The sequence below is a fragment of the Pelophylax lessonae genome (genome assembly GCF_965119305.1).
Source record: "Pelophylax lessonae genome assembly, chromosome: 7".
NCBI classification, from domain to species: domain Eukaryota; kingdom Metazoa; phylum Chordata; class Amphibia; order Anura; family Ranidae; genus Pelophylax; species Pelophylax lessonae.
Genome location: NC_138774.1, coordinates 47,740,484 through 47,884,662, shown reverse-complemented (window position 1 = coordinate 47,884,662; position 144,179 = coordinate 47,740,484).

The window sequence follows — 144,179 nt, the reverse complement described above, 5'->3', positions numbered from 1 at the left end:
GAGTTAGAGTTTGATGAGTCAGACTCGGAGTAATCATCTGATTGAGCATGTGATTGAAAGCCCGTGCGTCCTGTTTTTTGATTATATGGACGTTGTTTATTCGTCCACTTGTAGGCATAGCCTCCAAGGAAGGCTAATTTGTCTCTACTGAATTTAGACTGTTTTTTTACTAAGATTTCTTTGTTGATGTTACTTAGTCTGTCTTTAATGTTTTGCCATTTCTCAGCAAAATCGGGATGCTCAAAGACTTGTTCATATTGTTTGTTAATATCTCCTATCTCTTCATCAAGTTGTGTCATATCTGCTGTATATTGTTTCACTAGTAAAGCCATGAGTGCTTTACTACAGTCATTTAGTGCTGATTCCCAGTCGAGTTTAAAACTCTCTGTGGGATTGCGGATCGTTGGAAAAGTATGTAACCTTAAACCTAACGGATTCAGATTTTCCTTAATGTATTTATTAAAGAAATATAAGTGCCAATATAAATGCGATTTCCTTTTAAGGAGTCCAAATATTTTGTCTAGGTAAATCTTCAACTCCTCATCACCCTTCTGGGAGGTGGTGAAGGTGGCCTGGATGGTGGTCATAAACCCCCCCCCATGCCTTCCCCTCCAGATCCATCTTAACAGAATGGTGTGGAGTATAGAGGAGACAGCCAGACAATCCCTCGACTTAACGAGGAAGTCACAATAACTCAATATGAGTCCTTAATTCAGTGGTACAAAATAGTGAAGAAAAAAGCAACCACCAAGCAAACAACAAAACTGGACCAAGTATGATCCAACATGCGAAATCCGAAGGGGTCCTGTTAGAGGGAGGTGTCAAAAAAAGAAGAAAAAGAAAAAGAAGTTCATCTCATACACAGGATATCTAGGGTCCATAAAGATTGGGCTAATGAGTAAACATCTAAATAGTTATCCGTAATATATGATATTGAGCTAGAATAGAAAATGGCCCCGGGTGTGTTATCCACCCAATATATAGCAGAATTAGCTCATTGAATTAGTAAGTTATAACCTAAGGTACCACATCCCTGGTTCTAGTGCAAAGAGTATCGAATGTTGGGGCATAGGTTGGGATTTTTAGGGTACCGTTTTAACAACCAATATATCACAAAGAAATGTGATTTAAAATTTCTCTAAAAATATAACTTTATTGTATACAAATATTTCCCGACAATGGGGTACATAAATCATCCAACAATCATAGTAAAAAACAATATATAAAATATGAAATGTGCCATGATGGCAAATATCACAGTGTCAACATATGGTCAATCCTTGATTGGGTGGGTGGACTCCTCAAGGGTTACTACCAGCTTGGACGACCATAGCCAGTATGTAGGCCTCTAGTGAATCCAACTTCCACTACCCGACATGTTTCGCGGTGTATACCGCTTCCTCAGGGGTATAAAGGATAGAGCATTAACAATGACCAACTAGAAGAGTAACAAAAAATATAAGATTATTACGATAAGTCGTACAGTTTACACTTTGTCATCATATGATTGTGTTATTTCGAATATCGGTATGTGTCAGGAATGGAGTCTTGGGCCGTGGCCCCTCCACCTTCTGACACTTACACGTCATGTATTCGATCATAATTATCACAATTACTTACATAGGTGACAAGAAAGTTCATTTACACCTGCATACAGACCGAGGCATATGCGATGTTCCCAAGTGATGAGACTGATGTATCACAAACATCCGAGATATGAGTGCTGAGTGCCAACTAACGTCACATGTCGGGTAGTGGAAGTTGGATTCACTAGAGGCCTACATACTGGCTATGGTCGTCCAAGCTGGTAGTAACCCTTGAGGAGTCCACCCACCCAATCAAGGATTGACCATATGTTGACACTGTGATATTTGCCATCATGGCACATTTCACATTTTATATATTGTTTGTTACTATGATTGTTGGATGATTTATGTACCCCATTGTCGGGAAATATTTGTATACAATAAAGTTATATTTTTAGAGAAATTTTAAATCACATTTCTTTGTGATATATTGGTTGTTAAAACGGTACCCTAAAAATCCCAACCTATGCCCCAACATTCGATACTCTTTGCACTAGAACCAGGGATGTGGTACCTTAGGTTATAACTTACTAATTCAACGAGCTAATTCTGCTATATATTGGGTGGATAACACACCCGGGGCCATTTTCTATTCTAGCTCAATATCATATATTACGGATAACTATTTAGATGTTTACTCATTAGCCCAATCTTTATGGACCCTAGATATCCTGTGTATGAGATGAACTTCTTTTTCTTTTTCTTCTTTTTTTGACACCTCCCTCTAATAGGACCCCTTCGGATTTCGCATGTTGGATCATACTTGGTCCAGTTTTGTTGTTTGCTTGGTGGTTGCTTTTTTCTTCACTATTTTGTACCACTGAATTAAGGACTCATATTGAGTTATTGTGACTTCCTCGTTAACTCGAGGGATTGTCTGGCTGTCTCCTCTATACTCCACACCATTCTGTTGAGATGGATCTGGAGGGGAAGGCATGGGGGGGGTTTATGACCACCATCCAGGCCACCTTCACCACCTCCCAGAAGGGTGATGAGGAGTTGAAGATTTACCTAGACAAAATATTTGGACTCCTTAAAAGGAAATCGCATTTATATTGGCACTTATATTTCTTTAATAAATACATTAAGGAAAATCTGAATCCGTTAGGTTTAAGGTTACATACTTTTCCAACGATCCGCAATCCCACAGAGAGTTTTAAACTCGACTGGGAATCAGCACTAAATGACTGTAGTAAAGCACTCATGGCTTTACTAGTGAAACAATATACAGCAGATATGACACAACTTGATGAAGAGATAGGAGATATTAACAAACAATATGAACAAGTCTTTGAGCATCCCGATTTTGCTGAGAAATGGCAAAACATTAAAGACAGACTAAGTAACATCAACAAAGAAATCTTAGTAAAAAAACAGTCTAAATTCAGTAGAGACAAATTAGCCTTCCTTGGAGGCTATGCCTACAAGTGGACGAATAAACAACGTCCATATAATCAAAAAACAGGACGCACGGGCTTTCAATCACATGCTCAATCAGATGATTACTCTGAGTCTGACTCATCAAACTCTAACTCTGTTTCCCTACAGGCACCTGTACGATCCTTGGCTCCACAGGCCACCCGTACTAAAGCACAGAAACGCACACGTCATGATGGTGGGCACTCTTCCGGTGAAACTAACGATAAAAAACGCACACAGTCGGCACGATCAGGTTTGATTTCTAATACGAATGACTTAACACCAGCTTACAACAAATTCTCACACAAAAGACACAATGATGACATATTGATATATAATGACATATTTTTAGAGAAATTTTAAATCACATTTCTTTGTGATATATTGGTTGTTAAAACGGTACCCTAAAAATCCCAACCTATGCCCCAACATTCGATACTCTTTGCACTAGAACCAGGGATGTGGTACCTTAGGTTATAACTTACTAATTCAACGAGCTAATTCTGCTATATCCTGCCCACAGCTGACTGTGAACAGCCCAAAAAATGAAACTTGCATGCATTACAGAAATGAAACTGTTAAAAATAAAGTACAAGCCATAATGAATGACAATATGGACATTTCTCACCTAGGTGAAGCCCTCAGGTTTCTGTTGTTCAGACAACAACTGGAGTATTACGCAGAAAAACAAATTAATACCCATTTTTGCCCCTGGGTGGTCACACTGGGGTCGGGAATCTATTATACCTGTGGCAATAAGGCCTATAGTTGGCTTCCTCAGTGTGCTGCAGGAACATGTACCATAGCCTCTCTGATCCCAATGGTGTCCCCTCATCCTGATAAACACAGTCCTTTAGAGGTCTAATCCTAAATATCTCCTAAAATACAGAGACTGGTGGTATTCATATTGATGTTTATGATAATTCTGATCTCTAGTTACCTGTTGAATTAAGATTATTATGTGTTTGATTAATAGGGTTACCAAAGCCAAGGAGACAGCCTATTTCAACTTTATACAAAAATAAGAAGTGATTGATGATAATGAGTATGCTGTAATGAGACATCTGTCACCTCAACCCCCCATGTATGAAGAAACAATTTCCACCTCAGAACCTTACCAAGAATCAGACACCCCCCACTGAGGTTTGCCCTCTGGGCCAGTGTCCCAAGCGTAAGGGGCTGCTCTCTTGGGAGGATCTGATGATTGGATAGGTAGTTAGGGTGATCAGTAAAATCTCAAGAGAGGAAAAAGGAGGTGGCAAGATGGCTGGTTAGAACAAAATGGCTTTGCTAATAAGAATGAATCTCTTGTTTTCTATCTCTTTATGTTTTATGCAAACTTGCAAAAGCAATAAATAAATCTGATGACTGCTGGAATATTCTGCAACAAATAAATCTGATGACTGCTGAATTTGAAAATAAGAAACTGTCTGGACGTGAACAAGATGTTCTTCTGGGATTATGACCACCAGATATTTATATCTTTGATGGGAAATCCCCTCCAAAAAGTTGCAAACACTGGATTATTGACTTGTAACTCTGAGCTTGCCGAAGTCTTTACTAATCTTTGATTGGTCAAATGATATCTTGATACCACCTATTTCATATACGTCATATTGCATATTTAATCTTAAACGCGGAATAATAATATTCAGATCACTTTGATTCAAACTTGATGATTCTTGTTGATCTCTATGTAGCTACATATCTGATTTGGTATAACTGACTAATAGGCAGAGATGTATAGTAACAAAGTAGAACTACTTCACTACTGTACTTAAGTACCGAAAGGCGGTATCTGTACTTTCCTAGAGTATAATTTTTTTCTCCTTCTTCCACTTTTACTTCACTACATTTTTTCGATGATTTCAATACTTCTACTCCAATATTTTTTTTTTGTGCTGCATAGTTACTCGTTACTATTATAAAAATTACCACTGCCAGAACAGTAGATGGCAGGTTTCATGAAGCTCAAATCATGTGTATTATCAGCGCTTACGAAAATAAATGCTACTGTATGTATAAATAAAAGCTGCATTTGAAATAATAAAAAACAATGTGATGTTCAAACTTTTGACTTCTTTCTTTAATAACTACATAACACAGTACTTGTACGTTTACTTTCAGTACTTGAGTAGCAATTTTTTTTAAAAAACTACTTGCAATACTTAAGTACAAAAAATGTTGAATACTTTAGTACTTCTACTCAAGTCACTTTTTGATAGAGCACTTCCACTTCTACTCAAGTCACTTTTTGATTGAGCACTTCCACTTCTACTCAAGTCACTTTTTGATCGAGCACTTGTACTTTTACTTAAGTATGGGTTTCAAAGACTTTATACAACTCTGCTAATAGGTGTCAGGTATCTGTACCTGAGAGGAAAAGATTACACAACAGTTTACTATCAATGAGGTGGCAAGATGGCTGCTTAGAACAAAATGGCTTTGCTAATAAGAATGAATCTCTTGTTTTCTATATCTTTATGTTTTATGCAAACTTGCAAAAGCAATAAATAAATCTGATGACTGCTGGAATATTCTGCAACAAAAAAATCTGATGACTGCTGAATTTGAAAATAAGGAACTGTCTGGACGTGAACAAGATGGTCGTCTGGGAATATGACCACAAGATATTTATATATATATAAAATATATTTATATATATCCAAAAAGTTGCAAACACTGGATTATTGACTTTTAACTCTGAGCTTGCTGAAGTCTTTACTAAACTTTGGTTGGTCAAATAATATCTTGATACCACCTATTTTATATACGTCATATTGCATATTTAAACTTAACCACTTCAATGCCGGGCACTTTTCCCCCCTTCCCGCCCAGGCCAATTTATAGCTTTTAGCGCTGTTGCATTTTGAATGACAATTGCGCGGTCATGCAACACTGTACCTAAACCAAATTTAAGTCATTTTTTTCCCACAAATAGAGCTTTCTTTTGGTGGTATTTGATCACCTCTTGGTTTTTTCCTTTTTGCTAAACAAATAAAAAAATACCAAAAAGTTTGAAAAAAAAAAAAATGATTTTTTGTTTATGTTATACAATTTTGTAAATAGATAAGTTTTTGTCCTGCACTGATGAGCACCGATGAGGCCCCACTGAGCACCGATGAGGAGGCACTGATGGGGTGGCACTAATATGCGGCACTGATAGGCAGCACGGATATGCAGCACTGATGGGCACTGATCGGTAGCACTGATAGGCGGCACTGATAGGCGGCACTGCTGGACACTGATAGGCGGCACTGATGGGCACTGATAGGCGGCACTGATGGGTACTAATGAGCCCTGATAGGTGGCACTGATGGGCACTGATATGCGGCACTGATCGGCACTGATAGGCAGCACTGATGGGCACTGATAGGGGGCACTGGTGGGCAATAATGGGCACTGGTGGGTGGCACTGATAGATGGCAATGATGGGCAGTGGTGGGCAGCACTTATGGGGAGGGCACTGGCGGGCAGCACTGATCAGGAGGGCATTGGTGAGCTCCCTGAGCCCTAATTGTCATCCCTGGGGTCATGGGTGGGCATCCCTGGTGGTTCTAGTGGCACCCCCCAAGGGTCTGCACTGGTAATCAATGCTCTGATTACCAGTGCAGACCCCCCCCACCCGTCAGGAGAGCTGCAGATCGGCTCTCCTCTACTCGTGCCTGTAGGCACAAACTGAGGAAAGCTTATCAACGGCCCTTCCTATTTACTATGTGACCAGCTGTGATTGGACTCCCCCAGGGGGGAGCGCCGTCATATGACGTCCGGTCAGGATAATGCAACCACTTTCCCGCCGTCAATCGCCTATAGGGCGGGTGGGAAGTGGTTAAACGTGGAATAATAAAATTCAGATCACTCTGATTCAAACTTGATGATTCTTGTTGATCTCTATGTAGCTACATATCTGATTTGGTATCACTGACTAATAGGTGTCAGATATCTGTACCTGAGAGGAAAAGATTCCACAACAGCCTACATCCTCCCCATTCCCCCATGGGTCGGCCTATATCACCTTTTCAGGTCGGTCTGGGGTGCTGAGTTGGCCATGAGGGGGGCACGACACTGGCGACCAGATGATCAGCTTTTGGGAGGGGGCTGTATCTGGTGGGGGCTCCTGCCAGGGCTCCACTTCCTGCTGTTGTAATTTTCCTGGCTCCTGGAACCCCTCCCACAGGCTGCAGTGTGGGGCTGCCATTTTCTTGTAGCCTGTGTGCTGTCGATTCGGTGGCCATGTTTGTGTAGCCTCAGCCTCGTGGTTTCTCATTGCAAATAGCGGCAGCCACGGCTGTGGAGCCTTTTGGGTGGTGATTTCAGCGGAGGGAGCCCCTCCTCCTCCCCTGGTGTTGACTCCTGGATCTCTTCCTGATCGCCGCATGTGTGTGCAGATAGCCTGGTGCTGCGGTGCCTGATCAGTGGGTGGTAAGTCTGGTGGGGACCTCTCCCCCTTTGCTATAGGATCGGTTGGTGCTCTGTGCCAGGCGACCTGTGGTGCTGCCAGTGCGGTGGGGGTGTTCCTAGTAGTGTTTTTACACCTTTTTTTGTGGATCCCCCTATTACCTCATGGAGTCCCTGGAGCGCATTTCCCCACCTGATCCCCTTTCAGAGGTTGCCAGGCCCTCCGGGTCCCAACAATCCCTTGCTGCACTGATGGTGGCCCTGGAGTCTTTGGTGTCCAAAGTGGATGTGGTCCTGGGGAAACGGGCTAGCAAAAAGCGTCCCCCCGCTTTCACCTGACTCATCTGTCTCATCAGATCCTGAATCTGATTCGGCCGCCGTGGACGTGAGTCACCCTGCTGGGTGTCCACGTACCCTGATTTCTCAGATAGTGAGGATGATTCCTCTGCTACTGTACCTGCGCATGAAAATGCGCTGGTGGATGCACTGACTGTATCTGTGCATGAGACTTTAAAAATGGAGGATGCGACTGATGCTGCATCTGAGGCGTTGGTCCCTTTTGCCATCCACAAGTCCTCCAGAGCAGCAAAGGTGTTCCCCTTTCTCGCTTACTTTGACAAAATTGTGGAAAAACAGTGGGGTCCCCAAAACACCCCCTTGTGGTCCCTAAGCGTTTTGCTATGCGGTACCCTTATGAGGAATCCCTACTTAAAAAGTGGACTGTCCCACCTGTGGTGGGCTCTCCGGTCTCTAGGTTAAACAAATCAATAGGGTTGAGCGAACACGGACTGTATTTTTTGGGATCGTACCAGACTTTTGGGTGTTCGGTACCCGGACACGGACCCGAACATTTTACTGTATGTTCGGGATACAGTTCGTTGTTCAACTAATTAATGTTTTGGCACAGTTTTAATGGCGCGGTTTCAACAGCTGCAGCGTTTAACTAGTGTTCCCTTAGAAGCCATTACAGCCATGCCTACTAATGGCATGGCTGTGATTGGCCAGTGCAGCATGTGACCCAGCCTCTATATAAGCTGGAGTCACATAGCGCTGCACGGCACTCTGCTCCAACTACTGTAGGGAGAGGTTCCTGATGCTGCTGAGGGAGAGATAGGAGATTATTGTAGGGGCAGGCTGGAGATTGCTTTCAGGGAAAGAATAGGAAGAATCTTCTTTAATCAGACAGCGATCTACATTGATTTTATTGTGTGGGGGTGCAGTGCACAATCTTTTTGCCCTGACCTGAGCCCAGTGAGGAGGAGGGAAAAAAAAAAAAACTTTTATCAGTCTGTTAGGTGGGCAGCATGTGGCGTGCAGCAGCTATTTAATGCAAGCTCAGTGCATATGTGTCTGCTTAATCTGGATTTAAAAAAAAACAAAACTTTTTTTCCTTCATATTTTACTGTGACATACAGTGTTTAGACATTACTGTGCGGTGTGTAGCGGCCATGTAATGCAAGCTCAGTGCATATGTGTCTGCTTAATCTGGATTAAAAAAAAAAAAAAACATTTTTTTCCGTCATATTTTACTGTGACATATAGCATTTAGACACTGCTCTTCTAATCTGCTATTCCATAAACACCCATTTAGGGGAAAATTAATAATTTTGCAGCATTTGCTGATTATGTTACTGTGAGATACACCCTTTAAATTTGTTTGGCGCATCTCCTTCCACCACTGAGGATTGTAGGGCGCTTCAGTTTGCCTCCTGTTGCTAACTCCTCCTACTCAGCTTCCTCATCCTCATCCTCTACTGCCTCCGCATCCAGAGCAGTGATTATTTCCAAGGTTTTCAGGGCAGTCATTCACAAGTGGCTCCGAGGGTGGGTTCCTGCACCCTCAAACGCCAGGTACACAATTGTACAGCAAGGGCACAGTTCTGGAGGATGACGAGGTGGAGGATTAGGAGGTGGAGGAGGAGGAACCATGTTCAAAGCAGGGTGGCACCCAGATAACAAATAACACTACTACATTTGATCTTAGCCAAAAGGTCGAGAAGCAATGATGGTGGCATTCCCACCTGACAGCAGGGGCACAGTGGAAGCACAAGGCGAAGGCAGAGGAGGAGGAGGTCGCCAACACAGCAAGGGCACCACCAGCACCTGAGAAGACAGGGTTAGCATGTATGAATTGTGGAAAAGCTTTGTCGGCATGCCACAACAACCAGGACCACCAGCTGTTTTTTGGTTTTTTTAAGCCCATGGCCCGTGGTGTGTGAACCATCACCGTTCCTTACCATATACCATATGCCATATACAGTTCCTTACGGTTCCTTACGTACTATACACGTACTGAATGACGGGTCTGCCCCCTTTAACTTCTGGGTCTCCAAATTGGGCACATGGCCTGAGCTTGAGCTTGCCCTTCACGCCTTGGAGGTGCTGGCCTGCCCTGCAGCCAGTGTATTATCTGAACGTGTATTTAGCACGGCTGGGGGCGTTATCACAGACACATGCAGCTGCCTGTCCAGAGCCAATGTGGACAAGCTCACGTTCATTAAAATGAACCAGGCATGGATCCCACAGGACTTGTCCGTACCTTGTGCAGAATAGACATGTACTGTATACCGGCCTTACCCAGCCATTGTTGTATTTTTGATCTTTCTCACTCTTTTGGGGTGTACCCTAATTTAAAAAGAAATAAAATTAAAAACAAAAACCAGTGTTGGCTACCTCGTCCTCCACCGCCGCTTCCACCTACACCACCACATCCACCGCCACCTCAACCTCCTACTCCATATGGGCCTCGTCCTCCTAGATCAAGATGATTATTTTTTATTTTTATGTTTTTTATGTTATTTTAAGTTATTTCCCTATCCACATTTGTTGCCATGCTCTTAAGAAGATTTTGCTGCCATTTTCAGCCCTCTAGCCCTTTCCATGTTTTTTTTAGAGCCATTTTAGTTCTAAAAAGTTTGGGTCACCATTGACTTCAATGGGGTTCGGGATCAGGGTAAAGTTCGGGTTAAGTTCGGGTCACGAACCCAACCTTTTTTTTAAATTTCGGCTTAACCCGCCGAACCCGGACATCCAGGTGTTCGCTCAACCCTACAAATCAACCATGATTCCGGTTGAGGAGTCCCCGGCCTTTAAGGACCCGACTGACAGGAAAGTGGAGGCTGTGGCCCACCATATGTATACGGTGGCTGGTTTGGCACTTAGGCCGGTATTTGCTAGTGCCCTGGTGTTGGAAACTCTGACTTAGTGAGTCAAGCTTTTACGCCGGGACCTGGAGGGGCAGCAGCTTCACCCTTCTTTTGCTGAGCTGGCAGACCAGTTGGTCCAGGGGCTATAGTTTGTATGTTATGCCTCTTTGGATGCGGCCCCACTGATTGCGAGGCTGTCTGTCTCAACAAAGGTCCTTAGGAGTGTTATTTGGGTTAAATGCTGATCTGAGGACCAGACTTCTAAGAAGGCCTTATCTTATCTCCCCTTTCAAAGGGATCCCCTGTTTGGAGCCTCACTGGATGACCTCATTAGGGGCCTCACAGGGGAGAAGAGTAACTTTTTTCCACAGACTAGTAAAGGCAGCGAGCCTCATTGTAGACGAGGCCCTTCCTTCTCAGCTCATAAGAAGATTTTCGTCCCTCAGGATCTCAGGACAAGGGATCAAAGTCCTTTAGGGCCTCCTCCATCCTGGTCTGGCAAGCCAAGAGAAGGCTTCTCTAGACCTGCGGACAAGGCACCCTCAGCATGAAAGGGTGCCCTCACCCGTGTCAGGGGTGGGGGGACGTCCTCGCTGGTTTCCGGACCCGTGGACCTCCCTAGTACAGGACAAGTGGGTGCACATACAGTCTGGCTGCAAGATGGATGGAGTTTCTTCCTTACCCTCTGGAAAGGTTTTTTCCTTCCCACTTGCTCCTGTCCCCAGACCACTTGCGGAGTCTCTTTGGGGCAGTGCAAAACTTGCTTAGTCAAGGGGTAATTGTCCCGGTTCCGACTTTGGAACGTTTTCAGGGGTTTTACTCAAACCTGTTTACAGTCCTCAGGAAGGAGGGCAAGATGCATCCAATTCTGGACCTCAAGGCGCCAAACTTCTTTGTGCAGGTGCAGAAGTTTTGAATGGAGTCTATTTGCATGGCAGCGGCATGCCTACATCAGGGGGATTTTCTTGCATCTATTGACATCAAGGACGCTTACCTTCACATTCCCATATGTGCTGGTCACCAGCGCTTCCTCCGCTTTGCCGTGGGAGAGGAGAATTATCAGTTTGTGGTGTTACCCTTTGGTCTCGCCTCTGCTCCTCGAGTCTTCACAAAAGTGTTGGCCCCGGTGCTGGCATTGTTGCATCAGCAGGGGATTGCGGTACCTTGATGACCTTCTTCTGCGAGTGGAGTCTCCGACTGCTCTGGTGGGCAACTTGTAGCTTACTCTGTGATCTTTGAGGGAATTTGGCTGGATTCTGAACCTTCATAAGTCTGCCCTGGGTTTGTCCACAAAACTGGACTATCTTGGTCTGACTCTCGACTTGGCCTTAGCCAAAGTTGTTCCTTCCTCTGGAAAAATTCCAGCAATTCAGCTTCTGTTGTCCAGCAGATGGTTATCCCTTCGGAAATTGCATGCAGTTGTTGGGTTTAATAATGTTTTCCTTCGAGGTGGTTCTGTATGCACAGTTTCACACCAGATCTCTGCAAAAAGAGATTTTGGTGAAATGGGACAATATTCCACTGTCTCTAGACAATCTGATCCTATTAAGCCGGGGTACGAGAGGGTTCCTGATCTGGTGGCTTCGTTCTCCGGCACTTAGAGGGGGAAAATCCTTTCTCCCCCTGTACTGGACGGTGGTTACCACAGATGCCCGCATGTCTGGGTGGGGAGGCATCCTCAGAAAAGATTCTGCTCAGGGGGTCTGGACACTGGAAGAGTCAAGACTGCCGATCAATGTACTGGAACTCCGAGCATTCAGACTTTGTTTGGATTATTGGAAAAATCGTCTTTAGGGGTGTCTGGTGCAAAGTCAATTGGATAATGCCACAGCCATGGCCTATGTTAATCACCAAGGGGGCACAAGAAGTGTGCTGGTGACTTGCGAAGTAGCCGGCATCCTAAGATAGGCAGAATGTTTAGTTCCAGCCCTTTCTGCTGTACATATTCCAGGGGTGGAAAATTGGCAGGCGGATTACCTCAGTCGACAGGCGTTGGACCAGGGGGAAATGGTCACTTTATCCAGAGGTGTTTTATTAGTTGTTTATCCGGTGGGGTAATTCCGAGGTGGACCTATTGGTATCTCGTCTCAACAGGGAGGTGCCACAGACGCGCTGATGGCCTTGCAGGGTCAGTATTTTCTAGTTTACACCTTCCCCCCTCTCAAGCTTCTGCCAAGACTCCTGCGTAGGATCGAGGCAGAAGGGATTTCGGTCATTCTAGTGGCTCCAGACTGGCCTCGCCGGTCTTGGTATGCTGATCTGGTATGACTGGTCACCAATGTTCCTTGGAGACTTCCTCTCAGGGAAGATCTGCTGTTCCAAGGGCCAATCTACCATCCTGCTTTACAGTAGCTGGCTTTAATGGCTTGGCTGTTGAAAGCCAGGTGCTGAAGGATAGAGGTTTGTCTGATTCAGTGATTCCTATGCTATTAAAAGCTAGGAAATCTACCTCTAGGAAGATATACCATCATACATGGAAGACGTACATTGCGTGGTGTGAGTCTCTTGGGGTTCATCCTTGCTTCTTTTTGGTGGCTCGGATCTTGACCTTCCTCCAACAGGGGTTGAGCAGCCCCTTGCCTTGAGTACTATCAAGAGGCAGATTTTGGCCTTGGTGTTTTTTTTTTCAACGACAATTAGCCACACAATCCTTGGTGTGTACATTTATCCAGGGAGTTCGACACTTGACTCCTCTAGTGCGGTCTCCATTGCCGCCTCGGGGCCTCAATTTGGTGCTGTCCTCCAGAAACCTCCTTTTGAAAATCTTAGGTAGGTTCTCCTGCTTACATTGTCATAGGAGGTGGCCTTTTTGGTGGCAATCAGTTCTGAACACAGGGTGTTGGAGCTGGTGGTGTTGTCTTGTCTTTCACCCTACTTGGTGGTTCACAGAGATGAGGTGGTTCTTCGCCCCTTTCCGCCATTCCTTTCAAAGGTCGTCACTGGTTTCTATTTGAATGAAGACATTGTGTTGCCTTCCCTGTGTCCCAGGCCAAAACATCCTAATGAAATTGCGAAAATACCTTGAATGTGGTTCAGGCAATTAGGGTGTACCTGGTAGCTATGGAGTCTTTTAGGAAGTCGGACTCACTGTGCTCATGGACGGACCTAGGAAGGGGTTGTCTGCTTCTGCTGTGACCATTTCCAGGGGGATCATGCAGACGGTTATTCAGGCCAATTCAATTAAGGGTCATGTTCCTCCTTTCCCTGTTACGGCACACTCTACTAGGATGCTTAGTACCTCCTGGGCCTTCTGCCATCAGGCGTCAGTGATGCAGGTTTGCAAGGCGGCCACCTGGTCGTCTGTGCACACTGTCACAAATTTTTATGAAGTGGATGTGTTGGTATCTGCGGATGCTTCCTTTGGCCGCAAGGTTTTAGAGGCTGCTGTTTAAGAAGACCTGGTCCTCTTTTAGGGTGTATTGTTTTTATTCAGGTGAGCTCCAGTTGTTCTTGGTTGAGCTCCATGTTACCTGGCTATGGTTTAGCCTTGGGAATATTTTCTCCTGTTACCACCCCTCATGTTTGACACTGCTTTGGGACATCCCAATGGTTAAGAAGATCAGCAGCTGTGTCCATTAATGAACGAAAGAGAAAATGGAATTTTTGTCTTACCGTAAAATCCATTTCTCTGATGTTCATTGATAGCACCCACCCCTCTGTGGATTTGGTTTTCTTCTGACACTGTTTGTAACAAAACTGAGTGCCAATAGCTGAGAGTGGTAGTATATCCCCTGGGACTACCCATAGGCGTAGTAAAGCTTTTTTTCTGCACAGTGTCCTACACCCTTTAGGGGACAGTATAACACAACGGTTAAGAAAATCAGGAGCTGTGTCCGTCAATGAACATCAGAGAAAAGGATTTTACGGTAAGACAAGAATCCCATTTTTTACAAATCTTTATAAATAAGGCTATGTTTCCACTAATGCGACTTGTCATGTGACTTTGGACACATAAAGTCGCATGACAAGTCACAGCCCATTGATTTTAATCACCCGTTCTAATCTATGCGACTTTGAAAAGGTGCCTGCAATACTTTTTTTTTTAACAACAAGGAGTGCTTTATTGAGAAAAAACATGGGTACAGAACATAAGTCAGAAATATACAATCAGCATAATACACGTGTCAATCGAAATACCACAAGACAACAGCAGTATATATCAATCAATCAAATGGTGTCAAGAGGCACAAAGGTGAGAGTCGCGAAATACAAAGCAACCAGTCCCGGACAACATCGAACCCCAGGAAAAATAGGGAAAACAGAGAGAAGGGAAAAAGAAAAATGGGAGGGGGGGGGAATGAAGGAGAAAGGGGGAGGGGGGGATGAGAAGGAACAAAAAAAAAAAAAAGGAGGGGGGGAGGGGAGAGGAGGGACAGAGTGTTCAACATCAATCCGCAGTCCAGGGCGCCCAGACCTTATCATACTTCCAAGGGCAACCCCTATTCATGTACGTCAGCTTGTACAGAGGCAGATCCGCATCCACCAGCTTAAGCCAAAACGGCACATCCGGAGGAGACGGAGCCTACCACTTGAGAAGTATACCCTTCTTCGCATAATACAGAAGAAAGGAGATCAGGAGTTTGGAATGATGAGAACGCTGGTCATCCTCATGAATACCCAAGAGTGCCAGCTTGGGGGAGGGCAGGAGAGATAATCCCAGCTTAGCATTAATAGCCCCGAATACTGCCGTCCAATAACTAGCTATCACCGGGCAGTCCCAGAACATATGAATGTATGACCCTGGGTGGGAGCGACAATGATGGCAGGTAGCATCCCTGTCGGGATAGATACGATGCAACCTCTCAGGGGTGTAGTAGACCCTATGCAGAAATTTCACCTGGATCAACTTATCTCGGGAGGGGATAACCAACTTAGGACCCGCTTCAAGGCACTCCTCCCAACCCTCCCTATCCAACGAGGGGAGATCAGACTGCCATTGCGACCAAAGGCGCTCAATTTTGGGAGAGTCAGAACCCAGGAGAGAGGCATAGAGGGTAGACAACGGTTTTAACAAGTCCCCGGGGGCCAAGATCTTTTCGATGGGATCAGACTGGAGGAGAGGAGGCACCCTGAATTGCGTCCTGAGGGCATGACAAAGCTGGAAGTATCTAAACCTCATCCACAGAGGCAGGCTAAACCCTTCCCTCAACTGTGCAAATGTCAGGATCCCATCCGAGGTCATGTCACCCCATATCGCGCCCAGACCTGTGCATCCAGAAGCATAAGCAGATGAGGGAGAAAGGGGTTCCCCCAAAGGGGTTGGTCGGGAGGACACTGATTAGGCTGCAGAAACCTTTTACGGGCCGCAACCCAGACACGCCAGGTAACACGGGAGGGGCCAGGGACAGAGCCATAAGCCCTCGGGCCTCGGTATACAAAGTTACGCAGGTCTGCCAGGGAACCCAGGTGGGCCGCCTCCAAACACGTAGCAGCATTCATAGTGGAGCCTTGGAACCACCAGTGTACGGTGACCAAGACCGCCGCCCAATAGTACACCTGAAAGTTGGGAAGAGCCAGGCCCCCCAAGCCAGGCGGAAGCCACATAGTGGATCTAGCCAGGCGCAGGACCGAGCCCCCCCAAATGAAGGACCCCACGCACATATCTAATTCACGGAAGAACCTACCGGGCACCCAGCATGGGGAATTACGAAAGACATAGGTAAACTTGGGCAGAAGCATCATTTTCAGAAGATTAATTTTCCCCAAGAGATTCAACGGCAGGCTGGCCGAAGAGGAGCATCGCGCCTTCAAGTCAGAGAGGAGAGGCATTAGGTTTTTATCCACAAAGGACTCAAGGGGCTTGGACACCTGAACCCCAAGATACCGAAACTCAGTCACCCAACGGAGGGGGGTCTGCGGAGCCAGCTGCCTTGCCGAATCATCAAGCGGGAAAAGCACCGATTTAGACCAATTAATATGAATATCAGAATACACCCCAAAGGTATCAAAAATGGTAAGTGCCGCCGCAAGAGAAGAACCCGCATCCCGAAGGTAGAGAAGGGTGTCGTCCGCATAAAGAGAAATTTTCTCCTCCAGCGCACCCACCCGCAGACCCTCCACCGCATCAGCCGCCTGGGTCAAAATGGCAAGAGGTTCCAGAGCCAAAGCAAAAAGACTGGGGGACAGAGGACACCCCTGGCGAGTGCCCCGGTGGAGGGGAAACGGTCCAGAGAGGTCACCATTGGTGCGAACACGTGCTCTAGGCGCCCTATACAGCAACTTCAAGCCGTGGATAAATTTAGGACCAAAGCCGAATCTATGTAGGACCTCCCAGAGGTAGTCCCACTTCACCGAGTCAAACGCCTTCTCGGCATCTAAAGAGGCAATAACTCTGGAACCAGCGTTGTCATGGGTGATAGACATGTTGAGGAATAGACGCCTGATATTAATGTCCGTCCCCCGGCCAGGCATAAAGCCTGTCTGGTCCACATTGATCAGCTCCTCAATAACTGTGGACAAACAAGAGGCCAAAATCTTAGCAAAAATCTTGGCGTCCACATTCAATAACTAGATGGGGCGATAGGACGCACAGTCCAAGGGGGCCTGCACTACTTTGATGCGACTTTCGATGCAACTTTGATCCAGAGAGTGTAAAGTTGGATCAAAGCTGCCCTACATCAAGGCCGCACTCCAAAGTCACACTCTAAATCGCACAATTTTGGGGTCGCAATAGTGCAAATGTAGTCTAACAGAAACAGAAAAACAATTTTTTTTTTCAACAATTTTGGTCTTTTTTCACTTGTTTAGCAAACAATAAAAAAAACCCAATGATGATTAAATACCACCAAAAAAAAACTATCTCTGTCTTAACAAAATGATAAAAATTTAGTTTGGGTACAGTGTTGCATGACTGCACAATTGTCATTCCAAGTGTGACTGCACTAAAAGCTGAAAATCGGCCTGGGCAGGAAGGGGGAGTAAGTGCCCAGTAAGCAAGTGGTGAAATTTTTATTACATTTTTTTCACACAACTATATTTTTCTTTTGGTGGTATTTAATCACTACTGGGGATTTTATTTTTTGCTAAAGAAACAGACTGAAAATTTTGGGGGGGAAAAAAAACATTTTTCATAATTTGTTATAAAATTTTGCAAACAGGTAATTTTTCTCCTTCAATGATGTGTGCTGATGAGGCTGCATTGATGGGCACTGATAGGTGGCACTGATGGGCACTAAAAGGCACTGGTAGGTGACACTGATAAGGAGCACTGGTAGGTGAAACTGATAATGAGGCATTAATGGGCACTGATTAGCAGCACTCATGGGCACCGATAGGTGGCACTGGTGGGCATTGATAGGTGGGCACTGGTAGGTGGCACTGGTGGGCACTGCTTAGCAAGGCTGATATGCACTGGTAGGTGGCACTGGTGGGCATTGGTAGGTGGCACTGGTTGGCACTGCTTAGCAGCAATAGGTCTGGAGTGTGCAGGACTGATGTCAGTGTGAGGTGGATAAAAATATGATTACTGGCTCTGTTTACATCACTCGATCAGCTGTCATTGACTGACAGCTGATCACGTGGTAAAGGGGCTGGGATCGCCCCCTTTGTCTGATCTGTGATCAGCTGAGTCCGGGACCCGACTGGACGAAAAAAAAGGCCCAGGCATTTTAGACTGAGCAGCCCATGACATGTTAACCAGCCCTACCCCACTCTCCATCCGAGAGAGGGAAGGGGGAACCCGGCAGAGCTGGGGGTGGTGAGGGGGGCAAGAAAAGAGCATGGGGGGCAAGAGAGCACATGGAGAAATTCAGAAAACACAGGGTGGAGCCAAGAGAACAGGGGGGGCAGAGAGCACTGGGGGGTAAAGAACACAGGGGGCTAGATAACACAGGTGGAAGCGTAAAACAAAGGGGGAAACAGAGAACACATGGGGGGCAGAGAGCACTGGGGGGGCGAGAGCACAGGGGGAAGGTGAAGAGCACTGGGGGGAAGCGGAAAGAACTAACACGGGGGGCGGAGATCACAGTGGAATGTCAGAGAGCTCTGGGGGATGTCGGAGAATATTAGGGGATGTTGGAGAACACTGGGGGATGGCGGAGAGCACGGGGGGTGTAGAAGAGCACAGGGGGATGGGGGAGAGCACTGGGGAATGGCAGAGAGCTCAGGGGGATGGCAGAGGGCAGTGAGGGGTGTAGGAGAGCACTGGGGGGCCAGAGAGCTCTGGGGGATGTCGTAGATCACTGGAGAAGGTGGAGAGCACTGTGGGAGACAATGAGCACTGGGGGATGTATGAGAGCACTGGGGAAAGTCTGAGAGCACTGGGGGGAGGCAGAGAGCACTGGGGGATGTTGGAGAGCACTGGGGGGGCGGAGAGCACTGGGGGGCTGGAGAGCACTGGGGGATGTCAGGGAGCACTAGGGGATGTCGGAGAGCACTGGGGGACCTAGAAGAGCACTGTTGGGCTGCAGAGCACTGGGAGATGTCGTAGAGCACTGGGGGGGGGGGCTCTGGGGGGGCCAGAGAGCACTGGGGGGGCCAGAGAGCACTGGGGGATGTTGAGCACTGGGGAGGGGGGACAGAAAGCACTGGGGGATGTCGTAGAGCACTGGGGGGCTGGAAAGTACTGGGGGATAGTGGATAGCACAGGGGGGATGAGAGAGCACTGGGGGGGCAGAGAGCACTGTGGGGGGGGAGGGCAGGTAGAGCACTGGGGGGGCAGGGAGAGCAGTAGAGGCTGCTGAGTTTAGAAGGATCAAGCTCTACATTTCCTTCTGCAGCCTCAGAATGCCTGCTTCTCCTCCTCTCCCTCCTGCAGGCTTTCAGAGGTTGCAGAAGGAAATGTAGAGCTTGATTCTTCTAAATGCAGCCGCCCCGTCGTTCCTCCTATCCAGGCTCACAGGGGGGCCGGCGGCCTTACTTACGTTCTCTCTAATCCGGCTCTGTGGTGTCTGCAGCAGCTGCCTCCTCCAGCTCCTTCCCCTTTCATGGTCACGCCCCCCGGCACAGACAGCTGAACCTAGCTGGCTGCCGTGTGGCCACAGAGAGGCTTTAGCTCCTCCCCCTTCATGTTTCCGCCCCCCCCCTGCCAATGGTTGAAATGAACTGGCGGCAGAGCGGCTGCAGAGAGGCTGAATGAGGGCTCAAAGAGCAGCCCAGTTTCCTTGGGCCCCAAAAGGACATGCAGTCCAGCTCATTGGGCAAGTGGACTCGCTGATCACAGAGCAAGCCGAGCGCGCATCACATAGATGCCCTCCCAGCAATTTAGGCTCACGCTGTAGCCGTCTTTCGGCTAAAGCGGGCAGCAAGAGGTTAAATAGGCTCTGTCACTTTTCCCAATCAAAGGAAAGTCACTAAGTCCCTTAAAGTGCACTACCCCATAGCAGTCCATCAGATTTCATCTTGTGTAGCTCTGACAGAAGCCTGACTACTGATTGGCTGCACTTATTAAACGGTAATTTCCTGTTACAGATACACTATATTACCAAAAGTATTAGGACGCCTGCTTTTACACGCACATAAACTTTGGTGGCATCCCAGTCTCAGTCCGTAGAGTTCAATATTGAGTTAGGCCCACCCTTTGCAGCTACAACAGCTTCAACTTTTCTGGGAAGGCTGTCTATAAGGTATGGGAAAGTTTGACAATTCTTCTAGAAGCGCATTTGTGAGATCAGGCACTGATGTAGGACGGGAAGGTCTGGATCGCAGTCTCCGCTCTAATTCATCTCAAAGGTGTTCTATCAAGTTGAGATCAGGACTCTGTGCAGGCCAGTCAAGTTCCTCCACCATCCATTAATCCATCCATCCATTATCCATTTCTTTATGGACCTTGCTTTATTCACTGGTCCAAATCATATGGTGGAGGGGGGATTATGGTGTGGGGTTGTCTTTCAGGGGTTGAGCTTGGCCCCTTAGTTCCAGTGAGGAGAACTCCTAAGGCATCAGCATACCAGGACATTTTGGATAATTTCCCCATGCTCCCAACTTTGTGGGAACAGTTTGGGGATGGCCCCTTCCTGTTCCAACTTGACTGCACGTCGGTGCACAAAGCAAGGTTTGGGGTGGAGGAACTTGACTGGCCTGCACCTCAACCAAATAGAACACATTTGGGCCGAATTAGAGTGGCGACTGCAAGCCAGGCCTTCTTGTCTACATTAGTGCCTGACCTCAAAAATGCACTTCTGGAAGAATGGTCAAACATTCCCATAGACACACTCCTAAACTTTGTGGAAAGCCTTCCCAGAAGAGTTGAAGCTGTTATAGCTGCAAAGGGTGGGCCAACTCAGTATTGAATTCTACAGACTAAGACTTGGATACCATTAAAGTTCATGTGCATGTAAAGGCATTTGTCCCAATACTTTTGGTGATATCGTGTATATCCAAAGTAAAAAAAAGTATTAATTCAACTTATCATGACGAAGGGGGAGGAGCCTTAGAGTAAGGGGGAGGAACTTTAACATGGCGCTGGTTTGAGACGCGTGCTAGGTAGTAGGGGTGATCGAAGTTTTGAAAAGTTCGGTTCGGCCAGAACATCCGAACTACCCGAAAGTTCGGCCCGGATTTCAGAACCCCATTGAAATCAATGGACCCGAACTTCGGTAATAAAAAACACCATTTTAAAGCCCTAAAACCCAATAAATGCCCCTAAAAAGTGCCTAGGGTTCTGGGTCATGCCCCAGGGACTATTAATCACACAAAAAAAAGTTCTTAAAAATTGTCATTTTTGATAAAAAAGCCAATTATTGAAAAAATTAAAAAAAAAAAAAAAAAAGAGAGATTTTTTGATTTAGTATCTGGGGGGTCTAAAACGTGTACCTGTGAAGTTTCAGCTCTGTAGCATGTCCAGAACCATAAAAAAGAAGATCATTTGTATCTGTGCAATTATAGATCTGGAATATGGCTTCTCGCTTTTCACACCTTGCCGGTTTAATAGCAGGCGTTTTTTTTTTGGGCATTTTTTTGGGTTCTTTGGAGTCAGGAAAAACATCTGAACTTGTGTATAGTGGTACTGTATACACAAGTTCAGATGTTTTGCCTGCCTCCAAAAACCCCCCAAAAATACCTGCAACAACACACCTGGGCGTTTTTTTTTTTTTGGCGCTAGCGTTTTTTTTGGGCAGTTTTTTGGGTTCTTTGGAGGCAGGCAAAACATCTGAACTTGTGTATAGTGGTATATATAGCAATATACACAAGTTCAGATGTTTTTCCTGCCTCAAAGGAAACCAAAAAAATGCCCAAAAAAAACGCCTGCTATTAAAGCGGCAAGGTGTGAAAAGCGAGAAGCCAACCTCCTGTGCTGAAAGTGTTCTAATACAAACAATCTTTGTTTTTATGGTTCTGGACAAGCTACAGAGCTGAAACTTCATAGGTACACTTTTTAGACCCCCCCCCCCCCCCCCCAGATACTAAATCCAAAAATTTTTTTTTTTTTTTTTTTTTTTTCAATAATTGGCTCTCTATCAAAAATCTATCAAAAATGACAATTTTTAAGAACTTTTTTGTGTGATTTAGTGTCTGGGGGGTCTAAAAGGTGTACCTGTGAAGTTTCAGCTCTATGTCCAGAACCCCCCCCAAAAAATCATATAAGTGTAAAAGTGGGGTCCCAAGTTTCCTGCTCTAATGAAAAATTATCTTTTTTTCTGGTTCTGGACATGCTACAGAGCTGAAACTTCACAGGTACACTATACACAAGTTCAGATGTTTTGCCTGCCTCCAAAAACCCCCAAAAAATGCCTGCAACAACACACCTGGGCGTTTTTTTTTTTTTGACGCTAGCGTTTTTTGGGCATTTTTTTGGGTTCTTTGGAGGCAGGCAAAACATCTGAACTTGTGTATAGTGGTGTATATACACACATACTTATATGTATATACACACCTAGACATATATAGGTGTGATAGGAGCAGAAATATATTGGTGTTAATTATTTCATTAGCGCAAGTCGTTTTTTCTGCTCCTTTCACACCTATATATGTGCAGGTGTATATATACAGACATGGGTGTGTATATATACCCCCTATACACATGTTCAGATGTCATGTCTGACTCCAAACATGTGCTCAAAAAAGCACTAGCAACGCCTGCAGCCAAAAATGCTGGCGGCGGCGAAGCCATATTACAGAAACGAAAGTCACCTAAGAGAAAATAGCTTTTCTCTATTGCGGTCACCCTGCTATGGAAGGGTTCGGTCACCCTGCCATAGCAGTCACTGTCAGTTCACCCTACACTACATTACGGTCACCCTGGTATGGAAGGGTTCGGTCACCCTGCCATAGCAGTCAGTTAACCCTACACTACATTACGGTCACCCTGACACTTCATACTTTCCCTACAGAAACTAAATTTTTGAAGCTAACTAAAGTGTAAAGGAGCACTCTAACTACACTAGATATCCCTTTCCTCACACTAATAAATGCTAAATGACACTTTTAAAGTAAAATTAGCAGAACTGCTTCCACTCTCTTCCATGTCCAGTATAACAATGCTAGGAATTTGGCGGGGGCTATCTTATATACTGGGGGGCGTATTCACTAATGATTGGTCTAGGGACCCCCTAGTCACTCCAATCACATTCCTAGCATTCTTCTGCCCCCTCAATTGGCTTTTGCTAATGGTTCTGGTCCAAGCACGGGCTTTTAAAGCCCATTTCCTGAACCATTGCATTTTGGTCGGTTCTGGTTGCCGATTCCGAACTTTTTGGGCAAAAAGTTCTAAATTCGGCCGAACCTCGAACACCCAATGTTTGGGCCGAACCGATGGTGGACCCGAACCGTTCGATCATCCCTACTTGGTAGGCCGGAGGTCTGTCCGTCCATGGGATATCGGAGTTTCCCGGCCTCTACACCTCCTTACCCCCCTGAAGTCATGCTAGCCATACACACCCCATGTGAAGGGGAAAAAACCCTGATCTCCCGCCGCCCCTGCCACCTGGGATACACAGAGGATTTACTGGAGAAAGTGCGGAGGAGAGGAGAAAATCGGAAACTGAACACTGGCGGTGAGAGCCGCGGCAGAGAGAAGGAGAGAGAGTGGAAAGCAGCGCTCCCAAAGTTCCACGGGGAACGCCAACAAGACCCGAGGTGGAAGAGGAGGTGGAGTACCCAGCAAACACTAGAGCTGCAAAGTGAGCTCGCAGGTAAAGCAAGCAGGAGCAGACAGTCAGGTCAGCTGGGAGAATGGTCGGGCAACCTGCATAGAGGGGGAACCATAGAAAACAACACAGTGCCTCAAGCAGACAGGCATGCACAGTTGGAGTATCTTGAGGCCACAAATCACAGCTAAAGAGAAAACAGATAAACACATAACCAACTACCATCTATGTCGGGTCGAGACAATGCACTGGAGCCTGTGACCGCAGGTGGATTGAGGGACCGTATACATCAACAGGAACGAGAAGGGTATAATTTTGCAGCATGAAATTTAGTAGAATTGAGATACACTTTTTGGACCTAAAGATTAAGGTGGTGGATGGTGATATTGTGACAGCCACTTACTTTAAGGAGACAGATAGGAACTAATTTAATAATATTATTAGCTTTCATCATTCAGCATGTTTGAAATCCGTTCCTGTCAGTAAATTTCTAAGGCTAAAAATAAACTGCACTTATAGGGATGATTTCCTACTTAAAGCCTCTTCCTTAAAGTTGAAATTTGTTGAAAAGGGGTATGATGCAGAGAAATTGGAATATGCCTTTTTTCATGCAGATCAGAGAACTAGGGATGAAGTACTAAAACCTAAATCCATTGGAAACGATGATTCCTTCAAATACGCATTCTTTTCTACCTATTCCTCTCAGCACTATTCGGCTAAGAAGATACTGCAAAAGCATTGGCATATACCGCGTAATGATGAAGTGTTAGGTCCTCTCTAATGCCTATTACACACGCAACGATTATCGGCCGACCGATCGTCTGTCTTTTGTCCTGAGTTGTGTTTTGTTGGTTGGAATGTGCCTAGACTGCACACGATTTTTCTCAGCCAACAAAAACCTAATTCAGAAGTGATGTCATGTGTTGGTTTACTTTCTTTGTGTTTTTTCTTCTCTGAGCATGCCCAGACTTGCTTATCAGATTTTTGTTGGCCGAAATCTGTACTGACTGATGGAAAATCTGCCATTGTGTTGTTGGCCAACAAAAATTTTATAGCCTGCACACCAGATTTTTTTCGCCCGAAAAGTCGGAGTCGGTTGTCGAAAGCATCATACTAACAAGCCGAAAATCGGCCGATCAGACACTGGCCGAAAATTCACGGCCAATAATCGATGCGTGTGTACGAGGCATTACCTGCAACTCCTTCAGTTATTTTTAGAGGTGTACCCCCCTTGAGATTACAAGTAGCTCCCAACGTGATAGATCCTCCTAGGACCATCTCTTTTTTTCAGAGTATGGGAGGTTTTTTCCATGTAGGAAGTGTGCTATATGTAAAATCAATGCTCAAAAGAGTAGGAGAGTGGACTCTTTTCAGTCCAATTCTACTCACCAACATTTTACTATCAAGCCCTTCATTACATGCACGACCAAACATGTTTTGTACCTTGTAATCGGTGTCGTTGCATTTTGGAATACATTGGCTGCACTATGCGTATGCTCCATGTTAGATTAAAGCAACATGTATCTAATATCCTTAAGGGCTACCCCAAACACAGTTTGTCCAAGCACTATGATTTATTTCATGGTAGAAATCCAGTAGGCACTGTGTTTTTAGGGATGGACAAGTTTACTAGTAGTTGGAGAGGGAGGAATATCACTAGGGGAGTTTCTAAGCTCGAGACAAATTGGATTTTTAAGACCAAAATGTACACCCCATTCAGTATGAATATTGAATGGGATGTGAATGCTTTTATCAATAATGCATTATCTCAGGTCCATGCAAGATCAACAAGCACCCCATCTGTTGAACCTTTTTTCAAATACGGTTAAGTTGGGCATATTACCCACTGAAATGCTACAAGCTAATATAATTACAATTCCTAAAGTTGGTAAATCTCCCACTAATCCTGCTGGCTATAGGCCGATATCTCTTCTGAACAGTGATATTAAGTTATATGCTAAACTTATAGCTAATAGGATCGCTTTAATTTTGCCCACTTTGATAAGGGAGGACCAGATGGGGTTCGTTAAGGGGAGACAGGCCCCTGACGCTACAAGGAGAGTTATTAACCTGCTCCATCAGGCAGAGCGCACCAAAACGCCTTCTCTGCTCTTATCTATAGATGCAGAGAAGGCGTTTGATCGCGTCCATTGGGGATACATGAGGGCAGTATTGGAAAAGTTTGGCTTCATTGGACCGATTTTTTCAGCTATTATGAGCTTATATACATCTCCAACCGCTAGAGTGCTCTCTGCGGGAATCTTATCCAAAACTTTTCCAATATTAAATGGTACGCGTCAGGGCTGCCCACTCTCCCCCCTGATATTTAATTTATTGATCGAGCCCTTGGCGGAAACGTTAAGACAAAATTCTAGGGTCTCTGGCTTTAAAATTCAGTACCTACAACATACTATCACGCTTTTTGCGGACGATATTATTTTGAGCTTGACGAACCCTATCGTGTCCTTACCTGCTGTCCACGAAATTTTGCAGACATTTAGCAACATTTCCTACTATAAGGTTAATTTCGATAAATCAGTCATCCTAAATATGGGTATACAGGGCCATGCACTTAGCCATCTTAAGCAAAATCTACCTTACACATGGACGCCCCAAGCCTTGCAATATTTGGGTATAACCTTGACATTTCCGACCTCAGGGCTACAGACACTTAACCTGCGATCACTAATAACTTCTATTGCCAATGATACCAATAAATTAAAGAATACAGAACTATCATGGGCTGGAAGAATAGCTGCATTTAAAATGACGTGCCTCCCCAAGATACTGTATATCTTTCGCACCCTTCCGACCCATATTCCTAAACATTTTATTAATTCGCTCAACAAACTCTTGCGCACCTTTGTTTGGCAGGGGAAACGCGCAAGGTGTGCATATTTATATACGATACGACACAAATCAGTTGGCGGATTGGGACTACCAAGCCTCGAGGACTATTATCATGCATCTCGTTTGGCTCCTCTACAGTATTGGTTTACCCATAGAACCCATAAAATACCTCTTCCGTGGCCTTCGATAGAAGCCGCACTATCTAATTCTCAGGATTTATATACATTACTTTTGGCAGACATGTGGAAACCCATAACAATTCAGACCCTCCCGTTAACAATAAGAGCTTCTTTACAGTCCTGGCGTCACCTAATTGCTCAACTACAGTTACAACTACAGCCAAATAACATATCAGTTCCCATACCCCTATCGACAATGTGTATCTTGCTCCCTAGTGTCCATATTAACAAACTGGTGGCAGCAGGTATTGACACAGTAACACAATTATACCAAAATAATACTATTAAGTCTTTTGCAGCCCCTCAACGAGAATTTTCACTCACTCCTCAGGCTGTTTTTGCTTACATTAGTATAGTTAGCTTTATATCTAAACACCCACTCCCTAAACTTGAAATTCCTCAACTACTTTGGAAATACCTTACAGACCCAAATTCCAAGCTTAAAGGGATATCGGTGTTTTATAATCAACTACAGCAAAAACTTACCTTTTTTAAATCATCTTACATGATGAAATGGGAAAGAGACCTCGGTTTGTCCTTCTCCAACGAGCAATGGAGATGGGCGATACAAATGTCTTATAAAGCAACACAATGCGTAACACACTGGGAACAATTCCAGAAAATAGTTACTAGATGGTACCTGACTCCCTTCCGCCTGTCCTTAATATACCCTAAATATGATTCATTGTGCTGGCGTAAGTGTGACCAAACTGGCACAATTTTTCATATATTCTGGTCCTGTAAAGGCCTTATTAGTTTTTGGAGGAAAATCTTTGAAGTACTTTCCGAGGTTTCGGGCATACTGATCAAACCTGAACCCGCAATAGCGCTACTATTTTTGGGTATTGAAAATATACCATTTGATATCAGAACAGTATTTATACACATATTGATAGCAGCCAAAATGGTAATCGCTAGATGTTGGAAACAACCTATAGCCCCCTCCCATATACAGGCATACCCCACTTTTAAGTACGCAATGGGACCGGAGCATGTATGTAAAACGAAAATGTACTTAAAGTGAAGCAATACCTTTTTTCACTTCTCAATGCATGTACTACATTCCAATAGTCATTTAGAGGCATAACTGATATAAATAATGCATTGATAACTAAAATAAACATAATACAGAACAGTATTAAAAAAAAAAATTGTAAGCTTGCCTTGCCCTTGCTTGTGACAGGGACCCACAGTGCACACCTTGGCCTGCACTCCCATCCCAGAGCAAAGTAGGCTTAGGTGTTATCAAACTATACCTATTTAAGCCCCTTCCAGTTTGGCCACACCCAACTGTTGGCGTGGTGCACTTCACATGCTGCCATTAAAGAAGCCCCTCTGCTCAAACCTACCCCACCCCCCCCAAAAAAAAACTGGGTGCAGTCAGTAGGGTCTCCCTGAATTTGATTTTCAAAAAGTGGTCACCTTATCATAGCACAGCCTAGAACATAGAGCCACAAATACACACAGCTGTTTCCAACTTCTTAACATTGGCACAAGTAATGGAGGTAAAGGCTTCTATGGGCTCGGCTTATGTAACCTGGCAGGCAACTCACGGATGGCTGGTGGTCAACTCCAAGCTGTCTGTGGGCATATCTCGCAACACTAGGGTATACTGCGGCTGCGCGGCGAGCTGTCTGTGGGCGTATTCTGGGCAGGAACCTGGCCTCTCGCACCTCCAGGGTATACTGCGGCTGCGCGGCGCGGGAATGTCGGAACGTCCGTACTTGCGAGGCACTTTACGTACACTCTCGGGGCATGTCCGTACTCGCGAGTGTACGTAAAGTGAGTGTACGTAAAACGGGGTATGCCTGTAGAGGTAATAGGTTTAGTTAATCAACACTACTCTTTGGAAAAGGCATATGCCTACTCAGTGTTTCGCAGTAATAAATTCCATACAGCTTGGCTTCTCTGGCAACAAAGCCCCTACTTTCACAGGGTTTAACGGAAAAATTGAGGCCGGTGGATGGTGCGACTCAGAGCATGGTGGTGCTTCCCTTCGTATCCTTTGTACCTTTCTTGGCATTCTTTTTTTTTCTTTAGGTACCTTCAATGTATTTTCTATATACTTCCTAGGTAGTGTCCTAGGTCTTGAACGTATATAGTATTGGACCATTTTTGTCTCCTGTTCTTGCTACATATAATGTCATAATGTACTGTAACCAACATATCATATCAATATTTTTTCTTTTTTTTCTTCCCCTTTCTTTTTTCCTTTTCTTTCTTTTCTTTTATTATTTTTTGTTAACTTATTATGTTTCCCATATCCTTGTTCTTTCTTGTGAAAACAAATAAAAATCAATTGAAGTACAATAATGCATTATTTCATTTTTATTTTTATTGATTTTATATTTTAATTTGATTATTTTTGTATATTTCCATTTATTTTGTATTTGGTTTTAAGGGTGTATGTAATTTATTAGTTTCAATCTACCATTTTTGTGTACATTTTAGTATTAGGCCCATGAATATGTAGGTGCTGGCTGTGGGTCCCCCTGGGTCACCGGGTGCGACAAAAGTAACTTTGATCATGTTTCTCCAAGTGTGAGCACTGAGATACAGGACCAGTCCAGTATTTTTGGCCTTTTAGGTTTATTTAGTAACTTGGATGGGAGAAGGAATGAGTGGATACTCCAACAAATGAACGATACACAATTAGGCAGGAACTCTTGAAAATGTTACTTGAAGCTGGTTAACGCTGGCCGGATGTCTGTTAACGCTGACTTGAAGCTGGTTAAAGCTGGCTGAATGCCTGTTAATGCTGACTTGACACTGTGACTTTGCCTTTGACTATCAAAGTCCTTTTTAGCTCCCTGAGGTACTCCTTCCTGAAGTAGCTGACTGTACACTTTGACTGCACTGCTGAACGCTTCAGGGCCCACTCTGGCGCCCCCTTTCACTTCCCTATCTTCAGGGCTTTAAGATTTGGCACCCCCTTTCACTGCCACAACTACTGGTTAGCTGGCTCCTGGATCCCCTTGACCTTTTGGAGTGGTCCCCTTTCCTAGGCAGACCCCTGGGCAGATCTTAAGTACTCACGATACTGTTTTTCCTGAAGACTTCTGCCCAGCAGCTCCACTCGGTCAGCAACACTCTGGATCCCTCTCTGCAGCACAGCTCAACCTCTGATCCCTTAGGCTGACTGCCTGGGCTACCTTCACTCTCTGACAGGAGGAGAGACAGCCGTCACCTACTCCTGGGACTGATTCTTCCTCCAAAAGACGTTCTGTCACATGCTTCCCACAGTTTTATCTCCAATCCCAGGGTGCATTGCGGTAAACCCCACCCACTGAAACAGTCATAAACCCTGGTGTGCTATTGGCTAGGTTTCCTCCACTGACCAACAAGATCCCTCATTGGACACAGTGGGGAGACTCCCCAGACTCAACAGACACACCTGGAAAAATGTGACAGCTAGCTAACAATTCAGGCCCCCTGATAAGCAGACATGGCCACATATACATTTTCCTAGCACCTACCTAGGAGGGTGCTACAAATATATTTCTGATGTAGTTTGTTTTCGAGACAACAAGATGGCGCCATTGCCGGTATGATAATTCTAGCTTTATACCATTGTGACATATATGGATAATGCTCATTGGTATAATATGTGACATTGTTGCCGTATTGGTTATAGCATTGTTTGCCTCTGATATTCTGATGTGATGGAATACACATTGTTTGCTTAGAGGTATAGTGTCTTGCCACCAGTTTCGGTTGATGAAATACATGCCGAATGCCGTGCACATTGTTATTTTAGATGTATAGTGTTTTGTCACTAGTTCCGGGTGATGGAATGCACGCTGGATGTTGCTAGTTCCAAATGTTGGAACACAATTCTACCTCCCGCCCACTCCCAATAGTTTTAGGTATATATACTTGCCGTTAGCGTCTATTAGGCCACGCCCCTGACTACATCATATAATGATGAAACGTGTATGGAGGAGTCGATGATGTATGACGCTGATACATGCTTGGAAATGGCGGCCATCTTGTTGGCTTGAATTGCCAAACTGATAGATTTGGACACGTTGGAGGTTTATAATTTGTATGTAAGTGGATATTTTATTCTTAATAAATCGGTTTACGACGTCTACACCATGAGAAGTGTTTCATTTATTTCCACATGAGGTGCTATGATTGCGGAGAGGATCATTCAGGAGGAGCATTGAAGGATTCCACCATCACCTGTGCCTATTGTATAATGCACCGATTCCATAGACCTTTGTAGTGAGGGTCTGTTGCATATGGTAAGAGGCTGTGTGATTGGGTGTCAGTGGTGGTCCTCACAATATGGATTGAAGATTTGCTTTATGCTCTCTCTTTGGATGTGAACTTTCTGCCATTTGATTAGCGCTGCAACTTCCTCTATCATTTAATGTAAATCTTTTGTATAATTCACGATTTTGTGTCAGCTGTTTTTTTTATAATAATTTAATTATTTTCATGTTATTACCGGGCGCAGCATATACAGTATATAATTAACCATATACATCGGTGAGAAGCAGTGAGTGCTCCCCCTCTCTTTTTTGCCTCCTATAATGGATATGTATGTGGCTTTGAAACTGACGACAGTTTCATATAGAATACTTGTGATAAGCCGGAGTGGACAGGATGTAAAGGAGAGCTCTCTGATAGTTCCATCCAGTGGTGGCTGGTGCTCGGTAATTCGGGGGGGGGGGGGGGGCAAACCAATGCGCAGCGCCCCTGATCGGTCTGGCAAGTCTGGTCGGGTCAATCAGTCAGGTGACACATTCATCCCCCCCCCCCGTCTCCTTACCTCCTTCCTCCTGTAAGGAGCTGGGGAGTGCTGGATGGCTGAGCTGCTGTACTCCTGCCTCCTCCAACCGCCATGTGTCTTCTGCCTCTTCCTGGCCACTAGTCAGTAGGATCGCTTCTCTTTTCAGAGAATATTCATTCACTATTGTCACACAACTGGGTGGGCTCGGGGGGGCAGCGCTCTGCGCCCTGAGCCCACCCTTTTCTGAAGCCTATTAGAGCCTCTGGCTCTAATCACGTGCTTAAAAAAAAAAAAAAAACATATTGAAATCCATGCATTCGGCGCCCTGCATGTAGATTAGGGGGCCGGACGCATGGATGGGGGGCCTGCGCCCTCAATGGACTGTCCGCCCCTGGTTCCATCGATAGGCAGGTGTAAGGTCAATTTGCCAGACTGTGAGGAAAGGAGGAGAAGGTGAAGCTGGATGAGAGAGGGAGACAAAAAGGTTAATCTAAAATCAAAGGGAAAGGAAAAATAAAGAACTATATGCTCCTTACCTGTGACTGTTGGCCTTTATATTCCTTACCTATGAACTTTGGCTTGTATATTCCTCACCTCTGGCCACTAGCATGTATATTCCTCACTAGAGGTGGACGAACATCGGCCGGAGCGGTTCGCGAACGTCAGCCGCAAATTTTCTCAAAAGTACGCGAACCGCGAGTTCGCGGCAGGCCCCATTGACTTTAATGAGAGACGAACTTTAAAAACCTTTAGGTCATATTTGCAGCCACAAAAGACGTACTAGCTGTGCACAAATAGTCCCAGCACATGGACAATGTCATAACAGAAATATTGCAATTGGAAAAGTTGCCCTACATTTTTTTAATTTTTTTTTTTACAGCAAAAAATATATATATTTTTTTTCATAAAACAGCCAGAACTGACAGCAGCCGGTAAATACATTGCCTAATACATATAGGGTCCATTCACACATCTGTAAAATGGGTCCGCATCCATTCCACAATTTGGCGGAACCTTTACAGACCCATTGATTCAGGATAAAGAAGTAAGTGTCAGCCATTCCAGGCCCCAAAAATTAGCCCACATGCGTTTACCTGACAGCTAAGAACGTTGTATTCTGTGGCTGAAGGTACATTAGGCATTCACAGGATACAGAAGTAAGTGTCGGCCAGTATTGGCCCCAAAAATTAGCCGACATGGGTTTACCTGACAGCTAAGAACGCAGTATTTAGTGGCCGAAGGTACATTAGGCATTCACAGGATACAGAAGTAGGTGTCAGCCATAAAAGGCCCCAAAAATTAGCCCACATGGGTTTATTATGCCGCTGTATTTAGCGAAAACAAGGACCAGGAATTGTTGTGGGTGGATGGCGGTCTGGCAGATATTTGTGGCCTGTCATGAGGAATTTCAATGAAACATGGTCTACTGGTCACATGTGTTGAATTCCTCAGAGATCCATGCCTCATTAATTTTTATAAATGTGAGGTAGTCTACACTGTCATGAGCTAGGCGAGTGCGCTTATCGGTCACGATCCACCCTGCTGCGCTGAACGTCCTTTCGGACAGGACACTGGATGGGGGGCAAGCCAACAGTTCCATTGCAAATTGTGCAAGCTCTGGCCAGAGGTCAAGCCTGCCCACCCAGTAGTCCAGGGATTCATCACTCCTCAGAGCGTCCACATCGGCCGTTAACCAGATTTAGTCAGACACCTGTCGGTCTAGGCGTTCCCTCATGCTGGATCCGGAGTACAGCTGTCGATGGTTCGGCTGAAAGAAGGATCTCATATCTGAAGTGACCAAGACATCTTCCAACCGCCCTCTTCTTGCAGGCGCGTTGGATTTCTACCCGCAACTGTCTCTCTGTGACTGAAAATTCCTCTGCCAGCGCACGGAAAAGCAGAATGCAGCATTTCACGCAGCAAGGCCTGGAAGCCCTGCATTCTGACTGCCCTCTGTGTTTGTGGTAACATTTCCACCATTTTGTGTTGTACCGGGTGTCTGAGTACGTTGCCACCCAGTACTGGTCCTTTATGCATTTTATACGGGGGTCCCCCTTAAAACACTGGAGCATGAAGGCCCCCATTCACACTAAACTGGAGGTGGTGTAGTGGCCTGCTTCCAGCTCATCATCCAGGATAATGTCTGTCGTCCTCGTTCTCCTCCCCCATCCATGGATAACACCAGGGATCCCAGAAAGGTTTAAAGCATGCTCTTCTTGCTCCTCCACATCCCCCCAGCACCATCCTCCTCTGACTCCTCTTCAGACTCCTGCTGTTGATTTGTCTCATATGGAGTAGCACCCACTGGGAATTCATCCAACATTGCGACTTCCTCCTCTTCCTGCTCCTGCTCCTCAACGGCTTGATCAATGACACGACGCAATGCACGTTCCAGAAAGAAGGCGTAAGGTATGATGACACTTATGGCGCCCTGGCCGTGACTGACCAGTTTGAAGATCTCATCAAATGGCCACAGAAGTCTGCATGCGTCCCGCATGAGTAGCCACTGGCGAGGTAAAAAAAACCCAAGCTCCCCTGAACCTCTCCTGCAGCAGAGTTCGAACAGGTAGTCGTTAACTGCACGTTTCTGCTTGAGCAGCCTATCAAGCATATGCAACGTTGAGTTCCATCGCGTCGGGGAGTCACTAAGACGCCTGATGGGCTGGTTGTGTCGCCGTTGAATCTCAGCAAGGCGAGCCATGGCTGTGTAAGATCTTCGTAAATGGGCCGAGATTTTCCTGGCCTGCTGCAAGACATCCTGGACCCCAGGGTATTTGCAAACGAATCGCTGCACCACCAAGTTCAGGACGTGTGCCATGCATGGCACGTGTGTTATTTTGCCCTGTTTCAGCGCGCTCGGCAGATTGGCACCGTTGTCGCACACCATGTTACCAACTGTCAAATTCAGCGGTGTCAGCCACTGATCTGCCTGTGAACGCAAAGCTGAAAGGAGTGCAGGACCAGTGTGGCTCTTGGCTTCCAGGCACAACAGACGCAGCACAGTAAGGCAACGTCTCACCTGGCATGTGGAATAGGTTCTGGGGATATTGGGCGGCACAGTGGAAGAGTCAGCCGAGGAGGAGAGGGAAGATGGAGGAGGGAGGAGGAGAAGAAGAGGCAGGCCTGCTTGCAATCCGTGGCGGTACAACTAAATCTACACGGGTGCCACGGGTTACATGCTTGACGGCCGTCAGAAGGTTCACCCAGTGGGCAGTAAAAGTGATATACCTTCCCTGCCCGTGTTTGATAGACCATGTGTCTGTGGTCAGATGTATCTTGGCACCAACACTGTGTGCCAGAGACATATTCACTTGCAGCTGAACATGGCCATACAGCTCTGGAATGCCCTTCAGCGAGAAATATTTCCTGCCTGGGACCTTCCATTGTGGTGTTCCAATGGCCACAAACTTACGAAAGGCCTCCGAGTCCACCAGTTGATATGGCACAAGTTGGCGGGCTATCAGTTCCGACAAGCCAGCAGTCAAACGTTGGGCAAGAGGGTTATCCGGCATCATCATTTTTTTACGCTCCAACATTTGGGCCACAGAAGCCTGCCTTTTTCCAGAACAAAGTGACGACGGCATCATGGAAGGTGGAGTGGAGGGCGAAGGAGAAGGAGAAGGAGAAGGGGCTGGATGGCGTGAGCCTGGAGTGTGGCTTTGTGGGTTTTGACGGTGTTGCTCCCACTGGGCTCGGAGATGGGAGTTCAGGTGACTTCTTAAGGCGGTCGTCCCTAGGTGAGTGTTGGGCTCACCGCGACGTATGCGTTGACTGCAAAGGCTGCAGATGGCAACACTGTTGTCAGCAACGGACACATTAAAAAAAGCCCACACTGCTGAGCCATGTGCTGGCATCCTTAGAGCACCAGATGTGACTGTACATGTTTGATGGCTCGCTCCTGATACATTTGCAGTCTGCTTTGTGCCTCGTGTGCAATGCAAGTTCTGCCTGTCTCTCCTCCCTATCTGCCGGTCTGTCTCTCCCTCTGAACTCCCTTCCTCTTCCTCTCTTGTGGCCACCCACGTGATGTTCATAGACTCGTCATCATCCACGTCACCTTCCCCACCACTAACATTTGAGATCTCAGAATAGGCAGCAACAGGGGGGACCAACCTCCTTGGGCTGATCTGGGTACTGTCGTCTGACTTCTGAGTGGCGGCTGTCACTACCTCCTCTTCCTGATCTGATTCCAACAATGGCTGCGCATCGCAAATGTCTTGTGATGGATCGGAAAATAAGTCCAGTGACTCAAGCGGAGGGTATGTGGTGGTGGTGTCTTTGGGGTGCACACAGCAGAGAGTGAAGAAGCTGCAGATAGAGAGGATGAGAAGGGTGCAGAAGAGGAAGTCTGAGTGAGCCATTCAACCAAGTCTGGTGCGTCCTTTGACGTAATTGCATGCGGCTTTTGAAACATCACAGTTTGGCTCCAGCCTACTGCTCCTGCCCTACCCCTACCATCCCTGCGTACATGTCTGCCTCTTCCTCTGCCTGTCATGTTTTGTATTACCCTGTGAAAAAAGTCTCTAGAGAATCGCATTATATCTGGAAAAGGGAAGATAACACCCTGCTTCAATCTGTGGTATTGGGGGGCCACAGGTTTATCACACCAGTTCTACAAATAATTTGCCAGTAACTGTTGTCACTGTGTGTAGCACAGTCAACATAGCAAGAGAGGCCAATTTTTTGCAGGACTAAAATACACTCTTAGAAAAGAATACTGTTAAATAACACCCCACTTCAATATGTGGTATTGGGGGGCCACTGGTTTATCACACCAGTAGTTGAAAAAATTGGCCAGGGAGTTTGGCACTGTGTGTATCAGACTTAACTCAGCAAAAGAGGCAATATTGTTGCAGGACACAAATACACTTGTAAAAGTATATTCAGATGACACCCCACTTCAATATGTGGTATTGGCGGGCCACTGGTTTATTACAACAGTTCTACAAATAATTGGCCAGTAACTGTTGTCACTGTGTGTAGCACAGTCAACACAGCAAGAGAGGCCAAATTTTTGCAGGACTAAAATACACTCTTAGAAAAGAATACTGTTAAATATCACCCAACTTCAATATGTGGTATTGGGGGGTCACTGGTCTATCACACCAGTTGTTTAAAAAATTGGCCAGGGAGTTTGGCACTGTTTGTAGTATTGCTGCAGCAACGCTCAGTCACCACACCTGTCACAATGCTGCACAGTGCACAATAATACTACTAATCCACTATAATATGCTTTCTACAAAGTATATTGTACCGTGGATTACCCCCCCCCCCCCCCTATATAGTGCACTGCACAGCAATACCAAAAGAATTGCAGCCTTTTAAATGACTTTTGTGGACATTAACAGAGCGATTTGTGTGACTGCTGCCGATCTCTAACTGCCCCTAAAGCACAGACTGGAAACCTGTCCCTAACCTGAAAAGATACTAGTAGACCTATACCAAAATACCAGCACTGAAAAGGACTTTTGTGGATCTTAACAGAGCTATTTGTGTCTGGCAATCTCTCCCTGATGCATACAGCTGACCTCTCCCTACGCTGACAAAAAGCAGAACATGAAATGGCCGACAGCTCAGGTCTATTTATAGGGTAGGGGGCATGTCCATGTGCTGAAATGTTTTAATTTGGCTGTCCCGTTCCACCTGACGGCTGTGTCATGGGTCAAATTTCTCCCCAATGTAAACTAATATGGTCGCCGTGAACAATGCCATGTGTTCGCAAATTTGGCGGGTAGCGAACAAGCAAAATTTGCAGCGAACCGCAAGGCCATCTCTATATATGTGTGTGTATATATATATATATATATAAGGGCTATGGAATGTATGTTTTATTGGTTTATTTAAACAGTATTATGCTATGAGGTCTTTATCTTTTATATGACACCCTGCATATGCCATCTGTTGGGAGAGGAGATGATTGCTTGGTGAAAATCAGTGTGATTGAAGGAAGGATTTAAAGTGGTAGTATACTCCGCTTTTTAACTTTTACCTACAGGTAAGCCTATATTAAGGCCTATAATAAGGCTTACCTGTAGGTAAAATTAATATCTCCTAAACCTGCACGGTTTATGAGATATTCACCCTGCATGCAGCCGCTGACACCAGCGCCGTCCAGTGTATCTTGCCGGACCTTCAGAGCTCCTTGCCAGCTCCGTGACGGAGAGTGAACTCTCCGCATGCGCGGGAGTAACGTCATTGTGGCTCCGGCCACTCACAGTGCTAGAGCCGGCGAACCTGGTAGATTGAATGAAGATGTCAGCTGTCTCAGCGATGTCCTAGCGACCATGTCGGGGCTTCGTTCTAAGGTAAGTATTTCATAATGTGCTAGTATGCGATGAAAAATAACATGTGTATCATACAATAATTCCATACACACATAGCACATACACTGCATATATAATTTGAGGAAAATATGCTTATACAATAGTTTACCATTTGCAATAAAACAAAAATGTGTCCCCGGATTTCATTTTAAAAATCTGGTCACCTTACATTAGGGGGAGATAGACTTCAGTGACAAATTAAGGTAGAGATGTATCTCTCAATTCACCCCTCCTTAGAAGTTAAAAACACATCAAACAAATCTACTTTAATCACTTAAAGCAGTATTCCAGCCTCCCCCTCCAAAAACTAAAAGTCAGCAGCTACACATACTGTAGCTGCTGACTTTTAATATTAGAACACTTACCTGTCCTGGAGTCCAGCGATGTTGGCATCGCAGCCAATGTTTCCATCAGCTGTTGGGTGCTGCCGCCGCCATTGCCGGTGAAGGAACCCGGCAGTGAAGCCTTGAGACTGCAGACCAGGAAGGAAGATGGGTGAAGATGGATGCGGCCAGAAGCGGGGACAAAGTGGGCTTCATTGCAGGTAAGTGTCACATAATGTGCTAGTATGCGATGCATACTAGCATTTTATGCATTTACTTTGCAGGGGAAAAAAAAAAAGTTTACTTCCTCTTTAAGGATAAACGGATTATGATACACTCAGATAATACAGAGGTTATTTATGCTATAAATTGCTTATCATTAAAATTGTTATTGGTTATAAAATTGCTTCGGTATTTTGTGTTTTTATGTTTAAGACTAAATATTTGGGTGAAAGCCAAACATGTGCCTGGGAAAATAAATGATATCGCTGACTCTTTAGCTCATTTCCAGATTTCAAGTTTCATATAACTCCTTCTGAACGCAGATTTGGTGGGACTCTCGTGCCCAAGTCACCTTTGAGATTTGATTTAAACCCGATTGTTGCTGCTATTCAATGTTCTGTAGCACCTCATACATGGAATGATTATTCGACTGCATGGCAGAAATGGGTGTTATTTTTTGCAGAGCTTAATTTGTCAGTCTGGTCATATCAGAACAAGCTATGTAAGCATTTTTATGTCCATTAATGCAAGCCCAAATTTCTTATAATGATATTAATAAAATGTCAGGAGTTTCCTTTTTTCTTAAATTGCATAATCTTTCCAGTTGAAATAGTTTTTTCGCAGTTAGGCAAGCTTTAAAGTGCTACAGAAGAGCTAATTTTTCTCCAGATACTCGTAGGCCTATATCCATAGATTTATTAAAGAAGCTTTGCCTGGTCACTTCTTCTGTCTGCTACTCAGATTATGAGGCATTGTTGTTCTCTTCAGCATTTGTTTTATGCTTTTTTGCTGTGCTTCGTATCTCTGAGTTACTGGTTGTCAGTAGAACAGGTCAATCAAGCCTCAAGTTTAGTGATGTGGTTATTGATTTCTCGAGTGTTAAGGTTTTTGTCCGTCTGTCTAAAACAGATCAGTTTTCAAAAGGTCACTGGCTCAATCTACGTAGCTGCTTGTGACAACCCTATAATATGTCCATACATAGTCATTTCTAAATACAGTGCCTTGCGAAAGTATTCGGCCCCCTTGAACTTTGCGACCTTTTGCCACATTTCAGGCTTCAAACATAAAGATATAAAACTGTAATTTTTTGTAGAGAATCAACAACAAGTGGGACAGAATCATGAAGTAGAACAAAATTTATTGGACATTTCAAACTTTGTTAACAAATAAAAAACTGAAAAATTGGGCGTGCAAAATTATTCAGCCCGTTTACTTTCAGTGCAGCAAACTCTCTCCAGAAGTTCAGTGAGGATCTCTGAATGATCCAATGTTGACCTAAATGACTAATGATGATAAATAGAATCCACCTGTGAGTAATCAAGTCTCAGTATAAATGAACTCTGGATGAACTGTAGAGATCTACAGCTGAGGTGGGAGACTCTGTCCATAGGACAACAATCAGTCGTATACTGCACAAATCTGGCCTTTATGGAAGAGTGGCAAGAAGAAAGCCATTTCTTAAAGATATCCATAAAAAGTGTCGTTTAAAGTTTGCCACAAGCCACCTGAGAGACACACCAAACATGTGGAAGAAGGTGCTCTGGTCAGATGAAACCAAAATCGAACTTTTTGGCAACAATGCAAAACGTTATGTTTGGCGTAAAAGCAACACAGCTCATCACCCTGAACACACCATCCCCACTGTCAAACATGGTGGTGGCAGCATCATGGTTTGGGCCTGCTTTTCTTCAGCAGGGACAGGGAAGATGGTTAAAATTGATGGGAAGATGGATGGAGCCAAATACAGGACCATTCTGGAAGAAAACCTGATGGAGTCTGAAAAAGACCTGAGACTGGGACGGAGATTTGTCTTCCAACAAGACAATGATCCAAAACATAAAGCAAAATCTACAATGGTATGACTCACAAACAGTGGCGGTTTTAGGCATGGGCGAACGGGGCAGCCGCCCGGGGCGGCATTTTTTCATGACACGTGGGGGGGGGGGGGCGGCATGACAGTGTTCCCCAACCCCCAGACCGCGGACCGATACCAGTCCATGGATTAAATGGTACCGGGCCGCCCGAGCCCCGTTCGCCCATGCCTAAAACCGCCACTGCCGCAGCCGAGCCGAGGCGCAGAGCATTGCGCCCCCCGAGCCCGCCCATTGTGTGACAATAGCAAATTAAAATTCGCTATTGAGTGTAAAAAATACCTGCCCTGCTTCACAGAAATATGTGAACAAATTATTATTAAATATTGTGTATAAAGTGCTAGTGCTTAACTTACTATACAAAATTACTGTATCATGAGTGACAACCAATATACATAAATAAACGTGAGGCAAACAAATTCTGAACAAATATAAACTGTTGTCTTATTTTCTTCCATTAATCACGTGCTCAAAAAGTGACAGTCTTTGTGCAAAACATAAGTCCAAAGTGCTGCGTGCTCATATAAAAAGTGTCGGTGCTCTCTGTACACGAGTAGGTGCTCCCCTCTTGGTCCCCTACTCACCAGAAGCCAAATAATACACCGCTTTCAGGATATCCTTTGGTGATAATAGCCTTATTGGACCGCCAAATCAACAGCTTATGGGTGTGTTGTAGATCACAACATCCAGGTGATGCTCATAAAAAAGAGAGATGCTGGCATTGTGAAGTATGTCAAAACTTTATTCGATGCACATAATACAGGTTACACTTACAATGTAGTAGGAACTCAAACGCCTGAACACCATCCCACGGGTCGCCACTCGGATGGCTGTACTCTCTCCCCGTGTCCCCGGAAACCGGAAGTCGGATGCGGCCGGGCATAGTACGTATTCGGACGAACGGCTTGACGCGTTTCGCTCCGCACACAGAGCGTTATCAAAAGCCAAGGCACTACAACACACCCATAAGCTGTTGATTTGGCGGCCCAATAAGGCTGTTATCACCAAAGGATATCCTGAAAGCGGTGTATTATTTGGCTTCTGGTGAGTAGGGGACCAAGAGGGGAGCACCTACTCGTGTACAGAGAGCACCGGCACTTTTTATATGAGCACGCAGCACTTTGGACTTGTTTTGCACAAAGACTGTCACTTTTTGAGCATGTGATTAATGGAAGAAAATAAGACAACAGTTTATATTTGTTCAGAATTTGTTTGCCTCACGTTTATTTATGTATATTGGTTGTCACTCATGATACAGTAATTTTGTATAGTAAGTTAAGCACTAGCACTTTATAGACAATATTTAATAATAATTTGTTCACATATTTCTGTGAAGCAGCGCAGGTATTTTTTACACTCTATACATTTTAAAGGCACCCCTTTTCATACCAGCAGCAGCTCACCATATTTACCTATTGTATTATTAGAGCAATTTTAATCCTCAGCGCTAGCCCATAATAATTTATAAAATTCGCTATTGTCACACTGATCCTCCTCCTGGCCAATCAGGGAGCGGGTCCGATGCTGTGGCGCTCTGCATTGAAAGGGGCAATGCTGTGGCACTCTGCATTTATTGGGGGCATTGCTGTGGCACTCTGCATTTATTGGGGGCAATGCTGTGGCACTCTGCAACATATCCAGGTGTTAGAATGGCTAAGTCAAAGTCCAGACCTGAATCCAATCAAGAATCTGTGTTAAGAACTGAAAACTGCTGTTCACAAACGCTCTCCATCCAACCTCACTGAGCTCGAGCTGTTTTGCAAGGAGGAATGGGCAAAAATTTCAGTCTCTCGATGTGCAAAACTGATAGAGACATACCCCAAGCGACTTACAGCTGTAATCGCAGCAAAAGGTGGCGCAGCAAAAGGTGGCGCTACAAAGTATTAACTTAAGGGGGCTGAATAATTTTGCACGCCCAATTTTACAGTTTTTTATTTGTTAAAAAAGTTTGAAATATCCAATAAATTTTGTTCCACTTCATGATTGTGTCCCACTTGTTGTTGATTCTTCACAAAAAATTACAGTTTTATATCTTTATGTTTGAAGCCTGAAATGTGGCAAAAGGTCGCAAAGTTCAAGGGGGCCAAATACTTTTGCAAGGCACTGTATTTAGCGGTTAGGGCTGAGGGTGAAGACTCCTTTTTTGTACATCAGGATCAGTCTTCTGTGACAAAATTTCAATTTTCCTCAGTTCTTAAGTGTTGTTTATCACATTTGGGGCTGAATAATCTGAGGATTACCTCTCACTCTTTTCATATAGGAGCAGACATGGAGGCAGCTAGATTGGGTTTGGATGAGTCTGTTATTATAAGATTGGGGAGATGGGAATCGCATAGGTTCAATATTTATATACGTCCTAACTTATCCTTTTGATTTTTTTAGGTGTGTAGTTTGCAATTTGGATTCTTGGACAAACTTATATTCATTGGGCTCAGAAACAGGCATCTCAGCGTTGTTATTCTGAGAACTTATCTTCTGATATCTTCTGATCAATTTCATTTTTACTGGAAGGGTGTTTGAGGTTTGAGTTGGCCTAACCTTTATTTTTATTTCTCTAGGTTATCGCAAATCTGGCCATCTACATCTACAAAGGTATTTTGTTTTTTTCATTTAGGTGGAAATGACATAGGCAAGCTAAAGACTTTGGATTTGCTCTTCATGATAAAAAGAGATTTACATTTTAAGATGCTATTTCCTAATACTAATATAATTTTTTCAGAAATTGTTCCATGCCTTTTATGGCTTTCTTCTCATGATCTTAAACCTCTGGCGAAGACAAGAAAACATTTTAATCACTCTATAGAAAAGTTTATGCCGTCTATTAATGGCTTTTCATTCCGGCATGTTGACCTAGAAGGTGGTTTTCCTGGCCTTTATAGGCGGGATGGAATTTATTTATCAGATATAGGATTAGACATATTCAATTTAGATCTTCAATCTTGTATAGAAATGGCCGTGGGTCTGGGCGGCTGGTCTTTGTTTAGGACTAGTCCCGGCTGGTGGGGGACATTGGTTATAATTACTTGGAATTATATTTCGCTTGAGTACTTTGGCTAAGCAATATACGCTATTATTTGATATTATTTATTTTATGGTTCTTGGAATTAAAAGATTTGTTTATTTACATTAAACCAAAAAAGTGCCACTGTCGTTTCTATGCCAAATATTTGTGTTTGAGTCTTTTAATTAGGTAAGTATTTATAGACGTTTGTAGGTTAAGATAGAATGGTGCATCCTTCTGTCCCATGTCTTTTGCTAGAATTATCGCTCTCGCTCTGACGATCCCGGCGATATATGATTTGAAGACCGTTTAGATTTTCGGGTGCGACTTATGTATGCATTTTCTTTGGAACGCGAGCACACAGGGATGGGGGTGCTTTAAAAAAAAAAAAATTATTATTTATTTTATTTTTTTCACTGTTTTTAAAAAAAAAAATAGGATCACTTTTATTGCTGTCATAAGGAATGTAAACATCCCTTGTGACAGTGATAGGCAGTGGCAGGTACACTTTATGGAGGGACCTGGGGGTCTAAAAGGCACCAAATCCCTCCTTTGCACTTAAAAGTATTAAAAACGCTAAAATCTGTGTTTTAGAATACTGTCATCTTTTTTTTTTTTTTTAATCTGCGCCATTGACGTTTGCTACCGAGTTTCTTAATCGGAGACCCGATTGAAGCCCAATCCAGCTTCGTTCGGGACTCTGACCAGCTGGAGGATATGCCAGCCGGTCGCTCAGGTCTCCCAGTGGCACAGGAGACCCGGACAGGGCGGCAGAAGGGGGCGGGGGGATGTCCCCTCCCGCAACTTATAATAATGGTCGAGCAGTTGCTGAGCCACACCATTTTTATCACAAGAAAGCCGACCGCCGGCTCTAAAAAACAGTACTGGGGTGATGCAGGCATCACCCCGGTGCAACCACTTCAAACCGACGTACAGGTACATCTGTGTACGGGAAGTGGTTACTAAAGTCCTAAACTTTCTTAGGTGTCATCCCTAGGTTTCCTGGTGCTCGGGCAGACACACCCTGTGAGAGTTGAGAGATTCTTTTTAACTCCCTGTCCTATAGACACAACAGGAAGTGTGAAAAAAGCCTTCCAAAATAAGGAAAAATACCCTCTTAGAGAACTGTGACCAGAACAATTATCCCAATTGGAAGATTTTCCCTCCCTTGCTACAGTGACAACTCAGAATTTTGGCTTTCCCTTACATTTAGTGTTAGTGAAAATGGTCACCTGGACCTGGACACATACAGTACAATATATATATATATATATATATATATATATATATATATATATATATACTGTATATAGTATCTCACAAAAGTGAGTACACCCCTCACATTTTTTTAAATATTTTATTCTATCTTTTCATGTGACAACACTGACGAAATGACACTTTGCTAAAATGTAAAGTAGTGAGTGTACAGCTTGTATAACAGTGTAAATTTGCTGTTCCCTCAAAATAACTCAACACACAGCCATTAATGTCTAAACCGCTGACAACAAAAGTGAGTACACCCCTAAGTAAAAATGTCCAAATTGTGCCCAAAGTGTCAATATTTTGTGTGCCCACCATTATTTTCCAGCACTGCCTTAACTCTCTTGGGCATGAAGTTCCCCAGAGCTTCACAGGTTGCCTCTGGAGTCCTCTTCCACTCCTCCATGATGACATTACGGAGCTGGTGGTTGTTATAGACCTTGCACTCCTCCACCTTCCGTTTGAGGATGCCCCACAGATGCTCAATATGGTTTAGGTCTTGAGACATGCCTGGCCAGTCCATCACCTTTACCTTCAGCTTCTTTAGCAAGGCAATGGTCATCATGGAGGTGTGTTTGGGGTCATTATCATGTTGGAATACTGCCCTGCGGCCCAGTCTCCGAAGGGAGGGGGATCATGCTCTGCTTCAGTATGTCACTGTACATGTTGGTATTCATGCTTCCCTCATTGAACTGTAGCTCCCCAGTGCCGGCAGCACTCATGCAGACCAAGACCATAACAATCCCACCACCATGCTTGACTGTAGGCAACACACACTTGTCTTTGTGCTCCTTACCTGGTTGCCGCCACACACGCTTGACACCATCTGAACCAAATACGTTTATCTTGGTCTCATCAGACAACAGGATATGGTTCCAGTAATCCATGTCCTTAGTCTGCTTTTCTTCAGCAAACTGTTTGTGGGCTTTCTTGTGCATCATTTTTAGAAGAGGTTTCCTTCTGGGATGACAGCCATGAAGATCAATTTGATGCAGTGTGCGGCGTATGGTCTGAGCACTGACAGGCTGAACCCCCACCCCTTCAACCTGCAATGCTGGCAGCACTCATTTTTCTATTTTCCAAAGACAACCTCTGGATATGATGCGGAGCACCTGCACTCAATTCCTTTGGTTGAACATGGCGAGGACTGTTCTGAGTGTAACTTGTCCTGGTAAACCACTGTATGGTCTTAGCCACCGTGCTGCAGCTCGGTTTCAGGGTTTTGGCAATCTTTTTATAGCCTAGGCCATCTTTTTTCAAATCCTCAGAGAGTTTTTTGCCATAAGGTGCCATGTTGAAATTAGAGTGGCCAGTATGAGAGAGTGAGAGCGATAACACCAAATTTAACACACCTGCTCCCTGTTCACACCTGAGACCTTGTAACACTAACGAGTTACATGACACCGGGGAGGGAAAATGGCTAATTGGGCTTAATTTGGACATTTTCACTTAGGGGTGTAATCACTTTTGTTGCCAGCGGTTTAGACATTAATGGCTGTGTTGAGATACTTTGAGGGAACAGCAAATTTACACTGTTATTCAAGCTGTACACTCACTACTTTACATTGTAGCAAAGTGTCATTTCTTCAGTGTTGTCACATAAAAAGATAGAATAAAATATTTACAAAAATGTGAGGGGTGTACTAACTTTTGGGAGATACTGTGTGTATATATATATATATATATATATATATGTATATATATATATATATATATATATATATATATATATATTGTAACACACTTGGACAACAGCCTATATCTTCCTGGAAATAGCACATGTGACCTGCATTACAGTATCACATAATAGAACCCCGTAGATAAAAGAAATGTAACGTTCTACTATGCATGCTACCAACACGAGTTCATGCAATTATTAGGCCTATTTCTGTCAACCCTCTCTTACATCTGACTATCAGTTCCCAAAGCTATCCTTCAAACTGGCTAAAGCTCAATAATGTAGTTCATATACTGCAAATCTTTTATGGGTAAGCCCATACATTTATATAATTTAAGATCGAACATTAAAATTCTGGGATAAGTATAATTATGACCTGAGCAGTCACAGTTTGTGTAACTGGTGTTCTCATGACGCATTCTCTCTTCTTTAACAATTTATTTGTTATGTGTATTGGAAAGAATCCAGAAAGATAAGTGTCTCCCTGCAATTGAATTTAATAAACTTAGTAAATAGGATCTCAACAAATAATGCCAGATTACACAGGACAACCATCTGCCTATTTTTGGAAAAATCTGCCTTTTATTTACTAATATGAAGAGCTGTATGTGGATTGCAGGACCCATGGCTACCAGGCAATCTCTCACTAAGTATAATGTATTAAAGATCCAATTTTTATCCGCTAGATTTTCACTATACAGAGCTACTAGTGCACACACAGAAGCATTCAATAAGGTGGCCTTTCTATATCTCCACCCATGATTCCTTTTCTCCCTTATCCTACCTTGGCACCTACCTGACACACTGTCACTCATCCTTCCCTTCCTTTCCCATGGTGTCTTCTCTTCTCTTGTTCACTCTTTGCTATCATGGCACAACTATTCCCTCTCATACCTGCCCTTTCCATCTTACACACATTATGTTTATCATTTTATCGGTTGCAATTTGCTACCTTCTCACTACTATGTATACTTTTACACATGACAGATGGAAAGGTGCTTTTTTCATTTGCACACTTATCACTCACCCACCATGGACCCCCACTATTGGTTGTCACTACATTGGGACCCTTCAGCTCCCGGGCCAGACACGCACACCGCTGCAACACAGGAGTCCAATTTCTCCACTCAAGTCTTATTGAGTTGTGAGTATTCTATACTTCATCAAGTTCTCAATACTTGATTGAACTTTGCAATTTAAATCATAGGGCTATGGCATATTTTAACAACAGTGTTCTTTTATAGATATACTTCGAACTATTGATCTCTGAGGAAGGGAGATGTTGCTCCCGAAACGCGTCAGTTCACGATGATATATACAAATTTCACTGTTATGTCAACTCAGTACAATATTTATGTCTTATCTGAAATTGAGTGGTTATACCAAGATGCTTTCCAACATGTGATTCAATTTTGCCTGTGTTGTTTAATATTGACATTACAGCCTTTAAGGCTACGTCATGTGCCATTGAGCATGTGTTATTTATTTGTATTTTCACAACCTGTGCATACCTTGCAATAAAACAAATATTGCTTTTACCAATTGTGTACTTAATTTTTCTCCAGCCTCCGAACACACCTCATATAAAGTCCCGCGGGCCAAGCTCTCTTGTTTGTATGTATATTTTGGGATGGAGGAGTGTTTCGGTGGGATCCAGATCATTGCCCTTTTTTTGCATTCAATAAGTGAAGACACTTCATAGTACTTCAAGTTATGGTGGAACATCTGACAACCTGCATCACACAGTACATTTCAAAGTGCCATAATAGCCAATCACAGGGCTCAAAAGCTGTCACATGAGGGTGGGTGTGCACATCCGAGGAAAATTCCAACTTTATCAGAAAACAAAGTTTGTGGGGTGCAGAGAATAACAGTTTAGCACATCAAAATGAAGAACAAGCTCCTCATTGTGTGTGCTATCAAGACTGTTACTTTGCCTGGCTCAGGTTCAAATAACCGCAAAGACTCAAAAACTCTACTTTCTTTGTGAGCTCTGGACTGTTAGAGGCAGGGCTTTTTTTCAGCAGGAACGCGGGGGAACGCAGTTCCGGCACCTCCAACACTGACTGTATTTAATGGCAAGGGGTTCAAGGTCTATTTATGCTAGCTGCTGGGGGATCTATTGTTGCTGGATGAGATCTACTTTTGCAGGGTGGGGAGGGGTGTCTACTGTTGCTCAGGAGGTCTATTGTTGTTGGTGGGGGGATCTACTGTTGCTAGGGGTGGGTCCTATGTTGCTGGGGGTCAGTTGTTGCCAGGGGAGGGGGTATTTTGTTGCGAGTGATACATTGTTGCTGGGGGAGGGTTTATTTTTGGTGGCTGCTGGGAAGTCTATTGGTGCTGGCTGCAGGTAGATCTATTATTGCTGCTGGGGATCTTTTGTTGCTGGGGGGGGTATTTAGTTCTGAGTGGTTCATTGTTGCTGAGGGGGTCTATGGTTGCTGGCTGCATGTGATCTAGTTTATTGTTTTTCTTGTCATTATTAACAAACTCCATACATATTACTTAGTACCACAATGTTACATGGTTCTGTATTCTCAAAAAGGAGCAGTACATGGGAGGTGGGTAAGGGGTGGAACCAAGGAATGGTGCAGGAGGTGTGTAGGGGGCGGAGACAAGGGGTGACTCAGAAAGGGGAGTTCCTGCATGTATTGTCTGAGAAAAAAAGCCCTGGTTAGAGGTATAGGGGCAGGGCTGCTGTTAGAAATTGCGGGGTCCCGTACAGACTACCTGGCAGGGCCCCCCCCTAGAAAATATTAAAGATATATTTAGCTAAAATTACAACAAAATCACTATTATCAGACACACATATAACATAACTCGCATGATTCCTGCTAAATCTAAAAAAAACTATGTTAAATAAAAAAGATGAGATGAGAAAAATATACAGGCTGGGCAGTTGGAGCTCAGTGATCAGAGAGACACAGAGAGAGAAACAAAGTTACAATTTACAAATAAACGCCTGAGCAGAGATAAGTGCTGGGAGGGGGGCCCACACAAGGTAGGGGGATTAGTGAGGGACAACTGTCTCTTTCTCAACAGATAAAAGCTGATAGCAGGGAGAGGGACAGATCAGATTCAGGTGCTGGAGGAAGATTTCTATATTTGTTGTCCATCACTAATCCCCCTCTCTGTGTGGGCCCCCCTGTGTGCTCGGGCCCCCTACAAGAGGGCTGGTGGTCCCCCCCCTATCAGCGGCCCTGTATAGGGGTACACAAAACATACTACCCACTTTATGCTGCTTTATAGCACTGATACAATGAAGAGCTTGGAATGAGTACACAATGTTATAACTCCAGTTTAATGCTGTTACTGTTTGTTACTGGAGCTTCCAACATCATCATTGAGATCAATAGTCAAATTATTGGTACCTCTACACATGCCAGAGTGTTAGGTGTAATCCTAGACTCTGACCTTTCCTTTGGGCTCCACATCCATTCACTGGCTAAATCTTGCCATCTTAATCTCTGCAACATTTCAAGAATTTGTCACCACAAAACAGCTTATTCACTCCCTGGTCATCTCCCATCTTGACAGCTGCAACTCCCTTCTCAGTAGCTTATCTTTACACAGGCTATCCCCCTTTCAGTCTACCACGAATGCCTCTGCCAGACTCATTCACTTTACTAACCGGTCCATGGCTGCTGCCTCTCTCTGTCAATCTCTTCACTGGTTTCCACTACAAGCCCAACATATGAAATTCAAACTACTAACTGCTACATACAAAGCCATCCACAACACTTCCCCCAGCTATATTCCCAACCTCATTTTGAGATATGGACCAAATCATCTACTCTGTACCTCCCAAGACCTTGCTCTAGCTCCCTTCTTACTTCCTTTCAAATTCACCTCTAGGACTTCTACAGAACTTCTCCCTTTCCTCTGAAACTCCCTACTCCATTATGTTTGGTTATCTCCTACCCTGTCAGCCTTTAGGCAATCTCTGAAAACAAATTTATTTAGGTAAGCCTGCCCCACCTCTATCTCCACCTAAAAACTATATTTCAGGCACCTCCATCGGATCATCACCCACAGCTATTTCCTTATGTACCATCTCCCCCTCCTTTTAGATCGCAAGCACCTATTCTTTCGGTATTGAACTGTATTGTAATTGTACTGTCTCCCTTTATTTTGTAAAGCGCAAACTGGTGACACAGCTTCCAATACCGTCCAACAATATCAGTATTAAATAGGGCAGGGACTGAGACAATAAAGCACTCTCACTGATGTGTCTCAATCACCCAGTGCTTCAGGAAGAAATAAATATATAAATACATAAGAAATCGTTCACATTCAATGCACATAAAGTAAATTAAACAGCTGCTACCTTATGAATAAAATTCAACAATGATGCATATAACTCCTCATATGGAGATCTCCAAGCAGTCAGACGCATAAGCAGCACTCAAATCTGATGTAGTCCCTGAAGGGATACACGCCGGAAAGTCCACAGTCTTTAACTAGCAATATCCTCAGTGCAGGATGGCCAATCACCACGAAGTGTAGAATAAGGACCACGTGACCCCACCCTAGGTATTGCTCACTCACCAGCTGTAGATGTATGCTATGCTTCCAAACATCACTCCATACTTAAGTTTCCCAGCTTTATATACTGGTCCTCCACGACAATTCTCAATAGTATATGTTAACTGTTCCAATGCCAGGCTTACGCTATGTATCCAATGGCTTAGACTCAAGTAGGAGATAAAAGCAAGCATATGTGGGGAGAGAAACATAAAGCTCATAGGGCAGTACGTTTAAAACTCTTTATTCATACAATAACCCATTCCCCATCACAATACACTCACAAAATTCGAAAGCAACAAAAGCATCATATACTCCAATGCAAATGTACAGCCACAGGTGCCAGCTGGGATACCGCAGGCTTACCCTACTTCATTGGTATGCCAAAGGATCCCCAAGTGGCTCCTAACCGCTCGGCATCCAGGCTGTCAGGGTGTCCGCGTGCTCACGCTCTGATGCGTTTTGTCATCAACTGACTTCTACAGACGAAACGCGTCAGAGCATGAGCACGCGGACACCCTGACAGCCTAAACACTGAGCGGTTATGAACAACTTTGGGATCCTTCGGCATTCCAATGAAGTACGGTGAGCCTGCGGTATCTTAGCCGGCGCCTGTGGCTGTACATTTGCATTGGAGTACATAATGCTTTTGTTGCTTTCGAATTTTGTGAGTGTCAGTGATTATAGCGGGATGAGGCCTGCAGTTATAGTCATCATCCTGGTATCTTTTTTTTTTCTGCCTGTGATGCTCTTTAATGTAAAAGCAATCCTAGCAGCTAAATTGCTTAATTCTTTTTACATGTGATGGGATGGAGTTCCGGCACCTTCTATGGCCTTTCCGTGCTCTTTCGTTCAACCAGTTCCACCGGCTTACCATAGAGATGACCAAAGGACTAGAATGTCCCTGATCATCTCTATGGTCTAAAAAACAAGTCATTACTGGCTTTTGAAAGTAGATGGCCAAACCAATCTCAGTTCAATCAGGAGCTTTTAAAATGATTGTAAAGTCTTGTTTTTTTTTTGTTTTTTTTGTTTTTAAATAACAAACATGTTATTTAAAAACATATATATACTTTTTTTTTTTTTGTTCCAACCAAATTTTATTAATGTAATAAAGAAGTACAAGGTTTGAGAACATCTCATGAACAACAACATGAAGGTACATCGTATGAGTAACATTATAATAACAAAACAAATAGAAATATGTTGTCATTTATAAAACTATGGAAATAATTGACTGTGGGAGTAAACATTATATCGGGAAGATCTACGCATATGCACATATGGATCCCGCTGAAACTGAATAAATGATTTGCCTGATATGTCACCTTACAAGTATGCAGTTTGAAGAAAGGTGCAATATTGTATCATTGTTGAACATGTGGTTATGTGGGTACATGTGCCCAGCACAAGTACTCGGGGAGTTTGACCTTGTAATAGGGAAGATAAGGTTAGATATGGGGTATGTATAATGAAGGGTTGAAGGTAGGTTATATGGGGGGGAGGGACGTATGGAAAATTTTGTTATAAAACATAGTAGGTTTGACAATATCAAAGTGAGAGGAAATGTGTGTATATTGGAGCAGTTAGGAACATATAAAGGTGTTCGCTGGTGTCCAAAGGCGGTATATAAGTGAGGAGGGTGCATTGCGGATACAGTTACATTCATTCATGTGTGGGAGGTGCGTTGCTATTCAGTGGAAGAAAGAAAATGTGTCCAGCAAGACCATGTATCAGTGAATTTATTCGGGCTGTCTGAAGAAATGGATATGAGTTCTTCCATTTCAGCTATCTTGTTGATTCGGACGTATCATTCTTGTAAGGATGGGGGCCTTGGCTTGCCCCACAGCTTCAGTATGTACATCTTCTTAGCTGCATTAATTATCATCATGGCTAGGGATTTGTAGTATAGCGAACTGTTTGATGGGCAGTGGTGCAGAAGGAGCTGACACGGTGTGTAGGAAAGGGTGATCAACGTATTTTTTTGGTTGAGGTCATGGATTTTTTTCCAGAAGGGATGTATGGTCGGACAAGTCCACCAAATGTGGAAAAGGTCGGCTTGTGGGTGTTGGCATTTCCAGCATTGGTCAGAAACGGAGGGGTTGAATTTTGTGAAAAATATGTGGACTGCAGTACCAACAGGATAGAACCTTATAGTTATTTTCTTGTATGGAAACATTAATTGAGCCTTTATGTAAGTGTTTGTATATTTTTTCCCAATTTTTATCAGTTAGTTGAAGTTTTAGATCATGGGTCCAATCTGTACAAACTTTCCCGTCGTTGAGGTTAGTGGTGTGCCAGAGCATGTCGTGGATTAAGGATATGAGGTGTCGTTGGGGTGTTCTAGCAAGACATCGTTTTTCAATCGGGGTTGGGGAGGAAAGATGCTGTTCCACCCATTGTTCGTTTAAATCTACTTGTGGCTAAAGTTTACCTTGCATAAGAAGGTGATGTATTCGTAGACCAGAGGGGGGTTGCTTAGAGGAGAATGGGTGGCGTTACATGCCTGGGGGAAAATCAGGGTTAGCCAGTAGTGGTGTAAGTAAATAGGGGTGAGACGACATTTTGAGCTTGGGGAGGATATTAACCGAGCAGTCAAGTGCGGGGCCTATGGTAGGGTGGGCCAGTAGGTGTTTGGGAAAATGCTTGCTGTGGAGCCAAGGAATTGCGCTAATGGGTGTATCCGAGAAGGAATCTTCCAAGGAAACCCAGGCTTTAAGGTGCGAGTGTGTGTGCCATTCCACAATTCTCTGCAGTTGGCAGGCCCAATAGTAATGTTGGAGGTTTGGAAGTCCAATGCCCCCTTTGCTCTTAGGTTTACTAAGTTGCACGTATTGGATCCCAGTGCGCTTATTGCTACATATGAAGGATCTAAATAGTTTAGTCATGGATAGAAAAAAGGTGTTTGGTAATTTGATGGGGATGGTTTGGAGGGTGTATAGGCGGGGCAGGACATTCATTTTGAGAATAGCCGCCCTGCCAAACCAGGAGAAGTGTGATTTGTTCCAATCAGTGAGGAGTGGTTTAAAATTCTCAGCGTAGAGGTTTTTAAGGTTTGTGGGTAGCTGGATCCCTAAGTATGTTAGAGAGTGGGTTTGCCATGAAAATGGGAAGTTTTGTTTGCATGAGAGTACATTGGCTGGGGAAAGTGTAATTTTGGGGGCATGGAATTTGTTAAAATTGATTTTGAAATTGGAAATATATTGAAAAAGACGGAAGTCTTGTAGAAGGTTAGGTAAGGTGATTCGTGGTTCTGACAGGAATAGGAGAAATTCGTCCCCGAAGGTGGCTATTTTGTGATGTTTTCGCATTATACGAATTCCCTTGATATTGGTATTTGCACGTAGTCGATTGAGTAGCAGTTCAAGGGTGAGTATAAAAAGAATGGGGGATAAGGGGCACCCTTATCTGGTCCCATTCCTGATTGAAAAGGCATTTGATAGGAGGCCATTTACACGTATACGTGCAGTGGGGTGACTGTAGAGGGACAAAATGAAGCATAGTAGTTGCTCGCCTAGATCTAGGGAGCATAAGACAGATTCCAGGTAGTCCCATGCCAGCCTGTCAAACGCCTTTTCAGAGTCCAATTAAAGGAAGAAACCAGGGGTATTGTTTTTGGTGAGCCAATGATGGATGTTCAGGGCTTTTATAGTATTGTCCCTAGCTTCTCTACCAGGTATGAAGCCTACCTGGTCTGTTGTTATCAAGTTGTTAAGTAGGGGTAGTATGCTATTTGCTAAAATTTTTGCGAAAATTTTTATATAGTTGTTTAGAAGTGATATGGGTCCGTAGTTGGAGGCTAGTTCATGGTCTTTTCCAGGCTTCGGGATCACTGTGATGTAGGCTTCTAAGAGATTGTTGAGCGGAGAGTTTGGTTTCGAGAGTTGATTGAAGGCTTTTAAAAAAGGATTGGCTAAGGAGTCTGTGAAGGTTTTGTAATAAGTCATCGAGAATCCGTCTGGGCCGGGGCATTTGCCAGGTTTCATTTGTGAAATGGCAATCTTGAATTCATCCATATTGAGTGGGCCATCTATTAGTTTGGCTTGTGATTGGTCTAAAGCTTTTGGGCGGTATAGTTTGAGGAAGTCGTCTATGATGGTCTGTCTTGGTTTGTCATCTTTCAATGGCTTTTGTTCTGGGGGGAGGTTGCATAGGTCTGTATAGAATTGGGCAAATTGGGCAGCTATGTCGGTACTTTTGGACCACTGCTGACCAGAAGGTGTACGGAGGTAGTGGACAATGTTGCTTGCTTTTTTGGTTTACAAAGCTCTGGCCAGAAGTCCTCCACTTTTATTGCTGTGTTGATAAAAGAGCTTTTGAGACAGGACGTAATTCCTTCTGGTCTTTTTCCCTAGTTCCTCCGTCAGAAGATCTCATATGTGTTCTAATTCAGTTTGGGAGGATTGTGCCATGGTCAACTTGTGTGTTCTTTCCAGAATATGAATTTCAGAGATGAGTGAGTTGATGTGTAGGTGTTTAGCTCTTTTGCATTGGACCGTAAGTTGTAGCAGAATGCCTCTAATGACACATTTGTAGGCTTCCCACTGAGTGATGAGATTTGTGTCTGGCGTGTCATTGTGTGCGAAGTAGTCAGTAATGTTTTGGGTGATCGAGGCAATATGAGACTGGTCGGTAAGTAGAGATGCGTCAAGCATGCACGATTTGGAAAATTTAATTTGGTCAGGGAGAGTGATGGTAGCAGTAACTGGGTGATGATCGGAGATGAACATGGGTTCGATGGTAGCCTGGTCAAGAAAGGAAAGGTGTTTTTGGGAAAGAAGTATGTAATCAATCCTGGAGCAGCGGTTGTGCGGTGGGGAGAAGAAGGTAAAGTCTTTCGTGTTTGGGTGGAGGGTTCTCCGAGTGTCGTGGAGAAGTAGGTCATGTAACTGTAGTTTAATTTGCCGGAGGGCTTTGTACGGAAGGGAAGATGTGCATGATGAAGTGTCCAAGATCGGGTTAAGGGGGGACATTGAAATCCCCTCCCAGGATTAAAATGCCTGTCTGGAAGGAAGAAACGGAGAGGGAGATGTCTCAAGGTAGTCAGTAAGTCAGTAGTCAGTAGTCCAAACTTCCGGGTGGACAAAGGAGTAAGGATGATCGAACTTTTGAAAAGTTCGGTTCGGCCAGAACATCCGAACTTCCCGAAAGTTCAGCCCAGATTTCAGAACCCCATTGAAATCAATGGGACCCAAACTTCGGTAATCAAAAAACACCATTTATAAGCCCTAAAACCCAATAAATGCCCCTAAAAAGTGCATAGGGTTCTGGGTCATGCCCCATTAACTATTAATCACACAAAAAAAAGTTCTTAAAAATTGTCATTTTTGATAAAAAAAGCCAATTATTGAAAAAATTAAAAAAGAAAAATGAGATTTTTTTATTTTGATTTGGATTTAGTATCTGGGGGGTCTAAAAAGTGTACATGTGAAGTTTCAGCTCTGTAGCATGTCCAGAACCATGAAAAAAAAAAGATAATTTTTCAGTAGAACAGGGATGTGGGACCCTCCTTTTACACCTAAATGATCTTTTTTTCTGGTTCTGGACATGCCACAGAGCTGAAACTTCACATGTACACTTTTTAGACCCCCCAGATACTAAATCCAAATCAAAATCAAAAAATCTCTCTTTTTTTTTATCACACAAAAAAAGTTCTTAAAAATTGTCATTTTTGCCTGCCTCAAAAGAACCCAAAAAAATGCCAAAAAAAACCGCTAGCGTCAAAAAAAATGCCCAGGTGTGTTTTTGCTGGCATTTTTTGGAAGTTTTTGGAGGCAGGCAAAACATCAGAACTTGTGCACAGTACCACTACACACAAGTTCAGATGTTTTTCCTGACTGCAAAGAACCCAAAAAAATGCCTGCTATTAAACCGGCAAGGTGTGAAAACCGAGAAGCCAACCTCCTGTGCTGAAAGTGTTCTAATACAAACAATCTTTTTTTTTTATGGTTGTGGACATGCTACAGAGCTGAAACTTCACATGTACACTTTTTAGACCCCCCAGATACGAAATCCAAAATTCTCTTTTTCTTTTAATTTTTTCAATAATTGGCTTTTTTTATCAAAAATGACAATTTTTAAGAACTTTTTTGTGTGATTTTGTGTCTGGGGGGGGTCTAAAAGGTGTACATGTGAAGTTTCAGCTCTGTAGCATCTCCAGAACCATAAAAAAAAGATCATTTGTATTAGAATACTTTCAGCACAGGAGGTTGGCTTCTCGGTTTTCACACCTTGCCGGTTTAATAGCAGGCATTTTTTTGGGTTCTTTGCAGTCAGGAAAAACATCTGAACTTGTGTATAGTGGTACTGTGCACAAGTTCAGATGTTTTGCCTGCCTCCAAAAACCCCCAAAAAATGCCAGCAAAAACACACCTGGGCATTTTTTTTTTTTGACGCTAGAGTTTTTTTTGGCATTTTTTTGGGTTCTTTTGAGGCAGGCAAAACATCTGAACTTGTGTATAGTGGTATATATACACACATAATTATATGTATATAGACACCTAGCCATATATAGGTGTGATAGTAGCAGAAATATATTACTGTAAATGATTTCATTAGCGCAAGCATATATTTCTGCTACTATCACACCTATATATGTCTAGGTGTGTATATAAATATATGTATGTGTGTATATACACCACTATACACATGTTCAGATGTCATGTCTGACATCAAACATGTCCTCAAAAAAGCACTGGCAGTGGCAACCCCTGCAGCATAAAAAATGCTTGGTTGGTGAGAAGCCATATGCCTGTGCCGAAGCAACTCAGAGAAATGATCATTTCTCTATAGCGGTCACCCTGCTATGGAAGGGTTTTGTCACCCTTCCATAGCAGTCACTGTCAGTTAACCCTACACTACACTACGGTCCCCTTACACTTAACACTTTCCCTACAGAAACTAAATTTTTGAAGCTAACTTAAGTGTAAAGGAGCACTCTAACTACACTAGATATCCCTTTCCTCACACTAATAAATGCTAAATGACACTTTTAAAGTAAAATTAACAGAACTGCTTCCACTCTCTTCCATGTCCAGTATAACAATGCTAGGAATATGGCGGGGGCTATCTTATATACTGGGGGGCGTATTCACTAATGATTGGTCTAGGGACCCCCTAGTCACTCCAATCACATTCCTAGAATTCTCCTGCCCCCTCAATTGGCTTTTGCTAATGGTTCTGGTCCAATCACAGGCTTTTAAAGCCCATTTCCTGAAGCATTGCATTTTGGTCGGTTCTGGTTGGAGAATTCCGAACTTTTTGGGCAAAAAGTTCTAAATTCAGCCGAACCTCGAACACCCAATGTTCGGGCCGAACCGATGGTCGACCCGAACTGTTCGATCATCCCTACGAAGGAGACGTCAGCACGCCGATCCGACGCGTTTCATCATAGATGACGTCTTCCTGGGATATGATCTCAATGAAGACATCATTTATGACGAAACGCATTGGATCGGTGTGCTGACGTCACCTTCGTCCTCCCGGAAGGAGCGGGCAGAGCGGTATAGCTGGCCGGCTTATTGATTGTTTTTCAGGCTGTTCTAATTTTACTCTGTAAGTGCGATTCTTCTTTTATATCTCATTAAAGTTACTGTATCGCACTATGGAGCTATTGTTTCTTTGCATGGTGCCATTTCGGAGTTTATTGATTCATAAGTACTGAGATTGGAACGCCCTGCTTGGTATACTGAAGTGGTTATTGTCTGACCCCTGCTGTCTTGATCGGATTCATTCCCCTGGTGGCCATTCTGTAGGAATTCATCTCCATTAATATGGCTGGTATTATCTGCTATTTGGTAAGTAGAATTATATGGTGTGGTGGCGGTGGCACTGTGGTGGAAGACGTCCTAGTCCATCTTCTTATTTCCCACATTTCACATTGGACTTCGTTCAAACATATAGGACTTTTTGAGGGTTGTGCACCTTATTCATTATTTTGTTTATTCACTTAAATATGATGTGCACAGTGTATCATTGTTCGTGACATTATTTGTTTGAGCATTATGTCCAATAATTTCACATTATCAATTTGTTAGCGCAACTTGTTTGTTTATTTTTCTGGTTTGTGTTATCTCACTTTGCCCCGGTTCACACTAGGGCGACCTGTGAGGGGACCTGGTCGCCTCACAGGTCACCGTAGGTCGCCTCCCATAGGAAAGCTGCGGACTCGTTTTAATAGGAGCGACACAAGTCGCTCCGACCTAGAAAAAGGGTCCTGAGCTTCTTTGGGGCGACCAGGAGGCGACCGCCATAGACTTCAATGTTATGAAGTCTGTGGCGGCCGCTCCGAGGTCGCGGCGCGCTGCTCGCACCGCGATCTCGGAGGTCGCCCCTGCAAGTAGCGTCGCTCATATGTGAACCGGAGCTTAAAGTTGCTGCTTACCTTATTTAGCCTATAAGCGCAGTTACAAAACACTATAATATGCAGTAAATAATGGGTCCCCTTTAGCACACAACTTCTCCCCTTCAATTGGTACAGCATAGTTAGCTAGTCTGACATCTAATTGTTGAGACGTCAGTAGTTGACTTGCACAACACAGTTAGGGGAGTCTTGACAGCAATTTGCCTTACGTGTTCCGCTCTAAAACTTTTTGTGGTGCGGTTGAATGGAGAGTTGTGCAGGGGGTAGAGGGGTATCCCTTATAACAAATATCATCTAAGAACTGTCGTCGCTGTAGGCAGAACCATAAAATAGTAATAAAGTAGGTTTTAGGAATTGGCATCATAACTAAGCGAGGCGGCATGTAGAGCAATAATGGACAATTTCAAATGAACTTCTAGAAAAGGCAAAAGAGGAATGAAGAGGAGAAGTAGAGACCAAGGGGAGAAGAGGAATGAAAGAGAAGGGAGAAGAAGAGTTATAGCAACTTATCGTTGATTTGGAGCATATTACGAGCTGTAGATAATCGTAGGGTGTCCGGATCTAGGAGACAGTATAATCTTTCGTGAGTGATTGGAAAACATGCTTATGTTAGGGGAAGGGGTTCCAAACTTACGCAATGCGCGGAGAGATGGAGATCTTCATCAATAGTGGGATAAGGAAAATGGCGTTGCAGATCTTTTAGTACATCCAAGCATGTGGTTGTGTCATATCTGGAGAGCATCTATATGAGTCAAAGTTCAGGAAGCATGCATATGAGTGAGTTAGAAAAGGTAAGGATGCTGGTACTGGTACTGGTCCTAATGCTGGTATGCAGGGGTGGTAGATGTACCAAGTGCTCTACAATAACAGCTTGGTATCAAAGATGTGAGGTTTTGTGTCTAGATACCGAAGTTAATAGTGGGTGAGAGATAGTTTGCGTCTAGTCTCTTCTTGCTTTCCTATGGGCAGGGGAAGCAGGGACGCAGCCATCTCCTGGGGAGCGTTGGTTGGCTGAAGGAGTGAAAGGTCAGTAGATTGCTCAATGTCATCTTTTCATGGAGTCACCAGATTGTTGAGCATCCATAAGCTCAACTGTGCGGTGGGGTGGCAGCCTGGGGGTTTTGTGCCAATCCGGTATTTCCACTAAAGGAATGTTTAGAGTTGCACAAAATGATGGTGCATCTTCAGGGAATCACAAGGTTGCGATATGGCCTGTGGTGCCCGCAGACAAGCAAAATGGGAATTTCCATCTGTAGGGTATATCTCGTCCTTTGAGTATGTCAAGAAAGGGTTTCAGATCCTTACATTTTTGCAAAGTAAGCCGAGAGAGATCTTGAAAAAGTTTGATTTCTGTGCCTTGAAATAGGATGCGTCTCCTGAGCCTGGCTTGTCTCAGGATTTTCTCTTTTAATTTAAAGTTAAACAGGTATCCAATAACGTCTCTTGGGGGGTCAATATCTCTGCCCCTTGGGCGCAGAGCGCGGTGTAAACGTTCAATATCAATCAGTGTATCTAGAGGTCTCCCTTAGAGATCATTAAAAATGGCTAGGGCTGTGTGAGAGAGATTAGGGTGATCCACTGATTCAGGGAGACCCTTGATCCTTATATTATGTCAGCGCCCCCTATTGTCAAGGTCCTGTAGGGCTCTGTGCATCTCCCTTAGTTGTGAGGAGTGAGAGTCAATGGCATATGAGTTGTCTTGAATCCCTGCCTCATGTTGCTCAGAGATCCCCTCCACTGTGTCAAGTCGGGCATTGAGTGACTGCATTTCTATCTTAAGGTCAGAGATTACTGCAGAAAGAGTGGCTTTTATGTCTGCTTTGACCGCTCTAAGGTCATCAATGCAGAGGGACCTGGGGGCAGGAGACTGGCATGATCGCTCGCATCTCGAGACCGAGACCGGAAAATTGCGGGAATGGTTCCTGAGCATGGAATCAGAGAGTCCCTTGGTGATCTGGAGTGTGGGGGAGATGAGGCACGATCTGATTTCCCCATGTGCAGCTTGTTCTTCATCCATTATGTGAGCTAGAAGGACAGTGGAAGATCAGCATGAAGGTTTTAAGCTGCCATCTTCTTCAGTGTCCAGGCCACGCCCTCCTATAATATTGTTATTATTATTCTTTCTCTGCCTGACAGGCGCTTCTGAGTCCCTGGGAGGCATGACGTCACCGGCAGGCCGACCGGGAGGCGGGCTGAGAGAGGACCATAGAGAGCAGCTGGGCAGTGAGTGAGTGCGACCTAGAGGAGGAGCCAACCAGGCAGTGAATCCAAAAAGTAAGCAGATATGCATCTACAGAATAATTAGCTAACTCGGGGGAGGGGGTTGGAGAGGTGAGGTTAATTACCAATGGTTTTTAAAATATACAGCTAAAGGGTGTTAATGTATTTCCACTGGTCACTAGTGCATTAGTGACCAGTGTCAGTTAATTAACCCCTTTATGATGCAGCATGTAGGGGTTTATAAACACTGACACCACTGCCACTAATGCAGCACAAAGGGGTTATTTAACTGACACTGGTCACTAATGCATTAGTGACCGGTGGAAATACAATAATCCCCTTCATGCTGCATATTTCAAATACCATTGGTAATTAACCTCTTCATGCCCAAGCTATAGCTGAAAGATGGCTACAGCATGAGCCTAAATTGCCAGGAGGGTGTCCATTTACATCCTCCCTTGCATAAGCTGCCTAGGCGCTCCCTGAAGGGCATGCGCGGCTCGCTCTGTGATCAGTGAGTCAATGAGACTCGGCTGATCATGTGATGTAAACAGGGCCAGTAATCTGCTTTTTTTCCCACACGCTGCAGAAAAAAACATCGGTCCTAAAGAGGGAGAGCAACTCCTGCCTCATCTCTGCCCACCAGTGCCACCTACAAGTGCAGGTCAGTGCGACCTATCAGTGCCTACCAGTGCCCACTAGAGCAACATATCAGTACCCACCAGTGCAACCTATCAGTGCTCATCAGTGCCACCTATCAGTGCCCATCATCAGTGCCCATAAGTGCCACCTCATCAGTGTCCATCAGTGCAACCTATCAGTGCCCATCAGTGCCGTCTCATCAGTGCACATCAGTGAAGGAGAAAAATTACTTATTTTCAAAATAAGAAAAACTTTTTTCTTTTTAATTTTCTGTCTTTTTTCTTTTTTTTTAAGAAATAAAAAACCCAGCAGTGATTAAATACCACCAAAAGAAAGCTCTATTTATAATTATAAACATTTCATATGGGTACTGTGTAGCATGACCGCTAAATTGTCATTCAAAATGTGACAGCGCTGAAAGCTGAAAATTGGCCTGGGCAGGAAGGGGGTGAAAGGGCCCTGTATTGAAGTAGTTAAGGGATAACACATAAGGGGTATGTGCATGTATTGCAAAATATGTACTGCATGTTTGTTTTCATTTTACCCTGACATACACTTAAAGAGGTGTTCCTGCCTGTTTTAAAAGACATTAAAATTCTACAGCTATGAATACTGTACCTGCTGAATTTTAATATAAGGGTACTTACCTGTCCAGGGAGCCCGCGATGTCGGCACCCGCAGCCAACCCGTCTATCAGGCTCTGGATGCAGGAGCCAGCAACTTTACTAAGGGAAACAGGAAGTGAAGCCTTGCGGCTTGACAGCCTGTTTCCCACTGCGCATGCGCGGGTTTCACTTTGCTTTCTGAATGGTCCCGCTGTCTTCCGGGACCTGTGAGTGTCTCCCATAAGGCAGCGGGGGGGAGGGGCTGCAAATGACGTAGGTCGTCGCGTCACTCTTACATGGACGTGGAGGCGGGTGACACCAGAGGGGGGGGGGGGGAGGAAGCAGATAAGTGGAGCTTCCACTTTTGGGTGGAACATTTTCATATAACTTTAGCTGCTTTGGATCTCCATTTTTGCCACTAGGGACAACCTCTTCCAAGGCATTCTTTCTTCATAAACTGAGATTGCATTACCCAGCACAGGATTAGTGTAAGGAATTTGATACATGTTTACTTTAAGAAATCTGTAGCAAATGAAAATGTTACAGTCGGGGACAACCCCTTTGATTCTTGGGTTGTTATATAAATATAAGTTGGAGGCTCTGTTCTTTCTTGATGCTCACCTGACCGTCTCAACTTGGTATTATCCAGCAGATCAGGATTCAGTAATAAGTGAAATATTCGTACACAACAGTGTAATTAAGATGAGGGCAATTATCATCAGTTTTCTTCTTCTTATTTCCTCTCTCTGGATAACAGCTGCTAAAGGTAAGACCTCTCTGCTGGAAGATTGCCTTTTGCATTGTGCAATTGTGTAAATAAATTGCAAACAATTGTGAAAGTGATGTTATTTAAATGTGTTGGGGACATGAATACAAATTGCCAGACAGAGATGAGTTGTGATAGGCTGAACCATAGCATTGATGGGGGTGAATGTTAACCTTTTTTCACTGCCAGAGCCGTTTTTGCATTTTTTTGCACACATGTTTAAAAAAATCATTGTAGCCCTAAAGATGATGTAAAACCTCCAACAGTTTTTAACTTTTCTGAAAGCAGACACCCTAGAGAATAAAAGAGTGGTAGTTCCAATTTTTTATGTCACATGATTTTACCACAAAGGTCTGGGCAACTTACATTTTTTGTAAAAAAAAAACACACTATAGTGAGTTTTAGGGCAAGCAAATGAAATTATTTGCCCAAGTTTTTGGTAAAATTTAAAAGACAAGGTTGTGCTGAGTAAACAGATACCCAACATGCCAAACTTTAAATCTGTGTGCACCCGTGATATGGCGACAAACTTCAGTACTCTATATTTTCTACAGGTGACGCTTCAAAAGCTCCCTATTTTCTACAGGTGACGCTTCAAAAGCTCCCTATAAGTATTAGTTTAGTGTTATGGAGGAGGTCTTGTGCTAGAATTACTGTATTGCTCTCACTCGTGGTGATATGAAACATGTGTATCGCAATCAACGTTTTCACGTGTAGGTGCCCCAAAATTTTACCTAATTATTTTGCAAAAAAAAATCCCTATGGGGCAGCAGATGTCAGCGGAGACATGTCTGCTGCCATCCGCATCCGATCCTGTCCGTGAAATCCTGACGGATGGAAACCCTATTTTCCATCTGTCCAGGGGATCAGATAGGATGGGATCGGATGAGAGACAGGCAGTCTGCTCTCATCCGATTCCCCCATAGAGATGCATGGGGCTCTGACACCTACCTCTCCGCACACAGAGTGGAGAGGGAGCTGTCACCTGCCTGCTCAGCGGAGGATCTGTGTATCGATCCCTCGCTGAGCAGCACGGATCCGCCTACGGAGGCGGACTATGTGAAAGAAGCCTAAGGTAGCCAGGGACACCAAGATGCTGACCTGGAAGTGAAGTCATGATGTCGCTTTCCGGGTCACAGCAAGAAGTGGACATGTGTCTGATCTCCTCCCTCCCCTCCACCCGCCGGCACTCGCCATAATGGTCCCAGCCCTGCAGATGGGCAAGCGGAGCGCAGAAGACATGGCCAGGGGCGCTGTGCCATGTGTGAGCAATCATGCAGCAGCGCAGCCACCCGAATGCTTTCACCTGACAGGCGGGAGTCTGCAGCCCCCGGATTGTGTATGAAACCCCCTGCTGTCATGTCCGATGGAGATGTCTGTAGATGGGGGGGGGGGGGGTTGTTATTGACTGTAAATAAGTGGCAACTGTGGAATGGGGATGACATGGGGACTGTGAAATGGTAGTCATAGTGAGCTATGGAGCTGCAGTGGCAGTGGGGACTGTGCTGGGGGATGACAGAATTGGTGACAGTGGGGATAGTGCACTAAGTGGGACTGATGGCAGAACTGTAGATCACTACTAAAAAATACAATTTGTAAAGATATATATATATATATATATACACATACACACATATATATATATATATATATATATATATATATATATATATATATATATATATATATATATATATATATATATATATATATATATATATATATATATATATATTCACTATATTTCACAAGTTTTGGGACGCCTGCCTTTTCACGCACATGAACTTTAATGGCATCCCAGTCTTAGTCTGTAGGGTTCAATATTGAGTTGGCCCACCCTTTGCAGCTATAACAGCTTCAACTCTACTGAGAAGGTTTTACACAAGGATTAGAAGTGTGTCTATGGGTAAAATTAACTACGGGAAATCTGAAGCACTGGGAGTTGGAGTAGCAAAGGTAAATAAGGACAGACTAAAGAGTAATTTCAGATTTGCATGGGTAGAGAAAGCCGTGAAGTATCTAAGGACTTATATAACTGCAAACCTGGCCCAAATATTTAAATATTAAGTTAAATTTAATTCCCTTGATTGAAGAGACAAAGAAAACACTGGAACAATGGAGAGGAGGTCTTCAGTCATGGTTCGGCAGAGGAAATTTAATAAAAATGAATGTTTTACCAAAATATTTATATATAATGAGAGCACTCCCAATCCAAATACCGAATAGCTTCTTTAAAATTGTAAACGGAATATTTGGTAGATATATATGGGCAGGTAAAAAGCCACGGATAGCTCGTAACAGTTTGTCTCTACCGAAAGACATGGGTGGACTAGCAATACCTGATCTTCGCAGGTATTATCATGCCATCCATCTGAATCGAATACTAGATTGGTGGCACCAGGGGGAAGTGAAAAGATGGGTCCAAATAGAGCAAGCGCAGACTACAGTTTCATTAAAGAGAGCAATCTGGTGCTATAGGACACTCCCTAAAACTTTGAAGATGCACCCTCTATTGGGAAATACATTAAGGATAGGTTACCAGCAGTCCCTAAGACAAAACCTAACTACAGCAGATTCTCCGCTATACCCGATCCTAGGGAATCCCGAGTTTGTACCTGGCCTAGATAGACAGCACTTCAAAAAAACGAAGGGAAACAGGGCAAGAAAGCATTAGATCTTTTGCGAATCAACAGATGTGGCCTACAATCGCTAGGCTAACAGAAGAGGAGGAACCGTACGGCCTTTGTCTGTGGGAGGCGCTGCCACTACGGCATTTTCTGGAGTCGTTACCCGATCCTGGAAAATTTAAGAAGCCACTGACACACTTTGAAAAGTTATGTGAGAAAACAGGGGGCGTAGAATGGCCACTCTCTAGCTTCTACAAAATATTGATCACACCATTAAGCCAGCCAAGATTAAAATGGCTGGAAAGATGGAAACAAGAACTAAATATGAACATAACGGAAATACAGAAACAAAGGATATCTAGGGCAATATTTAGACCAACAAAATGTACCAAAATTCAAGAAATAAATTACAAGATCTTAACTAGGTGGTACAATACACCAGATAAGCTACATAGGTGGTATGCGCAAGAATCAGATAGATGCTGGAGATGCGAAGAAGGAGAAGGCACACTATTCCACATTTTGTGGACCTGCCCGAAAATAAAAAAATACTGGTCAGAGATCGGAAATATAGTTAAAAAAGTAACAGACTATAAAATTGAGGGAGACGCGGCTTTCTGTTTATTACAGATATCAGAACTATCAGTAAGGAAATATGAAAAATCAGTACTGCCTCACATGTTGAACGCTGCGAGAGCCTGTATACCTCAATACTGGAGAAAGAGACAAGCCCCTTCGGCACGGGACTGGGCAAGGAAACTAGAACATATTAATAAAATGGAAGATTTAGTGCTTTCTTCACAACACAAACAGGAACAATATAAATTGATATGGAGAAATTGGAATATATTTGCAGCCTCGGAGGAAGGGAGGCAACTGTTAAGTCCATCATCTCAGAATATTGAAGTACTATGAGTCGGGAATCTCTAATTAGCTTGAGGGGAGTGGAGAGGGAAGGGGAGGGGGGAGAGGAGGAGGGGGGACCTTTGGGGTTCTTTTTTTTTTTTTTTTTTTCTGTTGTTATGAGATGTGAGATGTGGGGGTGTGTGTATGGAAGTAAATGAGTAGGAGGTATGAATGTTGGGAGGGAAGGGAGGGAAAGTCGAGGAGATAGAGAGGAGAGGGAAGGGAATATATGACTAGGAAGATGAGGGGGAATAAAGATAAATCCAATAACTGAGGGTCATTTTGATTTAAAATCCAGTGAAAGGAAGAGAGACAAGGTCTGTACGAGTAGAATCAGAGAAGGAGACTTGCTATCTTGGCAATACCTTGCACCGGTTAAATATCAGTTAAAGGACTGTATATGAGTTGAGTGAGGATCGTAACAGACCTCAGAAAAAGTTGAAATAGATAATGACTCTATATTTTGTTAACCTAATCTTGTGTAAGATGTTATGCTTTGTAATAACTTTCCTTGAAATTAAAATAAAATAATAAATATAAAAAAAAAAAAAAGAAGTGTGTCTATGGGAATGTTTGACCATCCTTTTAGCAGCGCATTTGTGAGGTCAGGCACTGATGTTGGACAAGAAAGGCCTGGCTTGCAGTCTCTGCTCTAATTAATCCCTAAGGAGTTCTATCGGGTTGAGGTCAGGACTCCACTCAAACTCGCTTATCCATAAATACATTTCAGACAAAATTTGAATTCAAATCAAATTCCAAATGTTTTCAAATTCAATTAGAATTTTGAATTTGATTTGAATTTCCAAATATATTCAAATAAAATAGAAAATCAGGGAATAGTGTAGAAAATAATGCAATACAATAGAAAATAAAAGAATAGAATTGAATAAAATAGAAAATAAAAAAATAGATAGACTGGAAAAGAATAGAATGAAACAATAGACTAAAAAAAAAAAAAAAAAAAATAGAAAAAATATAACCATCTTCCCAAATTCGAATTTCAAATTAAATAAATTCGGATTCGAGTGGAATAAATTTGAATTTAAACAGAATAAAATGAATAGAATAGAATATAGAATAAAACCATAAAGTAGAACAGAAAGAATATAAAAATTTCCAAAAATTCAAACAGAATAAATCAAAATGTGAATAGAATAGAAAAGAATATTTTAAAATATAAAAGAAGATAATAGAATCGAATAAAAAAGAATAGAATATAATGAAAAAGAATAGAATAGAAACAAATAGAACAGAATAGAAAAAATGAATCAACTTCTGAAATCCAAATTTCAAATAGAATTAATTAGAATAAAATATAAAAGAAATAGAGTATAGTAGAACACAAAAGAATAGAAAAGAAAATAATAGAACCAAATAGAATAGAAAGGAATAGAATAGAATGAAAATGAATAGAATAGCAAAGACAATAGAATAGAATGGAGTAAAAAAAAAAATGCAACCATCTTCCAAAATTCGAATTTTGAATAGAATAAATTCAAATTTGAATGGAATTCAAATGATTTTATTTCATTAAATTTGAATTTGAATAAACAAAAACAATTCTGAAAATGAATCAAATGAATTTAACTAAACTAATTAAACAATTTTTTGTAAAGAAAAAAAAATAATTAAACCAAAATGAAACAAAACAAATGTCTTTTTACTGCACATGTCTAGATTATGAGCCCCTCTACGTGTACATACAATAAATAATATACACATACTGGTATGTGGTTTTGCTGTAATTAGCAGGAGCTTTTTTGGGTTGTTCTTTGGTGGTAGGTTATAAATAGCAAGAAATATACAGCTAAGTAAAAAAACTATATTTTTAATTTTTTTACTCGGATAGTATATTCGCACAGTTCTCCTTTGATAATATTAATAATAAAAAAAAAATCAAGAAATATCCATTACCATTTACCACCAGAAAAAAAAGGGTATAATCCACCTGGATACACAAAGTAGTTTTGATGATATGTACATTTTTACTAACACATGTCAAAGTTGTAAAATTGGGTCTGGGCGTCAAGATTTGTTTTATCCTACGTCATGAAAAGGTTAATAATATTGTGAAAATAACAATAAAAGCACATACTGAATGCCAAAAGAGGGAATATGTTAAAATCTTGTGCTAAAAGGTTATTATTTTTATGGTTTATACATGATGATCCTTGTTTGTTGTCACTCTGTGCCTACAGAAGATGGACGGGACTCTGTTTCAAATAGAAAAATTGATTTTGAAATGCCGGAGGAGCTTTTCATCTGCAAGGTGGTGAGAAAAGAACCTCATCAAGAATTAAGTAAGTATTTCTAAGAATATATAATGTTTGCAAAATTCGAAACCTCATTTCACAGGTGTCAAACTGTCAATAACATAAAGTGTAATCAATTAACCCCCACTGCAGTAAATCACAACCTGTAAGTATAATAATACTTCATTTTAACTACAGTAGAGAAAAGTAGAGGTGAAATTAAAGCCCCGTACCGATTGTCGGCCGTAAATATTCGGCCGACGACCGATTGGCCGATTGTAGGCTTGTTAGTATGATGCTTCCGACAGCCGACAGCGCATTTTCGGCCGAACAGAATCTGTCGTGCAGACTTTAAAATTTTTGTTGTCCGTCACCAGAACGCCCGATTGTTCGCCAGTCAGTACAGAATTCGGCCGACAGACAACAGATTAGCAAGACTGGGCATGCTCAGAAAAGAAAAAAGACAAGGAAAGTTAACCATCACATGACATCACTTCTGCAGTCGGCTGTTGTTGGCCGACAAAATTCGTGTGCAGTCTTTTGCAGTTTTCAACAGACACGACAGCCCTGGACAAAAGACGGCCGATCGTTCGGCCGACGATCGGTACTTGAGTACGGGGCTTTAGTCTCACAGTTACCATGAGTTTTAAAGTGAAGCCTGAGGAATCAAGATTTGCAGTCCCATCACATTTGTGCGCAGATTCACCAGGGTGATTTTTTTTTTAACTTTAAAAGATGATATTATGCCGAGTAAATATATAGCTAACATATTGCAATTTAAAATTGCATATGCCCATGGAACGGTGCCAAACCATGGTACCTAAAAATCTCCATAGGTGATGCTTTCAAAGCCTTTATGGGTTACCAGTTTAGAAGTACACAGGGGGTCCGGCTCTATCATTTTTGCTCTTACTTGGTTGTTCATGGTGATTGGCGATACCTCACATGTGTGATGCGAGCACAGTATACATGAGCATACGGGACCTACATGCGACTTGGTATTTGTGAGTGACCTCAGAGGGATGGCGTGCTTCATTTTGTTATTTTACTTACATTTTTTTTTTTTTTTTACATTGTACCTTTTTTTATCATTGTTATGGCTATCACAAGCCATGAAAAACTTCCCTTGTGATAGCATGAGCCATGACAGGTCTTGATTATATACAGTTCAAGGGTCTATTACAATGTTTCCCAACTCCAGTCCTCGAGTACACCCAACAGGTCATGTTTTCAGTATTTGCCTCAGATGAAATGGCTGTGGTAATTACTAAGGCAGTGAAACTGATCAAATCACCTGTGCAAAATAATGGAGAGCCAGAAAACATGACCTTTTGGGGGTACTTGAGGACTGGAGTTGAGAAACAATGGTCTATTCGATCCTATATCTGTCCTCTGGCCTCCAAAAAGGGATCGACGATTATCGGCAAAGCCGATATATCGAGGGCCGATATATCGGAATCGGCCCCTGAGGTTACCGATATTGCTGATATTTCGGGAAAGTGCTTGTACCAGAGTGATGCCTGCAGCTAGAGGTACCGGCATTCATAGCCAACGGTCGGCTGTCTTTTAATGACAACTGATGCAGCTGAGAAGCTGCTTGTCTGTCATTACAAGGAGCGGGAGGGGATGTCTCCCCCCTCCCTCCGCCTTCCACAGCTCGCCCGGGTCTCCCGTCCCACTCTTCCCTTCTCCTATCCAACTTCTTAATAAAACCACAAAACCAACATCCCCTGGATTTATTATTGACTGAGCCAAGAACTTTCATTGCAGTTTATCTGCTGTCAGTTGCTAAGGGGAATCCAGAAAGCATAATTCATCAGCAGTCCTCAAGGGGGCAGTGCTACACGAAATAAGGTAACAAAATGAATAAAACAGAACAAAATTATGTATTATACAAATAAAAACAAATTGAAGCGAAACTAAATTTTCTGCTGTGCACAAGTATTATCCATTCCTCTCACTGTGTGCGGAGGAGTGGATACCATCAGTCGCATCCTTACCAGGCTCCCTGAACGGACAGGAGAGCCTGGTAAAGGCAGCAGGGGCACCCTTCTCTCCACCTGTAAAAATGATCCAGCAGCTCAATTGCTGCTCAGTTCACTATTAGGCCCCTTTTACACTTGTGCAAATTGTCCTGCGACTTGGAACTGCATAGTCGCATGACAAGTCGTACTCCATAATTTCCAATGAGTACCTTTCATATCTGTGCGACTTCAAGTCGCAATGACTTAAAAGTACTCCCTGCACTACTTTGGTCTGACGTTGATGCATTTTGAGGTCCATAGACCTCAAGATTACACAGGCATTGCTTCAGGTTCAGTCAAAACCGCGTAAAAAAAATTGCGGCAAAATCACGCGACTTTTAGTTCGCACAAGTGTGAAAGGGGCCTAACCGTGTAGGGGATCGTTGGCTGTGAAAAATAATATCAGGATCAAAGGAAGTCCACACTGACCAAGTACAAGTAGCATTACTAGCCATCTTCAATAATGAAATGCTAATTAACCACTTCGGCCCCGGAAGATTTTACCCCCATTCCTGACCAGGCCACTTTTTTCAACTTGCCACTAGTGTTTTGCAGATCTCACTTTTTTTCATAAAGTTTTAAAAAATTGAAAAAAGAGGAAAGAAATGCATTTTCCTTTTTTTTCTTCATTTTCCAAAATAATTGAGAGCTGCAAAATACTCACCATGCATCTTAGCAAATACCTTGGGGTGTCTACTTTTCGAAAAGGGGTAATTTCGGGGGGTTTTGTGCTATCCCGGCATTTCATGGCCTTCAAATCTGTGATATAGGTAGTGAGGAGTGAAATCAACAATTTACGCCCTTAGAAAGCGTGAAGGCGGGGATTGGTTTTCGGGGTCCTGTACGCGGCTAGACTGCCAAAAAGTCTTACACATGGGGTATCCCCATATTCAGGAGAAGCAGCAGAATATATTTCAGGGTGTCATTTCAAGTATATCCATGGCATGTTTGAGCAATATATCACTTAGTGACAACTTTGTGTAAAAAAATAAATAAATAAAATAAAAAAATAATTTTCCCGAAACATGTGGCAAAATATAAAATATTCCATGGACTCACCATGCTTATCAGAAAATAGCTTGGAGTGTCTACTTTGCACAAAATGGGATCATTTGGGGGGAGGGGGTTGTGCTATCTTGACATTTCAGAGCCTGCGAAACTGTGACAGGTAGTGAGGAAGTAGAATAAGCAATTTACGCCTTTAGAAAAACCTGAAGGTAGTGATTGGTGTTCAGGGTCCCGTACACAGCTAGGCTCCCAAAAAGTCTCACGCGTTTGGTTGCACACATTTTCAAATACATACGTAAGCTGCAGGCCCTGACAAGGCACTCTGTGATTTGCAGTCCCTAACTCTAAAATTTAAAGAGTCTCTACAATGAGAGCAGATGCATTTAATGGGATAGGTGGAGGACAGGTGACTAGAGGGAGCCCATCCCTCCTTAAAGGCACAGGGTCACACTGAACACCCAGCACATCGCACAATGGTGGCAAAGGTGTTGCCTGGCTCAATATAGATATCAATAATGCAAAAAGTGGTCACCGCCTCCATCTATAACTGGTCTTAGTGGTAAGGAGCACTGGAAGGGCGGACGCAGATCAAAAAAACAAAGAGATTTCCAGTCACAACTTACCAACCAGCCAGCGACCAACCAAATTGACCTGTCTAACAGTATGCGTTAAAAACAGGGGTTTGGTTGCACACATTTACAAATACATGTGTAAGCTGCAGGCCCCGACAAGGCACCCTGTGATCTGCAGTCCCTAACTCTACAATTTAAAGAGTCTCTACAATGAGAGCACATGCATTTAATGGGATAGATGGAGGACAGGTGACTAGAGGGAGCCCACACATCCTTAAAGGCACAGGGTCACACTGAACACCCAGCACATCGCACAATGGCGGTGGAAAAGGTGTCAGTGCGTTGCCTGGCTCAATACAGATATCAATAATGCATAACTCCACCTATAACTGGTCTTAGTGGTAGGGAGCACTGGAAGGGTGGACGCAGATCAAAAAAACTAAGAGATTTCCAGTCACAACTTACCAACCAACCAGCGACCAACCGAAATCCTCTAGGACCAGTTATAGGTTGAGGCGGTGACTACTTTTTGCATTATTGATATCTATATTGAGCCAATATCTTATGCCAAGTACATAGATACCAAACATGACATGCTTTAAAATTGCGCACGCCCGTGCAGCGGCAACAAACTACGTACATTTTTCGAAGCCTTTAAAAGTCTTTACAGGTTACCACTTTAGACTTACAGAGGAGGTCTACTCCAAGAATTACTGCCCTTGACATGCATGCTGCAATTGCGATCTACATATGACAATAGACCATCGCTTGCATGCGCCTTTGTGCGCAAGCACGGGGGGACAGGGGGGGCTTGAATTTTTTTATTTATTTTGCTTTTTAATGTTATTTTGGCACCTTCTATTTCATTTTTTTTTAAATCATTTTTATTGTTATCACAGTGAATACAAATATCCCCTATGATAGCAATCTGTAGTGACAGGTACTCTTTTTTTAAAAAATTGGGGTCCATTAGACTCTAGATTTATCCTCTGACCTTAAAGCATCTGACCACACTAAGATTGGTGTGATCAAATGCTTTCCCAATTTCCCAATGGCGCTGCTATTTCTGGCGAAACCAAAGTCATGAAATGCTCGTAGCTTCCGGTATCTTAGGCCATAGAGATGATTGGAGCCATTCTCATCTCCAATCAGCTCTATGGTCAGATAATGGAACCACCGGCTGCACTCTCGGGTTACCCGGTGAGACAGGAGAGCCCGAGAAAAAACGTGGAAGTTGGCGGGAGGGGGGAATTCCCCTCCCACTGCTTGTAAAAGCAGTCTAGCGGGCTAATTATCCACTAGGATTGCTTTTACATGTAAGCCGACCACTGGCTTTAAAAAATGATACCAAGATGATGCCTAAATCTGCAGGCATCATCCTGGTATAACCACTGAAAGTCCAGCGATGTATCAGTACATTGCTGGTCCTTGTTTGGCATATATTGTAGTTTTTTTTTTTTTCATGCAGCCTGTGGGCTGAACGAAAAAAAGAGAACCTATCAGATTCCTTCATCCACATCGATCGATATGGATGAAAAAATCTCCCCCAGAAAATGTGTAGTATACCCATCATTAGACCGCCCAAAACATCCAACCCACTTTCTAATGGTGGGCATACATGATGAAAGCCATGTATGCCTTTTTTTTTTTAACTGCGGTGGTGGAATCACCTCCTACAGCGCTGCCATCATAGATTTCAATATATGCTGAGCGCAAACACTGTTTGTGTCAGAATATATATAAATCAGTGTGACAGCTGATGGGCGTACCTGCAAGGAAAAGTGGTTAACAATAGAACAGTAAACGTAAAACATTAAAATGGTACCTGAAAAGTAAAAAATGGTTACCAATGAAAAACAGTAACAATAAAGTACAGTAAAAGTAGAAGTAGAAGAGCAGAGTAAGAACAGAAAATTAACTCAAACGACAACTATTTTTGGCATTTTTATCTTATGTTTTTTTTTTTTTTTTGTAACTTTTTTTTGTAACTTTTTTTGTAACTTTATTTTTTTACACTTTTTCTTTTCTTCAACTTTAACGTTCCAGCTTAGTTTCTCTCAAAATGATGATAGCTATCGAACATCTTTCGAGGCCCTGTGTAAATGTGCCCTAGACTGTGCCGTGCTGTACCCTACACTAATACTCCACTAGTGTGTGGTAGCGTTCAATAACAGTCCCCGATGCAGAGACCAGGTTGGTCAGGACAGGAGGGACAATAAGTACAGATATCACGCCTAAATACGCGCTTCCTACACGACATCTTCTTTGGGGTGCCCTTTTGGTAGGGGTACTCGGGAGGACATGTGGAAAATGCCTCTCATGCAGCCGGCTCACTGCATCTGGTAAGGGAAGTTGGGTTGGAGCACCTCCTGGATATAGGTAGGCTCCGATGATCTCTTCCTGGAATTGCAGGAAGGATCCACTTCGTCCTGACGCTTTGTATAGCACAAAAGCATTCAGCAAAGCCAATTGAAATAAATAAACAGACACTTTTTTGTACCAGCGTCTGGCCTTATGGGCAACTAAGTGCAGTGACAAAATCTGGTCATTCAGGTCCACCCCTCCCATATTAAGGTTATATTCGTGGACACAGAGCGGCTTCTCCAAAACACCAGTTGCCGTAGGAATTTGGACCATCGTGTCTGCGTGAAGGGAGGACAGAACGAAAACATTCCATGTATCCCTCCACTTTACTGGAAGCAATTTGTCTGTTTTCAAGCAGACTCTCTCCCTCCGACTAAGTCGGGAATCTACAAGTCATTGGGGAAAGCCCTGGCGTTTAGGTCGCACGGTGCCACATGCGCCAATTTACAATTCGAGCAAAGCGACTAAAAAGTGGCACACTTGAATAAAGGTTGTCCACGCACAAATGGTACCCCTTTCCAAATAAAGGTGACACCAAGTCCCACACAATATTGCTGCTGCTCCCTATGTAGTCTGGGCAGTTGGGGGGCTCCACAGTGCTATCTTTACCCTCGTAAACACGAAAACTAACTGTATAGTCTGCGGCCCTGTCACAGAGCTTATACAGCTTGACCCGTATTTGGCACACTTGCTGGGGTGAAACTGCTTGATACAAGGAGGCCAGAAAACTTAATCAGGGACTAAGCAACGCAGACAACTTGTTGGGGGATAAACAAGACCGCAAACCGCTGATTGAAGTGGTTTACGAGGGGCCAAATTTTGTGGTGCCGATCATATTCAGGGTCTCCCTGAGGACGACAGATTTCATTAAAGTGCATGAACCGCAGAATTCGCTTGTATCTTGCCCTGGCCATGGAAGCAGAGAGCACACGCATGTGGTGAATTGGGTTAGTGGACCAATATAACTGCAACTCACTCCTTTTAGTTATGCACATGTTGAGGGATAGGCCCAGAAAAGTCTTAAACTCAGAAACTGTTATAGGTTTCCAGCCAAATGGTCTGGCAATGGTCAAATTTGGATGTGCAGCGATGAATTGACCAGCATATAAATTGCTTTGGTCCACAATAGATCTGTAAAGATCTTCTGTGAAAAACAGCTCGTAAAAATCAAGGGGAGTAAAATTGGCTGTTTCCAACTGAATTCTGGGTTGGGCAGTGAATGGGGGAAGTACGGGCGCTGCAGAATCTGTGGGCTGCCAATCAGGATTTGCCAGAACATCAGGGAGGACACTATGGGCTCTACGGGCCTGTCTTTGAATTCTTGGGGGCTGCGGGCCACTACTTGTGCAAGCCACTGCACCAGCTTGAACTGCACTTATGGGACTCGCCACGTCACCAAGTGTTACTGTAGTGCTGGTTTCCCTATGACCAGGATGTACTAGGCCGCTGGTGCTTGACAGTTCACCAGAAGTTTGAGCGGCACTAGTACCAACACTCTGCTCCATACGAGCTTCCTGCAATCGCAGCACCTCAGCAACTCTAGAACGGGCTCTGGTGACCTGACCTTAGCAGGGACCACTTCGCCGTCAGAGCTGTCTGTCAGGGAGCCACTGCTCTCTACAGGTTCGTATACTGACCCTGATTCTGCCAGTGAGACGTCCCCATCGCTTTCATCTGACAGTATCCTTTATGCCTCTTCACTAGTGTACCTCCATTTGGACATTTTGGCCACTAAATTTATAGGTACCTAGTGCGACTCACAGGTAAAAAAACACCTGGTTGTCGAGGACTATTTCAACCGCTACAAAAAAAAAACTGCTAGTGCTAGCAGAGGTCAGGCCTGACTCTGCTAACGCTGCGGTTTTGTGTGATGTGTTTTTGGAAGTGACAGTAATCTATTGATTACTGCACTTGTCTGGGTGGGATGGGGTGGGCTGGGCGGAGGGGCTAAACGCAGGTGCTGGCAGGTGTCGTGACTGATCCTGCTAACTCTGCATTTTGGAAACCCTAAACTATTGGGGACGCTAGTATAGTTCTGATCAGATCAAAGATATTGATCCTTCAGATACTATACTAGTAATGTGTTTGGTGTGTGTATGTATGTGTTACTGGCAATCAAGGGGTTACTAATATTTATAACTATGCGGTGGGGATCTTCGCTGTCCTAGACTGATGCTAACTAGCGTTAATGCTAACTAATGTCACCTGTGACACTAATATAATGATCAGAAAAAAGATCTGTACACTATAAAAGTGACACTGTGACAGGGCAATGAAGGGGTTAACTGGCAGGAAGTCCTGATGAAGCTGTTTAGCGAAATGCATTGTGGTCTAGACTGATCCCAGAAGCTTCGAGAGCCAGCGACGTCACATCCGCCTAGGACACTGGAACGCACGCCGACCGCTGCCACGCTACAAGGGCTGCACAGAGGATTATTCACTGTGCAGAGGACCATATACTAAGCACAAATATCCCCTTGAGTAGCAACTAGCGCTTTTTGCCCTGTGCCAGGTGGGCACAACTAAATGTAAGCATCCAATTTTACACTTCTTTTTATCCTTCTATATACTTGAGTTACTTGTGTTTCACACAAAAAGTGGCTGCAGGTATTATTTATAGTGCAAAGGAATAGAATCAGGCGCCTTCACCTATATACTGACATGTGTGTGCAGATATATATCGGTGGGTGGTGAGTCTGGTGGGGACCTCTCCCTTTCTGCTATAGGATCGGTTGGTGCTCTGTGCCTGGCGACCTGTGGTGCTGCCACGCTACAAGGGCTGCACAGAGGATTATTCACTGTGCAGAGGACCATATACTAAGCACAAATATCCCCTTGAGTAGCAACTAGCGCTTTTTGCCCTGTGCCAGGTGGTCACAACTAAATGTAAGCATCCAATTTTACACTTCTTTTTTATAACAATAATAAACAGTATTACACTATGTTCTGGCTTCCCATTGTTTTTCTATATATACCTGCCTGAGACCAGCATCCAAGGGCTTGAATATAAGGAGGAGTGAGGTGAAGGATTTTTTCCTGTATTGTTTCCCATTTTCATTGAGAATATTAACCAGAAGAGATTTGATGTGGAGGAGTTTGGTGGAGGATTGATCCATCCTAATTGATATTGAATACGGATCAGGCTTACCTGATGTTATCTGGTAAGCAGTATTAATTACCATTAAGCCACAAGAGCACGAGGTTGAGCACCTGAACGGAAGAATTTTTGTTGTATCACTGCACAGACTTTAGTCACTTTTTGCACAATTATTGCATATATTGTCCTCCCATTATAATTCATATATGTTTTGCACAAGGATTGGGACACTGTAATTGCAAATATAAGTTACATGCACCATTCACTTTCATACTCATCTCAGTATATTTACTGTGAGATTTATTTTATTTTGTTATATATCCTCACTTTAGAACATTGAATTTATTTATTAAATGATTTGAGATTACAATATGTTCACACATTAAACGCTCACATATATTGTGGGCAATATTCACACAGAACCTACAGTAGACTTCTGAGAGTCACCCTATATAAGAACACTTACTCATACCAGCGCCTACTTTATCCTTCTATATACTTGAGTTACTTGTGTTTCACACAAAAAGTGGCTGCAGGTATTATTTATAGTGTAAAGGAATAGAATCAGGCGCCTTCACCTATATACTTACATGTGTGTGCAGATAGCCTGGTGCTGCGGTGCCTGATCGGTGGGTGGTGAGTCTGGTGGGGACCTCTCCCTTTCTGCTATAGGATCGGTTGGTGCTCTGTGCCTGGCGACCTGTGGTGCTGCCAGCGTGGTGGGAGTGTCCCTAGCAGTGTTTTTACACCTTTTTTTGTGGGTCCCCCTATTTCCTCATGGAGTCCCTGGAGCGCATTTCCCCACCTGACCCCCTCTCAGAGGATGCCGGGCCCTCTGGGTCCCAACAATCCATTGCTGCACTGACGGCAGTCCTGGAGTCTTTGGTGTCCAAAGTGGTCTCTGAGAAATGAGCTAGCAAAAAGCATTCCCTGCATTCACCTGGGTTCTCTATCTCATCAGATCCTGAATCTGATTCGGCCGCAGCGGACGCAAGTCACTCTGCTCGGTGTCCACGCACCTTGATTTCTCAGATAGTGAGGATGATTCCTCTGCTCCTGTAGTAGTGCATGAAAGGCACTGGTGGATACACTGACTATATCTGTGTGCGAGACTTTAAAAGTAGAGGATGCTGCATCAGAGGCATCAGTCCCTTTTGTCACCCACAAGCCCTCCAGAGCAGCAAAGGTGTTCCCCTTTTCCGCTTACTTTGACAAAATTATTTGCAAAACAATGGGGTTGTCCAAAAGGCCCCCTTGTGGTCCCTAAGCGTTTTGCTATGCAGTACCCTTATGAGGACTCCCTACTTAACCACTTAAGCCCCGGAGGATTTTACCCCCTTCCTGACCAGGGCCTATTTTGCGATTCGGCACTGCGTGAATTTAACGGACAATTGCGCAGTCGTGCAACACTGTACCTAAACAAATTTGACGTCCTTTTTTTCCCATAAACAGAGCTTTCTTTTGGTGGTATTTGATCACCTGTGCGATTTTTTGATCATGCGCTATAAACAAAAAAAAGAGTGTAAATTTTGCAAAAATAACAATATTTTTCAAATTTTTTTACATGAAATTCCTCCCCAAAAAAATGTAAAAATCAAAATTTTTTAACATTTTAGGCCAATTTGTTTTATGCTACATATTTTTTGTTAAAAAAAATCGCAAAAAGCGTATTTTGATTGGTTTGCGCAAAAGTTATTACATTTACTATCTAAGGGAAAGATTTTTGTCATTTTTGTTGTTGTTTTTTTTAACGCATAATGGCCGCAATCTGCGATTTTGTTTTGCGGGACTGCGACATTGCGGCGGACATATCGGACCCTTGACTGACATTTTTTACACTTTTGGGGTTACCAGTGACATTACTACAGTAATCAGTGCTATACATATGCACTGTTACTGTAAAATGACACTGGCAGTGAAGGGGTTAACTTTTTTTGAGAGGGAGGGGTTAAGTGTGTCCCTAGGGGCATGTTTCTAACTGTGATTGGCTGTGGCTTGAGGTGTAGGAACAGTGATCAGCGGTCCTACATAGTAGAACCGTATGATCACTATTCTTACACAGGGGAGAATGACAGGCGGCTTGTTTACATTAGCCGCCTGCCTTTCTCCCGCTCTAACGGACAATCGTGAGTGCCCGGCGGACATCGGGCGGGGGGGGTCCGTGACCGAGCGGGAACGGGAGCGGGCATCCGGCGGCGCACGCTCGTTCCCCAGAGTCTCACAGGCTAGTGACGTACCGATACCGATAAGGACCCGGCTGACAGGAAAGCGTAGGCTGTGGCCCGCCATATGTATATGGTGGTTGGTTTGGCACTTAGGCTGGTATTTACTATTGGACAGGACTAGTACGCCAACCCTGATGCAGCAAAAAACAGGGGCGTAGCAAGGTACAAAATCATGTGCCACATCCTAAAAATCTTGAAATTAGAGGAACAAAAGGAAAAATTGACTTTCAAGGCACCATACGTAAAAAGAAAAACACTTTATTGTTGATTAACATAAAACCAGAAAAGATTCTTCAACCATCCCCTAGGGGGCGGAGATAGTAAGTCGAGATACAGGTGGCATAGTGAGATAAACCTTGCCGATAAGGCATACAGGGTAACAGAAGTTGGCAAGAATACAATAAAAATCACAAATTGATAGGTGAGGACGCTATACGTTACGATCGGGGGACACCCAAGATCCAGGGCAACGCAGAGCGTCCTCAACGATGTAAGTACAACTTGCACATAGGAACAGGTTCGTGTAGCCAGATGCTCTACATGTTTCGCCTGATGTTCAAGCTTCTTCCGGAGCTGTTAGGATACACGTTCCCTGTATAGGTGGAGTATCACTTGAGCCAACAATGGGGCGCCAAGGAAGTAGCCAAGAAGTAGCACAAAATGTTAGTAATCACGAGGGACGACCTGCTGAGGCAACTCATGAGAACACACTGCTGCAACCAATTAGGAAATATTGATTGTCAGGGTAAAAGACAAATCAAATAACAACCAGTACAAAATATAACATAGCCTAAGCTGAAGGGCTTAGTCCAGAGCACTCCCTCCGACAAAGATAAACGTGCAGCGCGTCCTCCTAGTGTTCCTCATAGAGCCGCAGATCGATACCCCCGGATGGGGAAGAACCACCCTGACAATCAATATTTCCTAATCGGTTGCAGCAGTGTGTTCTCATGAGTTGCCTCAGCAGGTCGTCCCTCGTGATTACTAACATTTTGTGCTACTTCTTGGCTACTTCCTTGGCGCCCCATTGTTGGCTCCAGTGATATTCCACCTATACAGGTAACGTGTATCCTAACAGCTCCGGAAGAAGCTTGGACATCAGGCGAAACATGTAGAGCATCTGGCTACATGAACCTGTTCCTATGTGCAAGTTGTACTTACATCGTTGAGGACGCTCTACGTTGCCCTGGATCTTGGGTGTCCCCCGATCGTAACGTATAGCGTCCTCACCTATCAATTTGTGATTTGTTTTGTATTCTTGCCAACTTCTGTTACCCTGTATGCCTTATCGGCAAGGTTTATCTCACTATGCCACCTGTATCTCGAATTACTATCTCCGCCCCCTAGGGGATGGTTGAAGAATCTTTTCTGGTTTTATGTTAATCAACAATAAAGTGTTTTTCTTTTTACGTATGGTGCCTTGAAAGTCCATTTTTCCTTTTGTTCCTCTAATTTCGGCATTTACTATTGCCTCTTTGAATGTGGCCCCAATGATTGTGAGGCTGTTTGTCTCAGCAGTGGTCCTTAGGAGTGTTTTTGGCTTAAATGCTGGTCTGCGGACCAAACTTCTAAGAAGGCTTTATCTGATCTCCCCTTCATCTGTTTGGAGTATCGCTGGATGACATCATTAAGGGCCTCACGGGGGGGGGGGGGGGGGGAGTGCCTTTCTTCCACAGGCTACATAGAAAGATACTCTTCCCCCCTGTGAGACCTTTAATGAGGACTCTTAGAAGAGATGCATCCTTCAGCCAATGACAGATCATTTATAATTTATAATTTTTTTTCACACAAATACAGCTTTCTTTTGGTGGTATTTAATCACTACTGGGGGGTTTATTTTTTGCTAAAGAAACAAAAAAAAAACTAAAAGTTTTTGGAAAAAAAAATTCCATAGTTTGTTATAAAATTTTGCAAGCAGGTAATTTTTCTCCTTCATTGATGTGCGCTGACGAGGCTGCACTGATGGGCACTGATAGGTGGCACTGATGGGCACTGATAGGCACTGGTAGGTGACACTAATAGGTGGCATTGATAATGAGGCATTGATGGGCACTGATAGGCAGCACTGATGGGCATTGATAGGTGGCACTGGTGGGCATTGCTAGGTGGCACTGGTGTGCACAATTAGGTGACACTTAACAGTGCTGATATGCACTGGTAGGTGACACTGGTGGCCACTGGTAGGTGGCACTGGTGGGCACTGCTTAGCAGCAGTGGTTCTGGAGTGTGCGGGACTGATGTCAGAGTGAGGGAAAAAAAGACGATTACTGGTTCTGTTTACATCACGTGATTATCTGTCATTGGCTGACAGCTGATCATGTGGTAAAGGGGCCAGGATCAGCCCCTTACTCTGATTTGTAATCAGTCGAGTCCCATGGACTCGCTGATCACAGAGTGAGCCACGTGCGCCCTGCAGGGGGCACGCAGGCATCACATGCAAGGGAAGACATACATGGACGACCTCCCAGCAATTTAGGCCTGTGCTGTAGCTGCCTTTCCCCTAAAGTGGGTAGCAAGAGCTTAGGAAGCTCTGTCACTTTGCCCAATCAAAGGAAAGTCACCAAGTCCCTTAAAGTGCACTATCCCATAGCAGTCCATCAGATTTCATCTTGTAGAGCTCTGACAGAAGCCTGAATACTGATTGGCTGTACTTATCAAACAGTAGTTTCTCTATTGTCCATCGACAGACGCAGCCTCATCTTCATCAGCTGAATGGGTTATGCAGCCCCCTGCAGGAGTAGTCTAGGCAGTAAAAGATTTTACATGTACACGCCCACAAGGCTGTCCCCACAGGCATAACCCACCCACACTCAGCTCAGCAAACCAGTTTTTTTCTGCCTAGAGAAGGAGTAGGACCTAGGTTTCCTGCTGGGACTCCGGTCTCAGTTTTTTTATTCTTTTCAGAATAGTTTGTTTTATTTCTCTTTACTCACTTGCTAGCTAGTTTCAGGGGAATTCTCCTGGTGATCTACAAGCAATGCCGGCTGGGGCTTTGCACTGGATAATCTAGATCTTTATGGTCCCCCCAGCCTGGCCTACGAGCGTGAACAGGTTATAGTCCCACACTAGGCCTCGCCACGACGGTGCCCCTTTCCGGAGTCCCGGAGTCGCAATGTACCCCACGGCTGGCAGCACCCCCACTTTGAGTGAGAGGAGGTCTGTCTGGAGTGGAGCCCACCAGTCCATGATATGGTGAGTAAATGTGACCCCCCTTCCCCCTGGGGATGTGGGCCCTCTCCTGGGGATAATAGGACCTGTACCCCCTAAAAGATCTCCCTGGCCTGCCCGGTACCAGGTCTCTGTACCTATCTCCCTATCCCGTCCCTGCGGGGGGCTATGTGACTGGGGGTGCCTGGCGCCCTTAGGGGGTATCATCGTACCTTGTGGATTGCTGGGTCTTGTTGTGGATCCTGTAGGCCTTCATGTGTTGGTCCCTGGCCGCATGGCTCGCCGTGGGCACCGTAACCTTAAGTGTGGGCACTGTACAGCTTTTTCCCATTGACTTGTATGGGGCAGCCATTTTCCCTGAGCTTCCTATTGTAATGTATTGGCAACCATTTTTGTGTAGTCCTCTGTTCTGCACTAAGCAGCGTGACATTTTACATCCAGGCGTGATCACTTCCTTTGCTTCTACTTCCTGCTGCTGGCCGAGGTAATTTCCTGTCTCTCTTCTCCATGTTCTGAGGACGATCAGGAGGGTTTCTCTGAAGGTGGTACAGTACTGGGGTCTTTGGGGGCATATTCCTGCACACTCTGCTGTTAGTGTATTTTAAAGGGGGACTCTGCAGACCGCTGTTAGTGGTGGTTGGAAACGCCACCAGTGCTTCTTAAAGCGACAGTACTCTGTTTTTGGTAACTTTAATTTTGGAGTCCCAGGCTGTGAATTCACCCTCAGACCCACTCTGTGTGACTCCCGAACAGCCCTGATCGCAGTCGCTGGCAGCAATTTCAGCAGCTCTGGAAAGCCTGGAAACCACAGTTGATTTTGTCATGAAGACGGTCAATAGCCGGAAACGACCGCTGCCTTCTCCATCTTTGGTGGTGTCCTCCGATTCAGAGGCTGATGTATTTGCCCAGGATGCCCCCCTACCTGAAGGGTCACTGTCCTCACAGTCAGATGGTGAAGAGGACGGGAACGCGCTTTGGTGGAAGCCCTGATTATTTTAGTGCGGGAAACTTTAAAATTGGCTGATGAGCTCAAGCCGGCAGGGACGCGGGTGGCTTTTGGCTCCCACAAGACTCAAAAGTCTGGAAGGTTTTCCCTTGTCCCGACACCTTTCATGATATTGTGAATGACCAATGGCGGCGCGTTAAGCACATGCTAGTGGTGCCAAAAAGCTTTAAATGCCGTTATCCTTTTGCTAATACCGTTTCCAACTGTGCAAGAAAAGGGTAGGCCATTCAGAGCTTCTGGAGGGGCTAAAAAACATTGGAGCAAGCCCAAAGCTAGTCAGTCCGGTGCTGCGAACAAGTCCTCTTCAGCATGAAGGGGTGCCCACACCCATCTCAGGGGTGGAGGGACGTCTGCGCTTCTTTCAGGAACCCTGGACTTCTTTCATTCAGGACAATTGGGTTCGCAAGCTGGTTTGTTCCAGGTACAAGATCGAATTTTGGTCCCGGCTGGGAGACAAGTTTTTTTTAGTAAAATCTTCACCTGTCTCCGGAGCGTTTGAAGGATCTTCAGGAAGCTGTGCAGGATCTCCTGGCTCAAGGGGTGATTGTGCCGGTTCTGCCACAGGAACGCTCTCAGGGTTTCTATTCAAACCTGTTCAAACGGTGCCCAAAAAGGAGGGCAAGGTTTGTCCCATCCTGGATCTCAAGGCTCTGAACCGCTTTATGCGGGTGCAGAAGTTTCGAATGGAGTCCATTTGGTCAGTGGTGGCATCATTGAACCAGGGGGATTTTCTGGCCTCCATCCATATCAAGGATGCGTATCTCCACGTCCCCATTTTCAAGGGACATCAAAGATTTCTCTGCTTTGCGGTGGCAGAGGAGCTTTTTCAATTTGTGGCGTTACCCTTTGGTCTCGCCTCCCCTCTCAGGGTCTTTACCAAGGTCCTGGCCCCGGTGCTGCCTTGTTTCGTCAGCGAGGTATCTCGATTGTGGGATACCTGGACAATCTTCTGTTGCGAGCAGTCTCCTATTTGGATCTGTTGGGCAACATCTCTATTACAGTTCAGACCCTTCAACAATTCGGGTGGACGATCAATTTCCAGAAATCTGCTCTGGCGCCATCCCTTATCTGGGGCTGACTCTCGACTCTACTCTGGCGAGGGTCTTTCTCCCCTTAGACAAGCTTCAGAAGCTGCAAAGGACTATCAGGTTGCTGATGGAAACCGATCAGTCTTCCTTGCGGACTTGCATGAGAGCCCTGGGTCTGATGGTGTCGACCTTCAAAGCAGTTCCGTTTGCTCAGTCTCCCTCGAGACCTTTGCAGAAGAAGATTCTGGCAAAGTGGAACAGGGATCCTCGGTCATTGGACCAGAAGATTTGTTTGAGCCATCTCACAAAGTCGGCTCTGTCCTGCTGGATCCAGTCACCTGTTCTGTGTCAGGGCAAGACATTCCTACCGTTGTTCTGGACACTGGTGACCAAGGACGTCAGCCTGTCGGGCTGAGGTGGAGTGCTGGGAAAGCTCTGAGCCCAGGGTTCTTGAACAGCAGAGGAGTCCTCCTTGCCAATCAATATTCTGGAGCTGAGGGCGATCAGGCTCTGTGTGCTCCATTGGATGGGTCGGCTACGCGGCTCTCCCTGTCATGGGTCTGCCACCTAAGCGTTAACTTAGTGCAGACTAATTTCAGTGATTAGCAACAGGTGGCCTTATTTAAACACCTCAGCAGCACTGTGTCTTTGGATCCCATGCTGCCTGCCAGTTGTTGACCCGGCCTGTGACTTGACCCATTTCCCTGTGGCCCCTGCTCCAGCATCTCCCACCTGAGCTCTAACCAGCCTCCTTACCATCGCTTGAATCCACACCCCTCTGAACTAAGTACCGTCTGCCAGATCCGATTACTGGGTGTGCGGAATCAGGTATTCCAGCCTTCAGCCTGTCTGCTGTTCAGATTCTCCTTCCAGCTGGTTGTCACCTCTATAGTATCTTGGACCTTGGAGCTGCCCGCCCAACAGCTGACCCGCCAGGCACTCCATTCTGCACTCCCATACCACCTGTTTGCTCTACCAGGGGCTGCGAGTTAGATCCGTAAGGGAGGCCTTCCTCTGCATCGGGCTCACCAGTCAGGTACATGAGAAGTTGAGAGTATCAGACAGTCATGTCTGTGCCTGAGTGAGGAACCTCCCCCATGGAAGAACTGTGCCGACACAAGCTGTTAAGGATCTACAAGAGGGATATACTCGGCTGGAAGAACGAGTTCAAATTCTATCATCTCCTGTCAACCCTCAAGGCGCTACCTCAGCTGGTACCTCGTTAGCACCTGCGGTAGTGATGTTACCTCCAGAACCAAGGGTACCCATGCCCCGAAAGATTTGTGGGTGAACTTAGCATTTTGCCCTGCAGCCCTGCACCTTTTCTCTGAAAGCAACCAAAGTAGGCTTTGTTATCTCCCCATAGACCAGAGAACCCCAAGCCTGGGCACATCACCTTCTGGAACAAAAGGCCGAATCGTTAAACAACCTCACCACGTTCTTTGACGCTTTGTCACAACTTTATGAGTACCCCCAGCAGACTGCCACCCCAGAGGCCACATTACATGCACTTCAGCAAGGCCTCAGAGCGGCAGAGGACTACGTGGCCGAGTTCAGGCATTGGAGTTCTGATACCAATTGGAACGATGCGGCCCTTCATTACCAATTTTGGATGGGACTATCTGATCCTTTAAAGCAGTGGTCCTAAACTCCGGTCCTCAGGGCCCACTAACAGGCCAGATTTTAGGTATTACCTTGGGAAGATGCAGACTAGAGTACTGCAATCACTGAGCAGCAAATTATATCACCTGTGATGTATTTCAGTTATCTTGCAAACCTGGCCTGTTTGTGGGCCCTGAGGGCCAGGGTTGAGGACCACTGCTCTAAAGGATGAACTGGCACGAGTAGGGATACCCCAATCTCTGGATGCACTTATTAACTTGTCAATTCAGATTGACCGACGCCTAAGAGAACGTCACTCCGAAACATCCACAGGCCAATATCGGCCTACTTGGATGCTATCTAAAGTTCCCAGTTTCTCCAGCCAGACTCTTCCTGCTCCAGTCTCTACTGACCCAGATACCTCCGAACCCATGCAGTTGGGCTGGCTTCCTCCCTCTCTCACCACAGGGGAACAACAGCACAGACGAATCAGTAACCTCTGTATGTACTGTGGGGAACCCGATTATTATGTGAGGTCCTGTGCTGCAAAGATGCGTAAGTGCCTTCAATCTCTTCAATGCATGTCCCTGTTTTACCTAACCAAGCCTCTCATCTTGCTCTCCCCATCATGTTACAGCTCCCAGGAAAGAGTATCCAGGTATCCGTCATAATAAATTCTGGAGCCTGCAGCTGTTTCATAGACTTGATGTTTGCAGCCAAACACCTCATTCCACTTCAACCAAAGGCCCAGGGACTAGCCGTACATCTTGCTCATGGCTCCGTCGTTAAATCCGGTACGGTCACACAGGAGATGGTCTCATTGCTTCCCATCATCAAGAGTTTTTACGCTTGGATGCCATTTCATCACTTCTGTTGCCCATCATCTTAGGTATGCCCTGGCTGCAGGCCCATAACCCTCACATCAACTGGGCCACTGGAGGAATCAAATTTCTGTCAAGTTATTGCCAGCAACATTACCTGCAAGAAGCCTGAGTCAACCCCTAACCCTTACTCTGCCTTGAAGGACTATATTGATCACAATCTAAAAAAAGGGTTTATTCGCCCATCTACCTCTCCGGCTGGCGCAGGCATCTTTGTTGAAAAGAAGGACCATTCACTACGCCCCTGTGTAGACTACAGAGAATTGAACAAGATTACTGTAAAGAACTGTTATCCATGTCTCTTGTGCTCGAACTGTTTCAAAGACCGGGAGCCGCAGTCATCTTCACTAAACTGGATCTCTGGGGAGCATACAACCTAATCCATATTCAAGAAGGAGACAAATGGAAAACAGCTTTTCGTACCCGATTCGAGTACTTCGAGTACCTAGTCATGCCTTTTGGGTTATGCAATGCACCAGCCACCTTTCAGCACTTTGTCAATGACATTTTTCGTGACTATCTGGACTTGTACGTCATCGTGTACCTGGATGACATCATGATTTTCTCCTCCTCAGTAGATGACCACTGTAGACATGTGCTGACCCAACTACAGCAGCATGGCCTCTACGCCAAACCGGAGAAGTGCGAAATTGAACTTCAGTGTATCCAGTTCTTAGGTCTGATCATCTCTGTTGAAGGCATCAAGATGGACCCTCAGAAAGTCACCGCCATCTTAGATTGGCCAGCTCCTGTGGACAGGAAGGGGGTTCAATGCTTCATCGGGTTTGCCAACTTCTACCAGAAGTTTATTAGGGGGTTCTCTACTATTATAGCCCCCCCTTACTCAGAGATGTATAGTAACGAAGTAGAACTACTTAAGTACTGTACTTAAGTAGCGAAAAGCGGTATCTGTACTTTCCTAGAGTAGAATTTTTTTCTCCTACTTCTACTTTTACTTCACTACATTTTTTCGATGATTTCGATACTTCTACTCAAGTATTTTTTTTTTGTGCTGCATAGTTACTCGTTACTTTTAAGAAAAATTACCACTGCCAGAACAGTAGATGGCAGGTTGCATAACGCTCAAAAAAATGTGTATAATGTCATTTGTAAATCAGCGCATACGAAAATAAAGGCTGTGTATAATAAAAGCTGCTATACCAAATCTTTCCAATAAAAAGAAAATATGAAACAAACAAATAAATGGTGCTACAGCGCTTAAAGTGCATCAAGAAACTACTAACAAACACAGGTTAATCATTTGAATAAATCATTTGAAATAATAAAAACAATATGATGTTCAAACTTTTGACTTCTTTCTTTAATAACTACATAACACAGTACTTGTACTTCTACTTTCAGTACTTGAGTAGAAATTTTTTTTCAAAACTACTGGTACTTTTTACTTTTAGTACTTAAGTAGCAAATTTTTTGAAAAAACTACTTGCAATACTTAAGTAAAAAAAATGTTGAATACTTTAGTACTTCTACTTAAGTAACTTTTTCTGCGAGCACTTCCACTTCTACTCAAGTAATTTTTTGATCGAGCACTTGTACTTTTACTCAAGTAGAAATTTCGAGTACTTTATACAAGTCTGCCCTTACTGAACTAACTAAACAAGGATCCCAATTCCTCTGGTCTCCCAAAACGCAATCGGCCTTTGAAGCCCTCAAGAAACTGTTCACTTCAGCACCCCTCTTGAAGCACCCTGACCCTGCCTTACCGTTTGTTCTTGAAGTTGACGCCTCGGAAGTTGCAGTGGGGGCTGTGCTGTGTCAATGGCAAACTCCACCCAGTTGCTTTATTTTCCCGCAAATTATCAACAGCGGAAAGAAATCATGATGTGGGAGACTGCAAGCTTTTGGCAGTCGAGGCTGCATTAGAAGAATGGCGTTGCTTACTTGAAGGTGCAGCACATCCCATTCTGGTCTATACGGACCACAAGAATCTAGAATATCTGAGAACGGCTAAGAGATTAAAACCACAGCAAGCAAGGTGGGCTCTTTTTTTCTCTAGATTCTCCTTCCATATAATGCACAGGCCAGGGTCGGAGGAAATACAAAACCAGATGCACTTTCACGTATGTTCAACAACCCTAAAAGGTCCACACTTCCAGACACCATCCTTCCCTCAGGAAACTTTCTTATACTAAAGGAGAATCTCCTATCCCGAATCAAACAGGCTTCTGCTGAGGTTGCTTCGTCTTCTGAAACCAGCGCACAGGCACAGAATGGCCTACTGTGGCATGAAGGTAAAATTGTTTTACCTAAGGACTTAAGCATGACAGTGTTGGAGCTCTGTCATGACCACAAGCTGGCCAGACACTTCGGTGCCCTGAAGACGGCCGAACTGGAACAACGCACATTCTGATGGCCTCAGGTGGTAGGTGACTGTAAGAGATATGTGTAGTCTTGTACTACTTGCTCCCGAAGCAGGAACAGCAGGGTAAAGGCCTGGGGTTTATTGAAGCCATTGCCCGTTCCAGAGAGACCCTGGAAAATGATCTCAATGGACTTCATTGTTGAACTCCCCCTGGCAGAGAGGGTTTTTCTACCATCTTTGTGGTGGTGGACATGCTGTCTAAAATGGCCCATTTTTTGAACATGAAAGGTACACCCTCGGCAGAGGAAACTGCTAAATTTTTCATCAAAGAAATTGTAAAGCTCCATGGAATTTCAGGAAACATAGTTTCCGACCAGGGTGTCCAGTTCACCTCCAGGTTCTGGAAGGCTCTGTGTGGGTCCTTAGAGATTGAATTCGCTTGTTCCTCCGCATACCACCCTCAGACGAACAGGCAAACGGAAAGAACCAATCAGACCCTGGAGCAGTACCTCCTTTGCTTCTCTTCCTTCTCACAAGATGACTGGGTCTCTTTACTCCCCATTGCCGAGTTCACTTATAATAACTGTTTCCATTCTGCCATCAAACAAACTCCATTTTTTGATAACTACAACTTTCACCCGTCCTTCCTGCCTACTACTATACCAGAATGCTCAACCCCTGTGGTCTCTGAAACTATAGATTTCTTCTCTAAAAGCAACAAACTATTACAAGAGACCATGACCAAAACACAGCAGTACAATAGAAGGATCTTTGACAGGAAGAAACGAGGAGAACTAACTCTGGAACTAGGCGACCAGGTATGGTTGTCTACAGTGAACTTGAAAATGGCTTGCCCTTTAAGAAAATTGGGCCCTAAGTTTGTTGGTCCCTTCCCTGTAAAGAGGAAGATTAATGACGTAGCTTATGAGCTAGAATTACTCGATTCACTTAAAGTTCACCCTGTCCTCCATGTGACTCTGTTGAAACTTGCGATTCCGAATCCCTTTCCTGAATGAAGTACTGGTCCACCGGAGCCTGTAATAGTCAATGGAGAGGAGGAATTTGAGGTGGAGACAATCTTGGATTGTAGAAGGAGGTACAATCAGGTTCAGTATTTAATTAAATGGAAGGGGTATGGGCCGAAAGATAACTCTTGGGAGCCTGAAAGCAATATTCATGCTAAAGAACTAATGCAGTCCTTCAAGAGATCCCATGCTGTGAAGTTGGCCCAGTTGGGCATTTGGAGGCATCCTTTAGGAGGGGGCAACGTCATGGGTCTGCCACCTAAGGGTTAACTTAGTGCAGACTAATTTCAGTGATTGGCAACAGGCTGCCTTATTAAACACCTCAGCAGCACTGTGTCTTTGCTGTCTGATCTGCAGCTTCCTGTTACCCCTGCTCCCATTTACCTGCTTCTGTGATTGATCTCCTGGACGACCCGGCTTGACTTTTGGACTTCCCTTGCTTTCTGCCTGCACCTGACCTCGGCTCACCTCTGACTTTGAACCCGCCTGCTCCTTGAATTCCACGCTGCCCGCCAGTTGTTGACCCAGGCCTGTGATTTGACCCGTTTGCCTGTGGTCCCTGCTCCCGCATCTCCTGTCTGAGCTCTAACCAGCCTCCTTACCTCCGCTTGAATCCACACCCCTCTGAACTAAGTACCGTCTGCCAGATCTGATTGCTGGGTGTGCGTGAGTGCGGACTCGGGTGCTCCAGCCTTCAGCCTGTCTGCTATTCGGATTCTCCTTCCAGCTGGCTGTCACCTCTATAGTATCTGGGTCCTTGGAGCTGCCCGCCCAACAGCTGACCCGCCAGGCACTCATACCATTCTGCACTCCCGTGCCACCTGTCTGCTCTACCAGGGGTCGTGAGTCAGAATATTAGGGAGATTTCTCTGCTTAAAAATTCACAGAGGAAAGGAGCCGCTCAGGTATGCTTAGTCTAATGATCAGCAGTCGAGTGCACGTCAGATCCGTAACTCCAGCTGCAATGTTCACACAGACGATGAGAGACTGCACTCCAACTTGAAACGATAATGATTTATTGATCAAGATGACAGACAAATATTGTACAGAGAAAGGACCAAGGTTAACACGTTTCATGGAGTTAGATCCACTTAGCTTATGACTAGGGTTGAGCGAACACGGACTGTATTATTCGTGTTCGTACCGAATAATTGGATTTTTGTTATTTCCGGGTTTGTATGTATTGGCGCTTTAGTTGTATTAGTAGCTGTGATTGGCCATCTGAAGCATGTGACCAAGTCTTTATAAGTTCGAGACCGAGCGCCGCTGCGTCATTATGCTGTAGTACAGGGACAGAGCACACATCATACGTGCTGGCTGCTGATTAGGGACAGACAGGCAAAAAAATCATATTGTGTCCGAAATAGAATTGAGGGACAGGTCGGAGTGCTGCAGGCAGGGCGAGATATAGGCATTTTAGGGCGAGGCTGGAGATAATTAGGGTCAGTGTTCTACAATCGATTTTGCTGTGTGGGGGGGGTTTGCAGTGTCGGCAGTGACCGATCTTATCAATCCTTTTAGGGAGAGGCTGGAGATATTTAGGGTCAGTGTTCTACTACAATCGATTTTGCAGTGTGGAGATAGGCAGGTGTCAGTGGTCCACATCGATTTTGCTGTGTGGGGTGGTGTGAACACAATCTTTTTGCCCACTGAGGAGGAGGGAGAAAAAAGTATTTTTTTTCAGTCAGTTGTATGCAGCGTCTTTCCTTCAGTGCTGCTGTGCTGACTGTGATAATACACTGCTGTGTTCACACATGTGCTATTATTGAGTGATTTCAAAAGTTATACACTTTTTTCTATTCCACTATTCAATATACACCCTTGGGTTAAAAAAATTAAATTGTGGCATAGTCTGTACTAATCTAGTTAAAAATTACAAACTTAAAAGGGGAAATTTTTTTTTCCCCTCCATAGCCTGCAGCAGAGCTGACTGATATAAGACACTGCTGTTCACATGTGCTATTGATAAATCACCAATTTTATATCAGATTTTCTATTTCGCTATTCAATCTACACCTTTGGGTATAAACAATTAAATTGCGGGATAGTCTGTGTCGGTACGTGTGAGATACACCTTTCCAATTTTTGGGGCGCATCTCATACTGCCGAGGATTTGAGGGTGCTGTCTGTTCCGAACTCCTCCTACTCCTCATCCTGCCTTTTGGGGTACAAAAATAGTAATTTGGGCCTAGTCTGGGTCTCTACGTGTGAGATACATACACCTTTTGATATCATATTTTCTATTCTGCTATTCAATCTACACCTTTGGGTATAAACAATTCAATTGCGGGATAGTCTGTGTCGGTACGTGTGAGATGCACCTTTCCAATTTTTGGGGCGCATCTCATACTGCCGAGGATTTGAGGGTGCTTCAGTCTGCCTCCTTCCTGTTCCGAACTCCTCCTACTCCTCATCCTGCCTTTGGGGGTACAAAAAATAGTAATCGGGGCCTAGTCTGGTTCCTTACGTGTGAGATACATACACCTTTTTTTTGATAATATTTTCTATTCCGCTATTTAATCTACACCTTTGGGTAAAAACAATTAAATTGCGGGATAGTCAGTGTTGGTACGTGTGAGATTCACCTTTCCAATTTTTGGGGCGCATCTCATACTGCCGAGGATTTGAGGGTGCTGCCTGTTCCGAACTCCTCCTACTCCTCATCCTGCCTTTGGGGGTACAAAAAATAGTAATTTGGGCCTAGTCTGGATCTCTACGTGTGAGATACATACACCTTTTGATATCATATTTTCTATTCCGCTATTCAATCTACACCTTTGGGTAAAAACAATTAAATGGCGGGATAGTCTGTGTCGGTACGTGTGAGATACACTTTTCCAATTTTTGGGGCGCATCTCATACTGCCGAGGATTTGAGGGTGCTTTAGTCTGCCTCCTGCCTGTTCCGAACTCCTCCTACTCCTCATCCTGCCTTTGGGGGGTACAAAAAATAGTAATCGGGGCCTAGTCAGGTTCTGTACGTGTGAGATACATACACCTTTTTTTTGATAATATTTTCTATTCCGCTATTTAATCTACACCTTTGGGTAAAAACAATTTAATTGCGGGATAGTCAGTGTCGGTACGTGTGAGATACACCTTTCCAATTTTTGGGGCGCATCTCATACTGCCGAGGATTTGAGGGTGCTTCAGTCTGCCTCCTGCCTGTTCCGAACTCCTCCTACTCCTCATCCTGCCTTTGGGGGTACAAAAAATAGTAATCGCGGCCTAGTCTGGTTCTGTACGTGTGAGATACATACACCTTTTTTTTGATAATATTTTCTATTCCGCTATTTAATCTACACCTTTGGAGTAAAAACAATTAAATTGCGGGATAGTCTGTGTCGGTACGTGTGAGATACATACACCTTTTGATATCATATTTTCTATTCCGCTATTCAATCTACACCTTTGGGTAAAAACAATTAAATTGCGGGATAGTCTGTGTTGGTACATGTGAGATACACCTTTCCAATTTTTGGGGTGCATCTCATACTGCCGAGGATTTGAGGGTGCTTCAGTCTGCCTCCTGCCTGTTCCGAACTCCTCCTACTCCTCATCCTGCCTTTGGGGGTACAAAAAATAGTAATCGGGGCCTAGTCTGGGTTTGTACGTGTGAGATACGCCACCGTTTTGTAAAATTTTTCCTATTCCGCTATTCAATATACACCCTATTTGAGTGTAAAAAATTAAATTACGGCATAGTCTGTATCGGTACATGTGAGATACACCTTTTTAAATTTGTTTGGCGCATCTCCTTCCACCGCCGAGGATTGCAGGGCGCTTCAGTTTGCCTCCTGTTCCCAACTCCTCCTACTCCTCTTCCTCATCCTGCCTTTAGGGTACAAAAAATATTAATCGGGGCCTAGTCTGTGTTTGTACGTGTGAGATACACCGTTTTGTAAAATTTGTCCTATTCCGCTATTCAATATACACCCTTTTGGAGTGTAAAAAATTAAATTACGGCATAGTCTGTATCAGTACGTGTGAGATACACCTTTTAAATTTGTTTGGCGCATCTCCTTCCACCGCCAAGGATTGCAGGGCGCTTCAGTTTGCCTCCTGTTCCAAACTCCTCCTACTCCTCTTCCTCATCCTCCCTTTAGGGTACAAAAAATTTTAATTAGGGGCCTAGTCTGTGTTTGTACATGTGAGATACACCGTATTATAAAATTGAGATACACCGTTTTTTATCCTTTTTCCTATTCCGCTATTCAATATACACCCTTTTTAGGGTAAAAAACATTAAATTGCGGCATAGTTTGCATATTTGACTGTGAGATACACCCATGCAATACTGTTGTTGTTTTGTTCCGCTATTCAATAAACACCTTTCTAGGGCAAGATCATAAATTACAGAAATATGAGGAGACCGTCAAATAGGGGCCGTGGCCTGGGTCGTGGTGCTGCTGGTAGAGCTCCTGTTGCAAGGAGAGGACGTGGTCGATCTGTGCCAGCTACACGCACAAGTGAAACACCTTCCTCAAGTGACAGAACCTGCAGCAGTATTTGGTAGGGCATCATACGCCTCTAGAAGTGATGAGGCCAGAACAAGTAGAGGCGATAGTAGATTGGTTTGCTGCTGACAGTGCCTCCAGTTCCTTCACATTGTCTCCCACCCAGTCTACTGCAGAAAGGTCAGAGTTGGCACCTGCAGCCAATGTCCAACCGTCTTTCACCTCACCCCCTTGCAAAACAGCCAAGCAGTCTGAGCCCCAAGTCATACAGCAGTCTCTTCTTCTTTTTGATGACTCTGTCAGCAGGGTTTCCCAGGGCCATCCACTTAGCCCTGCCCCAGAAGTGGAAGAGATTGAGTGCAGCGATGCCCAACCCCTTATTTCTCAAGATGAGTACATGCAAGGACCATCGCAGCACGTCTCCGATGAAGACGAAACGCAGTTGCCAACTGCTGCAGCATTCAGAATTGTGGAGACCGACAAGGAGGGCAGGGGTGAAGACTGGGTGGAAGATGATGTGGAGGACGATGAGGTCCTCGACCCCACATGGAATGAAGGTCATGCAGGTGACCTGAGTAGTTTGGAGGAAGAGGCGGTGGTCGCACAGAGCCACCAGCACAGCAGAAGAGGGAGCAGGGTGCAGAAACGGAGCGGCCGTGCCCTAGACACTACGCCTGCTCTGCCCAATGCAGCAAGGGAACGAGCGCAGCAAAGCCAGCTCAAAGGAGTTCTCTAGCGTGGAAGTTCTTCAGAAAATGTGCTGATGACAGGACACGAGTGGTTTGCACCCTGTGCAATCAGAGCCTGAAGCGAGGCATAAACCTTCTCAACCTGAGCACAACCTGCATGATCAGGCATCTAAGTGCAAAGCACGAGCTGCAGTGGAGTAGACACCTTCAAAACCAAGAAACGTCTCTGGCTCATCCTGCTTCCTCTTCTGCTGCAGTCTCGGCCTCTCCATCCACATCTGTAGTGATACCGGCACCTGCCACCCCGCAAACAGACGATCTGTCAGCAACACCACCACCTGGGTCACCAACCATCTCCACAATGTCCCGTGGAAGCGTTCAGCTTTCCATCTCCCAAACACTTGAGAGGAAGAGGAAGTACCCCCCTACCCACCCGCGCTCCCTGGCCCTGAATGCCAGCATTTCAAAATTCTTGGCCTTTGAAATGCTGTCATTCCGTCTGGTGGAGACGCACAGTTTTAAAAACCTTATGTCGGTGGCTGTCCCACAGTACGTCGTGCCCAGCCGCCACTACTTTTCCAGGCAAGCCATCCCTTCCCTGCACAACCAAGTGGGGGGAAAAAATCAGGTGTGCACTGCGCAACGCCATCTGTGCCAAGGTCCACCTAACTACCGATACGTTGACCAGTAAGCACGGTCAGGGGGCGTTATATCTCCCTAATGGCACACTGGGTAAATGCAGTGGCGGATGGGCCTGAGGCGGATAGCAATTTGGCGCATGTCCTTCCACCACCGAGGATTGCAGGGCGCTTCAGTTTGCCTCCTGTTCCTAACTCCTCCTACTCCGCTTCCTCATCCTCTACCGCCTCCTCATCAGGTCAGCGTAACACCTTCACCACCAACTTCAGCACGGCCAGGGGTAAACGACAGCAGGCAGTTTTAAAACTTGCCTGTTTGGGGGAAAAACCACACACCGCGCAGGAGTTGTGGAGGAGCATGGAACAGCAGACAAATGAGTGGTTGCTGCCAGCGAGCCTCAAGCCTGGCCTGGTGGTGTGCGATAACGGGCGAAATCTCATAGCAGCTCTGCGCCTAGCCGGTTTGAAGCACATCCCTTGCCTGGCGCATGTGCTGAATTTGGTGGTGCAGAGGTTCCTTAAAAATTATCCCGATATGTCAGAGCTGCTGCAGAAAGTGCGGGCCGTCTGTGCGCACTTTCAGCGTTCTCACCCTGCTGCTGCTCGCCTGTCAGCGCTGCAGCGTATCTTCGGCTTTCCCGCTCACCGCCTCATATGTGACGTGCCCACAAGGTGGAACTCCACCTTGCACATGCTGGAAAGACTGTGCGAGCAGCAGCAGGCCATAGTGGAGTTTCAGCTGCAGCACGCACGCGTGAGTCGCTCTGCGGAACAGCACCACTTCACCACCAATAACTGGGCCTCCATGCGAGACCTGTGTGCCTTGTTGCGCTGTTTTGAGTACTCCACCAACATGGCCAGTGCCGATGACGCCGTTGTCAGCTTAACTATCCCACTTCTATGCCTCCTTGTAAAAACAATTTGGGCGATGATGGAAGAGGATGTGGCACAGGATGAGGAGGAGGAGGAGGAGGATGAAGAGGTAACATTTCCAAGGCTTTCAGAGCAGTCATTCGCAAGGGGCTCCGAGGGTGGGTTCCTGCACACACAAACGCCAGGGACACAATTGTCCAGCAGGGGCACAGTTCTGGAGGATGAGGAGGATGAGGAGGAGGAGATGGAACCATGTTCACAGCAGGGTGGCACCCAGGCCAGCTCATGGCCATCACTGGTGCGTGGCTGGGGGGATACAGAGGACACAGACGATACACCTCCCACAGAGGACAGCCTTTCGTTGCCTCTGGGCAGCCTGGCACACATGAGCGATTACATGCTGCAGTGTCTCCACAACGACCGCCGAGTTGCCCACATTCTAACTTGTGCTGATTACTGGGTGGCCACGCTGCTGGATCCCCGTTACAAGGACAACGTACCGTCCTTAATTCACTCACTGGAGCGCGATCGCAAGATGCGCGAGTACAAGCGCACGCTGGTAGACGCGATGCTGCTGGCATTCCCACCTGACAGCGGGGCCACAGTGGAAGCACAAGGCAGAGGAGGAGGAAGAGGTCGCCAACGCAACCAGGGCACCGCCAGCACCTCAGAAGGCAGGGTTAGCATGGCCGAAATGTGGAAAAGCTTTGTCAGCACGCCACAACAAACAGCAGCACCAGCAGCTGTGCACACGCCTACATGTAGTGAATGACGGGTCTGCCCCCTTCAACTTCTGGGTCTCCAAATTGGGCACATGGCCTGAGCTTGCCCTTTACGCCTTGGAGGTGCTGGCGTGCCCTGCAGCCAGTGTATTATCTGAACGGGTATTTAGCACGGCTGGGGGCGTTATCACAGACAAGCGCAGCCGCCTGTCCAGAGACAATGTGGACAAGCTCACGTTCATTAAAATGAACCAGGCATGGATCCCACGGGACTTTTCCGTACCTTGTGCAGAATAGCGATGGATACCGACCTTACCCAGCCATTGTTCTATTTTTGCTCTTTCTCACTCTTTTGGGGTGTACCCTCATTTAAAATTTCTGAAAAAAAGCAGTGTTGGCTACCTCGTCCTCCTCCACCGCCGCTTCCACCTACACCGCCCATAGGTGTGCGCAGCCTATTGCATTAGGGTGTGCACCCCAAAGTTTAAATACACATGCATGTGTTTGCCTACATGTACATGGCCCCGATACATTACTCTCCCTTCTGGCAAAGTGAAATAGAACAGAGCAGGTCCGAGGGAGATCTTTCCCATCTCCTCACTGGCAAACAGAGCGATAATGCTAATGTGCCCTAGGTGATTAGGGTGTGCCCAGGCACACCCGGCACACCCTGTGCGCACGCCTATGACACCGCCACATCCACCACCACCTCAACCTCCCTCCTGCTCCATATGGGCCTCGTCCTTCAGAGATGAAGAACATTGTTTTATTTTTCTGTTTTTTTTTTTTGTTGTTTTAAGTTATTTCCCTATCCACATTTGTTTGCAGAGCACTTGCCATGCTCTCTAGCCCTTTCCTTTGGTGTTTTAGAGCCATTTTAGTGCCTGAAAGTTTGGGTCCCCATTGACTTCAATGGGGTTCGTTGTCCGGGTAATGTTCGGAAAAAGTCCGGGACACGGACCAAGACTTTTTTTTCAAGTTCGGCCGAACCCGCCGAACATGGACATCCAGGTGTCCGCTCAACTCTACTTATGACTAAGCAGATCTAACTCCGTGAAACGCGTTAACCTTGGTCCTGTCTCTGTACAATATTTGTCTGTCATCTTGATCAATAAATCGTTATCGTTTCAAGTTGGAGTGCAGTCTCTCATCATCTGTGTGAACAGATTTCTCTGCTTTCCTTGTCACAGAAGGTCGCCTTCCTGGTGGCTATTACTTCAGCTCTCAGAGTATCGGAGTTGGCGGCGCTGTCCTGATGTTCGCCTTTATTTGGTGGTCCACAGGGATAAAATGGTCCTCTAATGGACCTAATCCGTCTTTTCTCCCTAAGGTGGTGTTGGATTTTCACCTTAATGAAGACATCATGTTGCCTTCCTTATGTCCTAAGCCTAGGCATCCCAAGGAAATTGCCTTGAACTCCTTGGTTATGGTCGGGCGTTTATTTGACGGCTACTGAGTCATTTAGAAAATCAGACTCTCTCTTTGTCCTTATGGACGGTCCTTGCAAAGGTTTGGCTGCGTCTGCTGTGACGGTTGTTCAGGCCTATTCCTTTAAGGGTCAGGTTCCTCCTTTCCCTGTGAAGGCGCATTCTACTAGAGCGCTGAGTGCCTCTTGGGCTTTTTACCATCAGGCCTCTGTTGTACAAGCTTGTAAGGAAGCGACTTGGTCGTCTGTGCATACTTTCACAGAATTCTACATGGTAGATTTGTTGGCATCTTCGGATGCCTCTTTTCACTGCAAGGTTTTGCAGGCTGCTCTTTCGTAAGAGTACGTTCTGTTCTCCTAGGTGTCTTTTACCTGGGTGAGCTCATGTTGTTTGTTTGAGCTTCATGTTACCCAGTTGGCTAAGTTTAGCCTATGGAATTTGCGTTACTGTCTGGTTGCGTTCTTCCCACCCCTTATGCCTACACTGCTTTGGGACGTCCCATTCAGCTGATGAAGATGAGGCTGAGTCTGTCAATGAACGATAGAGAAAATTAAATTTTTGTAAGATCTTACCGTAAAATCTTTTCTCTGAAGTCCATCGACAGACGCAGCACCCACCCCTCTAATTTAGGAATTTTTTTCTTCACTGCTTGCAACTAAACTGGTTTGCTGAGTTGAGTGTGGGTGGGTTATGCCTGTGGGGACAGCCCCATGGGCGTGTACATGTAAAATCTTTTACTGCCTAGACTACTCCTGCAGGGGGCAGCATAACCTATTCAGCTGATGATGAGGCTGCATCTGTCGGTGGACTTCAGAGAAAAAGATTTTACAGTAAGATGTTACAAAAATCTTATTTTCCTGTTACAGATACACTATATTACCAAAAGTATTGGGACACCTGCCTTTACATGCACATAAACTTTAATGGCATCCAGTCTTAGTCCGTAGGGTTCAATATTGAGTTGGCCCACTCTTTGCAGCTATAACAGCTTAATCTCTTCTGGGAAAGCTGTCCACAAGGTTTAGGAGTGTGTCGATGGAAATCTTTGACCATTCTTCCAGAAGCGCATTTGTGAGTTTAGGCACGGATGTTGGACGTGAAGGTCTGGATTGTAGTCTCCGCTCTAATTCATCTCAAAGGTGTTTTGTCGGTTTGAGATAAGGACTCTGTGCAGGCCAGTCAAGTTCCTACACCCTAAACTCGCTCATCCATGTCTTTATGGACCTTGCTTTGTGCACTGGTCCAAATCATATGGTGGAGGGGGGATTATGGTGTGGGGTTGTCTTTCAGGGGTTGAGCTTGGCCCCTAAGTTCCAGTGAAGGGAATTCTTAAGTCATTAGCATACCAGGACATTTTGGACAATTTCCTCATGCTTCAAACTTTGTGGGAACAGTTTGGGGATGTTCCTTCCTGTTCCAACATGACTGCGCATCAACGAACAAAGCAAGGTTTGAGGTGAAGGAACTTGACTGGCCTGTACCTCAGATAAATAGAACACATTTGGGATTAATTAGAGCAGAAACTGCGTGCCAGGCCTTCTCGTCCACATCAGTGCCTGACCTCACAATTACGCTTCTGGAAGAATTGTCAAACATTCCAATAGACACACTCCTAAACCTTGTGAACAGCCTTGCCAGAAGAATGTAAGCTTTTATAGCTGCAAAAGGTGGGCCAATTCAATATTGAACCCTACAGACTAAGACTGGGATGCCATTAAAGTTCATGTGCGTGTAAAGGCAGGTGTCCCAATACTTTTGGTAATATAGTGTATATCCAAAGTAAAAAAAAAAATAATAATTCAACTTATCATGTATTAATTGGCCTTTATAATAGTTGTGCATTAGGTAGGTAAGTAAATCTTGTTGCACGTTGTTTGAAGTTGACCTAAGGATATTATACATTTTTTCACAGATGGACCTTTGATGATAACTGAAAAGATGTTTGACACCGGCGAGTGGTTGTCTTTAGAATGCACAATTAATGGTTTTTTGCCTGAAGATAATATTGACCTGGATGAAGAATGACAAGATTATACCTGAGGAGGAAGTAAGGAGGACAACTACACAACTCCCTGACCAGACCCATGTGACTTCACTGCACATCAATGTCACTTCCTAAAGGAATGTTCATTGCCACAAATATTCTGCACCAGGAATTGCCGTGTAGTTAGTTTGAGCAGATCTATAAACAATTTGAAGTGATTGTAAGGGCTCAAGGTTTTTTACCTTCATGCATTTAAAGGTAAAAAACCTTCTGTGTGCAGTAGCTTCCCCCACCCCCTTAATGCATAGAATGCATTACAATAAAACACCTTCTGCCTTTAGAACCACTTTAAGCTCATAAGGACAGGCCACAACTGAAATGTATTTCTTTTAATATATTATTTAAAAACTGTGTCGATTTGCTGAACAGAATCTCATCTTTTTGGATATGAGGCAATTTTGGTGGCAGAACGAAGGCATGTATCAACCAGAAATATTAAATGAAAATGTATTTGTTCTAAGATCCTATATAAAAAAATAAACAGATTTCATGGATATAATCACAGACAGAAATAATCAACATGACTATTATTTTTCTCAGACATTATAATAAAATAGTTCTGTATAGAATCTCCTTATTTAATAGAGGTCAATTTCAGAATCAGAGATTAGACATATTTCAGCTGGAAAATTCAATCACCATGTCGTTTTTTAAAATATCTTACTTTTAAAGTGGATTTATTTATAGAAGCATAGAGAAGTCATATTTCAGCCACAAATATCCAAATACAAATGACCAGAGACAAAGAAACCTGAGTGCTTGGGGTTACCAAGGACAACATTTTTATCTCCCCCTTACTCCTGTACAAATCCTGATGGTAATGAGGGATGAAAACCATGCCTGGAAGCCTTCCTTATGTTCTCCTCAATGCTCCTATGGCAACCGTACTCCTCCTCCTCCTTATGCTCTTCTTGTCCCTGCTATGGCCTCACTGGGATTGAGTGTGGATAAAGCGGGCCCTGCATATCGAGCTACACATGCAGGGCTCAGAGAAAACATGAAAAGGGGAAACGGTATAGCTGGGACAGAACAGTAGCAATGCAAAATTTGAATTTGATGATGACACACATAAAAAAAGTAAAAAGGGCTGTTGAGTGCAGTCAGGCTAAAGCTAAGTACATACGGGCCGAATATTAGCCTGTATCGGCCGGTGCAATAGAAACCGGCCAACATTCGGCCCGTGTGTACAGTAGCCTGTCTGACAGAAGTTGGCTGAACGCCCAGCTCCTGTTGAACGGGAATGCTGGAAAAAGGGCCGCCAATCGGCATCCCCTGCCCCCCTGTCAGAGCAGAAAAGCTCAGCACAGGCTTTACACTCCACTCTTCCTAGTTTCACAAACAGCAATTACATATAATATCTCACAAAAGTGAGTACACCCCTCACATTTTTGTAAATAATTTATTATATCTTTTCATGTGACAACACTGAAGAAATGACACATTGCTACAATGTAAAGTAGTGAGTGTACAGCTTGTATAACGGTGTACATTTGCTGTCCCCTCAAAATAACTCAACACAGGGGGCGTGGTGACCGCGCTCTAAGATGGCTGCTTTCTGAGTGTGCTCCGCTCAGGGCCTGGGGAAGACCGAGTTCTACGAGAGCCCATGGCAGTGTCGGATGCCATCTCTTTCTCCATCTGACCACAGATACCCCGCTGCATGCATAGGTATGTGGAAACCCCATGCAGCACCTCAACAAATTAAGAGACTGCCAAAATACTTTCTGGCCATGCCTCACAGTCTCCAAACAAAATGGTGGTGGGAGACAAGGAGATTCTTAGCCCCGCCGCCCTCTTGCGGGAGGAGGAGCCGTTGCGAACACAGATCCGATGATGGATCTGACCGGCTCCTCGTCCTCTGACTCCGGGGCTAGCACGTCATCTACCAGGAGCCCGCTAAAATCCAGACCGTGTACAGAGCTGGGAGACCCCCAAGACGCCATGGATCACGCCGACACCGGGAGTGCGCAGGTACATGTGAACCCTACCGCCCTGCCAATAGACCCCATTGCATAGTTCCCAACAACCGGCCAGCCTATCTCAGATGGAACTCTTAATGAAATGCTCCTGTCATTAAGGGCCTCCCTACAAGCTGACCTATTCACATCTATCCAGCAATGCAGAACCGAAGTGCAAGAACTGGGTCAGAGGGTACACCACACAGAAAGCAAGTTAAGTGAGGTCACTGTCACATTCAATGCCCTGATAGACTCTCACAATGCACACAAAGATGATATATCCCTGATTAAAGCCAAAATTGCTGACCTAGAGGACTGCTCACGCAGGAATAACATTAAAATTAGAGGGGTCCCTGAGACTGTATCTGCTCAACAACTGCCTCACTACACTACGTCCACTCCTTATTCAAATAACTGGTGCCGTCCGTAACATCCACTGACCTAACAATTGACAGGGTCCACAGAGTCCCTAAACCTTCCTTCCTACCTGCTGAAGTACCTAGGGATGTCATCCTAAGAGTCCACTTCTTCCAGGTGAAAGAACGCATCCTTGATGCATTCAGGAATGGCGAAAACATCCCACAATATGCGGCGAACCTGCAACTTCTCCCAGGCTACTCAAAATACACCTTTCAACAGAGAAGGGTCATAAACATAACGCACAACGGTGCTTCCCACCTTGTCACCTCCATGGAATCTGGTCTCCAACTTCTGCGAGAATGGGGGATTGTTCCCCAGGACCATCAAAGTGCCCGGGCCATGTGCCTTCCCCGTCATCAGAGGCCATCAATCACCTCACACCGGACTGGCAAGTGGTCCACCACCGAAGGCCACACAAGAAAAGATAATGACCGCTTACTGTGCCTGGTTCAAAACTGCAAGTTCCCATAGCTTCCCTGGGCGCTTCTGAGGGTACTTTGCACTGTACCCTATATCCCTCGCTCAAGTTGGCAGCAAGTGCTGCACGGGTCTCGTCAGGCCCATCCTTTTTACTCTGTTTACCTTTGTTACCCACTTTATCTACTACACCGCTTTTACTGGTGGCACAACGTGTTTGTATGTGCACCACTCAGATGTTTGTTAATTTCACCACCTTCCTTTTGTGACATCCTTGGCACTACTCCTGATGCACACCACAAGTTACCCAACTCCACTAATTGTTCCACTTACTGTATGCTGTTCTGGAAGCTGCGATCCACTCATGTGGCGCTGGATGCCCAAGACTTACCACTCCATGCCGCATCCACAGGCCCCCGGCTGTGTCCAAGTCAAGTTCGCCAGTCTTCTTATTGCACCTCTGAACTTTTCCTCCAATGTTCCACCGTTAATGCCCTGTTGCTCCGGGACTAAGCCCAACCTTCGTCGCCCTCACCCAAACTCCAAACTCCTGTTGACACAACATGCCACTGAACTTCTTCTCCATAAATGCTAGAGGTTTAAACCACCCAGCAAAAAGGATATCTCTATGGACGGAAGAACAGAAGCACTAGCGGTGCAGGAAACACACTTTCAATGTTTTGTAAACCATAGTTACGATCTACGTTCCCAATTCGCATCAACTGAGATTTATCAGTAAGATGCTCAAAAAATTCTCCTGGGTGCGACATGGGGAACGTAGTCATTTGCGGAGACTTTAACGCAGCTTTTGATGTACGCTTCGATGCGTCATCCTCGGGCCGGTCGGCGGTCCCCCCATTGGGCCTCCTGCTGGCCGAGGGTCTATATGACATGTGGAGATGTCAACACGCCGAGGAACGCACATACACCTTCTACTTGGCTAGACACAATGCATATTATAGGATTGGTTTCTACCTGATGGACAAAGTGTTACGTATAACAGACCACAATACATACATGCAGACGAGGCTTTGGAGGTGCGATAATGCTATCCTCCAAGACCCAGACTCCAAAAGAAAATAGCACGTCAGATTAAAACTTTCTTTGACAATAACAACTCAAGTGAAACTGACACCTACATTAACTGGAACGCTCACAAGGCATTCATTCAGGGAATCCTCATACAAGCAAAAGCCCGACATAGAAAACAAAGGACTGCACAACTAGATTCCATACTCACTGAACTTAGATCTCTCGACCAAGCCAACCAAGCTCTTTCTTCCCAGAAACTAGCCACCCAGATATCCAAAGTTTGCCATAAACTTAGGCAACACCTTTGCCTCGAACACTACAATTACCTGTGAAGTCTGAGGCTCACGTTCTATGCTAACCACAACAAAGCGGGCAAATTTCTCACACGAAGGGTGAAGACCCAACGTGCTAAAGCTAATATCCCTTACCTATCCACCACCTCACTAATACCAAAATCACTAACCCACAAACCATTGCCGACATGTTTGCCGAATACTATGGTTCCTTATACGACCTCAAGATGGACCTTGCTACTCCGCAACCATCCCCAGAGTCCTTTAACAACTTCCTGACATCACTCAACTTACCTAAATTGACTGACACCCAATTATCCGATCTAAATGCTGTTATCTCCATATCAGAGATCCAAAAGATAATAATGACATTACCTACTGAAAAATCCCCAGGTTTTGATGGCTTAACTAATGAATATTATAACATTTTCCAACCCATATTATTGCCCCATTTGCAATCACTATTTACATCAGCGGCAACTGACGGAAAACTTCCCTCAGATATGTTGTCTGCGCACATAGTTACTCACCCCAAATGTGGCAAACCACCTACGTCGCCTCCCAATTTTCACCCCATTTCCCTTTTAAATTCCGACATTAAAATTTATGCCAAACTTCTAGCAAAATCCAACCAGCTCGGATTAACTAAAGGCAGGAAAGCCCCGACGCTACTAGACGTATTCTTAATATTATACACCAGGCGAAAACCCAACAAACACAAACCCTGCTTCTCTCTATCGACGCCGAAAAGGCGTTTGATAGAATAAACTGGGGATACATGCAAGTGACGCTTAATAAATTTGGATTTCGGGGAAAATTTTTGACTGCAATTCTTGCACTATACTCGAAACCATCGGCCAGGGTATTCACATCAGGATTCCTATCCAAACCCTTCAGCATACTGAATGGTATGAGACAGGGATGCCCCCTGTCCCCTGCCATATTCAATTTAATGATGGAACCCCTTGCTGAATCAATAAGAACCCACCCGCACATCAAAGGTCTCAACGCAAAACACAGCAACCATGTTATCAACCTCTTTGCCGATGACGTCATTCTGGTACTTACCAACCCTCTGATATTCCTACCATTTTTACATGAAATCCTCACAAACTTCAGCTCTCTTTCCTACTATAAAGTTAACTTTAACAAGTCCATGATATTGGATCTAGGGATCAACCCCCATACTAAAAACCCGATTACAACAGCATTTCCCGTACTCATGGGCGGAAGACACTATATCATATTTGGGTATCAAACTCTCGGCAGATCTCTCCAAAGTAATAGATGTCAATTTTAAACCCTTGCTTACTGAAATACGCCAAAACCTATCACGTGTAGCGAAAATAGAACTGTTTTGGCTAGGCAGATTGGCATTGTTTAAAATGATGGAACTACCTAAAATACAATAATTGTTTCTACCAATACCACTTCCCACTAAACCAAAATATTTCAAGGAAATTAATAATCTAGTCAAACACTTTGTCTGGCTGGGAAAGCGTTCCTTAAAACATCTCACCAAACCCAGGAAAATGGGGGGCGTCGGCTGGCCTGACATGGAAGACTATTATACCGCAGCACTCCTAGCCCATACTAAAAAATGGTTCCTTGATGCCACTGATACTCAATGGGTCCACGTCGAAAAAAATGGGGACACGCACTACCCCACTACACCTCCTACTCCTGGCAGATATCTGGAAAGCAATTAATCTACACACCCTACCCCCCACGACACAGGCAACACTATTAGCTTGAAGGAAACTTTTTGCCTCTTCCCAGACCAGCCCTTCTACCTCTACCCTTTGCATACCCCTAATTATGCTGGAAGTACTTATACCCCATCTATCCATGCAACCATGGCTTGACCACGGCTTATCATGGCTAGACGAGATCACCTTAGACCAAGGCCTTCTATCTTTAAACGTACTCATGCAACGATTTACTCTCCCGCCTTCCATTGCGTACTCTTACATGTAAATCAAATCTTTCATGTCTAAACACCCACTTCCCACCATCAAACTACACAACCTGGCACAACAATTCTACGCCACACCAGTGGAGGGGAAAAAAGGAATATTGATCTTCTACAATATCCTACATAACAAAACAGTATTTGAAAAAAAAAAAAACCCGGATGCTAAAATGGGAATCTGACCTGGGTAAACAATTTACTTCCCAACAATGGTTACAATCGTTCGCAACAATACATAAAGCTTTGCATTGCACCAATTATTGGGACCTCTCCCAAAAAGTATTAGCCAGGCGGTATAAAACTCCGAACCAAATAGAAAAGTTAATTCCCACATACTCCCCACTCTGCTGGAGAAATTGTGGGCAACCAGCCAACTTACACCATGTTCTGTGGTCCTGCATAGGACTTACTAGCTACTGGCGTAAGGTATTTCAAATTGTAGCAGACATCATGGGGTTTTTAAACCCTCCGGATCCGGCCTTAGCCATCCTCCACATGAACATAACTGACTATCCTCCTCCTTACAGAACAATTGTAGCGCACATACTGCTCGCAGCCAAACTGGTCATAGCCAGGCACTGGAAAGATAGCAATTCCCCCAACCCCTCTGAAGTTGTTTTGCAAGTCAACCTAAACTACAACTATGAAAAACTATTAGCGGCTAGAACCCAATCTAACTGAACACACAGCCATTAATGTTTGAACTGCTGGCAACAAAACTAAGTTTACATGTCCAAATTGGGCCCAAAGTGTCAATTTTTTGTGTGGCCACAATTATTTTTCAGCACTGCCTTAACCCTCTTGTGCATGGAGTTCACCAGAGCTTCACAGGTTGCCACTGGAGTCCTCTTTCACTCCTCCATGACGATACCACAAAGCTGGTGGATATTAGAGACCTTGTGCTCCTTCACCTTCCGTTTGAGGATGCCCCACAAATGCTCAATAGGGTTTAGGTCTGGAGACATGCATGGCCAGTCCATCACCTTTACCCTCAGCCTCTTTAGCAAGGCAGTGGTCATCTTGGAGGTGTGTTTGGGGTCGTTATGTTGGAATACTGCCCTGCGGCTCAGTCTCTGAAGGGAGGGGATCATGCTCTGCTTCAGTATGTCACAGTACATGTTGGCATTCACGGTTCCCTCAATGAACTGTAGCTCCCCAGTGCTGGAAGCAATCATGCAGCCCCAGACAATGACCCCACCACCATGCTTGACTGTAGGCAAGACACACTTGTCTTTGTACTCCTCACCTGGTTGTCACCACACACACTTGACACCATCTGAACTAAATAAGTTTATCTTGGTCTCATCAGACCACAGGACATGGTTCCAGTAATCCATGTCCTTAGTCTGCTTGTCTTCAGTAAACTGTTTGCAGGCTTTCTTGTGCATCATCTTTAGAAAAGGCTTCCTTCTGGGAAGACAGCCATGCAGACCATTTTGATGCAGTGTGCGGCGTATGGTCTGAGCACTGACAGGCTGACCCCCCACTCCTTTAACCTCTGCAGCAATGCTGGCAGCACTCATACAAATATTTCCCAAAGACAACCTCTGGATATGACGTTGAGCACGTGCACTCAACTTCTTTGGTCGACCATGGCGAGGCCTGTTCTGAGTGGAATCTGTCCTTTTAAACCGCTGTATGGTCTTGGCCACCGTGCTGCAGCTTAGTTTCAGGGTCTTGGCAATCTTCTTATAGCCTAGGCCATCTTTATGAAGAGCAACAATTCTTTTTTTCAGATCCTCGGTGCCTTGAGGTGCCACGTTAAAATTTCAGTGACCAGTATGAGAGAATGAGATCGATAACACCCAATTTAACACATCTGCTCCCCATTCATACCTGAGACCTTGTAACACTAACAAGTCACATGACAATGGGAGGGAAAATGGCTAATTAGGCCCAATTTGGACATTTTCACTTAGGGGTGTACTCACTTTTGTTACCAGCGGTTAGACATTAATGGCTCTGTGTTGAGTTGTTTTGAGGGGACAGCAAATTTACACTGTTATACAAGCTGTACACTCACTACTTTACATTGTAGCAAAGTGTCATTTCTTCAGTGTTGTCATATGAAAAGGTATAATAAAATATTTACAAAAATGTGAGGGGTGTACTCACTATTGTGAGATACTGTAGCTCCAAACTCTCTCTGATTTCGAGGGACTGTCCCTGATTTAGATCAAAGTCCCTCTGTCCCTCTTTAGTCCTCAAATGTCCCTCACTTTGGTCTGATCTATATAGTTGTATATAAAATGCACTTTTTTATCTTTCAAAAAGTGTTTCCCAGTGCAAAACCTTTCATCCAATTTCTAAAGTGCTAGATTTGTAAATTTTAAAACCTAGTATAAAGGAATAATAGTGGTTAAAAAAAAGCATTTGTGGATTTTTTTTTTTATAGTTCTCCTTTAAGGGGGCATGGCAGGGTGTGTCCTATGCCTACAAACTTTTACTAATAGGTGTCCCTCGTTCCCATCTAAAAAAGTTGTGGGTTTGAAATTAACTGCAATATATCAATGGCAATACACAGCACTGTATAGCTCTGCAGTAGCACACCGCAATAGCAAGCTCTAAACTCAAAAATCAATGTCAGCTGTCTCTCACTAAGCTCCAACACTTTGAAAAAGTGCTTCTGGGAGATCAGCCTTTTGTAGTCTATGGGCTGCAGGAGAATATAGTGAATGTGAGTTTTAGAGAGTTGGGAGAGGAGGGGAGGTAAGGTTTTAACCCCTTGGCGAACGCGCTATAGCTGAATGAAGGCTACAGTGTGGCCACACTTTGCTGGGAGGCTGGGTGGCGTGCATCAGCAGTAATCTGTGATCAGGGTAAAGAGCCAATCACGGTGGCTCTTTACCTTGTGATCAGCTGTGTCCAATCACAGCCAATCACGGATGTAAACAGGATTTGCAGGTTATTGGCAATCCTCCCCTCACGCTGACAGCACGTGAAAAGAGAAGAGCTGCAAACTGGGATATCCACACAGGGGATATTTTCTCTGATCATCAGTGTCCCAATTATCAGTGCAACCCCACCAGTGCTTCCAATCAGTCCCCATCAATGATGCCTGTCAGTTCCAATCAGTGCCACTCATCAGTGCTGCATATCAGTGCACATCAGGGAAGGAAAATAATTACTTTTCTCTTTCGGTCATTGACTGACACAGCTCCTGATCTTCTTAACCATTGGGTTATACTGCCCCCTACATGAGTAGGACACTAGGCAGAAAAAAAGCTTGACTACGCCTATGTGCAGTTTCAGGGGCTATAGTACTCCCACTGTCATGTACCTGATCCTGAAGCCGAAATGCTGAGAGGGCTCTCCTTGTGTCTGAGTGCTCGGTGTCCCTGAAGGTGGTAACAGGAAGCACGAAGCCCAAAGTAGCAGGGATTACCAGCTTAGAGTGCCCCAGATTAGAGTTGGTGGTAGGGAGATCCCTCTGCGGGTGAACACCCGAGGAGGTGAGCACTAGGACCCAGGAGCGCTGAGGATGGTGAAGACTGCACATGGCTGAAGTAGTTTGTAATGGAAAGTGCAGCAGGCAGGATCAACAGGTAAGTACTGAAGGCAGGTACTGCAGGCTGGGTACAGCAGACAAGCAGGGCCGGCGTTAGGGGGGGGCAAACTGGGAAACTGCACAGGGCCCCGGATGTCCAGGGGCCCCGGGCCCCGTGCAGGGCCGAACTGGCCAATCGGCAGGGGTCGGCAAGGTGTCCGCACACGGACACTGGTGTCCGTGAGCGATCCTTGCAGTGTCCGCCGCGCCGCAAGTGTCACTCTGCCCATCTGCCGAGAAGAATCTCAGTTCAATCCCCGATGCAATGCGAACGCTCAGGGGCGGAGCCTCAGGCCTCCCTCGGATTGTCTGCTCCCGCCTCCCGCTTGGCTCTACCTCTTGGCACCGCCCACAAAGTCGAGTGGTGGGGGAGACTGGAGAGAGACCTGCGTGCGCGGCTGCGCAGTGATCTCTCTCTCTGTGACTGACTCTGGGCTGGCTCGGCTGGGGGAGGGACTGTCTGATTGACCAGGAGAACTTCTGACCTGGAGAAGAAAAGCAGGATGGTAACGGTATGTTGTGTGGACTCACTGAACTGGAGGTCTGGGAAGCGAACCCTGCTTGGCCTGCTCTAAGGGGGATCTATGAGGGACCTGGGATGGCTGACCTGCCTGCTCTAAAGGTGGATTTATAAATATGGGGGACCCTCACCCTGGCCTAGGCCTGCTCTAAGGGGGATCTATGGGGGACCTGGGATGGCTGACCTGCCTGCCCTTGCCTGCTCTAAAGGGGGATTTATAAATATGGGGGACCCTCACCCTGGCCTAGGCCTGCTCCAAAGGGGGATCTAGGGGGTCCCCCTAGATCCCCCTTTAGAGCAGGCCTAGGCCAGGGTGAGGGTCCCCCATATTTATAAATCCCCCTTTAGAGCAGAAGGGTCAGCCATCCCAGGCCCCCCCCTAGATCCCCCTTTAGAGCAGGCCTAGGCCAGGGTGAGGGTCCCCCATATTTATAAATCCACCTTTAGAGCAGGCAGGTCAGCCATCCCAGGTCCCCCACAGATCCCCCACAGATCCCCCTTTAGAGCAGGCCAGGGGGAGGGTCCCCCATATTTATACATCCACCTTAAGAGCAGGCAAGGGAGTCCCTTGCCTGCTCTAAAGGGGGATGTATAAATATGGGAGACCCTCACCCTGGCCTATGCCTGCTCTAAAGGAGGATCTATGGGGGACCTGCCTGCCCTTGCCTGCACTAAAGGGGGATCTATGGGGGATGGTGGACCTGCCTGCCCTTGTCTTCTCTAAAAGGGGATCTATGGGGGGGCCTGCCTGCCCTTGCCTGCTCTAAAGGGGGATGTATAATTATGGGGCACCCTCACTCTGGCCTGCTCTAAAGGGGGATCTATGGGGGACCTGCCTCCCTTACCTGCTCTAAAGAGGGATGTATAAATATGGGGGACCCTCACCCTGGTCAGGCCTGCTCTCAAGGGGGATCTATGGGGGACTGGCCTGTATGGGGCACGCTGTGGTCACTTTGCATTGAAATGGGGCACGCTGTGGTCACTCTGCATTGAAATGGGGCACGCTGTGGTCACTCTGCATTGAAAGGGGGCACGCTGTGGTCAGTCTGCATTGAAAGGGGGCACGCTGTGGTCTCTCTGCATTGAAAGGGGGCACGCTGTGGTCTCTCTGCATTGAAAGGGGGCACGCTGTGGTCTCTCTGCATTGAAAGGGGGCACGCTGTGGTCAGTCTGCATTGAAAGGGGGCACGCTGTGGTCAGTCTGCATTGAAAGGGGGCACGCTGTGGTCTCTCTGCATTGAAAGGGGGCACGCTGTGGTCAGTCTGCATTGAAAGGGGGCACGCTGTGGTCAGTCTGCATTGAAAGGGGGGAAGCTGTGGTCAGTCTGCATTGAAAGGGGGCACGCTGTGGTCAGTCTGCATTGAAAGGGGGCACGCTGTGGTCTCTCTGCATTAAAAGGGGGCACGCTGTGGTCTCTCTGCATTGAAAGGGGGCACGCTGTGGTCTCTCTGCATTGAAAGGGGGCACGCTGTGGTCTCTCTGCATTGAAAGGGGGCACGCTGTGGTCAGTCTGCATTGAAAGGGGGCACGCTGTGGTCAGTCTGCATTGAAAGGGGGCACGCTGTGGTCAGTCTGCATTGAAAAGGGGCACGCTGTGGTCTCTCTGCATTAAAAGGGGGCATGCTGTGGTCTCTCTGCATTGAAAGGGGGCATGCTGTGGTCAGTCTGCATTGAAAGGGGGCACGCTGTGGTCAGTCTGCATTGAAAGGGGGCATGCTGTGGTCACTCTGCATTGAAAGGGGGCACGCTGTGGTCAGTCTGCATTGAAAGGGGGCACGCTGTGGTCACTCTGCATTGAAAGGGGGCACGCTGTGGTCACTCTGCATTGAAAGGGGGCACGCTGTGGTCACTCTGCATTGAAAGGGGGCACGCTGTGGTCACTCTGCATTGAAAGGGGGCACGCTGTGGTCTCTCTGCATTGAAAGGGGGCACGCTGTGGTCTCTCTGCATTGAAAGGGGGCACGCTGTGGTCACTCTGCATTGAAAGGGGGCACGCTGTGGTCAGTCTGCATTGAAAGGGGGCACGCTGTGGTCAGTCAGCATTGACGGGGCATGCACTGCATGATTTTACCTTTTCTGAACAAGAAATCAACGTTGTGCTGGTATGACGACGCAATGCTATGGGGCTGGTATGTAATTTTTTCCAGGGCTGGTTTTCATACCCAGTCCGGCCCTGGCCCCGTGTCACTGTCAGCAGCGGGCTCCATTTTACAAAGGGGCCCCGTCACTGTCAGGAGCCGGCTTCATCTTCCAAAGGGCCCCCAGCCGCCCCCTGTCAGTGTCACGCTGCCTCCGCTCCACTATGTGCCGGCGGGCGGATACAATGCGCTGCACAGCGCTGTGCTGCCTGTGGCCTTAAAGCCTGGTCTACACTGGATTTTTTCTCGATGAAAAATTCATAGTTGCATTGATTTTGTTATATTTTATTTATTCTATTTAATGTTATTTAATGAAAGCATATTTTCATGTAGTTGTATGTTTTATTTGGCTAAATTGATTAAATGCGCCTATATTTTTGGTAGAATATAAAAAAATTTGGGGCCTCACTTTTAGGTTTGCCCAGGGCCACACTTTGTCTAAAACCGGCCCTGCAGACAAGGCACAGCCGAAGGCGTAGTTGGGGGCAGAAGCAGAGGTCAGTAAGTCAGTGGTCAGCAGATCAGATAGCAGAGTCATGGTTAGGCAAGCCAGGGTCATACACCGGGCAGATGACAAGAGAAGATCCGTAAACAATCCGAGGTCAGGGCTGGGAGCAAGACAAAAGGAATCCAAGAGCAAGTCGGGTTGACAACAGGTGATCAGAAGCAGCAGAAAATCACCGGAAGGAAATCACTGAAGAAAATCACTGGAAGGACTATGGTCGTATCTTCCATATACTGGGCGTTGATGGCCATAATCAGGGCCCTGATCCCTTTGGTAATGGTAATGTGGCTCTGAATAGTTATAGGGTCCCCTTCTCCATTGTGGGGTATTAGGATAGCCTGATGATTGTGTGTAATCTCCCTGATGATAATTGGGAGCGTTATGTTAATCTCGACTACCCTGTTGCCAATTGGTATTGTAACCCTGGTTATTGTAAGAACTGTTAGGTTTATGTTGATTAAAAGGTTGTTTACCTTTTTTGGGGTTCTGTCCCCTAAACGGGGATTTAAATGAAGGGCGTCGGCCATTCTGGTGAGGTCCCTTCTTTTGTGTCTTATTGTTAGTATTTGTTACTTGTGGGGGTACTAATGTGGCTCTATTAGTTTGAGTAGTAGAGACTTCCATAACCTCATCTTCAGGATTTAATTCTGCCATTAGTCGCTTTTGCCATTCAAAAACAGCACTAGAATGATAATCCTGAAGATCTCTATTGAACTTCTTGCGTTTCTTAATTCTTTGATCCTTCTTCAACGAGGCAGGGGTAAACTTTTTGCGTTTCTTATCAGGGAGGAAAAGTGCCAAACTTTCCAGACTCGATGACGAGGTAAAACTAGTCAAAGAGAAATTGGCACCATATATGGAAAGTGAAGAGTACAAATCTTCTTCAGCTGATCTCTTAAAAAATCTTGAAAAAGATGTGTGGTCAGTCTGCATTGAAGGGGGGAAGCTGTGGTCAGTCTGCATTGAAAGGGGGCACGCTGTGGTCAGTCTGCATTGAAAGGGGGCACGCTGTGGTCTCTCTGCATTAAAAGGGGGCACGCTGTGGTCTCTCTGCATTGAAAGGTGGCACGCTGTGGTCTCTCTGCATTGAAAGGGGGCACGCTGTGGTCTCTCTGCATTGAAAGGGGGCACGCTGTGGTCAGTCTGCATTGAAAGGGGGCACGCTGTGGTCAGTCTGCATTGAAAGGGGGCACGCTGTGGTCAGTCTGCATTGAAAGGGGGCACGCTGTGGTCTCTCTGCATTAAAAGGGGGCATGCTGTGGTCTCTCTGCATTGAAAGGGGGCATGCTGTGGTCAGTCTGCATTGAAAGGGGGCACGCTGTGGTCAGTCTGCATTGAAAGGGGGCACGCTGTGGTCACTCTGCATTGAAAGGGGGCACGCTGTGGTCAGTCTGCATTGAAAGGGGGCACGCTGTGGTCACTCTGCATTGAAGGGGGGCACACTGTGGTCACTCTGCATTGAAAGGGGGCACGCTGTGGTCACTCTGCATTGAAAGGGGGCACGCTGTGGTCACTCTGCATTGAAAGGGGGCACGCTGTGGTCTCTCTGCATTGAAAGGGGGCACGCTGTGGTCTCTCTGCATTGAAAGGGGGCACGCTGTGGTCACTCTGCATTGAAAGGGGGCACGCTGTGGTCAGTCTGCATTGAAAGGGGGCACGCTGTGGTCAGTCAGCATTGACGGGGCATGCACTGCATGATTTTACCTTTTCTGAACAAGAAATCAACGTTGTGCTGGTATGACGACGCAATGCTATGGGGCTGGTATGTAATTTTTTCCAGGGCTGGTTTTCATACCCAGTCCGGCCCTGGCCCCGTGTCACTGTCAGCAGCGGGCTCCATTTTACAAAGGGGCCCCGTCACTGTCAGGAGCCGGCTTCATCTTCCAAAGGGCCCCCAGCCGCCCCCTGTCAGTGTCACGCTGCCTCCGCTCCACTATGTGCCGGCGGGCGGATACAATGCGCTGCACAGCGCTGTGCTGCCTGTGGCCTTAAAGCCTGGTCTACACTGGATTTTTTCTCGATGAAAAATTCATAGTTGCATTGATTTTGTTATATTTTATTTATTCTATTTAATGTTATTTAATGAAAGCATATTTTCATGTAGTTGTATGTTTTATTTGGCTAAATTGATTAAATGCGCCTATATTTTTGGTAGAATATAAAAAAATTTGGGGCCTCACTTTTAGGTTTGCCCAGGGCCACACTTTGTCTAAAACCGGCCCTGCAGACAAGGCACAGCCGAAGGCGTAGTTGGGGGCAGAAGCAGAGGTCAGTAAGTCAGTGGTCAGCAGATCAACTAGCAGAGTCGTGGTTAGGCAAGCCAGGGTCATACACCGGGCAGATGACAAGAGAAGATCCGTAAACAATCCGAGGTCAGGGCTGGGAGCAAGACAAAAGGAATCCAAGAGCAAGTCAGGTTGACAACAGGTGATCAGAAGCAGCAGAAAATCACCGGAAGGAAATCACTGAAGAAAATCACTGGAAGGACTATGGTCGTATCTTCCATATACTGGGCGTTGATGGCCATAATCAGGGCCCTGATCCCTTTGGTAATGGTAATGTGGCTCTGAATAGTTATAGGGTCCCCTTCTCCATTGTGGGGTATTAGGATAGCCTGATGATTGTGTGTAATCTCCCTGATGATAATTGGGAGCGTTATGTTAATCTCGACTACCCTGTTGCCAATTGGTATTGTAACCCTGGTTATTGTAAGAACTGTTAGGTTTATGTTGATTAAAAGGTTGTTTACCTTTTTTGGGGTTCTGTCCCCTAAACGGGGATTTAAATGAAGGGCGTCGGCCATTCTGGTGAGGTCCCTTCTTTTGTGTCTTATTGTTAGTATTTGTTACTTGTGGGGGTACTAATGTGGCTCTATTAGTTTGAGTAGTAGAGACTTCCATAACCTCATCTTCAGGATTTAATTCTGCCATTAGTCGCTTTTGCCATTCAAAAACAGCACTAGAATGATAATCCTGAAGATCTCTATTGAACTTCTTGCGTTTCTTAATTCTTTGATCCTTCTTCAACGAGGCAGGGGTAAACTTTTTGCGTTTCTTATCAGGGAGGAAAAGTGCCAAACTTTCCAGACTCGATGACGAGGTAAAACTAGTCAAAGAGAAATTGGCACCATATATGGAAAGTGAAGAGTACAAATCTTCTTCAGCTGATCTCTTAAAAAATCTTGAAAAAGATGTGTGGTCAGTCTGCATTGAAGGGGGGAAGCTGTGGTCAGTCTGCATTGAAAGGGGGCACGCTGTGGTCAGTCTGCATTGAAAGGGGGCACGCTGTGGTCTCTCTGCATTAAAAGGGGGCACGCTGTGGTCTCTCTGCATTGAAAGGTGGCACGCTGTGGTCTCTCTGCATTGAAAGGGGGCACGCTGTGGTCTCTCTGCATTGAAAGGGGGCACGCTGTGGTCAGTCTGCATTGAAAGGGGGCACGCTGTGGTCAGTCTGCATTGAAAGGGGGCACGCTGTGGTCAGTCTGCATTGAAAGGGGGCACGCTGTGGTCTCTCTGCATTAAAAGGGGGCATGCTGTGGTCTCTCTGCATTGAAAGGGGGCATGCTGTGGTCAGTCTGCATTGAAAGGGGGCACGCTGTGGTCAGTCTGCATTGAAAGGGGGCACGCTGTGGTCACTCTGCATTGAAAGGGGGCACGCTGTGGTCAGTCTGCATTGAAAGGGGGCACGCTGTGGTCACTCTGCATTGAAGGGGGGCACACTGTGGTCACTCTGCATTGAAAGGGGGCACGCTGTGGTCACTCTGCATTGAAAGGGGGCACGCTGTGGTCACTCTGCATTGAAAGGGGGCACGCTGTGGTCTCTCTGCATTGAAAGGGGGCACGCTGTGGTCTCTCTGCATTGAAAGGGGGCACGCTGTGGTCACTCTGCATTGAAAGGGGGCACGCTGTGGTCAGTCTGCATTGAAAGGGGGCACGCTGTGGTCAGTCAGCATTGACGGGGCATGCACTGCATGATTTTACCTTTTCTGAACAAGAAATCAACGTTGTGCTGGTATGACGACGCAATGCTATGGGGCTGGTATGTAATTTTTTCCAGGGCTGGTTTTCATACCCAGTCCGGCCCTGGCCCCGTGTCACTGTCAGCAGCGGGCTCCATTTTCCAAAGGGGCCCCGTCACTGTCAGGAGCCGGCTTCATCTTCCAAAGGGCCCCCAGCCGCCCCCTGTCAGTGTCACGCTGCCTCCGCTCCACTATGTGCCGGCGGGCGGATACAATGCGCTGCACAGCGCTGTGCTGCCTGTGGCCTTAAAGCCTGGTCTACACTGGATTTTTTCTCGATGAAAAATTCATAGTTGCATTGATTTTGTTATATTTTATTTATTCTATTTAATGTTATTTAATGAAAGCATATTTTCATGTAGTTGTATGTTTTATTTGGCTAAATTGATTAAATGCGCCTATATTTTTGGTAGAATATAAAAAAATTTGGGGCCTCACTTTTAGGTTTGCCCAGGGCCACACTTTGTCTAAAACCGGCCCTGCAGACAAGGCACAGCCGAAGGCGTAGTTGGGGGCAGAAGCAGAGGTCAGTAAGTCAGTGGTCAGCAGATCAACTAGCAGAGTCGTGGTTAGGCAAGCCAGGGTCATACACCGGGCAGATGACAAGAGAAGATCCGTAAACAATCCGAGGTCAGGGCTGGGAGCAAGACAAAAGGAATCCAAGAGCAAGTCGGGTTGACAACAGGTGATCAGAAGCAGCAGAAAATCACCGGAAGGAAATCACTGAAGAAAATCACTGGAAGGACTATGGACGTATCTTCCATATACTGGGCGTTGATGGCCATAATCAGGGCCCTGATCCCTTTGGTAATGGTAATGTGGCTCTGAATAGTTATAGGGTCCCCTTCTCCATTGTGGGGTATTAGGATAGCCTGATGATTGTGTGTAATCTCCCTGATGATAATTGGGAGCGTTATGTTAATCTCGACTACCCTGTTGCCAATTGGTATTGTAACCCTGGTTATTGTAAGAACTGTTAGGTTTATGTTGATTAAAAGGTTGTTTACCTTTTTTGGGGTTCTGTCCCCTAAACGGGGATTTAAATGAAGGGCGTCGGCCATTCTGGTGAGGTCCCTTCTTTTGTGTCTTATTGTTAGTATTTGTTACTTGTGGGGGTACTAATGTGGCTCTATTAGTTTGAGTAGTAGAGACTTCCATAACCTCATCTTCAGGATTTAATTCTGCCATTAGTCGCTTTTGCCATTCAAAAACAGCACTAGAATGATAATCCTGAAGATCTCTATTGAACTTCTTGCGTTTCTTAATTCTTTGATCCTTCTCTTCTTTTTCAAGATTTTTTAAGAGATCAGCTGAAGAAGATTTGTACTCTTCACTTTCCATATATGGTGCCAATTTCTCTTTGACTAGTTTTACCTCGTCATCGAGTCTGGAAAGTTTGGCACTTTTCCTCCCTGATAAGAAACGCAAAAAGTTTACCCCTGCCTCGTTGAAGTATTTGTACCAGTCCTCCAACTCAACCTCCCCGAGCTGGGGACAAACTTCCCACCTTAGACTCCTAGGGACCATAGTCTTCTTGATATAGGTGTCCAAGAATGCTATGTCCATCTGTGTATGGATCTCTGAGACAAGTAGGTTCTTTAACCTCATAAAGAGCCCACTCATATCAGTCTCCTCTGTAGAGAGAACCTCAAAAACCCCATCAGTGTTTAAAGACCTAGAGGCTCGATATTCAAAAATATCCATTTTGATGGATATAGCCAAAAGCAGCAGTTAAAGGTCAAAAGCAGAAAGTGGAAATAGAAATAATAACCGCGCTAGTGGAAAATAAAAATATATAAAGCTGCAACTTCAAGTGTGACCACACCCCAGTGAAACTAATTGTATATCAAGTCGCGCTAAAAAATGAAAATGAAACAAATAAAGTCCATATAAAGTCCATAAAATGGTGCAATCCTTGATTTTCAAACCAGGCTCCTTATGGATGTATGCTTACCAGAAAGGTAACATTTGAGTGCAGGTTCTCTGTAACAAATCTTATCTACTTGATGGAAGACCAGAACTGGTGGACTCGTGATGACTCAGTGGTCGTTAAATCATGAAAAAATTGAAAAACGCACTAGCGTAAAACCCAACACAAAAATGGTATAATGTGACTGTGACACCAGTGTGATCATTCGATGATTGACTCAAGAAAATAATGTGTTAGTGTAACCACCACCAGTGTGGATGTTCACAGAACAAAGGTTTGGAAAAATCACATAATTATATGTGCATTAAAGGAGAATCCCATGCAGAAAGACACCCTGAGGTACTCCTTACCAGAGTGAATCAGGGCAATCACATATATCACTCAAACATCAGTGCTATCCTTCACCAGATGAAATCGCCTCTTACCAAATGAAGATAATATAAATGCCAAAGTGTATCATACCAATCACATGTAACACTCAGACATCAGTGTTATCCTTCACCAGATGGAATCGCCTCTTACCAGATGAAGATGTAAAAAACGCCAAAGTGAATCAGGGCAATCACATAAACCACTCAAAATCAGTGCTATCCTTCACCAGATGAAATCACCTCGTACCAAACAAAGATAATAAAAGCGCCTGCAGGTAGATCAGACTCCATAAAGACTCGTATTAGAAAAGGTTCCGACCCGGATGTCTCCAAAGGATGACCCCAAGAAAATCACCGCCATAAAGAAAAAGAAAGTTCCATAGTGTAAAACCGCATAATATGTTGGGGCAATCGGTTGCGGTCTTGGTGTGTGTTATATTCAAAAGGCTCAAGTTTCCCTCTTCCAAGATGGCTGAGCAGTCCTCACCAACTTCCGGGTACCCAGCCCCATCCTTTTTGCTTAAATAGACTGACGTCATCTGACTGCGACAAGGAAGTGCGAATGAGCGGAAGTCGTCCGGCCGGCGGCTACACCACTAATGCTTTGTACTTCCTGACAAATTGTGAGTTTTATTCCCTTTAATTTTAATAAAAGTTATGCGGTTTTACACTATGGAACTTCCTGGCAAGTCCACTCAGACATCAACCCACATAAACACCCACTGTCTGCTTGTCCAATGACAATTCATAAGAGGCCACCCTTCCTAATCAACGGGAAGTATCTCATCTTTCCAGGAAACATGTTATAGTCCCCACTAGGGGCGCCATCTGTGCAAGAATCACTGTTTATGACCCGGGTCATGTTTCAGTAACAATTAGCCATTTTCCCTCCCCTGTGTCATGTGAATCGTTAGTGTTACAAGATCTCAGGTGTGAATAGGGAGCAGGTGTGTTAAATTTGGTGTTATCACTCTCACTCTCTCATACTAGTCACTGGAAGTTCAACATGGCTCCTCATGGCAAAGAACTCTCTGAGGATCAGAAAAAAAGAATTGTTGCTCTACATAAAGATGGCCTAGTCTATAAGAAGATTGACAAGACCCTGAAACTGAGCTGCAGCACGGTGGCCAAGACCATACAGCAGTTTAACAGGACAGGCTCCACTCAGAACAGGACTTGCCATGGTCCACCAAAGAAGTTGATTGCACATTCTCAGGGTCATATCCAGAGGTAGTCTTTGGGAAATAGACATTTGAGTGCTGCCAGCATTGCTACAGAGGTTGAGGGGGTGGGGGGTCAGTCTGTCAGTGCTCAGACCATACGCCACACACTGCATTAAATTGGTCTGCATGGCTGTCGTCCCAGAAGGAAGCCTCTTCTAAAGATGATGCACAAGAAAGCCCATAATCAGTTTGCTAAAGACAAGCAGACTAAGAACATGGATTCCTGGAACTATGTCCTGTGGTCTGATGAGACCAAAATAAAATTAATTGGTTTAGATGGTGTCAAGCGTGTGTGGCGGCAATCAGGTGAGAAGTACAAAGACAAGTGTGTCTTGCCTACAGTCAAGCATGGTGGTGGGAGTGTCATGGTCTGAGGCTGCATGACTGCTGCCAGCACTGGAGAGCTACAGTTCATTGAGGGAACCATGAATGCCAACATGTACTGTGACATACTGAAGCAGAGCATGATCCCCTCCCTTCTGAGACTGGGCCACAGGGCAGTATTCCAACATGATAACGACCCCAAACACACCTCCAAGACAACCACTGCCTTGCTAAAGAAGCTGAGGGTAAAGGTGATGAACTGGCCAAACATATCTCCAGACTAAAACCCTATTGAGCATCTGTGGGGCATCCTCAAATGGAAGGTGGAGGAGTGCAAGGTCTCTAACATCCACCAGCTCTGTGATGTCGTCATGGAGGAGTGGAAGAGGACTCCAGTGGCAACCTGTGAAGCTCTGGTGAACTCAATGCCCAAGAGGGTTAAGGCAGTTCTGGAAAATAATGGTGGCCACACAAAATATTGACACTTTGGGCTCAATTTGGACATTTTAATTGCAGCACCCTCCTAGGTAGGTGCTAGGATAGAGCATATGGGTGGCCCTGTGTGCATATCAGGGGGGGGTCTGATTATTTTGTTAGGCTGGTACATGTTTCCAGGTGTGACCTGTTGAGCCTGGGGAGTCTCCCCACTGTTTCCAATGAGGGCTCTTATTGGACAGTGGAGGAAACCTAGCCAATAGCACACCAGGGCTTATGACTATCTCAGTGGGCGGAGTTTGCCGCAATGCACCCTGGGATGAGTTATAAGTCTGAGGGGAGCATGTGACAGGGCGTCTTTGGCAGGAAGCAGAGTCCCAGGAGGAGGGTGACGGCTGTCTCTCCTCCTGTCAGCGGTGGTGAAGGTGTCCTGGGCAGTCGGCCTAGAGGATGAAGGTTGAGCTGGGCTGCAGAGAGGGATCCAGAGTGCTGTGGACTGAGTGGAGCTGCTGGGCAGAAGTTTTGGGCAAAAGCAGTGTCGTGAGTACTTGAAATTGCCCAGGGGTCTGCCTAGGAGAGGCAGAAGGTCAAAGGGATCTGGGAGCCAGTTACAAGTAAAGGAGGCTTAGGAAAGGTGGTGCCAGTGTCTAAGCTTTGAAGATAAGAGAGTGAAAGGGGGCGCTGATATGGGCCTGAAGTGTTCAGCTGTGCAGGAGTCATACAAGTAGCTACCTCAGCAAGGAGTGCTTAAGGAAGCTCAAAGAGGACTTCTTTATGCAAGAAAGCAGTCCAAAATCCGTTTGGAGTTAACAGGCAGCAAGCCAGCGTTAACCAGCATTAACCGGCGTTGACCGGCATTTAGCCAGCGTCAAGTCATTGCCAATCAGCATTTTTCAGTTGCCCCTAGCAAGTTGTGCAAAGTTGAGCCAAAGGAGTATCCCACTCATTCCCTTTTCCCATCCAAGTTCTCAATAAATACAAAAATGAAGATACTGGACTAGTCATTGTCTCAGTGCTCACGCTTGGGGAAATATGCATGTACTTTTGTTGCACCCGATGACCCAGGGGGACCCATATCCAGCAAAATGGCTGGGAATCCTGCTACATAACTTAGGGGTGTACTCACTTGTGTTGCCAGCGGTTTAGACATTAATGGCTGTGTGTTGAGTTAATTTGAGGGGACAGAGAATTTACACTGTTATACAAGCTGTACACTCACTACTTTACATTGTAGCAAAGTGTCATTTCTTCAGTGTTGTCACATGAAAAATATAATAAAATATTTAAAAAAATGTGAGGGCTGTACTCACTTTTGTGAGATACCGTAAGTCCAAATATGATCCGTGCAATCACGGGTTGTGTAGCAGGTGTTCTCTGTCTTTGACTGAATTACCGTATTTGTTATGTTTATTGGAACTCATCCAATAAAATAAGAGATCACGCAACTTAATTTAATTAAGGAAGTAAATATGACTTTGGCAAATAAGGCTTGTCAGGCTACACAAGACAGGAACCAGTCTGATTTATGGACAAATATGTAGGTTGGGTGCAGTTCAGTGCTGTTGGCAGTAACACACACAGTCCAGTTGCGATGAAAGAACTTGTATTGAATTATGCAAAGACGGTTCACAATAAACCTGATGGGAAGGCAGCCCAATCAGGAACACTCACAGTTCCAACAGCATGTAGAGAGCAGGATTGAGCTGAACTGACAGTGCCTGTTGAGAGGAGCAGAATGCGGCCTGGCCATCTTGGTCCCAAGCAGGAAAGTGTCCGGAGAAGTTACGAGCTCTATGCTTTCCCTCCTCATCAGAAACCTTTCCCTGCCACTGGTTCTGTCCCTACATGTGGGGTACCTATCCCTATTCTACCAACTCACAAAATGCACACCAAGCCATTAAAGCGATAGTAAACCACTGAAAAAAAATACCAAGACAAAAAAAAACCTGCAAGACAATGGCATAATGCATTAGTATGCATCGCATACTAGCATATTATGAATTACTTACCTTAGAACTAAGCCCTTCCAGCGGTGCCCTGTCACCGCTGAGAGGGCTGATATCTTTCCCTGGCCTTTTTTCTGGGTATGCAGGCTCCGGCGCTATGAGTGGCCGGTGCACCGATGACATCTCTCCCGCGCATGCGTCCCGGAGCTCTGAAGGTCCGGCATGGTATGCCAGATCTTAAGAGTGCACATGCTGCTGACGTCAGTGGCTGCATGCAGGGCGAATATTTCCTAAACAGTGCACATTTAGGAGATATTCATTTTACCTACAGGTGAGCCTTTTTATAGGCTTGCCTGTAGGTAAAAATAATGAAGCGGGATTTACAACCGCTTTAAATATGCTCTGCCTTACAAAAGATGGCTGCCAGAGTCACATGGGGCGGCGGCATCCAATTGGATCACTTCCCCAGAAAACCATAGAGGAACCATATAACTTTTGACTTTCCAACTGCAGTGCTGCTAAAGAAGAGTGCAACCTAGAGTGGAGAAAGTAGACTGCATCTGCCTACAAATATGTCTCCAATTTTGTAAGGCAAAGAGCTGTGTATGTGGACTGCAGTAAGTGAAGACACCTCATAGAACTTCCAGGTATGATGGAACATTTGAAAGCCTGCAGAACACACTGCATTTCATATGCCAGAATGGCCAATTACAAGGGACAAAGGCTGCCACACGTGAGTGGGTGTGTATATCCATTGGAAGATTTCAACTTTCTCGGAAAGTGAATATTTAGGGGAGAAAAGCTTGATCTGGGCAACCTGTCAGCATGCTAAAGGTAAGTACAAACTCCTTATTGTATGTCGTCCCCCCCCCCCCCCCACTTTGCAGCCAAGAATATGGGGTGGTTCTTCATTCAGTTATTCTACATCAGTTTCCTATTGAAGCTTCCAGCAGCATCAGTGTTAGATATATAAAGCATGGCTCCCATGGGAAGGGACTTATCCACTAAAACTAATTTTTCAGCTCTTGGTAGATACTGGAAAGTTAAACCATCTGACAGTTTCTCATGTGGCCTGATGTTGATGAGATATTTGCGAGGAGTTCCCATTTCTGCTGTGGCTATCATAATGGGTTCTCACCAGGGCTTTTTTTCTCAGAGAATAGGTGCAGGTACTCCCCCCTTTCAAATCACTCTTTGTATCCCCCATCCACTACCCCCTACCCACCTCCCAGTACTGCTCCTTTTAGAGAATACAGAATCAAATATTTTGTTGGTGCTAGGTAGCTTGTATGAAATTCGCAAATAAAAGGCAGTAAAATAGATCCCCTGCAACAACAATAGACCCCCCAGCAAAACTAGATCTCCCCCAGCAACAATAAACTCCCCAAGCAAAATGAAATCCCTCCCAGCAACAATAGACCCCCCCCCCCAAGCAAAAATAGATCTCCCTAGCAACAACAAATCCCCCCACCAACTATAGTTCTCTCAGGAACAGTAGACCCCCCCTCCTCAGCAACGATAGCCTCCCCCCAGCTACAATAGATCTTCCAGTAGCCAGCAACAATAGACCCCTCCCTCAACAGTAGGTCTCACCCATCAACAATTGACCCCCAGCAAAAAAAATCCCTCCCCCACCACCAACAATAGATACCCCCAGTGATAATAGATTTCCCCAACATGAATAGTCCCTCCAGCATACCCCAGAACTCATTATATACATGGAGGTGCCGGCACTGCGTTCCCACTGAAAAAAAAAGCCCTGGTTCTCACTCTCCCTTTTGAATTTTTTATTTATTTAATATAATGGAAAATGTAGCTGGAGGAGCTGGGATGCACAAAGGTGGACAGTAACATCCACACCACCCAGATAGACAGCAATAGAGATGGGAATTATGGCAGAGAGAGATCTCGCTGTTGCTGTATCCAAATTATAGGATTCACCTATAGGATAATATTTCTTTTGGTGGACTATTTCTTAAAGTCAACATTTCACACAAGTGGGCAAATCAAACTAAGCATAAAAAAAACACACACACACATGATGTAATCCTCAGTGTAAATTGCATGTCAAAATGACCAGCAGATAGAAAATGATAAGCAAAATGAAGACCCCTTGACCCTCATATGAAAAGGGAGCCTTGACTGATGTTGGCATGGCTAGGAGTTGGGCGTGGTAACAAGCAAATTGTAAAGCGGGTTAAATTTGATTGGTTGCATGACATGGGGTGATGGGGCTGGGTCTGAGCTCATAAAAAAGTTCTGCCTTAGGTAAAATTTGTGCCTTTTGAAGAACAGCATCTGGAAGAGTTGCCCACCTTCCCACCCTGTGTATGGTTTTTCACAACTTTATCAGTGTTTTTTTTAACCTTACCAGCATTAAAAGTTGCAGTAACCGGCTACGCCCTTGATTGTGAGTTGGAATTAGTATGTCTGTCCAGCACTTATGGTAAGGACAGACCCCTTTGGAATTTGACAAGTTAATGATAAAGTGATTATATAACCCGTGAAGGCGTCTCATCCATAAGTGATAATCCCTTGACCGCTGTCCCTTTAAATGTGAAATCCTTTAATAAAAATGATGATCCTCCCTAAGATCTTGTACCTACTACATGCTTTACCGGTGCGAATCCCGCCCTCTTTCTTTACTCAAACCCACAGTGTTTTTTTGAAATTCATCTGGGCTCACGGGAGGCCTAGGCTATCTCGTGCCCAGCTGACTTTACCGAAACATTCGGGGGGCCTGGCCCTCCCAGATGTAGCTAAATATCATATAGCGGTCCACCTAGGCCGGCTGATTGACTGGAGGAGACATAGCGAAGGTAAATTGTGGGTGCAGTTGGAGCGGGGACAGTCGGTCGCTTCCCTGGAGGGTCTATCGTGGATCAGGGGGGACCTGCCACGGGGCCTCCAAGAGCACCCAACGATAGGCGTAACGCTCGCGACCGCTCGTCGCGCTTTGTCCCACCCCTCCATCTCCACGCAGACGTCCCCGCTTTACCCGGTTCTGGGGAACCCGGAATTCTCCCCGGGACTGAAGGAAGCGGCATTCCGCGGGATGATGTCCAGGGGCGTCTCCCGAGCCGCTCACTTCCTCAGGGGGTCTCGGTGGCCGACGATAGAGGAACTGATGTCGCCTAGCGGCCCCTTTGTGTTGGGGTTCTGGCACGCAGCCCAGGTACACCACTATCTTCGCTCCCTGCCGGATCCATCGTCTTTCTCCAGAGACCTCACTCCGTTTGAGGAGTACTGCATGGGGAGCGGGAACCTGCCGGGCACGCTGTCTAAATCATACAGCCTGCTGATCTCTCCAGGGAGGACTATGTCCTGCCGGGGCTGGTCAAGTGGGAACGGGATCTACGGCTACACCTTACTCCGGCGCAACGCCTTAAGGTGTATACCCTGGCCTTGAAGACTCCGACCTGCGCGAAATTGCAGGAGTTAAATTATAAAATTCTCACCCGGTGGTATCGGGTCCCCTCTCTTTTGGGCAAGTTCTTCCCCGGCACGACGAACCTCTGCTGGCTGTGCCAGGGTGAAGTGGGCACCATGCTCCATGTATTTTGGTCCTGCCCCCGAATACGCCCTTTCTGGCGGGCCGTCCGGGCCCTCTTGGGGGAGTTGTCGGATCGGGAGATCCCGGATACCCCGGAGTTCTTCCTGCTCCAGGTTTCCTCTATGCCTATCTCGAAATGCAAAAAATCAATTATCCCTCATGTTTTGAGCGCCGCGAAGGCTTGCATCCCGGTACTTTGGAAGACGACAAGAGTACAGACTATTGGGGACTGTATGCGCAGGATGGAGGACATAAACCGAATGGAGGACCTCACCCTCACGAGACAGCATCGCAGGGAAAGATATGATCAGATTTGGGGTTTTTGGAATGTCTTTGTGCTTTCCGACAAGGGCAGGTCTCTGATGTGCGGTTGATTATTGCTCCGGGTGCGCCCGTGGGTTTGTCCATGCGGGGAATTTCCCCATCTGGCCCTCTCACCCCCCCCCCCTTTTTGTCCCATTTCCTCCATTATCCCTTCATGTTGTCTTTGTTTGGCGTCCCGCCTGGGACTCTGCTCTCTTTTCCTTTTCCTTCTCTTAGAAAAAAGCGGGGAGCGGCGGTTGGGAACGGTACTTCCCTTTCATATAATATGGTTTCTACGCATAGTTGTATGGGGCCTGGTCGTTCATGGCTTTGGGTGGAGGTGCCCGCACCTTCTCCGACTCTAGGGTTGGTTATTGGAATATGCCGGGTCCTTCTGTGTTTTTCAATGTGATGTTATAGTTTACCTTTCTGTGTTATGCAATTTCAGCTACAAATGTCTGTATGGAACGTGTTTCAGATTGTTTCTCAACTGTGGTTCCTTTTCTAAAATAAAATATTTGAAAAAAAAAAAAAAAAAGTGAAATCCTATTAACAATATAATAAAGTAAATAAAGCAGGCGCTGTTAAATCATATTTAATCTAAGTATTAAATCTAAGTATTAATCTAATCTATTAAATCTTCTTCGCTCCTACCAGGACCTCCTGCTCTCTAGCTCCCTTGTAACCACCTCCCATGCTCGCCTCCAGGACTTCTCCCGAGCTTCTCCCATCCTCTGGAATGCTCTACCCCCATCTGTCCGACTATCTCCAACTTTGACTACTTTCAGACGATCCCTGAAAACCTGAAAACACATCTCTTCAGAGAAACCTATCTGGCAACCACCTAACAACTGTACTCTTATTTTATCCATCACCCCACAGTTATAACCTCTTGTATCTCTTGACCGTCCCTCTTAGATTGTAAGCTCTAACGAGCAGGGTCCTCTGATTCCTACTGCATTGAAGTGTATTGTATTTGTACTGTCTGCCCTCAAGTTGTAAAGCGCTGCGTAATCTGTTGGCGCTATATAAATACTATATAATAATAATAATAATAATAATAAAGTGTAACATAATACAATAAACCAAAATGTGCCAAACAAGTGAACACAATTAATCAATCTATTAATATTATAAGACCAACATCTAAAACTAATTAATAATAATACGTGAAAAAAAAATTATAAAATAAATCATCAGTCCATATATGAAATATAGTGCTCTCTGAATGCTGCCACCCACAACGTGTCTTCTTAATTTTCATTCATCAGGTTCTCCACCTCGTGATATAGCACATAAATCTGCTTACCAAAAGCCCCAGGTCCCAGGGACCAAACAGCCTTCTCAACAATCTGAAACCTTTGGATCAGTTGGCAAATCCTCCTCAATCACCTCTCGAATTATCGATATTGGTTATGTAGAGGTAAAACTTCCAGCGACTCCGTGGATTGCACGCCAGCTGGCTTAAAGAGGGGTGGGCCTGTCACGTGATTGGAACAAGGGGAAGCAATCTTTTTATGCTGTTTGAGCTATTGCCAGTAAGGGCACATTTTATGTAAGCATAACCATAGATGTGTGTTGTGGTTTATATTTTATCCAATAAAACAGTGTTGCACTATTATTGGGTGTTTTTGTTTTGCCTGTACATAACCAATATCAATCATTCGAGAGGTAATTGAGAAGAATTTGCCAACTGATTCAAGGGTTTCAAATTGTTGAAAAGGCTGTATGGTCCCTGGGACCTGGGGCTTTTGGTGAGCAGATTTACGTATGTGCTATATCACGAGGTGGAGAACCTGATGCACGAAAATTACGAAGGCATGGTGTGGGTGGCAGCATTCAGAGAGCACTATATATTCATATATGGACTGATGATTTATTTTATACATTTTTTCACATATTATTATTAATTATTTTTAGATGTTGGTCTTATAATATTAATAGATTGATTTATTGTGTTCACTTGTTTGGCACATTTTGGTTTATTGTTTTATGTTACACTTATATTAATTACAATTTAACAGCGCCTGCTTTATTTACTTTTCTATAATGCTAATTTAATATTAACTATTTTCCAGTCAATTTGCTATAGGCCGTGTGGTGGCCTACTAGTTCTGAGTGGATGTCAGATGACGTCCCTCATAACAGGCCGCATGTGCGCGCCCCCAGAGGTGATCCATGGTGCGGTGACACATCGTATCACTGAACCTATGGCATAGGCTCTTTACCAGGTGATCAGCTGTGTCCAATCAAATATTAAAATGTTTAAATGTTTTTATTATTATATTTTAATTTATTATAGTTTAACCACTTTACCACCGGAGGATTTTCCTGCTTTACGTCCAGGCCACTTTTTGCGATTCGGCACTGTGCGACTTTAACTGACAATTGCGCGGTCATGCAACACCGTACCCAAACAAAATTTACGTCTTTGTTTCCCACAAACAGAGTTTTCTTTCGGTGGTATTTGATCACCTCTGCGCTTTTCATTTTTTGCGATATTAATAAAAAAAAGCGACAATTTTGAAAAAATAACAATATTTTTCTACTTTGACAGTTAACAAATATCCAATATATTCAATTTTTGTCATATATTTAGGCCAAAATGTATTTAGCTACATGTCTTTGACAAAAAAAATTCTCAATGAGCATATTTTTAACCGCTTTAAGACCGGAAGATTTTACCTCATTCCTGACCAGGCCATATTTTGCGATTCAGCACTGCGTTACTTTAACAGACAATTGCGCGGTTGTGCAATGCTGTACCCAAATTAAATTGATGTCCTTTTTTTCCCCACAAACAGAGCTTTCTTTTGGTGTTATTTGATCACCTGTGCGATTTTTACTTTTTGCGCTATAAACAAAAAAAGAGCGACAATTTTGAAAAAATAACAATATTTTTCACATTTTTTCATATGAAATTCCCCCCAAAAAAATGTAAAAATCAAAATTTTTTAAACATTTTAGGCCAATTTGTTTTCTGAAACATATTTTTGGTAAAAAAAATCGCAATAAGCATATTTTTGATTGGTTTGCGCAAAAGTTATCGCAGCTACTAACTACGGGAAAGATTTATGTAATTTTTATTGTTTTTTTTTTTTAACTAGTAATGGTGGCGATCTGGCGGCGATCTGCGATTTTTTTTGTGGGACTTCGACATTGCGGCAGACAGATCGGACCCTTGACTGACATTTTTGACACTTTTTGGGGTACCAGTGACATTACTACAGTAATCAGTGCTATAAATATGCACTGTTACTGTAAAAATGGCACTGGCAGGGAAGGGGTTAACTTTTATTGGTGATCAAGGGGTTAATGTATGCCTGGTGCTTACTGACGTGTGTGGGGGGAGGGGACTGTGTGACACAGTCACAAATTGCAAGTTCAGCTATGCTGAATCCTGCAATCTGTCCCTGCCTGTCACTTAGGAGATCCGCCCGCTTTGTTTACACAAGGGGGCGGATCTCCACACTCGATCCCCGATGATCGGGGAAGAGCGGCGGTGATCACCGCCGCTCCTCCCTTGGCCCGACTCCCGCTGTGACTGAATACAGCAGGAGCGAGCCTCCGGCGGCGTGCGCGCGCCGCCCACAAGGGGAGGAGTCCAGCAACGTAGGTCTACGTCGCTGGACGATAACAAACCGCTTTGCCGGAGTAGGCTCAACGTGAGCGGTCGGCAAGTGGTTAATATCAGCAAAACTGTAGTTCTACTGTTGAATATGTAGCCGTTTTTATACACACAAATACATTTGATGGTCCGTTCAGATTCGGCTCCAAAAATCTGCTTTATACCTGCTTTACTACTCTTCCCGCTCTGTCTCGGTTGAGCCTATATATGACTGACAGCTCCGATAGCCATTAAGATCTGAAGAAAAAGCAGAACCTTTGAAACACGTCATCTGACACGTCCCAACGTCACATCCGGCACGGCTCCGAGTGCGTTTCACGCTGGTTCTCACACTGTGCAGCAGGGTACCGGCCGGCTCATCCATCTACCCTGCTTGAATACTACCTGACATGCTGTGAAAGACCCTGGGACCTCCCCGAGTTACCACGGACTCCTTTTATACATATGCTTGTTGATTCTTACATTATGTGAGTAGCCATTTGGCTGACACTTTTAAAAAATTTCCCTCCAGATTTTATCTGCTACACTTAGTTTGGCGCACCTTCTTGTCTTTCATTGTCTTTCTTCCAGAGAACTGCTTCACTCTCAAGGGAACTGCTACTAGCGTGTGACATAGTACCCCATGGACTAAATGAACTATTTCAATTCATAATGTGATTTTACTAGCCCAGAATGTATGCTCATTTTCTTTGTTGTTAGTTTATCCATTATCTTTACCGATTACTGTGTGTTTCTTAAAGCGGAGTTCCACCCTATTTTTCAAGTTTAGAGATTCCTGCAGTGATCGCTATGCTCATTAACAATTGGGCATTTTACATTTTTTTTCTGGGGTCCCTTACCTTGTTTTCAGGGGATTTTTCATTCCACTTCCTGCTTCTCCCCCCTCTGCGGCCGATGTCACTTCCGCCTTTGCATTGCATCCTGGGAGCTGTTTGTCATCACTCCCAGGATGCAATGGGCAGTGACGTGGAGGCCACCCGCTCCTGTCATCTCGTTATTTCCAAACTGGAAATGACGTATGAGAGGCGGCGTCCAGCGCGTCCGGCGCCATCTTTAAGAAGGGTAACCAGGCTATTGTTGCCGTGAGAGTAACAGTGATCTGCGGTTTTCTACGCAGCGTTTTCCTAATTTGCTCCAATTGTGGCCAGTAGGTGAGTGCATTGTTTGGGAACACTCTAATGTGGGCACTGTGGTGAATGGTAGACTGTGATTGGGGCAGCACTGTGATTGGGGCAGCACTGTGATGGGGGCAGCACTGTGATTGGGGCAGCACTGTGATTGGGGCGGCACTGTGATGGGGCACTGTGATGGCGGCACTGTGATTGGGGCAGCACTGTCATGGATGGATGGATGGCACACTGTGATGGGGGCAGCACTGTGATGGCTGGCAGCACTGTGATGGGGGCAGCACTGTGATGGCACTGTGATTGGAGCAGCACTGTGATTGGGGCAGCACTGTGATTGGGGCAGCACTGTGATGGCGGCACTGCCATGGATGGATGGATGGCACACTGTGATGGCTGGCAGCAGTGTGATTGTGCACTGTGTAGGGGACAGCACTGGAATGGATGAATGGCACACTGTGTTTGGGGCAGCACTGTGATGGCACTGTGATTGGGCAGCACTGTGATGGGGGCAGAACTGTGATTGGGCAGCACTGTGATGGGGGCAGCACTATGATGGCGGCACTGTGATGGGGGCAGCATTGTGATGGCACTGTGATGAGGGCACTGTGATGGATGGATGGATGTCACACTGTGATTGGGGCAGCACTGTGATTTGGGCAGAACTCTGATGGGGGCAGCACTGTGATGGCGCACTGTGTAGGGGGCAGCACTGGGATGGATGGATGGCACACTGTGATTGGGGCAGCACTGTGATGGCACACTGTGTAGGAGGCAGCACTGGGATGGATGGATGGCACACTGTGATTGGGGCAGCACTGTGATTGGGGTAGCACTGTGGTGGCACTGTGATAGGGCAGCACTGTGATGGGGGCAGCACTATGATGGCGGCACTGTGATGGGGGCAGCACTGTGATGGCACTGTGATTGGGCAGCACTGTGATGGGGGCAGCACTGTGATTGGGCAGCACTGTGATGGGGGCAGCACTATGATGCTGGCACTGTGATGGGGGCAGCACTGTGATGGGGGCACTGTGATGGATGCATGGATGGATGGATGGCACACGGTGAGTGGGCAGCACTGTGATGGGGGCAGCACTGTGATGGCTGGCAGCACTGCGATTGGGCAGTACTATGATGGGTGTGGCACTATGATGGTGGCACTGTGATGGGGGCAGCACTGTGATGGCACTGTGATGGGGGAACTGTGATGGATGCATAGATAGATGGATGGATGGCACACTGTGATTGAATTGAAGAAACTATTCCAATTGCAAAGGTTACATTTTTGCAAAATAAATATACTCTTTTCTAAGTGTATCTCTTTCTCCCTCTCCCTCTCCCTCTCCCTCTTACACCCCCTCCCCCCCCCCTCTCTCTCTCATATTGTTACTACCCCCTCCCTCTCCCCCGCTCTCTCCAAATCTTACTACCTAATTCTTACTATAGATATATATATAGACATACATACATACACACACACACCATATATATAAGTGTGTGTGTATATATATATATATATTATACTAACACACATTTATACAGTTCATTCTTGTTATATATATTTTATACAGAGAGATAGAGTATACATTACAAACACTCACTATTATTTTAGTTATATATATTTTACATATATAGCATCAGAGAGAGTGAGTGTTTACACAAGTGTGTCTACACGCTTATCTTTCTCTTTCTAGGTTAGTCTTTAAAAAAAAAAAAAAAATAATATAAAAAAATATATATATTATATATTATGTCATATTAGGCTATATACAGTGCTTGCCCCAAACTAATCAGAATAAGACAATACATTAATTTTATAAATATGAATAAATAAATATATAAATGACAATATTCCAGTGCAATATTAAAGTGGGGTTCAAACAAATGAAGGTACAGAAATTGATAAAAAGTCCAACAGATATGAAAATAATAATATTATTATTAAATAAATAAATTGATAGTCTTTTCAAGTAGTGATCAAGTGCAACGTGCTCCATGCTCAATAATCAAAAGTTTGTGACTTTCGTGGCGTGGGTTCCTTTTTCCAGTGGCATATGGTAGAATTAAATCACTTATCAGAAGTATTGGGTCTTATGTGCTCTATAGCACTAAGACCTACAGCGCTTGGAGGCCTTCCAGGCCATTATGGGGGTCCCCTTGTGGGTACTCCTGGTGGCGTGCAGGTTAGGTCCCTTCTCACCTGGTTTCACTCCTCAGGATATGGGGTAGGTTATGAAAAGAAAAGGCTCCAGATAGTGTAATTACGTTTTAAAAGTTTATTTCCAAACAGGTTTAAAGCAGTGGGAGCAGAGAAAATGGCTCCAGACGCCTATGCCTAACCACTCTCATGGACTAGGCAACAACAGCATATACTAAAATCAGGTTTCCTCCAGATCTCTGATTTGTGCTGCAAAGACTCCTCTGGAAGATTTCCTGGTAAATTTATAGTGCACTACAGTCCATGAGAGTGGTTAGTAGGGTGACCACGTGTCCCGGATCGCCCGGGACAGTCCCATTTTTGGGGAGTCTGTCCCGGGTCCCGGTCACCCTCATTACGGGACAATGCAGTGTCCCGGAATGTCTGCCGACCGTGAGTCTCAGTTTGGACTGTCTGCGTATCATGTCCGACAGTCCGCTGCTGGATGAGGGAGGATGGCTTGTCATGGCTGGGCTGTGTGTACCATTAGAGGGTGGGCTGCCTGCAATTCGAGCCAATACGAGAGCAGTGAGCAGAGGTGGACGGTGACGTCAGCCGGAGCCGGCCCGGGATCAACTACTGTGCGGCGCCGCCTCAGCTCAACTCAGCCTGCTCCTGTAACTGTCTCCAACGGCCGGCCGAGTTATCAGCATTTAAGAAGAGGAGGACGGGGGGGGGGGGCGTGTCCGACTTCCGGGATGTGAGGAGCGTTTCTAGACAGCTCCGCTGCCACTGATTGATCCTTTCAGCAATCCTGCTCCATCCGCCGATATACTTACCTGGATCGGCCTCTCTTCTACTCCTGGAACCTCCTGGACCAGCGCAGATATGGTAAAATACGGCAGGGATGTGCCCCCGTCACCGGCAGGCTGCAGTTCGGACCATCCGGAGCAGGCCCAAGATGGCGGCCACCTGCGGTCACCGGGCCTGGAGGCCTCTAACAGCCCACTCCTGCCGTGGTCGGATGAGGGGGGTGACTGGCCGGCACTGCTGCCTTCCCCTGGCCTTCCGGGGGGGGCGAGTGGCAAATCATCTGGACGGTCGGCGGAGCCCACGTTGCGTCAGATCATGGACGCTATTAAGGGGTGCCAGGCCTCCCTGACATCTCAGATAGATACCCTCCGTGTGGACTTTTCGCTCCTTAAGGAAGACGTGAGTAAAATCAGGCAGAGGGTGACGACTGCGGAGCAGCGGATTAGCGCTGTGGAGGATGATGTCTTCCCCCTCCCCGCTGCCATCCGGGATCTACAACATGAGCAGCGGGCGCAGGCCGCAAAGCTGGGCGATATGGAGGACCGCCTGCGCCGTAACAACCTCCACTTTTTGGGCTTTCCTGAGGGGGCTGAGGGGGGACAGGCAGTGGATTTCCTGATAGACTGGCTGCGCAGGTCCCTGGGTCCTGACACTTTCTCCCCGCTTTTTGCAATCGAAAGGGCGCATCGGGTCCCCTCCAGGGCTCCTGTCCCCGGGGGTAGGCCCAGACCATTGCTGGCACGTATCCTGCACTTCAGGGATAGGGACGCGGCCCTGCGTAGAGCCAGGGACCTTCCTGATCTGAGATTTAATAACAATATTATAACCATATTCCCTGACTTCTCTGCTTCTACGCAAAAACAGCGTGCGGCCTTTATGGGGGTGAAGAAAAGGCTCCGGGACCGTCATCTCCCCTATAGTATGCTTTATCCTGCGAAACTAAGAGTGGTGCATGGAGGCAAAGTACATTTTTTCCTGGATCCTGCTGATGCTGACCAATGGATGGACTCGCTGGGTAGAGCCTGATCCCTTCCTGATTGTCATGCGATACCTACTGTGCTGTGTTTCCTCCCCTGATGGGAGGCTTTGCTGCTCCGGGAGATTCACTGCCCAGGTTCCTTTTTCGAAGTTCTGTTGTTTTTTGGATGCTAATAAGCACTGAATTTTCTGTTCTTTTTCTGCTTCTGGAACCAGTTTGAGGCTTCTATACTCCTGCAAGTTGGATGCTACATATCCGTGAACTTTGCTGTGGCCCCGGAGGTCCACATGATTTATGAGTATTCGTGTACTTTCCCTATGGTTCTACCTTTGGTTTGGTTTGGGGTGTAGGTTTGTGACAGTTGGGGTCATGAACAGGGTGGGGGGAGGGGGTTTTTTGTTCTTTTTTGGGGACTGTTATCCGACCTATGTCCTTTTGTGCTTTACCAGTTTGCTTTTTTTTTCCCTCTGTCTTGCTGATTTCCCGGAGGCCTTTATGGAGAGCTTCTACTATGGTCCCCGCGGGGGTGCTACCTTCCCTGGCGGGGGTGGTTGTTGTCTCATCTACTCTGATGGCTGAGGAGACGCTGACACTCCTGTCCTGGAACGTCAGCGGACTGAATGACCGTGTTAAGAGGGCTTTGGTATTCAATTATATTCAGAAATACAAACCGCATATAATTTTTTTGCAAGAGACTCATTTGACTGGCTCCAAGACTATGGCTCTCAAACGAGCCTTTGTGGCGTATACCTTCCATGCCACGTTTTCTACTCATGCTAGGGGAGTGTCTATCTTGGTTGCTCGCTCCTTGGGTTGCTCAGTTAAACATGTGGTCACTGATGTTTATGGTCGATATGTAATCTTGCTGTTACTCATTAATGGGGTGGTGTATACCTTTGTATCTGTATATGTCCCCCCTCCGTTTACCGTGGGTTTCTGGGACACCTTGATGTCCCAGCTCCTCCAGGTGGCGGAGGGGCCAGTGATAGTGGCCGGGGACCTCAATTCTGTATTGTCTCCTGGGTTAGACAAGTGTCCTGGAGAGGATGGCCCTCCTTCCTCGTTAGCAGTTTCTCTAGCCAGGTATAACCTGGTGGACTGCTGGCGTTGGAAGAATCCACTTGGGAAAGAATATTCCTGTTACTCTGCCACTCATAAAACTCTGTCTAGGATTGATTTGTGTTTGCTATATACTATATAACTCCCCGGTGGCGCGGATTCGGGTTAACAATATTGTTACTGACTCGTTTTCTGTGAGCCGTGGCACTAGGCAGTGGTGCCCTTTGTCTCCCCTGCTGTTTGCCATGGCCATCGAACCTTTGGCGGCCCTACTGAGGGGGGATGGGAGGATTAAGGGTTGTAGGGTAGGAGATCTAGTTGAAAAAACTTCCCTTTATGCTGATGATATGCTGCTCTATCTGGCAGATTATAATGACTCACTGACAGTTGCGTTACAGGTGATAAACGATTTTGGCCGATACTCCGGGTTCAGGGTCAACTGGACCAAATCTGTGATTTTTCCATTTGATCCTACCATAGTCCCTACACTCCACACTCCGCATCCGCTTAAGGTGGTCTCCTCATTTAAATACCTGGGGGTGACGGTTCAACAGCCGGTCAGCTCTTATGTGGACCATAATATTACTCCGCTGATTCAGAGACTTAAGTTGACGCTGTCCACCTGGATCAAGTTGCCCCTGAATTTGATGGGGAGAGTCAATATTTTTAAAATGGTATACTTACCCCGCTTTCTGTATCTATTCTGGCAGGCTCCAGTGTACCTACCCAAGTCTCTTTTTAGGGTAATAGAGTCTCTCTTACTAACATTTATGGGGGGGGGGGGGAAGCCGGCGAGGATATCACTCCGGACTCTACAGCTCCCGGTTACTGCTGGTGGACTGGCGGTCCCTGACCTTCAGGCGTACTATCTGGCGGCCCAACTGACCCATGTGCATGCTTGGTTCTTCCCGGACCTACCCAATGCCGCGGTTACGACCGCAGCGGCGGTGATGGGTTCCTATGAGGCCCTTCTCAATTCTTTATACCGGAGGGGTCCCTATCCTTCGGGGGGTGCGGAGATTCTGAAGCTTTCATACAAAATTGCACAGATCTGCAACAAACGCATTGGGGGTTCCTCCTTTAATAATTCGCCTAATGCTCCGCTGTGGTATAACCCTGGTCTCCCTGAATTGTACAAGCTATCTGATCCCCGCAGGTGGGCGACCTTTGATTTGAAGTATGCTCATCAACTGTTTGAAGACCATGAGTTCAAGTCGTTCCCGATCCTGAGGCTGGAGCTGGGGGTTCCCTCTTCTTGCTGGTTCCTGTACCAGCAACTTAGGCATGCAGTGGCGGCACAATTTGGTCTCAGAGGGGTGCACCTGGCTGTGGCCCGCCTGGAGAAGGAGCTCTTGGCTGATGATCACTGTAAGCTTATTTCCAGATATTATGCTCTGATCAGTCTGGATAGAGAAGGTAGGATGGCCAAAATTAGGGACAGGTGGGGCAAGGACTTGCCCCAGTTGGAGGAGGAGGCGTGGGATGAACTACTGGAATCCCAGTTTGAGGGGATTATAGCGGCAGGTGATAGGGTGATTCAGCTTAACTATTTGCACAGGATTTATTATACTCCGCATAGACTACACTGTATGGGTAGGCTCCCTTCTGCTGCATGTTCTCGATGCCAGGCCCCTAAGGGGGACTTCTTTCATATGGTGTGGGCCTGCCCCCAAATTCAGGTCTTTTGGAAAGGGATCTGTCGTCTAATGGAGGAGAAGTTGGCTCTTCCGAATATTTGTTCTCCAGATAGGTGCCTCCTTGGCAACCTGTCGGAGGAGAGCCTTGGACAGTCTCAGAGGGTACTGACTAGAATTTTGTTCTTTTATGCTAAAAAATTGATTGCGCTGCGGTGGAAGAGTCCTGACCCTCCCTCTGTGGAGGCTTGGGTCTCTCTTGTCAATGGCGCTCTACCTCTTTATAAACTTACCTATCTAGCTAGGGGTTGCCCCAAAAAATTTAACAAACTTTGGCTAGTATGGGTGAACTCGGTCTCGGGCTCCTTGGAGGTGTAGGTGGGCGGTTTTCCATGGAGAGCCTGAGTTACAGGGGTTGGTCAGGCATTGGCCCAGTCCTGTGCGATGTGCTATTATGCTGGTACTACTGTTAGATTCTGGTTCCATATGGTCGGATGGTTGGGCAGGGAGGGAGGGGGTGGGGCGGGTTTGGGTTGGTTATTTTTCTGTTGATTCCATTCCTTGCTGTTTTATTGTGCTGGATGTTTGGATGGGTATGTACTCCTGGTTTTTGTATCTGCTATCGTTTATTATTTGATGTACCTGTTATTCGCTGTCATTGGTTTGGAATTACTGTTTGTGTTTTCTGCAAATACCAATAAAATACCTTTAAAAAAAAAAAAAAAAAAAAGAGGAGGACAAAAAATGTAAGTTAAACATTTCAATGGATGTCTCTGCTGCGTGCTGCCACACACTGACCCAATTCTCAATAAAATGTCTGACACCAGTCCTGGCATGTATTGTCCGCAGGGCGCTTAATTACACAACAGTGGCGGCCTGTGCAGTGCATAATGTCACATAATGTGACAGGAAATAAAGCTGCCAAGTCCTGCAGGGTGAATGACAAGGAACAGTCCCAATGCCAGCATTTCCACAGCTCAGCAATATGTTTTGTTGGTGTGTATGTGTTTTATATGACCAGCCTGGGACAGTGGGACTTTCCCTGCATATATGGGACTGTCCCATATATGCAGGGAAAGTCTTAGGCTGGTCACATAAAACACATACACACCAACAAAACATATTGCTGAGCTGTGGAAATGCTGGTTGCCTGGCTCTCATGCTGATTCTGTGTTGTCTGAGGTAAACAAGCATGCAGATCGGGAGTTCTGTCAGAACTGTTCTGACTTTTCTCTGACTTCCTTATCTGCAATTCTGCATGCGTGTTGTGGGTCTGTGGAACCAAAATCGTCCCGTGTAATACACGATCATATCGCTATTCGCAAGCACTGCGTCCAATCCTGGCATTTTATTTAGTCCGGGAGGCCTAAGAAAGTAAGTGTCCCTGAATGGCAGTTAGGAAATGTGGTCACCCTAGTGGTTAGGCATAGGCGTCTGGTGAGTCTGAATTTCAGCTACTTCTCCCGGCACTGTGTGGTGGTGGCAGGCAAGGATGGTCCCCATAAGTCGCACCTGTGATCCTTCATGTTTGCATTTTCATTGCTCTATGCACTTTATACCTATGGACTTTATGGACTCCTATTGATGTGATTTCATGCTTTTATGTATTTATGATTTTATGCTTATATTTATCACATCTGATTCATATATTTTGGTATATGTTATCATCCTATTTATTTGGTAAGAGGTTATCACCATCCCTGTGCTACTGAAATTCGAATGAAAAAGCCAGTTCCTGTTTTTCTGGATGAATTTTATTTTTTATTATATTTACTCATTTAAGTAGCAGCAATTTGTGTTATTTGTGATATTCTGTCAGGTTTGTGTTACCTGTATTTCCTAAAGTGCAGTGGATTACAACATCGTCTATTAATTTAGTACAAGTAGTGATATTTATATATTTAATTTTTCCTCTGTAATATAATTGCAGTTGCCTGCCAGTGAGTGTCAGGCCCATAGACCGTACTGTGCCCACTGCCCACCACTCATATAGGGTGGCACAGCACCATGCAGATAAAAAAGTCATTTCATTTTTTCTCTGTAATATAATTGCAGTTATATTAAAAAAGAATAGCGCACACATGCAAAAGAAATTACCAAATTTGAAGACAATCCATAAATAAAAATGGGGATTTGGTCCCACCATATGGCCATATCGTGCTCAAGCCCACCACTACGTCAAAGTACCCCATTCTCAGTGGGTCCTACACTATCCATGAAAAAGAGATGAATCCAGCCATTCTAACCCTTGGAGACAGCACTCCTTGCTGGGAAAGATGTGCAAATGCACTACAGGGGACTCCTCCTATATCCACTTGATAGTGGACACTGATAGAGTACAGGTGTGTGTGGGGGGTGGGGTGGGTTGCTCAACCTCGGTAGTCTGGTCAGACTGAATACATAATAAACAAGCAAAAAATTTGGGGGAGCATACCCATGTATTTTTAAAGCTGGTGCAGCTATGAACCAAAAGACATGTATATTAAAAAAGAATAGCGCACACATGCAAAGGAATTACCAAATTTGAAGACAATTCATAAATAAAAATGGGGATTTGGTCCCACCATATGGCCATATAGTGCTCAAGCCCACCACTGCGTCAAAGTACCCCATTATCAGTGGGTCCTACACTATCCATGAAAAAGAGATGAATCCAGCCATTCTAACCCTTGGAGACAACACTCCTTGCTGGGAAAGATGTGCAAATGCACTACAGGGGACTCCTCCTATATCCAGAGATGTATAGTAACGAAGTAGAACTACTTAAGTACTGTACTTAAGTACCGAAATGCGGTATCTGTACTTTCCTAGAGTAGAATTTTTTTCTCCTACTTCTACTTTTACTTCACTACATTTTTTCGATGATTTCGATACTTCTACTCAAGTATTTTTTTTTTTGTGCTGCATAGTTACTCGTTACTTTTAAAAAAATTACCGCTGCCAGAACAGTAGATGGCAGGTTGCATAAAGCTCAAAAAAATGTGTATAATGTCATTTGTAAATCAGCGCATACGAAAATAAAGGCTGTGTATAATAAAAGCTGCTATACCAAATCTTTCCAATAAAGAGAAAATATGAAACAAACAAATGGTGCTACAGCGCTTAAAGTGCATCAAGAAACTGATAAAAAACACAGGTTAATCATTTGAATAAATCATTTGAAATAATAAAAAACAATATGATGTTCAAACTTTTGACTTCTTTCTTTAATAACTACATAACACAGTACTTCTACTTCTACTTTCAGTACTTGAGTAGAATTTTTTTTTCAAAACTACTGGTACTTTTTACTTTTAGTACTTAAGTAGCAAATTTTTTGAAAAAACTACTTGCAATACTTAAGTAAAAAAAATGTTGAATACTTTAGTACTTCTACTTAAGTAACTTTTTCTGCGAGCACTTCCACTTCTACTCAAGTCACTTTTTGATCGAGCACTTGTACTTTTACTCAAGTAGAAATTTCGAGTACTTTATACAAGTCTGCCTATATCTACTTCATAGTGGAAACTGATAGAGTACAGGTGTGTGTGGGGGATGGGATGGGTTGCTCAACCTCGGTAATCTGGTCAGACTGAATACATAATAAATTTTGCAGTTGCCTGCCAGTGAGTGTCAGGTCCACAGACTGTACTGTGCCCACTGCAAATGGACTGTTTGCGGTTGTTTGCGGTGCGTTAAACGGGGAGTTTGGTCTGTCACAGTGAAGCGGGCATAACCCTTACACTACCTGATCAATACAACATCATACCTGATCGTATTCACACACTGGATGTTTTAAAGCACGTTATTCCAAACAACTTA